The following is a 111,442-nucleotide window of genomic DNA, read 5'->3' on the forward strand; positions in this document are numbered from 1 at the left end:
GGTCAGGAAAAGAAGAGAGGAAGGGGGGGCATGATCAGATTGTAACTTGGATGCTCACAGTCAATAGTTGACTTCTTTGAGCAATAGGAGAAAAGTTGTAGATTGTAGGCAGAACTTCTCTAAGAGATCTAGGAAAAGCATTCTCTTGGATAGCCTACATTCTGCTGGAGGAGATGAAGGTAGGTAGGGCCGCTGAAGACTCATCTAAGACTGAGGAATCTTAGGTCTAAGAGTGATAACCTATGTGATGATCTCAAGGGACCACAAGAGTCTGATAATTTGTTAATATCCAATTTAATTTAAACAAACTACCCGTTTACTATGCAGTACTTTTATGGAACCAGGGAAACATGTCATGACATACCGTTTAGGCAGAAGGACACATTTAAACCTGGGTTTACTGTTTTCCCTGCCTCCTTCCCTCTCCTTCTTTTATGAGTCTCTAATAAATCTCTAGCTATACCCTAAAAGTCTCACAAATTTCTCAGGAAAAGAATGAAATGATTATATATTATATTCTGAATCCTTAGTCCAAAAGAAATAAGACTTGGGGGTAGAACCTCAGTTCTACCAATTCTGTTAGGCAGCTGTGCTAAATTATTTGGGTTTTGGTTCCCTTCTGTGAAATGAGACAAATGGACCAGAAAACTCTCTGAAATTCCTCTTAGCCCTGTCCATCTATGACGAGAAGTTCCCTGGTGGAGACGATGACCTGAAATCAAATTGTCCCAAGTCTCCCAAAGCTGACGTCCCTCTGAGGTATGCTACTGCAGAATCAGACATGTCCCAGCCCAAAGTCCACAAGGCATGCCACACAAGAGCAGTCGGAAAGCAGTCAATAATAACCAGACCATGATGGATAGGATGGCTGTAATGCTTGGGAGAATGTGTTCCTGCCGTCATCTCCCGGAAAATCTGTCATGGGTAAACATTCAAATGACCATAAAGCTTTCGTATAATAGTTTAAGACAATTACAGAAGAGACATCACAAGTTAACATGTTGATTGGCTAACGGCATGGTTTAACACTGACCCAAACAATTAGAGGGGGAATTGTGCATCATATTGGTTTTATTCTATAGGTTACACTTTTTCATTTCATACTTGCTTGTATTCTATCTTCTTACTGCTCATAAATAACTTCTTGAAAGACAATTATCTTTCTTGCCGTATGCCCCCTCCCCCACATCATATTGCCCTTCACACTGGACCTTACACTTAGAAGGCCTTCAAGTAAAGGCCACTGTGCTGCCTTCCCTTCTTGACTGGTAACTTGGTCAGGTTTAATAACAACTACATGGAACAAAAAGTGGGCACTTGTGAGCACTTACCTTGAGATGCTACGGTCGGAGCAGTTTCAGGAGCGTGACACCCCAGTTCTCTATATACTCCTAAATCTGCCAGGTCAGCACTCTAACTTGGCTATATTTGGGGGATCACCTTTTACTCATTAGATGTAAATGCGTCGTTGCCCTGACCTCTCCCTCTTGTTAAGTAACTTGGATAAATGACCAGCGGAGGCTGCATAATGCCAAGTCAGCTGTGTAGGGATTTTGACGTTTGGACACAGATCTTTGAGACTTAGAGAGTCCTAGGGGCTGAGTGGAACTGGGGCGGAGTGTGCTAAGAAGGTCAGTAAAGGGCAGAACCACAGGACGAATTGTCAAGCAATGGGCGATCAATAGCATGGACAGAAACTACATCTCATCTACCCAGCGTTGATATGGGATATGGGATGGTGTGTGCCTCTTCTCAGAAATTTTCAGAAGATTAAAGATTGACCATTTAACACATCCAGTGTTATTGATTGGTCGATTTTTTTAAAAAAAATCTATTGATGAAGGAAAATTTTCTAAAATGTATTACTTATTGTCTTGTTTTATTTAATTTAGTATTTTGAATCAAATTTAGCTGTTTCTTGATCACTCAGGAGTCTGGGAGGTGTTATAATGAAGTCATTAGGGTTATTTGTTTAATAGAGCATTTTGCCCTGCACTAATTGTTCCTAGATTCCTATGAACTTTTGTGTCTACTATTTAGTTTTTATATCTTCACCTTCATGGCCAGTCTCTCAGGTGTGATTCTTTTTTCGTTAATGTATTTGCTTCTAGTAGCCTGATTTTGCTTTTTCTAATCTGCTGTTGACTGTGAAACAGATTAAAAAGTTAAGATCAGGCTAAAGTAAGAGTCAATAAGTCCCAAATGAAGTTCTAGGGGGTTCTAATGAAAACACATGGTCTTTGTGACAATTCTTATGGTTGCTTGGGGGATTTTTTTTTTTTTTTTGCTAAAACCTAAGTGATGTTTGCATATATAGGAACAACCATATATGTAGAAGTTAGAGCCATTTACAGCAATCAAGTCTTGCATGTTTACATCGTGTATGATCAATATTTGCTGGATCAAGATTTCCTCCAGGGGGGCAGTCTCCTGTAGGTGGGGGCATTTACAAAGGACAGCTGGCATTAGTCAAAATGAGATGTGGGCAGAGGACTAGATAGGCTCCATGTAACCTTTTCCAAAGTACATTTGACAGAATGCTGATTCTTAGAGAAACTGAAATAAATGGTTCCATGGCTGAATGAGTGTAGGAAAGTGGCAAACTCTATTCCCTGCTATTAGAGATTCACCATAAATATTAGCATATTAAGGGATCTGCAAGATCCCTTTCTTTCAGTAAAGAAATATGAAGAACTTTTTTGTACCTGGCGATTCGATGTTGAAACATCTTATTCCCTGCTCCAGGAAACAAGTGGGAAGGCAGAAGGCTGTAATCCATTTTGCATGGTGTTTCTGTTTCTTAGCATCATTTGGCCCAGAAGAAAGCAATGGAGAGATAGCAGGCATAATCATGGCTGCTTTCATTCTACAGCCTTTTGTATAGAGCAGATACTCAGTAACTATTTGTTCGGTGAATAAATGAATCAAGATGATTCACGGGAAATCTGTGTTGAAAGAGGGCTGAAATGATAAGCCAAAAAAATGGACTCAGACTCAGTCTCACTTCATAGTAATAGTTCACATTTATTGAGAAAGCACCACATGCCAGGCTTTATCCAATTGGTTTAATGAAGTTCATAACAGTTCTGTGAGGTAGGTGCTCATATCATTCCCATTTTACAGTCCAGGAAATTGGGTCACTGAGAGTTTACATAACCTGCCTGAGGCCACACAAATAGTAGGTGGCAGAAGTGACAAACCCTAGATCCTATGCCTATAGCCTTTCACTTTTGTAAGCACATCGCTTTGGGGTGTCTACTTGGTATAGGGCTCTGTGAGGAAAGTGGGGAATGGGAATATGAATGAGGGTCACTGCCCCAGGGGAGCTGGTAATGGGCATGGGAAGAGAGTGCATAGACAGGTTAAGCTAAGAACCAAGATGGGTGGAATGCACAGTAGGTTATATGTATGTACATGGTACTTGAAACCCATAGTATTCTGTATATGTAAAATAACGTCAGAATTGTTATTAATAATTGTATTGTTTTGGACGAGAGAAGTGATCTTTCCAGTTGACATAGCATTTTTGTATATTTTATTATGTTTATACAAGCCTAAGGGGTTTATATTATTTATATTATTATTGTTCTTATTGCTCATAGGGGAAACTGAGGCCTAAGGGGGGTAAGTGATTGCCCAAAGGCCTCACAGCTAGTAAACAATAGACTCAGTGTTGAAATCCAGGGTTTCTGATTCCAAAACCTTGCTTTTCCTCTATCCTCCACTCTCTCTTCAAGGAGGCAGACTTTATATGGGTGAGAGAACAGGGAGGAGATTCTGAGGGGCTGTGCTTTGGAAATAAGACTTTCCAGGGTGTGTGCCAGCAAGGTGGACTGGGCAAGCCTGGAGTGGAGGGCTTAGGAGGGTGGGACGTAGCATGGAGGTGAAGGCTGGAGAAGTGGGCCAAGCGTGTTTGCGAGGGGCTTTCAATGCCTAGTTGAGTCAGGACATTAGTCTAAGACCATTGAGGAACCTTTTGTTTTTGAGCAGAAAAGTAAATATATGTAACGTCTAGAATTGATGATAGGATACAATGACAAGGGGAGCACCTGGGGGCCTAGAACACTTATCTACTGTATTAAAAATCTTGACGTAAAACTTTCCAGGATGACAGCACAGGCTCATGGGGCAGAGGGGCAGTTAGACAGTTAGAATTTACCCCTGGATGCTCTTATGAATTCAGGTCTGTGTTAAAAGTCTCCCTGGCACCAGAGAGCTGTCTTTCACGTTGGCTATGCCAGGTGTCTCTGAGTCTATCCTGCAGATGCAAAGAAATGAGTGTTGTGTGGGCTCCAAGTTTTCTGCCTCTCTGTCCTTTAGGCACAGCAAGAAAAGAGGATTTTTAAATCCAAGGAGGTGAGAAGACCTCTGTTAGCTGTAGCCTTATTTTTTGAGATCCTACCCTACATTATCTATATAAAAAAAAGCCTAAACAAACATTACCACTGGATGACTGCATGACCGGCTGGTAGCTATGATGCCAACTGACCACCAGGGGGCAGGCACTCAATGCAGGAGCTGCCCCTGGTGGTCAGTATGCTACCACAGCCAGCCAACCTCTCATGGTGGCCAACCTCCTGCAGTCCCTCCCCCCAGCCGGCTGGCCCTGATCAGCCCTGATCACCTGGCAGGCCGAGGGACCCCACCTGTGCACAAATTCGTGCACCAGGCCTCAAGTATCAATATATTAAAATCCACTCAAAGTAAAATATATTAAAATCTATTCACATTGAATATTAAAAAATAAGTATGGTGTAAGACAAAGAGGGCCTTGATTAATAGGATAGAATGAGATTTGAAAGGAAAGAGAAAAGGTATGCCCTGAAGGTAGGATCCACAGGATTGGGTGGCTGCTGGGCTTGAGGGGGAGCAGGAATCCCAGACTCTTATTTTAGCCTGGGATTCTAGGGGCATGAAACCAAGCAAGAGGAAGTAGGTAGGGGGAGGATGAGTTTAGAGTTTAGACACACTGAGGTTGAGAGGATGGTGATGTCCAGCTAGCAGGGAGAGAAAAGGATTCAACATTTAAAGCCAAAGTCAAGGCTGGAGATGTGTGTGTGTGTGTGTGTGTGTGTGTGTGTGTGTGTGTGTGTGTGTGTTGGTGCTGGTGGGGGTCACCACATGGAAATAACACTTGAACTCATTAAGAAGGTTGAGTTCTCAGAGGAGGGTTGTATGGTTAGGAAGCGGGAGGAGGAAATGAAGATACAAACAGTGTGTTTTTGTGTGTGTTGGGGTGGGGGGGAGGTGATTTTGCAGGCAAGCAAATACCTGCGTGAGATCTTGTTGGAGCCAGGAGAGCTAAATAGATCCATATTTTACTTTTGCCATATGCTGACTGTGGCAAGTCATGTCACTTCTCTCAGCAACTGTGATGTTCCCCTTCAGTTGAAAAAAAAAATCAGAAAAATAATTGTTTCTACCCATCATGAGGATGATGTGGGGATCAAGGAGATACTATCTTCGCCATCTAGATGTTGCTGTCTCTGCATGCAGTCTGTTTCCAGCCCATGCCAAACAGTATTCTTCCATGTGTATCAACCTTGACAACGACCTTGGAAAATAACCCATTGACCCTAAAAATATAAGTGAGCTATGTGGACTTTACTGAAGATTTTGTGGGGGAGACATAGAAGAGGATTGTATTACATGCCCCGGAATAAACTATGCAGTTTCCATCAGAAATGTCAGTTCTGCGAAGTCCATGTTCCTTCACACTGATGCTGGTTCTTCCCTTCCTTCATTTCCCCTGAGTTTTTTTTCTCACTCCTGCTGCTACTCAGCTGATCCTCTGTTAAGGGGAGTCCTTTAGCTCTGCCGTAGACCTGCATTCCTGTTCATCTGGTTATGCAACAAAGTCCTCAATTAAAGAAGACCACTCGCATCCATAGTAAGTTGGTAACCACCTGTTTTTCTCACATATGCCCTTTCGGGGGCCTCATCTTTATCCCACCATTTGCCCTGTAGTCTATAACTCACAGCCCACACCATCACTCCAGCCTTTCCTAACCTGAATGGGGTTCTGTGAATGAAGGTTTTCTCCATTCTTATTGCAAAAATCATGTTACTGACTCTAAAGCAGAGGGAATGTTATTATTAGTGTCAAAAGAAGTCAATGGATGTGATATTTTCAAGAGAAAGGAGGCCTCCGTTCTTGCTCCGGAGCGGTACCTGCCCAGGAGGCTCCCCGCCAGGATGCAGCCCACCTGCACGGCCCAGGAGTTTGTGGACAGCCACATCAAGCCTGGGAGGATGGTGCTGTTCATGAAGCCCACCTGCCCCTACTGCAGGCGGGCCGAGGAGCTCCCCTGCCAGTACCCCTTCAAAAGAGAGTCGTTGGTAATTGTGGATATCACTGTCACCAGGAACACAGAGAGGATTCAAGATTATTTCCAACAGCTCACAGGAGCCAGAACGGTACCTCGAATCTTTATCGGTAAAGAGTGTATAGGTGGATGCAGTGAACTACAAGAGATGGATAGAAGTGGGGAACTGATGGTGCGGCTAATAGAAATGGGAGCTCTAACGCCGTAATTACAGAGCAGACCCAGGCTGATGTCTCCCTTGAGAGCTGGATGGCATTGTGAATGGTGGCAGCACTTCTGGTGAATGGATCTGGGGCGACCTTTACCCAGCAACTCATTACTTAATCTTCTGAAATATCTAAACCAAAAAAATGGGAGAGTTCTCAGCAAAAACAGGCTTTTCTTCTTTCAACTCTTGAAAGTGGACCCACTTGCCACAAACCACAGGTCTGAGATGGTGGATGGACATCTCGGGTTCCTTCCGGATTGGCCCGTGGGTTTCAATAGACCGCGACAAGTTATAGCTCAGGATTCCCTTATGGACCCAAAAAAGTTCCTTCTCTTTGGCACGTGGTTCTCACTATCGTTCGTGTGCCAGGACTCCTACCTCTAAGCCAGTGTTTCCCAACCAGTTTATCCCAGGCTCCCTAGGATGAACTGATAGTTAATTTTATGCTACTGCCCAAAAATTATTTTGTGGAGTTTGAATTTGTAGTTTGTATTTTGAAGTCAGTAGGTATTTTGAATGTGCTTTTCCAAACTCCATGTGTCTCCCCCATCCTATCTTGAGAATCACTGCTCTGAACTTGTGTTCTTAAACTTGACAACTCACAGACGTCATAGGAAATGCCCAACAATTCTGGGAAGGGTCTGAGGGCCAATGTGAGAAGTGCCACATGAAACGTTAAGCACAGTGCGTCTTTACTTGGTCTACAGAGCTCAGAGGTACACGTGCAGATGCTGTGATCATGTGGCAACACTGTTTGGTGAGATGATCGCCCAGGTACTCCTGCACAAGTGTGTATGAATTTGTTTAGATGATGAACAAAAGTTAAATTTAAAACATTACCATAAAAATTTTGCAACCCCCCCCCAAGAATGTCTATGAAAGTAGCTCTAATTGAGAAACACTGTCTTAAATGATTTTATCACCTTTTATCCCACACTCTACGAAAACTTAAGAATCCCTTATTATGAAATTTGTTCTAGAATTACAAGATTAACAACATCCTTTTGCAATCTCTAGGGTGAAAGGTTAATATGTTTTGGTAATAAAAAAGCAGTTACAGATGACTGACTTTTTTTGTCCAATTCTATGTTCTCAAGTCCTTAAGGAATGATATTATTGTGAACACGTCAATTTGAAGCTTTATTCATGTTTGTCCCCTGCCATTATAAATAAAGGTACATGCTATTCACTGAGAAAAATAAAAAAAAAAAAAGAGAAAGGATATAGTGAAGAGCACTACGCATAAAACGAAAACAAAAGAGTAGCATGAACAGGGTACTGATTCATCAGGGAGGTGACCCTGGCACTCATGTCAGTCCATTGATGGGGGTGGAAGCCTTGCAGGTAAGGGATTAAGGAGTGAGCAGGTGTTAAAGAGGAAGAAAAAGTTTTCCTGATTTTCCTAAGAACAAATGTCTCCACCAGTGACTACATATGATGCATTCAGACGCCATGTAGATTTGGATGGTGCAGGAAATAAAAAGCAGGAGCAGGGCCAAATAGAGCACTAGGAGACACAGGTGATCAAGGTCATTCATCCGCGGGCTGCTTGAGAAGAAATGGCAATGAACTGTCTGGATAGCAGGATCATCCCTCGCCCCTCACAACTATCTAAGAGCTTATGGCACAGATGGAATTTCAAAAAGCAACAGGAAGGTCCACAGCCAGCAACAGAAATTTCTGGGTGAAAGTCACAGGATAGGTACAGTAGTGAATGACACTAATTCATATTTAAATTAAATTAAATATCTAAGTGAGAATATTAGATTTTGGAACTACAGGGGGTCCTGATTATTGTCTAATCTAACCCTAGCCATATAGAATCAGAAATTGAGGTCCTGGAATGATCACCTAATTGGTCTTAAAGGTAGAAACAGATCCCTTCCAATTCTATTCTCAAAAACCGAGAGAGCTAGTTCAGAAGTCTTTCAATTGCAATATATAACCTTCTTCGCCGCTGGCATTTATACACTGAAATTGCCCGGCAAAAAGTAGATAGAGGATTATCAAGAGAATTATTTAAATCGATTCTCCTTCAGTCTCAATGAGGAGATAGATTTATCCGTTTTACATGTGGGAGAACTGAGGCTTGGCAAGGCCCAGTGACTAGTCATACAGCCCTCGAGTGGCTGAGTGGGAACTAGACCAAACATCTTTGCCTCCAAGTCAGGTTTGTTTTTTCACTCACAGACAGCTGCTTCTGGCTTTGCAAGATCCTGTCAGACACTAATGCTCTCAGAATTACACACAGCCAGCATCCTTCTCCAAAACAACATGGAGAGGCTGGGTGGCTTGGGAACACTGTTCACAGGAGAAACCCTAGCAGCGAGGGGGCTGAGTAAACTGGATACTTCCCTGCCTGGCCTCGTACCTTTGGCTGGTTCCTGTGAGGCTTAGGGCTGCTGTCATTGCTTTTTTCTGTCTATTGGTTGTGTTTTGGTTACTTTGGTTGCTTACAGCTTCATTAGAACTAAGAAAAGCATGGCAATTACTTTTAATCACTATTATTGGGGTCTTAAAGAATATATTCTAAATATATTGCAGAGTGGGGTGAAAGAAGGTTTACAGTTATGAGTACTCGAAACACAGAGTTTGTTCTTCTATTATTACTTATTAATCATTGTATTATTTTCCATATGAACAACTGTAAACCTACTTTCCCCCCACCCTTTATATATATTCTTTACTGGACAGCTGAAATATGCATTGATAACGTAGCAACTATAAATGAACCTTGAGAGTTGGAATGCTGGGTTGAAGTCCTGACTTCACCATTTAAACAATGTGAATGTGGGCAAGCTACATCACTTTTCGAGCCTCAGTTTCTTCATCAGTAAAATGGGGTCATAACAATATCCAGCTCGTGCGTTCCTGTGACAGTTGAGTTTGTGAATTCCTGGCAGGTTTCTATTTGGAAGTGACAAGATAGTTTGGGAGAAGGGAGAGTGGGTGGGGCCATGTGACAGAAGAGCCTGAGGTTTGGAAACCAGGATTCTTCTCTAGAGAAGGCACCCACCAATGCCAGTGCCAGAGGGCTCTGGAGGCCAGGGCAGCATCTCCCATGTGGCCCTGTCACGTGTTTTATGTTGCTGTTTGGGGAGGCCTGTCAGCTGACCAGAGCTTGGCAATGGTCCACCCAGTCCTCCCATCCCACCCACTGCATGTAGCCAGTTTCCTGTTCAGATGGCTCAGAACTCTCGTCAGTCAACTCCTCAACCCCAGCCATGACACACACACCCACACACACAACAATTACAAGGAAGGTGGGGTATGGATAGCTGAAGTAGGGCGACCACTCACTCTACTTTGACTACGATTGAAGAAGTTTTTGTGGCTTTCAGTTTTATTTATTTTATTTTATTTTATTTTATTGTTTAAGGTATTACAAATAGTAGTACATATGTCTCTTTTTTTTCCCTTCACTCACCTCCCTCCGGCATCCCCTACCCCCCAGAGCTTGCCCTCATCCCCTCGCCCCCAGTTTCTTGTGTCTGTTGGTTGTGCTTATATGTGTGCATACAAGTCCTTCGGTTGATCTCTTATGCCCCCCAACCCTCCCCTACCTTCCCGATGTAGTTTGACAGTCTGTTCAATGCCTCTTTGCCTCTATTTTTGTTCCAGGAATTAGCTCAGATGGTAGAGCACTCGCTTGGCTTTCAGTTTTAAAATCAGAAGTGTCCTGGCCTAACCTAGAGAAGGTCATCACCCAACCTGAAAGGTTGTTGGGGGTATGATGGCAAAATCCTCACACCTGACCAAGATGAGCCTAGAAGGAAACAGCTTGGGACCTCCCACCAACTCAGGATGATGACAAGAATTCACACCTAATGTTGATCATACAGCTGCGATGCACAAAGCCAGCAGCATAATGAACATGCACTCATTCAACTGTGTAGTCATCAAACATTCATTGAGCACCTACTATGTGCTGGGAGGATTTTAAATGCTGGGGAACAAAACAGGCAGTCTCTGCTCTCAAGGAAATTCCATTTGTGTGTGTGTGTGTGTGTGTGTGTGTGTGTGTGGCGGGCAACAAACAGATAGCTAATGCCAATTAGTGATAAATGCTCTGGAGGAAAGGAAAGAAAACATTGGTGTCTAAATAGATTGATCAGGGCAAGTTTCTCTCAAGAGGTGATATTTTTTTATTTTTTAAATTATTATGTTAGCCTTACTTAAAAAAATTTTTTTAAGAGGTGATATTTATTTCTTTTTCTTTTTTTTAAAAAAAAATATTTTATTGATTGTTTACAGAGAGGAAGGGAGAGAGATAGAGAGTTAGAAACATCGATGAGAGAGAAACATCGATCAGCTGCCTCCTGCACACCTCCTACTGGGGATGTGCCCGCAACCCAGGTACATGCCCTTGACCGGAATCAAACCTGGGACCTTTTCAGTCCGCAGGCCGACGCTCTATCCACTGAGCCAAACCGGTTTCGGCAAAGAGGTGATATTTAAACAGTGAAGTGAAGGAGCAAACCATGAAAATATCAGCAGGGGACAGTGTCCTGGGCAGAGAAAACAAATGCAAAGGCTTTGGGAGGTGAGTGCGCCTGCATAGGAACAGCAATAACAACAACAAAAAGGCAGACCGCAGGGGTGAAGGGAGTGAGAGAAACGGTAGCAGGAATGAAGGGGCAGAGGTGACCAGGGCCAGCCGGGTAGAGCCTGGCAAACTAAAAAAAAGGATTTGGCGGTTTACACGCCAACTGTTATTATAAAAGCAGCTTTGTTCTTTATTGTGTGCTGAGTGTTGGCCCTATTATCTGCTCCTTTTCTATTCATCTTTGCTTCATTCTGTCAAATAAAATAATTTAGTGGGTGTCTGATCCCCATGGAACAAAAGGCTTACAAAGTCACTGTTGGAGACATTGGGGATAAAAAGCCGGTTCTCTCAGTTTCTGATTCAGTTGGAGGTGGACGGGTGGACCGCGCAGGGAAAGACTGCAGCGTGGGCTTTGGTTGCTGGAAAGCAAGGAGGTTTCCCTTTCCCAGAGCGGGAGGGGTCACTTCCGGTGCACCCCGGGGCATTCTGGGAGGAGCGAGACCCGGAAGCAAGGCGGGAAGTGCCGCCATGCTGGGACGGCCTGCCGCGATGGTGGACGTGCTGGTAAGTGTGCGTTTGCCTGTTTGTGAGACAGGAAGGCCTTGTCCTCACGTCTTTTTTAGTTCGAGATTCCAGAAAGTCACTGCGTGAGGCCCTGTGGGGAGGATGGAACTGGACGTGGAGCGGGGGTTTGGGTGCAGAGAGTCCCTGCGTGAGGCCCTGTGGGGAGGATGGAACTGGACGTGGAGCGGGGGTTTGGGTGCAGAGAGTCCCTGCGTGAGGCCCTGCCGGATGGAACTGGGTGTGGAGCGGGGGTTTGGGTGCAGAGCTCTTGACGTGACTGGGCCAGAAGGAAATCGTTGAAATTCCTAAGTTGCTAAATTCCATTTGAAGCTTTCCGATGCACATATAGGCATGTTATTGTGTGGCATATAGCTATACCTATACAATATATCCTGCTAACTTCATCTTGGGCACTCCAATCTGTGGGTATCAGTTGAATTATTTTTCAGAATATCGGAAAAAATTATGACTCTTTTACTCGAAAGGCACTACCTTTTGCAACCACGCTCTGAACAAAATATCTCATGGGTTGAGCCTTTGCACTGCGCCCTGCCTCGGTTTCCCCAGGAGAGCGCCGTGAGCCGTGGCTGCTGTGAGGAGAGGAGAACTTAGTTGCTCCTCCTGTGAAGGTCAGGCTACTGCGATCGAAGCAGAGCCCGTTTGGGTGCCTTACCAGGGGGATGTTTTTCTCCTTCATCACCGGAGAGGCTTTGTTTTTCCTCGTGGTCATCTTGGTGACCCTTGGAGTCAGGAGGGAGGAATGAAGCTGGTAAATTCCATCCTTAAGTCGGGTTCTTTCCATCTGCCCACGGCTGCTTCTGCTGCTGCTTCTGCTTCCCACGTAGGAAAATATGATCTATGAAGTCTTCAAGTGGAGGTGCCTGGGGACACTGGTATGTGCAACATGTGCCCAAATCGTTGCCACAGCCAGGAGGCAGCATTTAAGATTGCTCCCTGACAGCTGCTGTGTTAGCCCTGGAATGTTAATCCTTACCGAAAGCTTGGATGAAAGGCAGCAGCTTTTAGCAGCTGTGCTAATGGTCTCATCCATCAAATGACCCTCTCCTCTTCACCTTCCTGTTGGCAGTTATGTAGCCTTGCCTTTGATGAGAAGTGGATATGAGTTTTAAGGAGCAGCTTACTTTTATTTATTTATTGAAAAAATATGAGCCTTTTAAAAAAAAATTCCAAAAGTAATATACACATGGTAGAAAGATGCTAAGTGTAACCAGACATACTGAATGAACTGCCCCCTGGTGGTCAGTGTGCGCCTAAAAATTTAGCATAGAGGTAATCTCTGCCTAAATTCGGTTTAAATCCTTTTATACCTTCTCTTCCATGTTTCCATAAACACACACAATTTTTACAGACACATATATTTAAACACACAATTGAGATAGCAGCCTGTAAGCATGATTTTGTGTTGTGCCTTTAAAACTTAACAGATTATGAAAATGGTATTAACTCTTCTTCTACGTCATGGTTTTTAATAGTTACATAGTGTTTCATCCTATGAATGTACCATAATTTATTTAACCAGTTTTCTATTATTGGGCATTTAAGGTGCTCTAATATTTTGTCCTTTTAAATATGCTGAGAAACATTTGCATGTAAGTGTTTATGTATATATTTAATTATGAAATGTATAGAATAGACTTTGGGCAAAGGCTATGGATGTTTTAAGGTTTCCAATAGTGGTGTCACTATTATTGGAGACCTCACAGTAATGATATTGCATAGGAAAACAAAAAATACTTCATTAATGATAGTCAGATGTTGTAAATATGCAATAATCAATGCAAAATGACTGCAAGATAAAATGAGAAATTTAGCATAAGTTGCATAATTTAATGATGTTGATGAAGTGGTATTAGAAATCTGCTTGAGCCTGGCCAGTATGGCTCAGTGGTTGAGTGTTGACCTATTAACCAGGAGGTCACAGTTCCATTCTTGATCAGGGCACATGCCTGGGTTGTGGGCTTGATCCCCAGTAGAGGGCAATCGATCAATGATTCTCTCTCATCATTGATGTTTCTATCTCTCTCTCTCCTTTCCTCTCTGAAATCAATAAAAATATATTTAAAGAAAAATAAAAGGAAATCTGCTTGAATTTTTCAAAGCCACTGACTTATGTGGATGCAGCAGTATTGAACTAGTAGTTAATAATTAAAGAGCTAAAAGCAGACAAAGATGATGATGCAGTAAGTGTCTCAAGAGAATGAATTCAGGATCAAAGGATTAGGAAGACGCTTAAAAATATCCGTGAAGCCATTATGCATTTTTGCCACAAAGGACATTCTTTATGATTGCATTGCAAAAATTTAACATAAGGGATGTCATATTATATGAGATTGTGGGAACTATGTCCCTTTCCTCCAGCTCTAATATTGATTCATTCTTTGTTCTGAGAATTAGCAGAGAGTGGCAATTATAACCTAAGTCTTGTGAAATGTAACAGAAAGTAAACTTATTTCAGTAACTTTTGGCTTCATTTTTAAGATAAAATCCCAATGAGATCCCTCTCCCCCATTATTTACTATGCATTTTTGGACCTTATTTTAATTTAGATTCACTTTAAATGGTTGTTTTCTCAGATGACATGATTGTCTGTGTAGAAAACCCCAAAGAATTTATAAACAAACTCAAACTTACTGAGTTCAATAGGGTTTTTGTATATAAGACAAACATATTAAAAAAAAAACCAGTTGTATTTCTCTATGCTATATGCTAGCAATGGATATGTGGACACCAAAATTGGTAATAAAATATCATTTACAATCACTTAAAACAAAAAGAAAAAAAGAAAATTTTAGGTGTGAATCTAACAAAATTTAATAGGACTTACATGCTGAAAACTGTAAAACACAATGAAAGTAACCAATTGAAATGGAAATAAATGGAGAAGCATACTGTATTCATGATTGGAAAAATCAACATAGTAAATATCTTAATTCTCCCCAAGTTGATAGATTCAATATAATTCTATAAGAGATTATAACTCTGGCATTAAAGTTTAACATACAGTATTCTAATTAATATTTTCCCAAGCACTGTAATTGTAGCATTTCCCCATGACATATAACAAACTGCACACATTTGAAGTGTTTTGACATGTGTATACACTATGACACCATCATCTGAATCAAATTAATATATCCATCATACCCCAAAAGTTTCCTCTGCACCTTTGTAATGCCCCCTGCTGTTTTGTGCTTTCTATAAATCCTACCTCCTCATCTCTAGGCAAGCACTAATCAACTCTTGGTTACTATAGATTAGTTTTTATTTTCTAGAATCCTATCCTATATAATAAAAGGCTAATATGCAAATCGGCCGAACAGCGGAAAGACCGGTCACTATGACATGCACTGACACCAGGGGGCACCACTCAGCCAGAAGCTGAGCTCATGGCTGGCGAGCGCAGCAGTGGTGGCAGGAGCCTCTCCTGGCTTCTCAGGAGCACTAAGGATGTCTGATGAGCAGGCCTAAGCTGTCAATTTGACATCCCCCGAGAGTTCCTGGCCTGCGAGAGGGCACAGGCCGGGCTGAGGGACAGCCCCCCCCCCCCCCCCCGCTCTTCTGAGTACACGATTTTCGTGCACCGGGCCTCTAGTTTTATATAAATGGGATAAAAAAGTTAACACTTTTTTTTGTCTGGCTGCTTTCACTCAGCATAATTATTTTGAAATTCATCCATATTTTTTTTGTGTTAATAGTTTGTTTCTTTTTATTGCTGAGTAGTGCTCCATTGTATGGTGGCACCACATGCTATTTATTCATTCACTTGTTGATGGACATTTGGATTGTTTTCAGTTTGGGCTATTACAGATAAATATGCAGTGCATATTTGTGTACAAGTCTTTGTATGGACATATATTTTACTTTCTTTTGGGTAAATACCTAGGAATAGAGTGACTGGAACAAATGGACAATGCCTTAAGTTTTTAAGATGCTGTCAAACTGTTTGCCGAAGTAGCTTTGCCATTTCACATTATCACTAGCAGATACGAGAGGTCCGCTTTCACCACCTGTTGGCCAACACTTGGACTGTTAGCCATTGTAGTGGTGTGTGGTTTTATGTTTTAATTGTTGTTTTCCTAATGACTCGTGATGTTGAGCATTTTTCATGTACCTATTTGTCATCTGTACATTTTCTTTGGTGACATATTTAAATCTTTTGCCTCTTTAAAAATTGGGTGATTCTTTTCTTTCTTTAAATATTTTAGATTTCTGAAATATTCTGGATACACATCCTTTTTCCGAGATATAATTTGCAAATATCTTTTTTCAGTCTGTGGCTTGTCATTTCATTCTCTTCAACAGTGTTTTTCAGAGGCAGAAACTTAAAATTTTGATGCAGTCCAATTTATCAATTTTTTCTTTCATGGAGTGTGCTTTTGGTATTATATCTAAGAAATCTTCCCATAAGCCAAGGTCACAATGATTTACCTGCAGAAGTTTTTGTGATTATAGCTTTAATTTCCCTTTTAGTCCAAAATTTTGTTTAGGAGAGTATTCTGAAATTTTTGTTTTGTTTTGTTTTAAACTTTGTTATTCATTTTAGACATATTTGAGATTGTGGCCTGTACAATTTATAGTGTAAAAGATTGAGACTGATAGGGGTCGGGAGGTGGGAGAGTAGATGCTAGAAGGAGGAGGAGGGACAAGGGTGCATAATATACACATTTGGTCTAGATTGCATTTTTGTTCTATTGCCTCCTCTCTTTCTGGAGACCAAACTCACCAAATCTTTCTTGTTTTTTCCTTGATCTTTTAATAAGTCCTCTTTCTCTCTCTTTCTCAGTGACCCGCTCTTTTGTCTAGTCTATCAGAAAATCCTATGTGTATTACCTTCACAATGCATCTAGAATCCATCCACTTCTTATCATCTCCCAATGCTATTTCTCTGGTCTAAACCATTGTCATTTTTTAATCTTTTATTTAAATGTAGGTTCCTAACTGGTCCCCCAATTTCTCTGTTTCTCCATTATGTCTATTCTTAATACAGCAACCAGAGTGATTCTTTTAAAATGTGTGTTCATTTTCCTCCTTTACTCAAAACCCTCCAGCTTTCCTATCTCACTCTGAGTAAAGACAGAAGTTCTTAGGTGGTCCTTGGGCGCCCCAGTTCCTCTCTTATGTTATAACTAGAGGCCCAGTGCATGAAATTCATGTACAGGTACGATCCCTAGGCCTGGCCTGCAATCAGGGCCGATCTTCCCTGGCTGTGGCAGCCGGCCCTGCCCTCTGCCACTGCCAGTCACCCTCTGTTTGTGAGGTGACTGATGGGGCGATTGGGGCCCTGGTGCCCCCATGTCCACTGCCACCCACTCCTGGTTCCCCATTTCCCATTGGGCAATTGGAGCCTGCTGGCCAAGGGGAGAGACTGAGAGGTTGGCTGGCAGGCCCCAATTGGGTGGTCAGGGCCTGTGGGCTGGGGGGCAGCTCCTGCATTGAGTGACTGCCCCCTGGTGGTCAGTGTGCATCATAGCCCACTGGTCATTCCACCGTCCAGTTGATTTTTATATTACGCTCTTTATATATATATTTTCTGTCTTGGTCATTCTCCAGCCCTGTTGGCCTCCCCTCTGTCTCTTGTGATGTGTCAACCTGACCCTGCTTTAGGGCCTTTGCATTTTCTGTTTTTCCCTCTACCTTCATATACTCCCATAGCTTATTCTCTTGCTTCCCTCAGGTCTCTGCTCAAATGTCTTCTTATTAGAGAGGCTTTCTTGACCACTATGCAAAATACTAACTGCCATATGTTTTTATTTCCCACTAGAGGCCCGGTGCACAAAATTCATGCACTCGGAGGGTTCCCTCAGCCCAGCCTGTGCTCTCTGGCAGTCCAGGAGTCCTTGGGGAATATCCAATTGATGCCTTAGGCCTGCTCCCGGCTTTTGGCTGAGTGGTGCTCACTGACCACCAGGGGGCAGCTCCTGCATTGAGCGTCTGCCCCCTAGTGGTCAGTGTGCGTCATAGCAAATGGTTGTTCTGCCATTCAGTCGATTTGCATATTATACTTTTATTATATAGGATTAGCACTTACCATCTGACTTATTACATAGCTTCTTAGCTGTTCATTGCCTTTCTTTCCTTGTAGAATATAAGCACCCAGAGGACAGGAACTATGTTCACAGCAACACCCACAGAACTTAGAACAGTGCCTGGCACATAGTACATACTCAATAACTATTTGTGGAGTGGATAAATGAATGGGTTCTGTCTGAAGGGGCAGTCTCAGGGTGTCTTTTCCTTAGTAATTTTTAATAATCAAGAGATTTAATGAGATCAAGATCAGCAAAAGATAATTATATGGTGGGAGTGGTGGGAAAGGTGATGCTGGGTGGTGATGGAGGTACAGAACATTGAATGCTCTGCAAAGCATTAAAAATAATAGCTAGGTGAGAACTGTAAGAGCAAATAATTTTGGAAATAAAAATGACAATGTTTAATTTATAAGTTTACTGTAATTTTTATTTACTCAACATTAAGGGGAAAATCAACATCATAAAATAAGTGACCAAAAATAGCACATTTTGTGCCTCTTTTCAGTCATTCCATAGCATCAGGGATCACTCTTCACTTATGACTCTTGTGTGAACCTCGCGGCTCTTCACCCGCAGCTTGTTGACCTGGGACTCGGCGATGTCAGCCCGCTCCTCGGCCTCTTCCAGCTCGTGCTGGAGCTTGCGGAATTTAGCAAGATTAGCGTTGGATTGTTCTTCCTGAGAATAGAGAGAAAAATGTGAGAATTAGATTTTGTGGTTCTTATTGCACTTTTCACCAAACAGGGTTATTTCCTCAACTCAGCTATTGCCTTCTTATGTTCAGTTTGCCATGTCTGACTTCAGATACGGACAGAATTTGTAACTTCAATTACATTTTTTACTTTAAAGAATAAAAGAAGAAACTGTTTTGAAATGGAAGGGACAACTTATGTCAAACCCATATAAACGTGAAATCCATTTATGATGTATGGGTTGGGTGAAAAAGAGGAAGAGACCCAGTTACGCTCCATTACAGAATTTAGTAAGTAAATGTCAGGCCAGATGATAACTTTGGGAAAACCCCACTTAAAACTTTTTTGCCATCTGGAATAGAGAGAAAGGGGAAAAGTGGAGCTGGGAAGAAAGTATGCCTCTGTTGGTTGGACTTACTACTATTTTTGCCTCTCACTCCCTTCCTTCCTTCCTTTCCTGACTTCCTACCTACTTCTTGCCTACCACACTGCATTTGGAAGAATGGGAAGCAACTAGGCAAAGGGAAACTGGAGGATCTTCTGACATGTCCTTACTGCTACAGCCATGTGGAGAGAGGAGCCCCTGATGATGATACTGGTAGTGAGCGGATAAGTCAGCTGGGGTAAAAGATCTAAGTTTGGCATTTGAAAACACTTGAGTGTGTGTATTTCTAGAGGGGGAGGAATACTTACTATGGTGTTAAAGCTTCTACTATATATTCTTTACAGTTATCAAGTAAGGTGGGTTAGTTAGAACTTTCCCCCACCCCTCCCCCCACAAACCTTACAAATTGTTTAATAATAAAAATATCTCCTCTATTCTCTCCCCCCCACCCCCGTTTTTTTTCTTCTCCAAAGGCTTAAAGATACTTACAGCCTCCTCAGCTTGTCTCTTATAGGATTTCACCTTCGCCTGTAATTTGTCTACCAAGTCCTGCAGCCTGAGAACATTCTTGCGGTCCTCCTCAGTCTGCAAGTTTGAAAAAATGATTTGCATTCAACCCCGCAAAATAACTCTACAATAGGTGGTAAAATAAATCACTCTGGTATGCTGGCAGTGGGCCTGGGGTAAAAGTGTTAAACTCTGAGGCGTTCTTCATAATAGCAGTCACCACTCTTACTAAATGTCCAGATTTGCAGGCACTGTATTAGGTAATTATACAGGGTGGGACAAAAGTAGGTTTATAGTTGTTCATATGGAAAATAATACAACAATTAAGAAATAATAATACAAGGATAAACTGTATTTTGTGTACTTACAACTGTAAACCTACTTTTGCCCCACCCTGTAAACATCTTTTCTAATTCTTATCTTCCTACCTTGGAGAGTAGATGTTGTTACTCTACATTATAGGTCATGAAACTAAGGTTTAGAGTGTTAAGTAATCTACCCAAGTTTAAAAAATAAGAGAGGCCAAATTAGAGCTAATACTCATTTATCTGGCTTTAAAACCTATACTCTTATGTTATTATCTAAAAGCTGTCCTGATTTTCCAAGCTTAGTATATGGCTGTGATAAACACCTGTGTCATTTGCCTCTTATAAGCACCAAGTTAATGTGTCTATTTGTGAGTGACACATAGATTGTCACCAGATTTCCAATTTCCCACTGGGCAGGAAGTCTGGATATTCTAGAAAGCTATTCCCTTACCTGGTAGGAAAGTTCCTTTACTCTTCTCTCATGTTTCCGCAAACCTTTAACAGCCTCAGCATTGCGTTTCTGTTCATTTTCAACTTCTCCTTCAAGCTCACGTACCTGCAACCAAGAAAGATACCTACAGGTCAGTCTTGGAGGATATTAAGGAGTTCAGGACCCTACTGAAGGTACTAGGTGGATGTCCCCAGCCTCAGGACAAGGATAGGAGTCACTATGAAGGAAGAGAGATGCGTAGGGGAAGTGCCCTTTTTCCCTTCCCAGATTTGGAGAGATTGAGATACCCACTCTGGCCTCCAGCTTCTGGATCTGCTTCTTCCCGCCCTTCAGGGCCAGCTGCTCAGCCTCATCCAGACGGTGCTGCAGGTCCTTCACCGTCTGCTCCAGGTTCTTCTTCATCCGCTCCAGGTGGGCGCTGGTGTCCTGCTCCTTCTTCAGCTCCTCGGCCATCATGGCCGCCTAATTAGCATATAAGTAAAGAAAAATAAGGAAACCTGGTAATGGCAGGTAGCAAATGTGTGTCAGTAAAACAAATGCTCATCTTACATCAGTGATGGCCTTCTTGGCTTTCTCTTCTGCATTGCGTGATTCTTGAATGACTTCTTCCACTTCACTCTGGAGTTGTGAAACATCATTTTCTAATTTCTTCTTGGTGTTGATCAGGCTGGTGTTCTGTAAAAATAGTGAGAATTAGCAAGCTTTACAGTTTGCCCTCTTGGGATTTTATAAATGTCTTACTTGTTGGCTCATGCAAGGGACTACTTGCAACATTTCAATAAACTTTAAATATTTGTTCAGTGCAAAATAATTATTTACAAGATTGGAGCTCCCCCCTGCTTCCACCATTGCCCAAGGTCCACCTGATTTATGCATAAGGAGTTCTGAGATTTAAGAATGTAAGTTAAGTGCTCTCTCAGTTACATTTCCACTGGACATCACTCATACTGTACCATAAAAGGTTGGAAATATTAGAAAAGAATAAATTATTTTTGTGAATGTGATACTGGGAGTTGGAAGGAATCTATTCTCTGTGAACTTTCATGCTTTGGTCCCTTGGGGAATGCTGGATTACTCTTACAAAAACATTTTCTTAAAATGTCAATCCCTGGTTCTCAAAGGGAAGCACTACTTACTCCCTTAATGGGTACTTGGAAATATTTGGTTGTCAGAATGACTAAGGGGTGCTACTGCATTTACTGTCTGGGCAAGTCAGGGATACTAAACATCCTGCAAGGCACAGAGACAGTAAACACAACAAGCTAAATGCTGACGTGCCCCTGATGGGAAATGATGCAAGGAACATTTCCACATATTGGAGTCAACAGATATCTTTGTTCATGATTAGTCCACATATGGTTTTCAAAATAAAGAACCAAACCTTATTTTTAAATAAATGTAATGCCCTCTTTTTGGAGGGTAGAAAATCTAAAAATTACAAATAGGAACACACATATAAAATATTTGTAGCACTGCACACCAAGATAACTGCAATTAATATTTTAGTTATATTGCCCATCCATAATATATACATATACATATATTCCAAAAACATGTATACACACTTTAACAGCTGATAGCTCAATTGATTTTTTTTCTTTTCTTTTGAGCCAGACTAAGCTTTGAACAAAGGAAATTCATCCTAAAATGTTACTAGAAGTTTGAAGACGCAGTTGAAATTCAAACACTGCCTTTATAATTATGCAAAGTGTATATACATTTTTTGTATACAAAAAATGTATACACACTTTAACAGTTGATAACTTGCTTAATTTTCACTCCTCTTCAGGTTTAACTGATTTGAAATAATGTGCGAAGCAGGACTAAACTTCAAACAAAGAAAATTTGTCCCCTAGACTTTTTTATGGGGATACATAAAAGATAGTTTACAGTACAAAACCAGCAACAGTTGACGAATTGAGGGCACACAAATACCGAATGAAATGTTCTTAATGTTTATGATTCCATTGATTCGCATTATCAGCAGTGACTGTACCAGAACTGTCATCAGTTTGAAAGCAGGCATTGACAAAAAATTATTCATTTCTATAGATTCTTTTAAACTGTGAAAATGAACTGTATGTTAGTAAACTCTTTATAATCATTCAAAGTGTGTATACATTTTTTGGGACACCATATTTTATAAAAATGGAGTAATTTCACGCTATAATTCTGATTCATCACTTAACAATACACCAGTATTTGTTTGATGTGAGGGTTTCACCTGGGTGTGCAGGAGCTGGACACGCTCACTGGCATCCAGCAGCTCCTGTTCTGCGATTTTCCTGCCCCTCTCCGTCTGCTCCAGAGATGCCCGCAGCTCCTCCACCTCGGCCTGCAGCAGGTTGGCTCTGCGCTCAACCATGGCCAGCTGCTCCTTCAGGTCCTCCTGGCCCCGGAGGGCATCATCCAGGTGTAGCTGGGTGTCCTGTTAAGTAAAAAAAGGCCTTAAACACTCTGAAGAGGATATGGATATCCTTGGAGATGAACTGGGAGAATGTATTGGTACCAGGAACAGGAAATGACAGGCCTGTCATTTGAAAGCAAGAATATGGTGATGTCACTAACTCACAGAAGAAAGACTTATCAGGAGACAGATTCCTGTTCCATTTATGACATTAATTATTTTTTTCATGTGCAAGTCCTGCTGTCTATCATTTATGGAACATTTTCCATATGCTCTACACAGTACTTGATATCTGTTGTCTCCTTTGATTCTCACAATAACAGGTTCTGAAGGGTTAAATAACTTGCCTAAAATCAGGCACCTAGTAAAACTAGAACTCAGTCTCAGGCCATTTGTGCCAGTCTTACACTTGCTTTCATATCATAGCATTTCTTTAAAAATACTCTATGTGCATTTAATTTAGTGGCCTCCATACTATGAGCTATATAATTTGTTAAAAGAAAAAAAAGGATGGTTTAACAAGAAGGTTTCTTGAGGAATGGAAGACCAGTAACTTACTTGACTTATCTGAACTGTTAAATGTGGACTCATTTACCTTCAGGATCCCTTGGGTGTTCCTGTAGTTCCTCAAGCTCTCTGCAGCCAAACGGTTGGCATGGTTCAGCTGGATTTCCATCTCATTGAGATCTCCCTCCATCTTCTTTTTGACTCTCAGAGCATCATTCCTGCTCCTGATCTCAGCATCTAGCATGCTTTGCATCGACTCCACTACTCTAACGTGGTTTCTCTTGAGCTGGTCAATTTCCTCATCCTTTTCAGCAATTTTCCTGTCAATTTCAGACTTGACTTGGTTCAACTCCAGCTGGATGCGTAGGATCTTTCCCTCTTCATGTTCAAGAGATGCCTTAACAAAACAGTGATCGATTAGTAATGGAAAATAACTTGAATACTTGGAATATATTTCTTGTGAGACACACTCTAATTAATATCAGTTTATGTAATTTTACAAAGTACAATACAATAGTTCCAGGATCCTGTTAGGTAAATAATTCTTTTGTTTATTCAGTCCTGGATTATACAGGGCAGCTCTGTAATAAAGGTGCTTTTAGTAAAGTATAAAGTACTATACAACCTAGTAATATGTAAATATGTACCTCTGCTTCCTCTAAGGCAGCCTGAATGTCACATTTCTCTTGTTCCACTTGCTTCTTTATTTTCTCCAATTCATGGATTTGCTTCCCACCCTCAGCAATCTGCTCAGTGAGGTCAGAAATCTCCTCTGTGGTGAACAGGCAAGGGAGAAGTGGTGAGCTGATGGCAACATGGAAAGGTCCAGTCAGGCTATGTTGGGTAGGGAAATTCAAGAGAACTCACGCTGCAAGTTCTTATTCTCTCTCTTTAGTGTTTCAAGTTGATCCAGGGATTCCTCGTAGGCATTCTTGATCTTGAACAGCTCAGTGCTGAGAGAACGGGACTCCTTCTGGGAGGCCTCAAATTCAGCCTGAGTTTCCTCCTGCTTCTGTTTCCATTCTGATAAGATCTGAAAAGCAGTAAATAAATCATCAGCCAATGTCAGGAGAAAGGAAGACCAAGTAAGCATTGATAAAAGTTAAGCAGGCTGGGCCACCTTGTCAAAGTTCCTCTGCTTCTTGTCCAGGGCTGCGCAGGCAGCATTAGATCTCTCCACATCAAGCATGAGGTCCTCCACTTCATTCTGGAGCCGCTGCTTCGTCTTCTCAAGGGAGGCACACTTGGCATTTACGGCTTCCACATGCTCCTCAGCTTCCTGCAGACGCTGGGCCAGCTTCTTCCTGAAAAGTTAGCCAGGCATTTAAGGACTGGGCAAGCGATAACCTCCTTGGCCTCCTTTCACAGTCCTGTTTCCATGGCAAATAACATGGTTTTCAAAACTGGTAGCCAGAACTACTTTCTAGATCAGTGGTTCTCAACCTTTGTTATGGGGTGGGGCAACAACATTAGTAACAAAGAAACAGAATTTCCAGAGGATGAGGCCCAGAAATCAGGATTTTAAAAAGATTCCCAGGTGATTCTAATGTGCAGCCAAGGTTGAGAACCACTGTTCTAGATTGATAAATGGTGATTCAAATCCTTGGTAAGCTGTTGAATTCTTAGAGACTGCTCTTAGTGTCAGGACTTCTGATTGAGTGTGATTGTGGAGAATGTGTAGCCAGGACAATTTTATCAATTGATTTATATATCTTAATCTTATTCCAAAAAGTATTTGAGCTGACTACATATTTTATTGGACAAGAATATACTGAGCATATTAATTTTTTTACCTCAGAGTTTCCATTTTATTTTATGTACTTTTTCTCTCAAGAAAACATAGCCAGTTTCTTCTAATCAAAGTTGAACAATCTCACCAGAGAAAGAAGTTGATGGATAAATCAGGACAATTCATGCAGTTTAAATAAAGGCAGGCTCCACCCCCCCCCGTCTGAATCACCTACATTTTAATTTCCTAATTGTGTGCCACCTACGCATCCTTAAGTTTCAGACAAGTCGTTAGCCTTGATGCCCAAGATCTACTTGAAGGTCCCCTTTTGTCTGTACACAGACTAACGCTTCACTCGATTCAGACCAATCCTGGACATTACGTATTGTGGGATGGCCTCTAACATGAGTTTTAAGAGCCATCTCTTTCTACTGCAATGCTTACGGTGGGCTCTGGAATCAGAATATCTGGTTCTAGTCCCAGCTGCACCATTTATTAATCATATGCCCTTGGATTAGTTAGTTAACCTCTCACAGCTTCAATTTCCTCATCTCTAATGGGATAAGAATAATAATGTTGCTATGAAAACTAAATGAGCTAATGTATTTATAGTATTTGACCATAGCATGCACTCAGTAAATGTTAGCTTCTGCTATGTTGTGTTTCCATTGTCATCAGTGTCCTCACAACTGCTTCTGGGAGTTGCTGAGTTGGGCAACTCCTCCCCGAGAATTCACTGTACATACTTAGCCTCCTCCAGCTCCTCTGTGCGCTGGATGGCGTCCGTCTCGTACTTGGTCCTCCACTGGGCAACCTCGCTGTTGGCCTTGGACAGCGCCCTCTGCAGCTCAGCTTTGCCTTCCTGCTCCTCCTCATACTGTTCCCGCAGCAGGTCACAATCGTGGCGGGAGGACTGCAGGGCGTGGGCCAGGGCGTTCTTGGCCTGCAGAAATATGAGTCAGTGACTTAAAGTCATTTATTCAGTGATATTTAATTTACACATTCGGAGTAGAACCTAACTGGACATGCGTAGATGTGCTTAGCCAAGAAGATCTTAGGTAAAACTCACTTTAGTTTCTTCTTCTAGCTGGCGTTTCATGTCTTCAATCTGCTGACTAGATGCTTGTTTGCTCCTTGAAAGCTGAGAGACTAAAGCATCTTTCTCATCTAATTGTCGAGAATATTCACCTAAGAGTAATGTAAGTAAAGGGACTTGTTAATGGTGTTAAAAATTGGCCTAATGCTTTTATATTTATATTTGTACATATCACATATATACTTCTAGGTATTGTAGAACTGGAGTTTAAAGGGCAGAGTTGCCACAGGAGTGTAACAAGTAAACTTGCTTGCTGATTCTTGCTTATTTTTTTCTTTCTGATCTGCTCAGCAAATTCTGATAGTTTGCTTAGTCCACTCTAAAATGGAAGTATTGCTATTTATTAAGAACCCCTGGAATCGCTTTTATCTAGTGCAAAGTTTCAGGATTCAGAGAAAGGTCTTTACCTGATTCCGTCTGCAGGCGCGCCCTCTGAGCCGTCAGGTCGTTGATCAGCCGCTGCTGCTCTTCCTCCTTAGTCTTCAGTTCACTCAGTTGATCTTCCAGTGTGCGGCACATCTTTTCAAGGTTTCCCTATGGTACATGTGGCAGTGACGGATGAGACATTGCATGCAGTAAAGTAAGTTAAAACTTGATTCTTTTAAAATTTTTCCAGTGAATAAATTCATGTTGTGTGAGTAGAAGGTTATGGCACCAACAATGTGGAACATGCTGGGGTTCAAGCATGATGAGTGCACAGTGTCCCTAAAGAGGTCATTGTTGGGGCCATTCATCTATCCCAAGACTGATAGTAAAGTGGATTTTGAAATAATCTTAACAGGTCAAATCCAGCATTTAAAAAATGAAATAGAATGGAATATATTAGAATAGAAAATATTAGATTAGTGCTATAAACTTCTTGCAAACAATGTTTAATGACAAGGAACAGTGGGTGTTCTAGTAGGTTATTAATTAACATCATTTACAGACAGTATTGAATACCTTGGCTTTGGAGATGGCCTCTGAGTTACTGCTAAGGTCATCAATCTCCATCTTCAGCTCACTCTTCTCCTTCTCCAGCTTCTGCTTGACCCTCTGCAGGTTGTCTATCTGCTCCCCAAGTTCAGCCACACTGTCCGCGTGCTTCTTCCTCAGGGTGGCTGCCGTGGCTTCATGCTGCAGGGTGGCCTCCTCCAGGTCCCTGCGCATTTTCTGGAACTCAGCCTCCCGCTTCTTGTTCATCTCAACCTGGGCTGAGGTTGCCCCACCAGCTTCCTCCAGCCGCTCGCTGATCTCCTCCAGTTCCCGGGAGAGGTCGGAGCGCTGCTTCTCTGCTTTGGCCCGAGAGGCCCGCTCTGCCTCGATTTCCTCCTCCAGCTCCTCAGTACGGGCCTGGGAGTGACACAAGCACATTGACATACATTAGTCTCAATTTCAGGGTTGTTTTTTTTGGGGGGGGGTTACAGAAAAAAGGAGGTGAGATGACTCACCTGCAACTCTTTGATCTTTTTCTGGAGTTGAATTTCTACTGCTTGCTCATCTTCAATTTTGCTTAGCAGATTGCTGATTTCAAATTCTTTCCTTAAGAAAGAAGAAGAAGACATATTAGGAACCATATGAATTTAATGATGATATCACATAGAGGTTTTTTCTGGAGTTCCTACTTTTTAAGTTTTTCATCAAGTTGCTGTTTGTCATTTTCTGTATCCATTGTGGATTCTTGGGCCAATTTTAGATCACCCTCCAGTTTCCTCTTTGCTCTTTCTAGATCCATTCGAAGTTTCTTTTCTTGCTCCAGAGACCCTTCAAGCTAATGAGAAAGTAAAATTTGTTAAAAATTGAAAGTATATTAAAAATCTTTCAAATGTTTATTAAAAATACACTGACATCATCCACTTGCTGCTCTAGCTTGGCTTTAGCTTTGGTCAGGGTGTTGACTTTGTCCTCTTCTGCCTGCAGGTCATCCAGGGTCTGCTGGTGGGCTTCTTGGAGGGCCTTCTTCTCCTTGGTCAGCTTAGCTATGGTTTCATCCAGTCCTGCCATCTCTTCTGTGAGGTTTTTCACCTAGAAGGTCAAGGGAGAGATTGTCTCTACTATAAAGCAGCTAATTGGATGGTAGAACCTCTATAGCAGTGGTTCTCAACCTTCTGGCCCTTTAAATACAGTTCTTCGTGTTGTGACCCAACCATAAAATTATTTTGGTTGCTACTTCATATCTGTAATGTTGCTACTGTTATGAATCGTAATGTAAATATCTGACATGCAGGATGGTCTTAGGCGACCCCTGTGAAAGGGTCGTTTGACCGCCAAAGGGGTGGTGACCCACAGGTTGAGAAGCGCTGCTCTATAGGGTATAGCAGAATATGTCTCTTACCTTGTTCTCTGTGGCATGCTTCTCCTTTTCAACCTTGGCCAGTGTCAGCTCAAGGTCATCGATGTCTTTCTTCAGTTCTGAACATTCGTCCTCCAGTTTCCTCTTCTTGGCCGTCAGCTCAGCATTGATCTCTTCCTCATCCTCGGCTCTCTCAGTCACCTCTTTGATTTTGGCTTCAAGCTGGATTTTGTTTTTAATCAGTTGCTCACACCTTTCCTCTGCATCAGCTAAGCTGTCTGCTTCCTGTGGGGATTCAGTGAGATACTTAGAGAACTTGTTACTTATTTGGAACTTGTTCTTTGCACAAAATAGTAGTGTTCACTGCATTTTGATGAATTTTTCAGTATGAATATAAATTAAACTTAATTGAATATTATTACATGTCCTGGAGAAATGCAGCTAATTAGAAGTAAGACTATAGATTTAGAAGCAAATTAGTCTGCAAATGAGTGGACTGAAGAAATTGACTATTTTAGAAAGCAGTGTGTAGAAGAGTGGAAGAACCAAAGGAAGCTTGGGTTCTTGTCCCATATTTGTCTGCATATGTATGATCTTTATTGCTTTATTCCTCTTATATTCAATTATATTATACTAGGGGCCTGGTGCATGGATTCCTCCACCAGTGGGGTTCCTTGGCCTGGCCTGCACCCTCTCACAATCCAGGACCCCTTGGGGGATGTTAGATAGCCGGTTTTGGCCCAATCCCTGCAGGCCCAATCCAGACAGGAGGGAGCCCGATCCTGTGTGTTGAACATCTGCCCCCTGGTGGTCAGTGTGTGTCATAGCGACCAGTCGACTGGTCATTGGTTGTTCGGTTGCTTAGGCATATATATATATATATATATATATATATATATATATATATATAGAGAGAGAGAGAGAGAGAGAGAGAGAGAGAGAGAGAGAGAAAGAGAAAGAGAGAGGAGAAATGAATGCTAAGAGCATTTCAGCTGTAATAGTCAAAGATTTCTGACTTAGTCAAATTGTTTAGTTTTGTTTTTGAGAATTGCCTACTCACTTCAAGCAACTAGTTAGTAGACTGAATTTTAAAAAGAAAAGAAAAAGACCTATGTTAGGCCTACGAATACATTTCCATGAAGCATTCTTATGCACTCAAACCTTGATAGTCCATAACATTGCTATAATTATCCAAAAATTTCATTTCCATTTTAAGAGTTACCTTAGCCTCAAAATAAATTTTAGAATATATAAGAAGATATAATTTTAAAAACTCATATAGCTCAATGACATTTTTATAAGTTACTAAAGGACTCAAATGAAAATCAGTTAAGCCACTAATTTATTAGATTACACTGGCCTGGGGAATTTCTTTTTTTTTTCAGTGTTTGTTTTATTTATCTTAAGTTTTAAATGCTTAAATTAGGGGTGGGGAATCTGCCAAGGGCCATTTGGATATTTCTGACATCATTCATGGGCCATAATAAAAAATTATCAACTTAAAAATTAGCCTGCTATAATTGGTTAAACTTTTAATTAACTCATCCTTAAATGACTTGGCAAGACCTGACCAAATGATTTTGCAGGCATTATAGGATGTTCTCCACCTCTGGCTTAAATGGATGATAATGGGGATTTCCCAGGGTTCCTTTGCATCTATTTTTAACAGTGATACACTCAATAAATAATCACTGACTGATGATAATACCTATCAAAGAGGTTAAGATAAAGAGACTGATCCTATGCATTTGGGAAACTATAACTTTCATATAAGTAAAGTTATGAGAAGGAAAAGTTGAAAATAGCTTAAAATTTTTAGGAAAACTATTATTTTCACAAGTTTCTTCATGACATCCTTGGGCTTGTTGGATCAAGTAAAATTGTGTTCAGCCAGAGTGTAGGTGCCAAACCTACCCCCACTCTGGTTGTAGCTACTTCCTGAATTAACAAACAGAAGCTTTAATAACTCGGCATCTGTATCAAAGGAAGAATTGTAGAGGGCACTTCCCTCTACCTTATACCTTAGTAGTGTAGGTCAAGTACCCAGATAAATTCATTGAGTTAAATCTTGGGAAGGGAAGGGAGCTGAGGAAAAGAGATACAAAGAGGAATAAGAATACTGTGTTTCTTGAATTTAAATACAGTCCCTACACTTGCATTTAGAAAATAGAGCTATATTTTAAGGCTGGGATAAAGCAGGCAAGGCAAACGGATAAAATGAAATTTGGGGGCTTGCCTTTAAACTACTTTCTTCATGTGAAATTTGTGACATGTAAATGCATTCTTCGATCTTTTCTTTTCTATTTGTAATTTGGAAAATTGCGCCTTTCTCATAGGAATATTGTAAGTTAAATGAAATACTAAAGGGCAAGTTGAGATTTTCTTTTTCAAGAAAAGGTCATTTGTAAATCCAAAGTATGTGTGAATTCCAGAAAAGCTTCAGTGACATGGTACGTTCAGAATACGGAGTACTCACAGATTGAACCTGGAGTTGCAGGTCATTCTTCTCTTTTAAGAGAGTGACCATCTTTTCCTCCAGCTCCTTCCTCTTTGCCTCCGACTTGGCCAGTTCATCCTTGATCTTCTGGAACTCCTCCTTCATGGTGGCCATCTCCTTCTCGGTCTCCGCACTCTTGAGGAGGGGCTTGATCTTGAAGAAGAGCTTCATCCAGGGCCAGTGCTTGACGTTCATGAAGGCGCGGACGTTGTACTGGATGCAGAAAAGGGCTTCTCTGAAATGACACGGAAATATCAGTGTAGACTGATCTATTAGAGACAATGCTATTATTTTTTATATGCAAACTCCCCTTTTAAGGACCCTCCACATATAAATGATATGTCAACTTCTGTATACGTTATATGCAGGCTTTACACATGTGTGTGCATGTGTGGGCACATCTTCACACTCACACAATAATCCTCAGCATAACTGCTTTGCTAGTATGTGCTGATTATATTTAACAATTCTGCATTTTCAGGCTCCTACCAAACAAGCAAAGAAGCTGACTTTAGAGAGGAAATACTTTACATGAATATGTACCACTTTAAGATCATCGGAGATACTACAATAATAGTGATTTGGGAGCGGATGTGGCAATTGTAAATTGATTGAGCTGCTTGTCTATTGGCATATGGATGTGAACTATGAAATGGCATAGGTTGCTTTCTGAATTGCCCCACCTAAGTTGAGCTTATGATTTATCATGTCTTCCTTGAAGCCTCTCCTCTTATTTAACTCACCACTGAATTATTCACTCTATAAATTTCTTTTGTTAGCTTCTTCAGATAACATACTGTCTTTTCTCAAATTCTTTGAAATGCCTCATTGTTACTTGCTCATTATATTTTTAATATCTTTAGGGCATTTAGCACAGATTGAGCTCCAAAATTTCTTTTATTTAAATAACATTGTAAAATAGTAGTAAAAGATGCCCTTTCTGCAAACTGTAGCAATAGACTTGCAGATTTGACTACCCTGTAACAATGTATATGTTTTCTCAAGCTTCCTGAAATGGAAATTCTATTTTTCTAGGTCTGATTTATAAGAACCATAACTTTGAGAAGGCAGATACTATGACACAAATCATAATGTAGACAGACACATGTAAATAACTTGGGAACACATAATGCAGACCTAAATAAGTACTTAAGGAACAAAATGAATGCAGAATGTGTGTGTGAGGACAGGGAATGCAGTATTGCTGTGTAGATAGAACTGGGTGAGGTTAATTAGTGATAGGAGTAATGGAAGTTTTGAATTCATAAGTAGATAAATTAGGATGAGGAGAGAGGGCTTATGCAAACCTGGAAATAGGAGATAAGCAGATTGTTTAGACTGGCTGGAAAGGCTGAGTGGTTGGAAATGATAGATGAGGTGGGGAATAGAGAGGGCTTGACAGCCATGCAAGATAACTTGGATTTGATGTCGCACACCACGGGGAAACCCAGACTGAAATGTGACATGATGAAAATAGTGCTTGCTGCACATTAGTCCTGCAGTTGTATGTGAGGTGGATGGGAAGGGACAAATTGGAGGGAGAAGAGAAGTTTTGGAGGGAATCCAAGTTTGAGAGGAGCAGCAAAAGCTGATGAGTTGTAGGGTGAACTGGGTGAAAAGCACATAGCCAAAAATGAAAGAGTTAATGAGTGATGAAGGCTGATTGATAGCCCCGAAGGGACCTTACAATTCTGATAGTCAGCATAGTTACCTCCTTTGTAACATCTTCTGATATTCTACCCTCATTAGGAATCCCCTACAGACGGCCTGAGTTCTTGTTATAATCTGGGCCAATTTGTCATCTCTCATTTCTTCCAGAAGACCCAGAAGGCCAGCTTTGAAGAAAACCTTTGAAGAAAAAGGGAGAGTCACACAGCACCCCCCATAGGACAGGAGACACAGAGGTGGCAGAAGGTACTTGGATCAGGTGTAAATAAATAACAGCTATACCTTTGTATGTCCAAATTTATATTGGGTGTGATCAATGTCAATGGACCCTAGAAGTTTCTCAGAAGCCTTCTTGCTGTCAATGAACTGTCCGTCTGGAATAGCACTTGCATTTAAAACTTTGTATCTGTTCAATCAAACAAAGAAAGGTGTGATCATATGTGAAAATCAAATTACACCAAAAAGGAACAGCAATAAAAATCTCAGAGAAAGAGTAAAAAAATATTAGAAAATCCAGCTGTCCTTTAAATTTAGATAGTGAAACAATATAATTTTTCCACTGTCTAATGCCATGTCCCATTCCTATTTTTAAGAAACGTCACCTCTTCTAAATTGTTATTCTGTCCTCCCACCCCAAGACTATCTTATTTGGCTTCTTAATTTTATAATATTTACTAAGCAGGATACATGAAGTACAGTGAACAGAGGACAATAATTAAATGAGTACGTATTCATGGCATTCAGTGAAATACAACAAAAAGAGACTAGCCTTTGTTTAAAGTCCCCATATAAGATTCTGCTTGGGAATCCCTTCCTGCAGATTCTGATGCCTTCCAGCACACCATTGCACCTCAGCTGGTGCAGGACAAGATCATGCTCCATGGCCCCTAAAAGGATATCAGAGCACTTAATACTGGGCACTGAATTTTTGAAGTTGTGCCTGTTTGATTATTTCATGCTCTTATATCTTACCAGGAGTTTTGGTTTCATTGGGAATGATACACCGTACGAAGTGAGGGTGTGTGCTCCTCAGATTGGTCATCAATTTATTTAAATTTTCCTAGAAAGCCAGATAGAAGAGACTTGATGAGAAAGTTCTATTTCAGATTTCTGTTTTGTAATTATATGGAACTAATCTATGTACGCTCTTACCTATTAGGTATAAGTCTGTGAGGCTTCCATTGCTTTGTATTTTGTTTATTTTTAAATCTTTATTGTTGATAGTATCACATATATCCCCTTTGCTCTGTATTTTAAAGACATCAAGATTCTAGTCTGCTAAATAACCAAAACGCCAAAATACTGGGAAGAAATGTAGCTCTCCAAGATATTAATTTCTAACACTTAGGATCTATCCTATAAACAAACTGAAAATTCAGTAGCCTTGATGCACAGGAAGTTTTCAACTGAAAATCAAGACAAAAGAATATGGCTTTACTCTGACACTAATGAGCTGCTTGATTCTACAAAGTCTTTTTTGTCTCTCGGGACTTCATCTGGAAATAATTGAGAGTACCTCTAAGATCTCTTTCTTCTCTCTCAGGGCTAATAATTTTCATAATAGTGGTTTACAGTGGTAACCTAGGTTAGCAATTGTTCCAACTTTTGCCATTTTTTCCTTGAGTTTGTTATTCCCTGGAACATGTAACATCTTTTTTTTTTTTTTTGTATTTTCTTTGAGGAGTCTAAAATCATGAGACTATATAACCTTGTGTGGGTAGATCTTAGGTACATACTGAAAATGATCCACAGTCTGGAGTGTAGCAGAGAAGTTATTCCAAAAATAGAGCAATTGGTTATGATAGATGTTAGTGTTTTACTCAACTGTAGAAAACTCACATGTAAACATTTCTCAGTATTTCTTATGTATATTCTTTGAGAGAAGGCAGAGTTACCCCCTCCCCATCTCATTAAACTAAATATATATATGTATATATTTATATTTATATTTTATATTTATATTTATATTTATTTATATTTATATTTATATATAAAATCCAAGTGACTGGAACTACCAGAACGACCAAAGACCGGTTGCTATGACGCACACTGCGGCCGGCCATCTGGCCTGATCGGGAGTGGGGCCAGTCGGCCAACCTCCTAGGCTCCTTCCCCCGGCTAGCCTGGCCCCGATCAGGGCTCAGGGTGGGCTGGCCGGACCCCACCCATGCACGAATTTGTACACCAGGCCTCTAGTTAGGAAATAAAAGTAATGCGTTTCTAATCTTGAAAACATGTACAAGGATAAGTTGATGAAACAATAGTTTATTGTGTGAGATAATGCAGATTGGTATTGAGAAAGAAAAAGAATAGGGCAGTATTCCTGTTTAGGTCATAGTTAGATCTGTATTTTAGTTATAAAAGAATTCTAACAAAGTAGCCATTAGACCAGACATTTAATTCAATTCTCTTTAGAAGAATCTGTTTTCAAGCCACTTAAGAAAGTCACATTATCTATAGTAAAATTATTATTGTTATTTTAATATCAAGAGACAGTTTCTGACTTAATCATCCATCTAAATCACTAGGCTTGGCTTTAGGTTATTTTCATCTATTACAAAAAACTAAGTCTAAAAACAGGTGTTTTGGTGGAAGGATGTTTCTAAGGCCTTGTTGGCATTCCTGAATACAATGGGTAAAGCTCCGACCCTTCAAAAGTATTGCTTTGACTATGCCCCGACAAGAGTGAATGTTTGAGGTGATTTTTATTAACATTCCGTTCCCTCCTAATTTATTCTGAAACCTATAATTATGTTAATTAATAGAAACTTAATAGGTTTTCTGAATTAAATTTGTACTTTACCCTAAAAAGAGCTGAGACAGTCTGGAAAGAAGAGCCTTTCTTCTTAGCACCTTTCTTTGCACCAGTGTCTGAGGTAAAAAGAAAACCCATCAATTAAAGTAGAATCCCAGAGGCTGGAATGCTACGTGAACATGCTGTGGGAATGGGTTGAAGTTAGATTAAGAGCACAGAAAGTACCTGCTTCTGTTCCAGCGTATGTGGAAAAGAGACTGGCCAGAGTCTTCATTGAAGACTTCTGGTACAGCCCAACCACGGTCTCATTCAGGGGGTCCTTGTTCTTGTCAAGCCAGCCAGCAATGTTGTAGTCCACGGTGCCCGCATAGTGGATCAGAGAAAAGTGGGCCTCAGCCTTGCCTTTGACAACCTTGGGCTTCTGGAAGTTGGCAGACTTTCCCAGGTGCTGGTCATACAGCTTGTTCTTGAAGGAGGCGTCTGTGGCCTTGGGGAACATGCACTCCTCTTCCAGGATGGAGAAGATGCCTAGTGGCTGAATTCAGAAGAGTAGACATTGGTGTCAACCTGTCTTCTTTCAAAAGATACAGTGGCTTATGATCATTTCCCAATTAATTATATTTATAAAGTAAAACAGAGTCATAGCTGAAGTCCTTTTGTTATTGCTAGAATGACCTTTCCACCCTTTTTTTTACATTCAGCCCACAGTATCATTTTTTTCACTTTAAATTTTTTTACAGTTGACATACAATGTTATATTAGTTTCAGGTGTACAACCCAGTGATTAGACATTATGTAGTTTACTAAGTGATCATCCCAATAAATCTAGTATGCATCTGACACCATACATAGTTGTTACAATATTATTGACTATATTCTCTATGCTGTACTTTATATCTCATGACTATTCTGTAACAATCAATTTGTACTTCTTAATCCCTTAATCTTTTCACCCATCCCCCAATCCCACTTTCCATCTGGCAACTATCAAAATGTTCTCTGTCTCTTGAGCCTGTTTCTGTGCTGCCTGTTCATTTATTTTTTTTTAGATTTAATTAATGATAGATATGTATTTTCTGCCATTTATTATTCATATTTTTATCTCTTTTCTTCTTCTTAAAGAAGAGCCTTTAACATTTCATGTTATACTGGTTTGGTGGAGATGAACTCCTTAGCTTTTTCTTGTCTGGGAAGCTCTTTATATGTTCTTCAATTCTAAATGATAGCTTTGTTGGATAGAGTGATCTTGGTTGTAGGTCCTTGCTTTTCTCAGTTTGACTATTTATTTATGTATTTTTTGATTAATACATAATTTAAAAAATCCTCACCCAAGGATATGTTTTTATTGATCTTTGAGAAAGGAAGGGAGACAGAACATGAGAGAGAGAAACATTGATGTGAGAATCATTGACCAATTGCCTCCCAAACAAGCCCTGACTGGAAATCAAACCTAAAACCTAGCCCAACTGGTGTGGCTCAGTGGTTGAGTGTTGACCTATGAACCCCAAAATCATGGTTTGATTCCCTGTCAGGGCTCATGCCCAGATTGTGGGCTCGGTCCCCATTAGGGGGCATGCAGGAGGCAGCTGATGAAGGATTCTCATTATTGATGCTTCTATCCCTCTCTCACTCCCCCTTCCTTTCTCTGAAATCAATAAAAATATATGGAAAACAAAACAAAACAAAAATACCCCACAAACCCAAAACCTAGGTATGTGCCCTGACTGGGAATGGAACCAACAACCTTTTAGTGTACTATATGATGCTTCAACTAACTGAGAAACCCTGGCCAGGGCCAGTTTGAATATTTCTTGCTATTCTCTTCTGGCCTGCAAAGTTTCTGCTGACAGTCTTATAAGAGTTCTCTTGTAGGTAACTAACTACTTTTCTCTTTCTGCTTTTAAGATTCTTTCCTTGTCTTTAACCTTTTGCATTTTAATTGTGGTGTATCTTGGTATGGGCCTCTTTAGATTCAACTTGTTTGGGACTCTCTATGCTTTCTGGACTTGTCTGTGTATTTCATTCAACAGGTTAGGAAAGTTTACCATCATTAGTTCTTCACAAAGGTTTTCAATCTTTTACTCTCTCTCTCTCTCTCCTCCTTGTGGCACCCTCATGATGCAAATGTTGATACACTTGAGGTTGTCCCAGAGATTCCTTATACTACCCTCATTTTTTGAATTCTTTTCCTTTTTGCACAGCATGATTTTTACTAAAAGAAGAGCTGGATCCAAACTCCAAATGTCAGCACAGCATGGGGGGTGAACTGTTAAAAGGTTCTATACTGATTATACTTGTTTCCTATTGAATGAATTAACCTATTGACAAAGTTTTGTTTTGCTATGAAAAGTACTTAGAATGATGGTTACTTTATATGCAATAATTAAATACTATAAATAAATCAAACTTATGTAAGACATTTTGTGTATTTAATCTCCTTAAAGATAGATTATGAAAAAGCATAAGCACTTTGATTTCTTGACTTCCAAACAGATTAACTTTCATATAAGCTCTAGCCGTGTTGCTTGTGCATTAATTTTAATTTAGGAAAAAGACTTATTTTTATTGGATCATGATGGAGATGGATTTAGAACTAATGAGGCAGTTCCTCTAGTGAAGCAGACCATATCAATAAAGTCTTCAATGCTGCCTTAAAATTAGATTAGAATCAGTGTTAGAAGAAAAACTGGTTGGAACAAAATGAAACTAAGCACTGTGGTACCCTCGTACGTAAAAGTTGAAAAGAAAAAGTTATTTCTAAATAGTAATTTTCTAATTTGTATTACAATTTAAGATTAATGTAATACCTTTTAGAGTTGCTTAAGATACTTGGAAAAGCTATCCTTACAGTTCAGCCTTTAGAAGTCAAACTGACCTTCTCGATGAGCTCAATGCAGGCAGCCAGGTCCATCCCAAAGTCAATGAACGTCCACTCGATGCCTTCCTTCTTGTACTCCTCCTGCTCCAGCACGAACATGTGGTGGTTGAAAAACTGTTGCAGTTTCTCGTTGGTGAAGTTGATGCACAGCTGTTCCAGGCTGTTATACTGCACAAAACAAAATTTTCAACATTAAATGGATTTTATCGTAGTAAAATTCATTATTGAAAAAATATTTTATTTTATTGAAAAACATGTAGAAGATATTAATGAAATAAAAATTAAATGAATTGTTGGTTCTTCAAAAATCCCAGGGAAAAATGATTATTTTTAACATGAACTCTTTCCATGAATTCTGAACATTAGTTAAAAACATATATATCAGTCATACAGCAAGAATTCTGATAGAATCTACCGCCTTCTACCTCTAAGATTTCATGGGCAATATTATTTATTAAAAGTACAACCGTGATTCTGTGAGTTATGGTTGAGATTTAAGGATGAAAGTAATGTATTAGAAACACTTCACTTCTTTTACCACCCTCATTCTCCAATTCAAGATAAAGCTCACATTTTCACTTTTGAGTGTCACGTTATTAAGGAAAGCTTATCTAATTTCTGTTCTATTCATTTAAATAATTTAGCAAATCCTCCTTGTCAGGTCTGTGAAAGTAGGGACCTGATATGGTATAGTAGTAATTGGAGATCTGAATCTTTGTTACAATTTACATCTTCATTTTATAGACAGTGAAGCTGATGCCCCAGGGGGGAAATGGTATGTGTCACATGAACTTGCCTCTACCTGTAGGCCCTTTCTCATTGATGGGCGATGCCTTGATGGACCAAATGCTTCAGAGCTGGGTTCCTGTCCTGGTTTTGCCTTATGTGGCTGGAGGATCTTTAGCATGTGTTTTGATTTTCCTGATCTCCATTTCTCCACATGTTATTTGCAGTAATACTAATTACTCCTTGGTGAGTTGTTTTGAAGGTTAAATCTTATTATTAAGTGCCAGAAATACATTTTCTCAATGAATGTTAGTTATCATTATTATTACATTCTGGTACCTCTTAGATATTTTGGAGGTAACTCTAGGAGCAGTGTTAGAGAAAGCAGTGCAGAAACTACAAATGCAAATGAATAATGATAATACATAGTACATATATCAAGTCCAAATTACCATCTCCCCACTTTTTATTAAAATGAAGATAGCTCACATCAAAGATCTCAAAGCCAGCGATGTCCAAGACCCCGATGAAGTACTGCCTGGGCTGCTTGGTGTCCAGCTGCTGGTTGATGCGGGTGACCATCCACAGGAACATCTTCTCATAGACGGCTTTGGCCAGAGCACCCACTGAGTTGTACACCTTCATGGACAGAGTAATGTTTTTGATGATGTTAAAGGCATTATTAAAGGAGTAATGTTTGCTGGAATTATTCAAAGACCAGGAATGTGTATGATTCTTTAGGGCCGTGCACTTACCTGCTGTACAGTCTGGCCTTTGGTGACATACTCATTGCCGACCTTGACCCTGGGGTAGCAGAGGGCTTTGAGCAGGTCAGCAGAGTTCAGATTCTGGAGATAGGCTGCCTTGTCAGCAACTTCAGAGATACAATTAGAGAAATGTTGTGTAATGGCAGATACTCTCTTTAATCCAATCTTTCTATTTTTCTCCAATCCATTTTTTTATTATTTAAGTAAAACCTTTAAATATTTCTATAGAATAGTGGTTCTCAACCTTCTGGCCCTTTAAATACAGTTCCTCATGTTGTGACCCAACCATAAAATTATTTTCGTTGCTACTTCAGAACTGTAATGTTGCTACTGTTATGAATCGTAATGTAAATATCTGATATGCAGGATGGTCTTAGGTGACCCCTGTGAAAGGGTCGTTCGACCGCCAAAGGGGTCGCAACTCACAGGTTGAGAACCGCTGCTATAGAAGGTCAGATGAGGCTCTCTGTACATTAGAGAATGTGCTTGCTAATAAGTGATCAATCAGTTACACTGGTCTTTTGTAATTTATTGCAAGCAGCTTTTGAGAAACTCACCCACAATAAACATATGTTCAGTGTTAATGGAAGTATTTTATGTAAGGTACAAGCCACAGTCTCTTCTCTTAAGAGACATTAGGTGTAGTTGGAGGGATAAGATAAATACATCTTAATATTTCCTGTTAGGGATGGGCAAAAGAATATTTGGATCCTTATCTTAGTTTTGCTCCTCCCAATTTCATCTCATTGGATCAGTTTCTTTATCTGAAAATGTGGGAAATAAATTTCACTACAGAGTCTCTAAAATTCTGTCAGTGACTATACTGTAAATGCCATATGTCAGGTACAGAAGTAATTGCTGAAAAGCTTAGGAGGTGGAGAGAGAATGCCAAGCTAGGAGGTCAGGAAGGGCCTCAAGGAGCAGATAACCAGCCTCGGTGGTAGTCCTATATGTTCCATGTTCTTTCTGTGCATGGAGTACACTGTTTTCCTTTCTCAGTTTCTTTTTATCTTGTTTTCTGCCTAGACTGTCTACAGGTTAATATATAGTCAACATACACGCATGCAGATGTCTAGGAACATCCTTCACCCTCAGCTGTGGCTGGTTAGATCCTGTATTACCAGCTACCAGGTTTATCTAGCTAGTGCTGAAAGAGACCACTAGGACAAGTTATCTTCTATACCTGCCCGCCATTGCCAAGGCAAGCCAGGAGCACTATTCCATCTCATTCTCTTTCTAATGATCGTTCCTTCTCTCCTCGCTCCCCCCCCCCCCCGTTGTTATTTTCTTACATATAAGTGGCTTATTAGGGTTCATTTTAACTTATTTGGGCTGGATAGAAATGATGGCAATACGGAGATGTGAGGAAGGAACGCGGGTGAGGAAAGCATGCAATGCATAAATGTGTGTGTGCCCTTCAGAAGTCTGACTAAAAAGATTTGAGTTTAGAATAAGCTTTTTTTTCTTGCCATTTTCTCTAATTTGAACCCAGATGGAGCTTCATGTTGTACCTTCAGTGCCGTCTGGCTCAGCTTGCTCCTCACGCTGCTTTTGCTTGAATTTCATGTTCCCGTAGTGCATTACTGCCCCTGTGAGCTTATAGATGGACACTTTCTCTTCAGGAGTAAAGCCCAGGATGTCAATGGCACTCTGCCAGGAGAAATGAGAGGATAAAGATGAGGGCAGAAGAGATTAACATTTAGGAGAGTTTATACTGTATCCTAAAGTAACTATAGCTACAGTGAGTTTGCTATTGTTATCCCCATTCATAATAGGTTTTTTAAAAAGTGTGTGTTTGTGTGTGTGTGTGTGTGTGTGTGTGTGTGAGAGAGAGAGAGAGAGAGAGAGAGAGAGAGAGAGAGAGAGAGAGAGAGAGAGAGACTGACTTACATCTGTGGCCATCAGCTCTTCTTGGTCATCAATGCTGGGGACTGTGATCTCCCCTTGACTGACAAAGGCATAGTCATATGGGTTCGTGGTGATCAGGAGCATTTCTGGGCACATAGAATTCAGGAGATACATTTCATATTATAAGTTGTTAATAAAAAATATTAAATTTCATCTATGAATTTATTATCTTTCTTACCAATCAGATCTGGCTTCTTATTGGAAGTAATCTGATAAAAAATATGGTAACTTCTTTCTGCCTTTAGCTGGAAAGTAACTCTGGACTTTTCTAGAAGATCTGGAAAGAAATGACATTAGACATCGAATTAGAAGGAAATATAAATGCTGCTGAGATAGTAAATTAATCTCAGTGTCTTTGTACAATTGGGGACATTATACAGGCTCTCTTGAGATTTCTGTTTGGTGATCGATCCTTTTGGTGATACATATATGAATTTCAAATACATATGGGAGCTGCCCAAGGTTCTTACCATTTAAGAGCAGAGACTGAAGCATAGCTGCTCTAGCAAAAATAAACTTTCCCTCTGGGGATCTGTGGCCTCTGTATTATAATTGATCCTTAGCATCCCTTCCTTAGATCGCCTCAGACTCTGTGGTCAGGGGCTTCCGTGGAAACACCGAAGCTCAAATCAAGAGAAAATCACAGAGATATATTGTAAACCTATAGGTCACTTTTAAGAACCTATAAATAGCTCTAATGTTTGTCCTGGAAAAAAATTTCATAGTTGCTTCTGAGGCAGCAATTCCAGAATGTGCTATAGAACCATCAGTCTGAGATTGAGGTAAATGGAGCACACAGTGGATCATGAATAAGCCTGGCATTGGCTCAAGGGCAACACTGGCAGCAGTCTCAGTGCGTACCAACTGTTGCAAAATATCCCTGTTAATGAAATCACTCATCTCTCTCTTTTGATTTTCAATGGTCCTGTTACTCACATGTTTCAATATCAGCAGAAGCCAGCTTTCCTGTAGTACCGAAGTGGATTCTAATGAATTTACCCTTGAAAAGAGAAAGATGATTTAGTATTAAAAAGTTGAAGCACACAGTGATGCAGTTGAAATGATAATTCAGATGGCTACTCTGGCGCTTAAAGGCAGAGAAGACCCCTCTGTGACCAAGACACTTACAAAGCGAGAAGAGTTGTCATTCCTCACGGTCTTGGCATTGCCAAAGGCCTCCAGCAGGGGGTTGGCACTGATGATTTGATCTTCCAGTGTCCCCTGCAAAGGCAAGCGCAGTGCTCACATCTGAGGCTCCCCACTTCCTGAGCGCCCCGACAGTCTTGATTCTGACTGTGGTATTGGACTCACCTTCATTTTGCCAGAAGTAGCTTCCTCCTTCTTCTTCTCCCCAGTAACTGCAATTGTTGCAAAGTACTGGATGACACGCTTGGTGTTCACAGTCTTCCCTGCACCAGATTCTCCGCTGTCAAATAGAGACCAGAGAAGAGATGAGAACTATGGCTCACATTGTTAACATCTAAGATAATCACCATAAACCAGAGAGGATTAAAAATATCACATACGTGATCAGGATGGACTGGTTCTCTCGATCTGTGAAAGAGAAATCAAGACCAATCAATATGAATATTTTTTGAATCAGTTCAAATCAAATACAGCTTGTCTTTTTTCTTATTTTGAAGGTGTTGCCTATAATTTTTGTGTTTTGTTTAGCCTCCATTATAGTGCTTGCCTCTTGGAGTAAAATTTGTGAAAAAGAGAGGCAAATAATCATCTATTTCTTTTCGTATTTTATTAATTTTTATAACTTACATTATGGGAAGTTTCAAACATATACAAAGCTAGAGACAATAAAGAATCTCTATATACCCATTATATAGCTTCAACAATTATTATCTTTTGGTGATTTTATTTAAAATACGTTTTTATTGATTTCAAAGAGAAAGGGAGAGGAAGTGATAGAAACATCTATGATGAGAAAGAATCAGTGATCAGCTGCCTCCTGCATGCCTCCTACTGGGGATAGAACTGACCTCCTGGTTTATGGGTTGATGTTCAACCACTGAGCCACACTGGCCAGACATTTGGTCAATTTTATATAATCCATACCCCTTCCCCCCGAACCATATCTCAATAGATTGTTTTAGAGAAAACCCCAGGCATCATATAATTTCATGTGTAAATACTCCAGTAAGAATCATAGAATTTTGAAGTTTAACAGATAAAGAAGCTGAGACCCATAATGGAATAAGTGACTTTTTAAATAAATACATAGTTTGTTAAGGACAAAGATATTCAGGCTTTTTAACTTCTAGTTTATATATTTTTCTGCTACCTGTCCCCCTCTCAGTTCTTGATAATCATTACTTTGACTGCTATTAATATTAAATAAGGAAGCGTTCTGGAATTGTATTTGCGTTCATTTACCTTTTTTTGAAAGCATTGTTTTAGAGATTCACTTCACTTTTATTACAAATAAGCACAATCTCAAATCAGTACAGATAGTTTAAGAGCTGATATTAGTAGAAATTATTCCACAATTATTCTCAGGTCACTAATAACTAGTTATCTCACATAAAAGGGGGAAAAAGTCCCCCTTTACCCCCAATCTAGGAAAAGATATCCTGTGTATGCTTTCATATGAGTTTATGCATTCCCAAATTTTGTCTGGCTAGTTATCCATCACTTATCTAATGGATTCATTCAGTCTCTTGGAGAGAAGGATATAGACCAGGGGTGGGCAAACTTTTTGACTCGAGGGCCACAACGGGTTCTTAAACTGGACCGGAGGGCCGGAACAAAAGCATGGATGGAGTGTTTGTGTGAACTAATATAAATTCAAAGTAAACATCATTACATAAAAGGGTACGGTCTTTTTTTTTTTTAGTTTTATTCATTTCAAACGGGCCGGATCTGGCCCGTGGGCCGTAGTTTGCCCACGGCTGATATAGACTAATGATAGTATCTGGGACATATGGGCATATCAAGTTTATGGCAGATGCTGTTACTATAAAAATCCTCAGGATTTAAGAGAATTCCTCTGCTGAAGGATTCCAAAATGCTTTATAAAAACCATTATCATTTACTTTTATTCTTTTTATTTCATATTCATTTTTAAATATTAAAAACAAAAATTGTCACTAGTTATATGATTGATAAGTTGATTTATACCAATCTTATGATATGTGAAAACTCTAATTTTATACCGATAGATCATAGATTTTAGAGAATTCTCAAATCTAAAAATCTATTCAGAGAAATGGATACAAATATGTATATTGTTTAGATGTAGATACAGATTTTAGAGAACTTTAAAGTTCAGTCCAGGGAAGTATATACAGATCTTGGAACATTTTCAGATTGATTTTTCTTTTCAGTAGAAGAAAAATAATGAAAGATCATTATTACACCCAGTGGGAGCCTAGATCAGAAAACAATGTTCTAGTCTCTTGGCAATGCTAAAATAACATCACCAGGTCCAACGCCACAGTTTTGCATGATTTTATACATAAATCATGTTTGGAAACCACAAGTAATCTTGAATTTGGAGCAGTTCCAAAGCTTGGGGGGACCTTGGTAGCATGGGTGGCAGTGGTAGTGAAGCTGCTGAGTATTAGAAGTCTGAAATAAGCCAGCATGTGCATGAATTCTGAAAGGCAGTTCGCTTCTGTGAACAACCACAGAACAGTTTACTGGCATGAAATCCTTATAGAACTGCTGGCCAGTTAGTAAGGGAAGATACCCATTTAATTCCTTTCTCTTCTCTCCTCTTCTCCTTAAAAGGACAATTTAAAAACAAGTGCAACCAAACAAACACAACAGAATAGAACAAAACCCTCGCAGTTACTCAAATCCCATGGACCAACAGGAAATGCAGGAATCTAGAACATTTCCAAAGGCAATAAATTTGCTGTGTGAAGATAAAAGATTTTAATGCTGTATTTGGGCCTATAATGCATATCAAAGGTTTTTGTTTATACTTCGATAAGACAGGAATAACCAATTTTGAAATCATTTTTTAAAAACATTTTCAAAGAAAGAGCGGTTTTAATTGTTTTATTCTAATAGGAAAATGCATCAAGATTTTTGGGAAGATAGTGATAGCTCTGTTTTTCACCTTTTTTTACCCGTAAGGCTGGCAATATTAGCTGTGCAGTTTAAAGATAAAGATAAGAATTCACAAAGCGTTCCAGCTATGGCTGCTATTTTCCTTGATCGCTCTGGATGTGGATACTTAAAAAGAATCTATTGGAACATTTTTTCTATCCAAATCAGAAAGTAAAAAAATATGGGAAAGCAAACATGTTTACAGAGTTCCGTTAATTGTTTCAACTAGGCTTCCAGTGTCTGGCTGGCTGAGCTTGGGCAGATCAGTGAACCCAGTGAGCTTCCTTCCCTTCATTCATCTGTAAAGTGGAGATGGCTGGCTGCTGAACATTATGTCATTATGGCTCGGAACGTTCTTTGAAAACAGTGATGCCCCTTGTGGCTGCAGTGTGCTATTATCATCAAGGCCCAGAAAAATCTGTTCGTTTGTTTGTTTAAAATTCTGTTGCCACATTTCTGTAAACAGATTAATCACCCACTCACCAGTCAGCATGAACTGATAGGCGTTGTCAGAGATGGAGAAGATGTGGGGCGGGGCCTCCTGGCGCTTTTTGCCTCGGTAGGCAGCCACCACCTCGGGGTTATACACCGGCAGCCACTTGTAAGGGTTGACAGTGACACAGAAGAGGCCTGAGTAGGTCTGAGAAAAGCAGAATTTTTAAAAAATTCTATGCAGCATGTGGGTCATGTTTTTTCTCGCAGAGATAAACAATAAACAGATGAGGAAGGGCGCTCACATAGATCATCCAGGCTGCATAGCGCTCTTTGAGGTTGTACAGCACTCCGGGCTCATGCAGGTGGGTCATCATGGCCATGTCCTCGATCTTGTCGTATTTCGGAGGGTTCATAGGGAAGACTTGGTCTTCCCTGACAGTTAGAGTCTGGCAAGTAAAGTAAGAGACCAGTTTGTATTAATGATTGGAGGTAGGGTTTGCGTTTATCTGTTTTGGTTATAACCTACACTTGCAGACACTGCAAGTCTGAAATGAAAAGATACTCGCTTCAGAGTTTGATGCTAAGAAAATTTGTTCCCTATGATGAACTTTTAAAAAAGATTTTTCCCTTCCACATTCCCCCTCCCAGGTTACCAGGTTATGTCCTTTCACTCTTATTCTAATAGGCTGCATTTTTTTAAATTTTTCCTTGCCATTCATTACAAGTAATTTCTATGGGGGGGGGGCAGTAATGGAAATATTAATACATTATTTAACTTAGTAAACAATACTTCGTTTGCTAGGAGAAGTTAGTTTTTATTCTTCCAAATGTGGGGGTTGGGGAATTGAAGGGAAATGCTAGAGGTCCATACTAGTGGGTTCAAGTTGTGTGGGGAGTTGGGAAGGCAGGAAATGAGGTTACTGCTGAGAATTTATTTTGCTTTCAAATATGATGTTCTCAAATGAACTACAAGGATGCTTGTATTGGCCATAGGCTTAGAGATTCCTACCCAGTAAGGCTTCAACTCGAACGGAAGAGATAGAGAAATAAAACAGAAGTTTTTCTCCAGGTTTTTACTTACTGCTCCACTTTCTGTCTTTACAGTTACTTTTCCTCCATCCTTGCTTTGTATGACGCTCTTCACATAGGCTTCCTTGGGCTCCACGACAAAGACTGATGTTTTAGCATCAAAGGGCTTGTTTTGGGCCGCAATCCGCTCCTTTTCTGATTTCCGAAGGTAGGGAGCGGCTTCACCAAAAACAGCCATCTCAGCGTCCGAACTCATGGCTGCGATTTATTTAGCAGGGGATTCTGCCCTGGGAAGAAATGGGACAGCAGGAAAGTAGGAACCAGAAGGCATAAAATGTGAGTTAGGATTTGAAATGAAAGAAATGCTGAGCCTCTATTGCCTAGGCTGTAACTATTCTTTCAAACTGTGGTTATCAGTGTTCTAACACAGAAACTCTAACACAGGACTGGTGTGGAATGAGATTGTCATTTGAGTCTTCATTTTTAAGACTTTGAAAATTGCCTTCCCAGAGTGTATGTAACTTGATCCTTGGGGATTGGGTACCTACAATTGAGTGAGAACGGAAACCTTGCATCATTTTAATCTCTAAACTGGAACAATATCTATAGCTAAAACTGTTGGTAGATTGTTTTAAAACAACTGTCACTTTTTAATTCTTTTTTTCCCCCCTCCATGCTTTCATCTGCCATATGCTAGGGAAATCATAGAATTCGGAAGGAAAGTTTGTCTTGTGAAATGAAGATTAATGTGTTCAAAACTGTCAAAAACATCCTTCCCTTTATAGTTGGCCGTTTTTAAAAAACTCATAAGGCAAATAATTATTTTTAACACCTACTTTAGGTTAATATTTGGGGTTATATCTCTCAGTGGGTTGTTAAAAGAACCTCATAATAAATTCTCAGTATTCTGGGTTTGTTGTCATTTGGTTTGTTACCAAGAGACTTAGCATTGCCTTAACTCCAAAGTCTCTTTGACACTCTTTTGGCATGAGAGATTTCAATTGTTAGAAATGAGAGATTCAGCATGAAGAAGGCCCCTTCTTTCCATATAAATTCCACAGCTTCTTTTTTTTTTCCATCCAGAAAAACAAAAGAGACAAAAATTAACAGTTCACCCCGTGCATGTAACCCATTGTCCTGTGATTGAGAGACAGGCCCGGCAACATTGGTATGTTAGATTGATCGAATCTTCCTTTACTTTCAGGTGTACATTACCTGAGGAAGGGCCTGGAGCTCTTCCAATTTAGGTACTGTATTTAGCACTCTGTGGGTGTAATACTTGTGACTTTTTAATGACCATTAATAAATCTTTCTAAAAACCAATAGCAGTGAATTATTAGAAAGTAGCTGAAATATTATGGTTTTAACAAGATGTTTGTTAAATTGTTAGGTAAAATTTTTCTGGGTGCCTAAAAAATCTTGGTAAAATGTTTAATTGTTCAACACTTTGCAGTACAGAGATTGGCATGGAACAGACCATTGCCCCTAGACAGATATAAGTGCAGCTGAGAATTCACTGTCACAATTCATTCTGGCCTAAATGTCCTTTAATCCTGGAACTCAAATGAAGGTAGTCTCTGAGAATAAGATGTTCTGAAAATATGACTTGCTAGCATTTATATGCAGCCACTCACTTGGAAGCACTATCTAACATAATTGCAAAAATGTAGAAATGTGTTTAATTAAGAGCCATTCTCATCTTCATTAGAATAACTTCCCTATGTCATCAATAAATGAATAAAGCTGAGTCTTACCTCTGGAGTTCCAGATAAAAATGCAGGTTCAGAAGTGTCTAACACTGTAAAACAACAATTTTTAAAAAAATTTTCTAAGCTCTGAAATGCTAGTAAAGTAGTTCCAGAATTAAAATTTCCCTGGTCTAAAGCTTAGCTCTATGAAAATAAAAGTCAAAGTTGGGAGGAAGAGTTTCATGCTCAGAGATGGATCATGTGGCAGGCTCCTTGTACCCCCCGGGATCCTTCAAGCCCCAAGACCCCCATCACTTACCTCTGGGTCTTGGAGATAAAGCAGCGGGATCTGTTGTGCTTATATAGGAACTAATGTGCTGATGCTGCAGCTATCTTCTCTTTGTTAGGGCAAGACATTTGGCAGCATGAACCCTCAGCATAATTTGTACTGACATTTGGCATGTTTGGATATAATTAGAAGTATTCATATCGTTTTGAGTATGCGAACCAATCTCCTATAAATAATTTTACAGGGGCCTCTCTGCCGGCAAAGAAGACTTTCTAGTATGCTGGGAAGGTAATCTTCGACAGTGCCTGGTGGGGCCTCAAAGTAAGTTCCTAAGAGCTATATTCGTTTTGGCAAATTCTTCCATGCATGCCTGCGGTAACTCAATGATCAGAGACTCAGCGACAATTGCTGTCCAGGCCCCAACCACTTTTCCTTATTTGCTACCACAGGAACCCCCCCAACTCATTCCCTTGGGTCACTGCCCAGGCTCATCCTTGGAGTCTCAACTTGGGCAGCAGAGCCCGTGTGAGAGGAAATTCTACATTGAGTTTTCACCATTGGGTCAGTGCCTACCTGCTCAACATGGAAAAAAATTATTATTTCATTAGAAAATAATATTTATTCAGTGTAGAAAAAATAAGCAAGGAGAAAAATGTCTATAATGCCAATATGCAATAATAAAATAATACATAGACATATAAATAGGGTCAAACAGTACACATATATATAGAATATATAGGTCTTATCTGCTTTTAAAATTAATATAACACTAATGTAATTTATACCGTATTCTTTAAACAAATTATAACATAATTTTTTAAAATTAAAATCTTTTTTATTGACTTTATTGGTGTTACATTGGTCAATAAAATTATATAGGTTTCCAGTGTTCGATTCTGCAATACATAATTTGCATATTGCATTGTGTACTCACAATCCAAAATCTAGTCTCCTTCTGTCACCATTTATCCATCATTTATGCTCTTTGACCTGCCCGCAACCCCCTTCCCTCTGGTAATCTCCATACTGTTGTTTTTGTCCATGGGTTGTTGTGTTTCGTGTGTGTGTGTGTTTTTGCTTACTCCCTTCACCTATTTCATCCAGCCACGCAGCCCAACAAACCTCTTGACAACTGTCAGACTATTCTCTGTATCTTATGAGTCTGTTTCTATTTAGTTTGTATATTGTGTTCATTAGATTCCACATATAAGTGAAATCATATGGTACTATTTTTTTCTCTGACTGGCTTATTTCACTTGGCATAATACCCTTTAGATACATCCAGGCTGTGGCGAAAGGTAAGATTTCCTTCGTTTTTGCTGGTTGCTTTTTTTTTGTTTTTGTTTTCTGTTTTGTTTTTTACAGCTGGGTAGTATTCCAATGTGTAAATGTACCACAGCTCATGTACTGATGGGCACTTGGGCTGCTTCCAAATTTTGGCTATTGTAAATAACACTGCAATGCACATAGGGGTACATATATTCTTTCAAGTTAGTGTTTGGGGTTTCTTTGGATATAGTCCCAGAAGTGGAATCGCTGAGGCATAACGTGGTTCAATTTTTAATTTTTTTAGGAAATGCCATACTCTTTTCCACAGTGGCTGCACCAACCTGCATCCCAACCAACAGTACACAAGGGGTTTCTTTCCTCTACATCCTCGCCAACACTTATCATTTGTGGGTTCATTATTATTATTTTTAATCCTCATCCAAGGATATGTTTTTTATTGATTTTAGAGAGAGAGGGAAGGTGGCAGGGAGAGAGAGAGAAATCGATGTGAGAGTGAAACATTGTCAGGGATCAAACCCGCAACCTGGTTGTGTGCCCTGAGCAGGAATCAAAGCCGCAACCTTTAGGAGTATGGGATGATGCTCCAAACCACTGACTCACACCAGCCAGGGCCATTTGTGGATTTCTTGATGATAACCTTTCTAACAGGTGTGAGGTGATCTCTCATTGTGGTTTTAATCTGCATTTCTCTGATAATTAGTAACATTGAGCATCTTTTCGTATGTCTATTGGCCATCTGTATGTCCTCTTTGGAGAAGTGTATATTCGAGTTCTTTGCCCATTTTTTAATTGGATTGTTTGTTTTTTTTGTTTGTTTGTTTTGAGTTGTTTGAGCTTTTATAAAGTTTGGATATCAACCCCTGATCATATGTATCATTGGCAAATATGTTCTCCCATTCAGTGGTTTGTCTTTTCATTTTGTTGATGGTTTCCTTTGCTGTGCAAAAAGTTGTTAATCTGATATAGTCCCATTTGTTCACTTTTTCTTTTGTTTTCCTTGCCCAAGGAGATATATCAGAAAAAATAATTGCTATAATAAATAGAGCAATATCCTCCCTTTCTCTTTGAAATCAAAAACAAACAAACACATACGTCTTTATTGATATTTAAAGAGAGAGGAAGGAAGAAGGATAGAGAGATAGAAACATAGATCAGATCAGCTGCCTCCCTGCATGACCCCTACTGGGTATTGAGCCCACAACCCGGGGCATGTGCCCTGGCTGGTGCGGGTCAGTTGATTGGAGCATCATTCCATACACCTAAAGGTTGCGGGTTTGATTCCCGGTCAGGGCATATACCCAGGTTGCAGGTTCGATTCCTGATTGGGGCACATGCTGGAGGCAACCAATAGATGTTTCTCTCTCACATTGATTTCTCTCTCCCCTCCCCTTCTATTCCCCTTCCTCCCCCCGTCCTCTCTCTCTAAAATCAATAAAAAACATATCCTTGAGTGAGGATTAAAAAATAATAATAATAGCCCTAGCTGGTTTGGCTCAGTGGATAGAGAGTCAGACTGTGGACTGAAGGGCACTGGATTCAGTTCCATTCAAGGGCACATGCCTGAGTTGTGGACTTGATCTCCAGTGTGGGGTGTGCAGGAGGCAGCCAATCAATGATTCTCTTTCATCATTGATGTCTCTATCTTTCTCTCCCTTTCTCTTTGAAATCAATAAAAATACATTAAAATAATAACAATAATAATAATAATAATGAATCTACAAATGATAAGTGTTGGCGAGGATGTGGAGAAAAGGAAACCCTTGTGCACTGTTGGTGGGAATGCAGATTGGTGCAGCCACTGTGGAAAACAGTATGGCATTTCCTAAAAAAAATAAAAAATTGAAACCACCTTATGGCCCAACGATTCCTGGTTCATGGGTTGATTCTCAACCACTGAGCTGCACCAGACAGTCTGTTCTATAATTTCAAACTAATGTTTTTAAAGAAAATACTGATATTTGTAATCTAGATCAGTGTGTGTATGTTAGAGAGAGAGAGAGAGAGAGAGAGAGAGAGAGAGAGAGAATGTAATCTGTTTTTGGATTCCATATTTTGTATCATTTTTGGGGGCCAATAGCACATATTTTGAGATCTGATCGGGCAGGGCAGATTTCCCCCAATTATTCATTTATTTCAAAGTTGCCTTGACAATTCTTACACTCTACAGTATGAAATTTGGCATCAGATTATGTGGAAAATCCTGTTGGGATTTTGATTTTGATTAAATTGAATTAATTAAATGGAGTTGATACTTTTACAATAGTGAGTCTTTCAGTCCACAAGTATGATATATTTTTTCTATTTATTCCAAGTCTTTTTAAAAGATATTCTTACAACATTTTTTTAGTTTTTAAAATTTATTAAATTTATGGGTGTAACATTGGTTAGTAACATTTTGTAAATTCAGGAGTACAACTGATAGCAAGACATCTGTATATTCTATTGTGTGCACACCACTTGAAGTGAAGTCTCCTTCCGTCACCTCATATGGTGTTTCACATAGTTCACCCTCTTCCTCTTCCCTGCACCTTCCTTTTCTGCTAACCACTATTCTGGTGTCTGCATCTATGAGGTTTTTTTGTTTGTTTGCTATTTTGATCCCACATATAAGTGAAATCATATTGCTCTTGTCCTTTTTGGTCTGACTTATTTCACTTAGCATTTCTTAAGATCCTAGTGTGGTTTTTTTCATGAATGTCTTCTATATTTCTAATTAGGTTTATTACTAAGAATTTGTAGGGTTTTTTTGTGTGGCTATGGTTAACGGGATTATTTTCCTATATACTTCCTACTTGTTGTTACTGGCATGTGGCAGATGAGTTCATGTACTCAGAACCTCCCTCTTGTTTGTGGCAGCAGTATGCCTACTAAACTTCATTTCCCAGACTTCTTTGCATCGAATACCCATGTGATACTTTTTTGGCTAATGAAATGCAAGCAGGTAGGGCTTGCAGAGAAGCTCTTTTATAAAAGAGAGCAGACTCCTCTGGTACTGCCTTTCCCTTTCCTTCATCCTTTTTTTGTGTGTAGAAAACAGATGTAATGGCTGGAGCTATAGCCTTGAAACAAAGATCAAGAGAATATCAGACCTTAGCTTTGATATTCATGAGAAGAATTTTGTTATGTGAAGAAAAATAAACCACTAATATTTATAAGGCACTGTTTACTCAGATTTTTGGTTATATATAAACACAGTCTGTAACAGATTAGTGGTGTTGCTGAAGTTTATTGATTTTTCTATTATCTTTTATCTGGTCCACTTGATGAATTTCCTTATCACTTCTAATAATTTATTTGATTCTCTTGGAGTTTTGATGTATTATGCACAAATAATCACAAATCTGTATCTTCTTTTTTTATAATTTAGACATTAGTTTTCATTCTCTTATTGCATTGTCTAACACATTTAGGACAATGTTGAATAGTATTAATATATTATTGACACCGGGATACTTCTATATATATTCTATACAAGATAAGTGATTCTTATCTTGTTCCTGACATTAATTGGACTGCATCTAATATTTTATCAAGTATTATATTTGCTATATACTTTATACCTAGTTTGCCAAAATTTTTAAAATCCTTACCTGAGGATATGTTTATTGATGTGAGAAAGCAACATTCGATGGGTTGCCTCCCATATACACCCTGATCGAGGATAGAACCCCAACCTAGGTATGTGCCCTGACTGAAAATAAAACCCACAACAAAATGTTTTTGGTGTATAGGATGATGCTCCAACCTACTGAGCTACCTTGGCTGGACTAGTTTGCCAATAATTTTGATCATAAAAATGAATTAAACTGGCTGAAACCGGTTTGGCTCAGTGGATAGAGCGTCGGCCTGCGGACTGAAAGGTCCCAGGTTCGATTCCGGTCAAGGGCATGTACCTGGGTTGCGGGCACATCCCCGGTGGGAGATGTGCAGGAGGCAGCTGATCGATGTTTCTCTCTCATCGATGTTTCTAACTTTCTATCTCTCTCCCTTCCTCTCTGTGAAAAATCAATAAAATATATTTTAAAAAAAAATGAATTAAACTGTTTCATTCCTAGAATATGCCCAATAAAATTGAAAGATGTTTATAGAAGCATTTTGCATAATAACCAAAAAGTAGAAACAACCCAAATGTCTATCAACTGACAAATGGATAAAGAAAATGTGATATATTCATACAATGAAATATTATTCAGGCATAAAAAGGAATGAAGTACTAATGCATGATGCAGCATGGATTAGCCTTTAAAACACTATGCTAGCTCAGCTGGTATGGTTCAGTAGTTGAGTGTTGACCCATGAACCAAGAGGTCACTGGTTTGATTCCCAGTCAGGGCACATGCCTGGGTTGTGGGCTCAGTCCCCAGTAGGGGGTGTGCAAGAGGCAGCTGATTGATGTTTCTCCCTCATCAATGTTTCTATCTCTTTATCCCTCTCCCTTCCTTATCAATGTGAAATTATTCTAAAAATAAAATAAAAAATAAAACACTATGCTAAGTGAAAGAAGCCAGATTAATGTGGCCATATTTGATTATTTCATTTATATAAAATGTTAAGAATGGAAAAATTTATCGAGACATAAAGTAGACTAGTGGTAGTCAGAGGACGGGACAAGGGGAGAATGGATAGTGACTGCTAATGAGTTTCTTTTTGAGGTGATGTAATGTTCTGGAATTAGATAGTGGTTATGATTCCACAACTTTGAATCTACTAAAACCACTGAATTGTACATTTAAATAGTGAATTTTATGGTATATGAATTATATAATGTGAATTTTGTGGTAGGTTTTCTCAATTTTACTGTTCTGGAGTTCATGAAATAAAACCTATTGATATAATATTGTTTAATTTCCTATTGCTTTAAGTTTACAATTTTTATGTGGAACTTCTGCGTCTGAATTCATATGTGACTAGGCCATAGTTTTCTTTCCTTCTGCTATCCTTTTCTGGTTTTGATACCAGGATCGTATTCCTCTTGTAAAACAAGTCGCTTCCCATCCCATTTGTTTCTATTTTCTGCAGCAGTGCGTTTAGGATGTGAATAATCTGTTCCATGACAGTCTGCTAGAGTTTCTCCACGAACTTGTTGGGCTCTGGCCTCTTTGGAGGATAAACATTTTACTATTATTTACTTTTTTCATGACCATTGATTAGTCTGTTCTGTGTGTGTGTGTGTGTGTGTGTGTGTGTGTGTGTCCCATTTGTAAATTTTGTATTTTCCTAGAAAACTACCTATTTCATGTACGATTTTAGATTTTTGACATTTTTATGTGTACCTTTTATAATTAAAAACTCCTGTGTAGTTATCTCTTCCTCTTTATTCTTTTTTTTTAAATATATTTTATTGATTTTTTACAGAGAGGAAGGGAGAGAGATAGAGAGTTAGAAACATCGATGAGAGAGAAACATCGATCAGCTGCCTCCTGCACATCCCCCGCTGGGGATGTACCCACAACCCAGGTACATGCCCTTGACCGGAATCGAACCTGGGACCTTTCAGTCCGCAGGCCGACGCTCTATTCACTGAGCCAAACCGGTTTCGGCAGCCTCTTTATTCTTTATACAATTTAATTTTATTGTATTCTGCTTTTAATCTTATTCATTCCTTTCTCTTATTTATTTAGTTTTTTTCATATGCAAATGATGTTTTATTGAGTTTTACTTGAAACCTATATGGTTTTATTAAACAGTGTCACCCCAATAAATTCAATAAAAATGAAAACAATATAGAATCTTATTTTATGTAGTATATACATTTACATGCTTCAAATTTCTAGAAGCACAGAGCATACAGTGAAACCTTTCTCACATTTCTTTCCCCCAACTATTTAGTTTTTCTCCCCATAGTCAACAACAGTTCCTAGAGTATTGTATGCCCTTTAAGAGGTATTCTAAATGTTCGTTTCCCAACATGGCTCAAATTTTTGTGATTGTTTTAGATCATTTTTTTTGCTATGTTTTATTTTTTTTCATTACTGTCCTCCGAGGAGAAAAAAGTTACTTAAATTAAATTCATTAGTTAAGTTTAATTTCTCCCTAAGAAATGAAATACTAAGAAATAAGATTTTAATTAAATAAATTTTAACTTAATTTAATTTCTTCCTAACAAGAAGAGCAATAAGATATTTTTAAAGGTGGAGTTGAGTTTGGAGGGAAGTAAAAAACTATGACAATATCTAAGATTTTTTTGCACCCCTCAGACCTAATTTTCACTTATCAAAGAGTGATATCACCTTCACTGAAAATGCATATGTTAGATATTTGAAAAGCATTTATATTTCTCATTGTTGACTATAAAATTTCATATTTATCTTTATGATTGAGCTTGTTATTTATGTTATCCATCTATGTTTTTAGCTTTTCCTACCTGATCTCTTATTTTTCTAGTAGATATTGGTTAAAATCCTCTATCATGATGGTTCTTAGCTCTTTCAGATTTTGTTTATATAATTCAAAGATGGTTGCTAACTCCACAGAAATTTGTGATCATTATATCTTTCTGGTAGATTATATCTTAAAAAAATAAATATGAATTATCTCTGCCACTTTTTGTATTATTTGGCCTGGAATTCTATTTTTGCTATATTTGCTTTTATTTTTTGGTAGCATATATGTGGTTTATCTTTTCCCATTCCTTTATTTTCACCCTTTTTAAGTAATTTTATCTTACATCAAACTTTTAAAATGCAAGTAGCTACTTTAAAAATCCATTATGAGCCCAGCCAGTGTTTCTCAGTGGTTGAGCGTCAACCTATGAACCAGGAGGTCATGGTTCGATTGCCGGTCAGGGTACATGCCCGGGGTTGTGGGCTCAATCCCCACTGTGGGGTGTGCAGGTGGCAGCTGATTAAAGAGTCTCTCTCATCATTGATGTTCCTCTCTCCCCTCTTCCTTCCTCTATGAAATCATGTAAATCAAATATATATATACCCATATATATAAATCAAGTGTGTGTGTGTGTGTGTGTGTGTGTGTGTGTGTGTGTGTGTGTATCCATTATAAGATCCTCTTTTGGTAGGTATGCTTGAGAAGCAGCAAACTAGCTGGAATTGTTTTTATGGTGTGCACCATGTTTTAAATATCAGTGTGACTAGCCAGATGTTATTTTGTATGATTTTAGGCAAGTCACCTAACCTCTGTAAGCCTCAGTTCTTTTGTTAAAGGAAAATAATAATTTTTTGCCACCTCACAGAATTAATGTATTCAATGAGAAATATATATAAAGCATTTAGCACAGTTATCTGGCAATGTAGAAAGTATTTGTTAAATATTGGCTATTACCACTCTATTTAAAATCATGTAAGAAGTAGACCTTTGTCACTGTGAGTCATGGGATATCACTGGAGTCTTTTAAACAAGGAACTGATATCATAAGATCTGCGTTTTAGACACAACTGTGGTAGCAGCGTGGAAGATGAATTGGAGGAGTGAGACAGAGATAAAGAACCTACTTAAGCAGTTGTTGTACTATTTTAGGAAAGAGTTGAAGACCTGAACTATGCCAGCAGCTCTTGGAAAAGAAAAGAGAGGCATGAAATCAAGAGGTATTTATGTTGTAGACTTGGCTGTGCTTGCTGCTGGTGAAATAGAAATAATTTTGGAAGTTCAAGAATCATTTAAATTTATTTACTCCAAGAAAGAAAAAAATAAACTGAATCTTTTGAGGTTGGGGGTAATTTTTCATGGAAAGGGAACAGACTTAAAAGTAGTAGCTTAGAAACACAACTTGATTGGGAATTGCAACATTAGAATTTGTAGTAAAAGAACACAAGTTTAAAGGAATAATAAGCTTTTATCAGACTTTGAAATAACAAGCAACCCTATTTGGCATCAAGCATATTTTAGAAATATGGTAATTAAAACAGTGTAAAATTAGAGCTGGCGAAGACAAGTAAATCAAAATGGGTTCTTGCAGGGATGGCAGTTTAGTGTATTATAAAGGCTTCAAATTACTAGGGGGAAAGGAAGGTTGAGACTTATCATTTAAAAAATATTAAATTAGGTTCTTGCCTGACACCATTTGTAAACATAAGTTCTAGATGAATTAAAGTCTTAAGCATTAAGACAAAGCAAATTCTTAAATCAAGAAGGAAGGGAGATACATGTAAATAGAAAAAATAGCCAAAAGACAATTGGTAGAAGTGACAATATAAATGGGCAATAAATTTGAAAACATAATTTCAGGAGGTCAAGATCAAATAACAACTAGTATATTTAACACATCAGGTTGACAAAAAAAAAAAAATTGATAGTAGCAAACGGTGGTGTGGGAGAGTGGATGCTCTCATATGCTATAGATAAGGGTGTAAATTCCAGGTCAATGTATTGCATCTTTTGAAATTTAAAATTTCAGTAATTTCCCTTCTTGCTGTCTTTCCTACAGAAGCACAGAAGAACAAGAAGGTATGCCAAGGCTGTGCATTTAGCACATCTCCTAATAGCAAAACTTTGGAAACAACTTAAATGTCCATTCAGTTACTTTATCTGTATTAAGTGGCCACCTGTTAAGTGGTGGTGATCTGATTATAGGGTCAGTGGTTGAAACCTGACACTTACTTTAATCTGAGGCTTGGATCAACATAATGCATTTTCCACTTGTTTTCTTTAAGGTAGAACCTTGTAAATGAAAAAACTTACTTAAAATAACAATAAACAATGAAGTACAGAGTTTTAGTGGACAATATATATAAGAAAACTAAATGTTGAGGTATATTTTGCTAACGCATATTGGTATATTCCAACCCTTTTCCAGTGTGCAGATATCTTTTACACAATTCTTGAGTGACAACTCATTTCTTTTATCTTAGAGTAAAGCTTTTCCAAGGTCTGGCTTATATCCCTTGTCCATGCTCTTCTTACTAGTGTCTGCTTACAATTAAGCCCAGGGACAGCATTAAGTTACTGTTTCTAATGATCCTTTTGCTCTGTGAACCCTTGCCAAAAATTAGCTTACAATTCTTAAGATTCCCTCTGCCCTACAATTTCTCTATTTTATCTCTCCAGTGAGGAAAAGCAGAGGAATAACAGCCACTTAGGGCATCCCTACTTTTTCTAATATGAAACTCTAATTATCTCATCCTCAGACAAAGGGAACAACTTGCCTTTCATAAGATGCCAAAGAGGAATGTTGTTTAGATTCATCTAGGTTATTGCACATAGTTCATTTCTTCTTATTATTGGTGAGTAGTATTCCATTGTGAGGATATACCATATTGTGTTCATCTATTCTTTTGCTGATGGATATTCTTCATTTTGTGGACATACCTTTCATTTCTTTTGGTTAAATACCAAAGGAGTAGAATTGCTATATCAAAAGTTATATAGTTGCGTATTTAATTTATAAGGAATGGTCAAACAATTTAAAAATAAGAGTTGCAGTATATGAGAGATGTTGCTGGGGGGTTGCCCAGCATCCTTGCCAACATTTGTAATTGTCACCCTTTATGATTTTGGCCATTTTTACAGATGTGTACTGGAATCTCTTGGTTTTAATCTGTATCCTCTATACCAGTGATATTGAGCATCTTTTAATCTGGTTATTGGACCTTCACATATCTTCTTTGTGAAAGTTTCTGTCAAAGTCTTTTGTTCCTTTATACTGGATTATTTTCTTTTTCTTAATGTTTTGTACATGTTTTTCATATACAGTAAAGACATTTGTTGCATATATGCATTGCATGTATTTTCTCCCAGCCTGTGGTTTGCCTTTTTATGTTTTTTTTTATTTTGTTAATCCTCACCCGAGGATATTTTTTCATTGATTTTTAGAGGGTGTTGAAGGGAGGGGGATTGGCCTCTCGTCAGGGCTGTGGATTGAGCCTGCAACCAACCAAGGTACATGCCCTTGACCTAAATTGAACCCAGGACCCTTCAGTCTGCAGGCTGACACTATCCACTGAGCCAAACCAGCTTGGGCCCTTTTTATGTTCTTAACAGTGGTTTGATAGTAGTAGTTTTAGTTTTGAAGAGTACAAGTTCATTATTTTCTTTTGTATTTGTGCTTATTGTGTTTTGCGTAAGAATTTTTGCCCAGGATCACAAAGATATGCTTCTATGTTTTCTTTCAGAAGATTTATAATTTTAGGATTTACATTTACGTTTGTTATCACTATTGAGTTAATTATTGTATATGATATGAGTTATTTTTCCCATACGAATATCTAATCGGTCCAGCATCATTTATTGCAAAGACTTTTCTTTCCACGTTGGAATTGCACTGGCAACTTAGTAAAAAGTTATTTGTCTGTATATATAGTGAATTTATTTCCAAATTCTCTATTACTACAGGCTCAGTGCATGGATTCGTGCACCGGTGGGGTTCCTTGGCCTGGCCTGCGGGGATCAGGCCAAAACCGGCTCTCTGACATCCCCTGAGGGGTCCTGGATTGCGAGAGGGCACAGGCCAGGTCTAGGGACCCCATCGGTGCATGAATCTGTGCACGGGCCTCTAGTATGCATATAAGATCTTTGATTAATCTCTTCCTGCCCTCCCCCCTCCCACCTTCCCTCTGAGATTCATCAGTCTGTTCCATGTTTCCACGCCTGTGCATTGAGCATCTGCCCCCTGGTGGTTATTGTACATCATAGCTAACAGACAGTCAGCCAGTTGGCCAGTTGGCCAGTCGCTTAGGCTTTTATATATATACTAGAGGCCCAGCACACGAAATCATGTGCGGATAGGGTCCCTAGGCCTAACCCTCAATCAGCGCCATCTTCTGCCTGCTTGCCAGTCTCCAGTCCCACCCCACCACTGCCACCCACCCGGTTCCCCTCACCAGTCCCCAGTCCCGCCCCACTGCCGCCACCCACCCTGGTTCCCCGTTTGCCATCCTGCAGTCAGAGCCTGTGGACTGTGGGGGGAGGGACTGAGAGGTGGTCAGTGCACCTCATAGTGACTTGTCCAGTGATCATTCTGGTTGCTACACCATTATGGTCACTGGGCTTTTATTATATAGGATATATATATAGACTAGAGGCCTGGTGCACAAAAATTTGTGCACTCGGGGTCGGGGCGGGGGGGTCCCTCAGCCCGGCCTGTACCCTCTTGCAGTCTGGGACCCCTTGGGAGATAACGACCTGCTGGCTTAGGCCTGCTTGCGGGTGGCAGAGGGCAGGCCCAATCCCTAGGTGCAGCCCCTGGTCGGGCTCAGAGCAGGGCCGATTGGGGAGTTGGGGTGCCTTCCCCTGTCATGCACAGAGCAGGGCAGATCGGGAGGTTGCAATGCCACCCTTAGTCACGCTCAGGATAGGGCCGATTGGGGGTTGGGGCACCACCCCCTGTCACACTCAAGGCAGGGTCGATGGGGAGGTTGCGGCGCCACCCCCTGTGACGCACAGAGCAGGGCCAATCAGGGTGTTGGGGCGCTGCCCCCTGTCACTCACAGAACAGGGCCCATCAGGGGGGTTGGGGCTCCGTATCCTGTCACGCACAGAGCAGGGTCAATCAGGGGGTTGGGGAGCTCCCCCCAGTCACTCACAGAGTAGGGCCGATAGGGGAGTTGGGGCACCGCCCCCTGTCACACACAGAGCAGGGCGGATCAGGGGGTTGGGGCGCCGCACCCTGTCACACTCAGGACAGGGCCGATGGGGAGGTTATGGCTCTACCCCGTTACACACAGAGTAGGGCCCGGGGGGGGGGCGGTTGGGGCGTTGCCCTCTTATCACCCACAGAGCAGGGATGATCAGGGGGTTGGGGTGCCGCCACTGTCACACTCAGGGCAGGGCCGATGGGAAGGTTATGGCTCTACCCCATCACACACAGAGCAGGGCCTGTGGGGGCGGGGGGGTTGGGGCGCCGCACCCTGTCACACACAGAGCAGGGCTGATCAGGGGGTTGGGGCTCCGCACCCTGTCACACACAGAGCAGGGCCGATCAGGGGGTTGGGGCACTGCAGCCTGTCACACACAGAGCTGCAGGGCAATCAGGGGGTTGGGGAGCTCCCCCCTATCAGGCACAGAGCAGGGCTGATCAGGGGTTTGGGGCGCCTTCCCCTGTTACGAGCAGAGCAGGGCCGATAGGGAGGTTGTGGCCCCGCCCCCTGTCACACACAGAGCCGCAGGGAGATCAGGGGGTTTGGGCGCTGCCCCTGTCATGCTGATCCCGGTGCCGGGAGCCTCACAGCTCCGCTGATCCCGGTGCTGGGAGGCATATTACCCTTTTACTATATAGGATAGAGGCCTGGTGCACGGGTGTGGGCCGGCTGATTTGCCCTGAAGGGTGTCCTGGATCAAGGTGGGGGTCCCGCTTGGGTGCCTGGCCAGCCTGGGTGAAGGGATGATGGCTGTTTGCAGCTGGTCACACCCCCTTCAGGGTGAGGGTCCCCACTGGGGTGCCTGGCCAGTCTGGGTGAGGGGCTGAAGGCTGTTTTCAGGCTGGCGGGTGACTGGAGCTCCCAACTGCTCCTTTTTTTCTTTTCTTTTTTATTCTGGGCCAGCTTTAGCTCTGAGGCTTGGCTCCAGCTCTTAGGCCTCCGCTGCTGAAAGCAGGTATCTGGTTTGTTTGGGTTCTATAATCGAAACACTGTTTCAACTCCAGCTCTGAGATCCCGGCTGGCTGAAAGCAGGTTTCTGGGGTTTTGTTTAGCTTCTATATTTGTAACAATGTTTCAAACTGCAAGCTCAGAGGCCGGCAGCGGCAGGCAGGGAACGTTGGAGTCCTCCGTCACTGAAGCAAGCAAACCTCATGTTCGCTTCAAGCTGCCTGGCTGCCGGCTGCCATCTTGGCTGGCAGTTAATTTGCACATCGCCTTGATTAGCCAATGGGAAGGGTAGCAGATGTACAGCTAATTACCATGTTTCTCTTTTATTTTTTTTAAATTTTTTTTAAAAAATATATTTTATTGATTTTTCACAGAGAGAAAGGGAGAGAGATAGAAGAGTTAGAAACATCGATGAGAGAGAAGCATCGATCAGCTGCCTCCTGCACACCTCCTACTGGGGATGTGCCCGCAACCCAGGTACATGCCCTTGACCGGAATCGAACCTGGGACCTTTCAGTCCGCAGGCCGACGCTCTATCCACTGAGCCAAACCGGTTTCGGCATGTTTCTCTTTTATTAGATATGATTGTGTTCCTTCCGTCTATATTTTTTCTACCCTTATGCTAATACCACACTGTCTTAACACATTGTATGCAGGAAACGTATTTATATGTTTTACGTTGACTGGTAGTAGAGCGTGGGACACGTATTTTATAGACGCGGGATACGTTTTTTATAGTCTAGCCGTAGAATGCGGGTAACGTATAAATACGTAATCGTAATTTTACTGAACGTTGCCATTTGCGCAAAAAATTAGCAAAAATAGCCCGCGCCACCTGTTAGCGCGTGATAAAAACTACCTGCAAACAATGTGTTAATTACTGTAGCTTTATAATAAGTTTAAAAATCTGTTCAGTAAGGCCTTATCTGGTTTGACTCAGTGGATAGAGCATCGGCCTGCAGACTGAAGGGTCCTGGGTTTGATTCCGGTCAAGGGCTCGTACCTTGATTACAGGCTTCTGGCCCTGGTTGGGGGCATGCTGGAAGCAACCAACTGAAGTGTCTATCTCACATTGGTGTTTCTCTCTGTCTCTCCCTCTCCCTTCCACTCTTTCTAAAAATCAAGGGAAAAAATATCCTTAGATACGGATTAAAAAAAAAAAATCTGTTGACTAAGTCCTTTACCTGTACTTCTTTTTCAAGAGTGCTTTGACTATTTTAGGTCCTTTATATATCCTATGTATTTTAATATCAGCTTGACAGTTTCTCAAAAAAATGCCTAATGGTATTTTGATTTGGGTTACATTAAATATTTAGATCAATTTGTGGAGAATTGAAAGATTTACAATATTGAGTCTTTCAATCCAACAAAATGGTATCTCTCTTCCCCCTTATGTGTATATGTATGGATATATATGTCTGTTTGAATCCAATCTAATAAAAGAGTAATATGCAAAATAACCATCACTCCAACACAAAGATGGCAGCACCCATAGCCACAAGATGGTGGTGCCCAGTCCTCTCAGCCCTGCTGGAGTCTTCCAGTCCCGGGGGGGTGGCTGCTGAGAGCAGGGCCTGCTTGTCCATCACTGGTGGCGACCCAGGAGCGGCCAAGAAGGCCCCACAGACAGTGCACAGCAGGGCCTGCTTGGCCGTCGCTGGTGGCGACCCGGGAGCGGCCAAGCGGACCCAAAGACAGCAGAGAATCATGGGAAGCGGGCCTAAGCCATCAGTAGGACATCCCCTGAGGGCTCCCAGATTGGAGAGGATACATGTCGGGCTGAGTGACCTCCCCCCCGCCCGCCCCCATACATGAATTTTGTGCACTGGACCTCTAGTATTTACATATAAATGTATGTGTGTATATAATTGACTTAGATCTTCCTTACTCTCTCTCAGTAATGATTTGTAGTTTTCACTGTAGAGGTAGTTTTACATTTCTTACGTTTATTCCTAGAATATATGGTGGTATTTTTGATACTATTGTAAATGGTATTGATTTTTAAATTTTTACTTTTCTAATTGTTTTCTGTTAATATAAAAATACAAATTATTTGTTTATTATTATTTTTTAATCTTTACCTTAGAATATGGGTTTTGTTTTGAAAGAGAGAGAGAGGGGGAGAGAGAGCAAGAGAATCAGAGAAACATTGATGTGAGAGACAGAAACATTGATTGGTTGCCTCCCATTTGTGCTCTGACCAGGGATTGAACCCACAACCTAGGTATGTGCCCCGACTGGGAATCAAGCTGGCAACCTTTCTTGGTATGTGGGATGGTGCTCCAAACAAATGAGCCACCAGGCCAGGGAAAAACACAGTTTATTTTTACATATTGACCTTATAATTTGATACATGCTCAATTTACTTCTTGGATTAAATAGTTTTTATAGACTTATTTAAATACTATATTTATATAACTTTGCCATCTGCAAATAAAGACATTTTTACTTCTTTTTTTCTCAGATTTTGTGCCTTTTATTTTTTCTTGCCTTATTGCATAAGCTAGAACAGGGGTGGGCAAACTTTTTGACTCGAGGGCCACAATGGGTTCTTAAACTGGACCGGAGGGCCGGAACAAAAGCATGGACGGAGTGTTTGTGTGAACTAATATAAATTCAAAGTAAACATCATTACATAAAAGGGTACGGTCTTTTTTTTTTTAGTTTTATTCATATCGAACGGGCCGGATCCGGCCCGTGGGCCGTAGTTTGCCCATGGCTGAGCTAGAACCTCCAGTGTAGTTAGATAGAAGTGATGAAAATGGATATCCTCTCCTTAGTCCCAACCTTAAAAAGAAAGTCTTCACAATTTCATTATTAAGCATGATATTTTTTTAATATTTATTGTTGAAAGTATTATATATGTTCCCTTTTTCCCTCATTGATCTTTTATACCCCACCCCCACCGTTCGCCCCAGGCCTCCACCATCCTTTTATCTGTGTCCATGGGTTATACAGATATGCATACAAGTTCTTTGGTTGATCTCTTCCACCCACCCACCTACCCACCCCCACCTTTTTTTCTGACATTTCACAATCTGCTTCATGCTTCTATGTCTCTGGATCTATTTTGTTCAACAGTTTATTTTGTTCATTAGATTCCACATATGAGTGAGATCGTGTGATACTTATCTTTCTCTGATTGGCTTATTTCGCTTAGCGTAAAGCTGTACAGATCCCTCCATACTGTCTCAAAGGGTAGGAGATCTTTCTTTTTTATTGCTACACTAGAGGCCTGTTGCATGAAGAGATTCGCACAATAGGCCTTCCTTTCCCCTGGCTGCTGGCACCGGTTTTCCTCTGGCACCCGGTACCCAGGCCTTCGCTCTGGCCGGGCTCGGGCTGGAGTCGGCCCTGGGGCTGGCGGCACAGTGAAGCCTCATCGCCCCGGGGCCAGCAGCCCAGCGAAGCCTTACGAGCCCGGGGCCGGCGGCACTGCTCTGCCCCCAGGTTGGCAGGCTTCGCTCTACTGCTTGGAGCCTACGTATGCAAATTAACCGCCATCTTTGTTAGGGTAATATGCATACTCTCCTGATTGGCTGGTTAATGTAGCAAAGGTACGGTCAATTTACACATTTGCCTATTATTAGGTAAGATAGTATTCCATGGTATAATTGTACTATAGCTTTTTTATCCACTCATCTACTGATGGGCACTTGGGCTGCTTCCAGATCTTAGCTATTGTAAATTGTGCTGCTATGAACATGGGGGTACATGTATTCTTTCTGAACGGTGTTTCTGGTTTCTTATGATATATTCCTAGAAGTGTGATCACTGGGTCAAATAGCAGTTCCATATTTAAATTTTTGAAGAAACTCCATACCGTTTTCCACAGTGGCTGCACCAGTCTGCATTCCCACCAGCAGTGTACTAGGGTTCCCTTTTCTCCACATCCTCACCAGCACTTGTCATTTGTTGATTTGTTGACAGGTGTGAGGTGATACCTCATTATCATTTTAATTTGCATCTCTCTGATGATCAGTGAATTTGAGCATTTTTTCATATGTCTCTTGGCCATCTGTATGTCAGCTTGAGAGAGGGGTCTATTTAGGTCCTTTGCCCATTTTTTAATTGGATTGTTTATCTTCCTTTTGTTAAGTTGTATGAGTTTCTTGTATAGTTTGGATATTAACCCTTTATGTGATGTATTATGGCCAGATATGTGCTCCCATGCGCTGGGCTCCCTTTTTGTTTTGTTGATGGTTTCTTTTGCTGTACAAAAGCTTTTTCTTTTGATGTAGTCCCACTTGTTTATTTTCTCCTTAGTTTCTTTTGCCCTAGGAGATGTATCCATAAACATATTGCTATGAGAGATGCCTGAGATTTTGTTGCCTATGGTTTCTTCTAGGATTCTTATGGTTTCCCAACTTACATTTAAGTCTTCTATCCATTTTGAGTTTATTTTTATGTACAATGTAAGTTGGTGGTCTAGTTTTCTTTTTTTTTTTTTTTGCATGTATCTGTCCACTTTTCCCAGCACCATTTATTGAAGCAACTGTCTTGACTCCATTGTATGTTCTTGCCTCCTTTGTCAAATATTAAGTGTAATGTCTTAGGTCAATTTCTGGGTCCTCTGTTCTGTTCCATTGATCTATATGACTGTTTTTGTGCCAGTACCAGGCTTTGATTACAGTGGCTTTGTAGTATAACTTGATATCTGGTATTGTGATCCCTCCAACTTTGTTCTTCTTTCTCAAAATTGCTGTGGCTATTCGGAGTCTTTTTTGGTTTCATATAAATTTTTGGAGTCTTTTTTCTAGATCTGTGAAATATGCCATTGGTAATTTAATAGGGGTTGCATTGAATCTATAGGTTGCTTTGGATAGTACAGGCATTTTAATGAAATTAATGCTACCAAGCCATGAACACGGTATATTCTTCTGCTTGTTTATATCTTCCTCTATCACTTTTTTCAATGTGTTGTAATTTTCCTAGTACAAGTCTTTTACCTCTTTGGTTAAGTTTATTCCTAAGTATCAATTTTTTCTGTGTATACATTTTAAATAGATTTATCTGTAAGTTAGAGAAAAAGTTTCTTGCCTTTGTAACATTTCACAATCTTCTTCCAGTGCTACTTATCAGGGAGGAGTAAGACTTAAACTATCTCCCTTATTCCTAATCAGTGTTGTTCTTGGAAACAGCCTCCTGCCTTTTCCTTGCATGTATCCTGTTTGGGTTCTCATACCTAGCATTAATAGGTCAGAAACAGTTCCCAAATCTCAGTGATCCCTCATATCAATTAAAGAAAAAGCAAAAGGCCTGGTCAGTGTTCTCAATGGTTAGAGTGTTGGCCTGCGCACCTAAGGCTCCCAGGTTAGATTCCCAGTTCAGGGCACGTATCTGGGTTGCAAGTTGGTTCCCATTTCCAGTCAGGATGTGTGCAGGAAGCAACCAATCAATGTGTCTCTCACATCCATGTTTTTCTTTTCTCTCCCCATCCCTCCCTTCAACTCTCTCTAAAAAATCAATGGAAAAAAATATCCTTGGGTGAGGATTAATCCAAAAGGGAAAACAAAGGCAAAGAGTATTATAAGTATTTCTATATTATCATGAATGGTTTTATTATAAGAGATAAGGAATTAAGTCTATAAATCACTTAATCTGTGAGGAAGAATATTAATCAAAATAGCTGTGACTCTAAGTCCTTTCTGCTTTAATCAGGATTCCAGAATAATTGACCCGTATATAATTAAATCTTATCTGTCTGCATAAGCAATTATTTAAATAGTTAGGAGACAGAATAAGAAAGCAATTGCCCAGTGCTTTTGAGGTCAATAGGTTAGCTCTACAGAGTTTAATTAAAATCTGGTAATAAACGCCTACTCTAGGCAAGATATTTCATTAGTCTTCATTATGGCCTAGGTGAAATGTTCCTTATAATTATTTTTTATCCCCTTTAAATACTCTTCTCATGAAGCAGGCTTCTTACTACTAATTAGGATTCCTACACTGGGGAAGGAGATTCCCTCAAGCAGCCCCCTCATTAGAAAAGTATGACCATCACTGTAAATGAATAAATTGGTATTCTACTAACTTATTTTTTACATATCCACACAATGAAGCCAAATTATAAACTTTAAAAAGGTATCAAAGAAAAACACCACTTTGACAATGGCTATGATAAAATACAGTCACATTCTTTTTGCTATTAAGAAATAATTTCTGTTTCTGGTTCTACCTTAAAATATGAGTGTTATTGAGAAAAATCAGGTTCCTTCGTAAGCAAAATTATATGTAGAAATTAGAAGGTAATAGGAATAATTATCTAAAAAGTTCTTTAATTTTTTTGGAGGGGGAGGAGGTTCAGAGGAAAACTATTTCCCCCCAAAGGAAGTAAAATCTATAACCACAAAGTAACTGGGAGGTTTGAATGCTGTGACACTGTGTAGCTTCTTCTGTGCTTTCCCTTCCTTTCTTTATACTAGTACTAGAGGCCCAGTGCATGAAATTCGTGCACGGGAAGGGGGTGGCCTCAGCCCAACCTGCACCCTCTCCAATCTGAGACCCCTTGGGGGATGTACAACTGCGGTTTAGGCCCTATCCCCGGATCGGGCCTAAACTGGCAGTTGGACATCCCTCTCACAATCCTGTACCGCTGGCTCCTAATCACTCACCCGCCTGTCTGCCTGGTCGCCCCTAACTGCCCCCCGTTCTGGCCTGGTCACCCCTAGCTGCCCCCCTCTGCTGGCCTGGTCATCCCCAACTTCCCACCCCTACTGGCCTATTTGTCCCTCACTGCCCTCCTGCCAGCCTAATCACACCCAACTGCCCCCCCCCCTGCCAGCCTGGTTGCCCCCAATTGCATCCCCCCTGCTGGCTTATTTGCCCCTCACTGCCCCCTGCCAGCCTAATCGCCCCTAACTGCCCCCCCCCCCCGGCCTGGTCACCCCTTACTATGCCCTTGCCAGCCTGGTTGTCCCACATAGCCTGCTTGTTCAGTCATTTGGTTGTCCCTCACTAACCCCCCTGCCTGCCTGGTCATAGGCAGCCATCTTGTGAGGGCATGAGGGTTAATTTGCATATTATCTCTGTATTATATAGGATTAGAACTAGAACCCTGCTTTCACTCTGCATTCTTGTTCATTTCTATCACTTTCATCTCTAATTTGTCCATTTTACAGCCCTCCTGAAGTCGTTTCAGGCTCCGGTCTTTCCTGTCCTCCTCCATCCTAACTCCCCAGCACTTCATATGAGGCAATCAGGTATGAACTTCACAGCCAGGTTTTAGCTTCCATCTCTGGCCTCATCTGATGCCCTTTGCTCATGGAGCCTATTTAAACTACTCTGAAATCTCACGCTCATTTTCTGTTTCGAATGACTACATCTATTTCTCTTTCACCTAATAACTTATCTGCTCACCTTTTAGGAGCTAGCTCACAGTTTTTCTGGATTTCCCAGGTTAGCAGTTCTCTCTATTTTGTTGCCACACTGTTTTTATACTTCAATCAAAGTAAATACATTGAATTGCATCTGTTTGAATTGCTGTCTCTCCCCCTGGCTTGAGCTCCTCAAAGGAAGGGATGATGTCATATCCTGGCGGCTCATTTCTGTACACATACATACTTGGTACACATTAAAATTGGTTTAATGGAATTGAGGGTGCATTAACACCTTACATCCTCTCAGAGTATTCATTTGCCTTCTATTAAAGTTAATTCATTGGCCACTTCATTTTTGTCACCATCTCTGATTGCACCCAGTAGGAGCTTAACAAATGTTGGCTAAATGAATTAGTTCTAGTAGCACTCTAAAATTGTAATTAAGAAACAAAGGTATTTTTAGATTGCAAATTCTCTGCAGCTTTTATTTCTCTGATATTACAGCAGTGTGTGACAGTGACAAAGAACACATTTTGTGCATTTCTTTGGTCACCTTTCAGCATTAAAATGAATTATTCTTCACTTATAACTTTTGTGTGAACCTCGCGGCTCTTCACCCGCAGCTTGTTGACCTGGGACTCGGCGATGTCTGCCCGCTCTTCGGCCTCCTCCAGCTCGTGCTGGAGTTTGCGGAATTTAGCAAGATTAGCGTTGGATTGTTCCTCCTGAGGGGGAAAAATGCATTAGAGAGTATAAGAACATTTGACATTTCCGATTCTTATTTATTGCTAGAAGCAGCTACAGAATTTGCTTCATGAATGAGAAAGCAAAAGGTTCTGCTATTAGGGCCACAGGATCCCACATACTCGCTTCAATGAACACATGGGCTTACAACCTCCCTGTTCCATCTTTCGTACTTAACTCTTCCTGGCAAACTTAAGATGCTCTGGTGACCACAGGGAGATCAACATAGAGGAAATCTGAATCAATCTTGTTTCTGTGAAACAAACTTACAAACTTTTACAATAGCTACAGTGGTAGTATTGGGTGCAGAAAGCCTTAAGGAAGGTTTCTGAATTAACAGGGTAAGAAAGATAACTGCATCCAAATGAAAAAGAAATGTCCTGAGAAGGATTTATCATGAAGTTAAATAACACTTAAACTTCAGAGCTCTCATTTGCATGGTCCCTATGAGTGCTGGGAATATAGGACTTCCAGATGGGAGTTGTGGAGTGTTATAGACAGGGAAGGAATTGGGTTGTAACCAAGAAGCAGTTCTGTGTGAACATGTCTGGAAAATTGTTAAAGAGGTCTTAGAAGAAACGAACCCGAATCTCGAAGGCTCCAGTAACTTGTGATAAAAATTTCTCATTCTAAATAAATTCTCATTTTCAAACCTAATTTTGTATTCCCAATTGTATGTTCTTTGCCTTAAAGAACACCGCCTAAATTCTGTGGACGTCAGGCTCCACAGAACCTGGGCTTGCTCCCGAACCTTTCTCTCTCACTGAAGATACTCACAGCCTCTTCAGCTTGTCTCTTATAAGCTTTGACTTTGGTTTGTAATTTGTCCACCAAGTCCTGCAGCCTGAGAACATTCTTGCGGTCCTCCTCAGTCTGAAATGAAAAAGACAGCAAATAGATAGTGTCATTATTTGAAAAGAGCTCATTTTTATTTTCTTGAAAATGAAATTTGGAAAAGATGGAGAGGTTGGTCACCTGGTAAGTGAGCTCCTTCACTCTTCTCTCATGTTTGCGAAGACCTTTGACTGTCTCCACATTGCGCTTCTGTTCATTGTCAACCTCGTTTTCAAGCTCCCTCACCTGGAAAAGAACAAAGGTGTTCAACAACTGGCTGCAATGAGTTGTGTGAACAGGCTGGAAATGAAGTGGTGGAAACCCACCCTGGCCTCCAGCTTCTGAATCTGCTTCTTCCCGCCCTTCAGGGCCATCTGCTCAGCCTCATCCAGACGGTGCTGCAGGTCCTTCACCGTCTGCTCCAGGTTCTTCTTCATCCGCTCCAGGTGGGTGCTGGTGTCCTGCTCCTTCTTCAGCTCCTCGGCCATCATGGCCGCCTGGTTAGTAAAATCAAGAAAATAAGGAAACGTGGTAATGGCAAGTAGCACGTGTGTATCAGCAAAACAAAAGTTCATCTCGCTCACATCAGTGATGGCCTTCTTGGCCTTCTCTTCTGCGTTGCGAGCTTCCTGGACAATGTCCTCCATCTCTCCCTGGATTTGGGAAATGTCTGTCTCCAACTTCTTCTTGGTGCTGATCAGGCTGGTGTTCTGTTTTAAATTAAGAAGAATGGAGAAAAGCATATTTAATTGTAAATATTTATATGACCAGTTTTATTAGTGCACATAGGCATACATTATCGGCCAACGAAGTGTTCAGAATAAAAACCACATCAAAAGTTGATTGTAAGTTTATGCCTTCTGTTCTTTCTACTCATTATTCTGTTATTAAAAATTCTCTTTAATTCTTCCAGGTAAAGTTTAATTTTTAAAAAATTTATTGACTTTAGAGAGAGAGAAAGGAGAGACATCAATTTGTTGTTCCACTTATTCATGCATTCATTGGTTGATTGTTATATGTGCCCTGACTAGGGATCAAACCCCCAACCTTGGCGTATCAGGACAACACTCTAACCAACTGAGCTGCCCACCCAGGGCTATTAAAATTTAATTTTAAAAAATATATTTTTATTTCAGAGAGGAAGAGAGAGGGAGAGAGAGATAGAAACATCAATGATGAGAGAGAATCATTGATCAGCTACCTCCTGCAGGCCCCCCTCTGGGTACTGAGCCTGCATCCTGGGCTTGTGCCCTGACTAGAATTTGAACTGTGACCTCTTGGGTCATAGGTCAGTGCTCAACCACTGAGCCACAGCATAATAATGTATGTAAAAATAATAGAACATACAAATTAGCAAAAAAGAGACTAAGAATAATTATACTCTCCATTTGTCACACTTTTGTTTATCCTTGTGGATGTTTTTAATACATGTTTATATATTACTTTTAAGTTGCTTGTTTTACTTACTATATTGTGAACACTTTTAATGGCAATATATGCATACTACAATGGCTGCTTATTTGCTATTGTGAGGAGAAACCACTATTGTGTAACAAATCCATATAAATGCTGAATAGCAGTAATGATTACTTGCATGAGTTTGAACTTAAGAGCTTTTTTAAATATCACATAAAGTTAGCTTTGTGTGCGTACATGATACATAAATATTATGTGGGCTTATTTTTTCTCTTTTTTATTTGCTTATCTTTTTGCCATTTAGATTTGCAAGAGACAATATGGCCACCAATGTTGTATATATGGTTATTTATAGGGGGTCTTCTGTGTTCTTTTTCTAATGTTTGTAGAACTCAAAATATTTCCCATTGATATGATTATGCCAGCCCATAAGTATACTTGGGAACCAGGTAGTCCCCAGAATGTTTTTACTGATCTACATTCTCAGAATTCCAAAACCTTGCCAAGATTACTCCTGACGTTGTGAACAAGCTTATTCTCTCAAATTGTCTTCAGCTTCAGGGAGTGCATTTATTCATCCACAGTCTTAAATCTCACCTGGGTGTGCAAGAGTTGCACACGCTCATTAGCATCCACAAGCTCTTGCTCTGCCACCCTTCTGCTCCTCTCAGTCTGTTCCAGGGATGCCCTTAGCTCTTCAATCTCAGCCTGCATCAGGTTAGCTCTGCGCTCAACCATGGCTAGTTGTTCTTTAAGGTCATCTTGGCTTCTGATGGCATCATCCAAATGTAGCTGAGTGTCCTACACAGAAAGAGAAAATGGCTCTTGCTCATGCTTCAATTAAAGCAAATACCAATTTAGGGTCATGTACACACGTTGATTTTAGTAACTTAGAGTATGATTAGATAGGAAAATTCTGCAAGTGCCTTTAATGACAATTTTTTTGTAGCCTACAATAGCAGTTCTATTCAAAAGAATATGATATTATTTTTTTTATCCCAATTCATAGAAAAGTACTGTGGTGTAAGCTACAAAATTTTGGATTAGCAAAGTATTCTTAGATACCAGCTAATCTAATGATATCATTTTATGTATATTGAACAAATGAGGTCCAGATAAATGAAGTGATTTATGTGTAGTGTGTAACTAATACTCTCTCATCACTTCCTCTGTCTCTTCACCTGTCACCACTTTGTCTTCTCTTCAGATGATAAAATGAACTCTGTCCTGGACTTTCCAGAATTAAGCTATTTTTTAGCTGTGTACATAAAAATTTCAACTGATCATCATATTATTTGGCTGTTTATGGCATATACTCCTCATTCAACATTAAAATTTGAGTTACACAGTGACACCCAGACTGAATGACACCGTGTGTGTTTATCCTGATGTACCTTCAGTATTCCTTGGGTGTTCCTGTAGTTCCTCAGGGCCTCAGCAGCTTGGCGGTTGGCGTGGTTCAGCTGGATTTCCATTTCATTAAGGTCTCCCTCCATTTTCTTCTTGATCCTCAGGGCATCATTTCTGCTCCTGATCTCAGCATCTAGGGTGCTCTGCATGGACTCCACAACTCTGAGATGGTTCCTCTTTAGCTGATCGATTTCTTCATCTTTTTCAGCAATTTTCCGGTCAATCTCAGATTTCACCTGATTTAACTCAAGTTGGATGCGAAGGATTTTGCCTTCTTCATGTTCAAGAGATGCCTTTTGAAAAAGCAACATTTAGATTACCTAAATGTAAAATTCAAAGAGCTTTTTTGTGTTCATTATTTCTTCAAGAAGGCATTTTAAAAACTCAAGTTTTCATACATCTTAATTTAGCCTACTAGTTCTGCATTCCCAAGGTACAGTACAGTATTTCTTACTGAATTATATGAGTTATCCCCTAAAAGTTTGAAACATGACTGATCTCCGTTGCTGTTAATTTTCCAACTTATTTATAATGTATCGGTGAGCAAATGAAACATGTACCTCTGCTTCCTCTAGGGCAGCCTGTAGTTCACTCTTCTCTTGATCTATTTGTTTTTTAATTTTCTCCAATTCATGGATATGCTTTCCTCCCTCTGCAATTTGCTCAGTCAGGTCAGAAATCTCCTCTACAGTTTAATAATAAAATACCAAATTCAGTTGAGAAAAATGAAAAATTGGGAAGAAATAACTCCCTACCATTTTTGAAATAGAATGATTATAAAGACTCACGTTGTAAATTCTTATTCTCTCTCTTTAGTGTTTCAAGATGGTCCATGGATTCCTCGTAGGCATTCTTGATCTTGAACAGCTCAGTGCTGAGAGAACGGGACTCCTTCTGGGAGGCCTCAAGTTCAGCCTGAGTTTCCTCCTGCTTCTGTTTCCATTCTGATAAGATCTGAAAAGCAGTAAATAAATCATCAGCCAATGTCAGGAGAAAGGAAGACCAAGTAAGCATTGATAAAGGTTAAGCAGGCTGGGCCACCTTGTCAAAGTTCCTCTGCTTCTTGTCCAGGGCTGCGCAGGCAGCATTAGATCTCTCCACATCAAGCATGAGGTCCTCCACTTCATTCTGGAGCCGCTGCTTCGTCTTCTCAAGGGAGGCACACTTGGCATTTACGGCTTCCACGTGTTCCTCGGCGTCCTGCAGACGCTGGGCCAGCTTTTTCCTGAGAAATAGGTCAGTGTGAGTGACACAGCAGCGTCAAAGCTACCGCAGTCAACTTGATAAAGCTGCTCACTAAGAAACATTTTTCCCATGATTTTTGTTCCTATGTCTACAAATCATTAAGGTTTTCTAAAATATCTCCTCAGTACCTATTTTATCTCTTCTAGAATTCTGTTTTCCCCAGTGAATTCTTATCTTCATCTTGGGGTTTCAGACATATTTATGAGGCCATTTGTGTGTGTGTGTGTGTGTGTGTGTGTGTGTGTGTGTGTGTGTGTGGTGGAGGAGGTGGAGAGAGAGAGAGATTGAGATTAAGCACTTTAGCTGGTTGAGCAATGGGAGGATGTGAGGCAGAGGTTGGAAACAAGTGACAACCAAGAACAGAAGTCATATCATCAAAGAATGTTAGTATTGAATAAGATCCTTTTACATTTTCATCTGTGCTCCTCTTCACAAATGAAGAACCTAGCCCAAAGTGACTTGTTTAATGCCACACAATTAGTAACTTTCTGGCTTTTTATAGCCCAGAAAATGAATATTATTCCATTATTACACTCCACAAATATCCTCCAATCTTACTGCTCTCCCAACCCACACTCTTAATCTAGAATACTCCCCTGCAAATGCTTGCCAAGCCCTCTCATTCTATCTAGTTCCAACAAATACTGATATAAATCATATTTAGGGAAGCTGCCTTCACTAGGAATATAATGGTTATTTTCTTCCCATGTGTAACTACCATGAGTTTTATTCCACAGCTAATGTGTGTTATTACTGAATAAACTCATCGATACTGGTTGTTAGTTAAGTGATGAAAGAGTATGATAGTCTTATTCTGAAATTTTAATGCTCCAGGGAGAGATAAATTGATTAGTGTTAATTATAATATTCATAACAAAGTAACTGCAACAGGTAGTCTCAATGTCTCTGTTTTTTCTTATAATACTGATAATTATTCATTTTGGTGGAAAGAAATTAAGATGCTTTTGTAATAGGCCAGAATGGGGAGAGGGCTCTGGTCTTGGCCCATTTTCCAATGGATATACATGGGGCTGTAAGGAGGAGAATATGGTAGAACCCCTCATTCTGCAATAAAATAGATTGAAATCTTTTACCTATCTCTATGCCCTGAATATTCTCTTTCTTTTATATTTTCCTTTGCTGTTTTTTAAATTTTGTTTCTTTCCACTGCCTCTCCCCCCACCCCCAACCCCCACCCTAAGAGCCCGTACTTGGCCTCCTCCAGCTCCTCCGTGCGCTGGATGGCGTCCGTCTCGTATTTGTTCCTCCACTGGGCAACCTCACTGTTGGCCTTGGACATTGCCCTCTGCAGCTCAGCCTTGGCTTCCTGCTCCTCCTCATATTGTTCCCTCAGCAGGTCACAGTCATGACGGGAGGACTGCAGGGCGTGGGCCAGAGCATTCTTGGCCTGAACCACCAAAAAGTTTATAAGTTTATGTTCTGATCATTGATATTCTCTATGTAAAGTTCCATAGTGCAAAGTTCAAGGGATTGAAAGAATCATTTGGAGAATTCTCACCTTAGACTCCTCTTCTAGCTGTCTCTTTAATTCCTCAATCTGTTGTGTAAATGCTTGTTTGCCTCGGGATAGCTGAGAAACCAGAGCATCTTTCTCATCTAGCTGTCGTGCAAACTCACCTGTGAAATCACAAAACATGAGTGATTTAGTTCTTTTGTCTAAGTGAAAAATAATTTAGAGAATGAAATAACATTAGAACTCTATTATTTCGTACTAGAGGCCCGGTGCATGAAATTTGTGCATGAATAGGGTCCCTAGACCTGGTTGGCGATCAGGGCCAATCAGGTTCCCCACCTCCTGGCCTCCTGCCTCCTCCTTCCCTTGCTCCCTCAGTGCCCCGCAGCAGCCGCTGCCACTGGTCACCAGCCATGTTCTATGCTGCCCCCTGATGGTCAGCACATGTCATAGTGAGCGATCGAACTCCCAGTCTCATGGTTGAACTCCCGAGGGGACACTTTTCATATTAGCCTTTTATATATAGAGATAGAGCTGATGGAAAGAATAACTCGAGGTTTGTTGCTGTTGAGAAGCTTATTTCTTGCTCTTTCAAAAATATGTGAGCTTTCTTTTATATCTTAGGATTTAGGGGTTTTTGAGTAATTCAGAGGCAACAAAAGTTTTCCCAGCCCAAAGAGCTTAATTTTCTTATAGTTATAACTAATAAACAATGGTTTACCACCTCACAATAAAAAGATGAAAGAATAACAAGTCAATGGTAAGTGGGTGGACATGATTTGTACTTGATAGGTATACAGTGGTTGAAGCTGGCCTTTCATTCTTCACCACTCCACAGGATGGTCATATTTATTTACTGACCTGATTCTGTATGTAGACGTGCCCTCTGGGCTGACAATTCATTTATTAAGCGTTGTTGCTCCTCTTCCTTCGTTTTCACTTCACTAAGCTGGTCCTCTAGTGTGCGGCACATTTTCTCAAAGTTTATCTGTGGTTGGAAGTACAAAGCAGTAAGATGATATATTTCTATTTGTAAGTCTGGTATTTGGAGATCTGTAAGTACTTGTGGAAGGGGGCTGAGTTTTATTTACTTTCTGCATGGTGCCCTGCATGGTGCCTTGCATGGAGAGGCACATAATTTTGCCTGAATGAATAAGTAAATGATTATGAAAATGATATTGGAAATGATTAGAAAACACAGCATCACTTAGATTCTGTATAACATAGAATATGGTTTTCAGATAAGTTTTTTTAAATTGCATTCTTTCATTAAGTTTAAAGTGATTTGTACATATAAATGAAATGATTCAGTTCAATGTAGTGATACCTAATAAGAATAATTTTAATACTTGAGGTAATTAAGTGTGTATAGTTAGATTAGATTGTCATGTATAAACTTGATCATTTTGAATTGTTGCAAATAAAGATGAGTTAAACAAATTAATAAAAACCTTAGCTTTGGAGATAGTCTCCATGTTACTAGCAAGGTCATCGATCTCCATCTTCATCTCACTCTTCTCCTTCTCCAGCTTCTGCTTGACCCTCTGAAGGTTGTCTATCTGCTCCCCAAGTTCAGCCACACTATCCGCGTGCTTCTTCCTCAGAGCGGCCGCCGTGGCTTCGTGCTGCAGGGTGGCCTCCTCCAGGTCCCTGCGCATTTTCTGGAACTCAGCCTCCCGCTTCTTGTTCATCTCAACCTGGGCTGTAGTTGCCCCACCAGCTTCCTCCAGCCGCTCGCTGATCTCCTCCAGCTCCCGGGAGAGGTCGGAGCGCTGCTTCTCTGCTTTGGCCCTAGAGGCCCGCTCTGCCTCGATTTCCTCCTCCAGCTCCTCAGTGCGGGCCTGGGAATAACAATATTAATGTGAATTCATGGCAGCTTTGATTCCTGTAATGCCTAGAAAAGGTGGAATTTATGACTTACCTGTAACTCCTTGATCTTCTTCTGCAGCTGCATCCCAAGGGCCTGTTCATCTTCAATCTTGCTTTGCAAATTGCTCATTTCAAACTCTTTCCTGTTATAAGAGTATCACATTAGCTCACAGTCAATTCTCCTACCAGTCTTCTTGTGTGTGTATAATTGAATGTCTGTATAATGCTGGTGTTGAGGAAGTGAGTAGTACAGTTTTTACATGTCAAGCATCTACTATTTTCATTAAATAAAAAATGAAATATGTCTTTTTTTCCATATGCCATGAAGTACTATTTTAGAGATTGTTAAAGCATGTATTTCATCTGAACTGACAAATAGAAGGTTACAATTGAATTATTTCATACTCACTTTTTTATTTTCTCATCAAGTTGTTGTTTGTCATTTTCTACATCCATTGTGGATTCTTGGGCCAATTTTAGGTCACCCTCTAGTTTTCTCTTGGCTCTTTCTAAGTCCATGCGAAGTTTCTTTTCTTGTTCCAGAGACCCTTCAAGCTAAATTTTTAGTGGGTTTTATTTATTTTAGTTTTTAAGTACTGAACCCTATGCTACTAGCCTTCAAAGATACACAGGAGAATTTTAAAAGATACACCAAATAGCCTGAACTTTAGTTATTATTCCCAAATCAGTACTTAAAAGTTTATGAGCATCATTTATGGTTATGTGTTACATTCTTTATTTCATCTTAAGGGAAAACACTGGGTTTTCCACACTTACATCATCCACTTGCTGCTCTAGCTTGGTTTTAGCTTTGGTCAGGGTGTTGACTTTGTCCTCTTCTGCCTGCAGGTCATCCAGGGTCTGCTGGTGGGCCTCTTGGAGGGCCTTCTTCTCCTTGGACAGCTTAGCTATGGTTTCGTCCAGGCCTGCCATCTCTTCTGTGAGGTTTTTCACCTTTAAATTTGAAAAATTTACAGGAATGTTAATGACATCCTGCAGTCTTGATGAAAAACATGGTACTCTCTTAGGACATGTCAGCCTGATGGAAAAGGGAAACTACAAACTAACCCAGGCCTATGTAGCTGAAAAATAATGGGAGATAAAGACTAAGTAGTTGTCGTAATTATGACTGTATTTCCTTATCAAATTCAATAATTTAAAGATAAAATTTCAATTAAAATATTTTGGTAACAAGCTAACCCCTGCAAATACTCTAAAATGGATCATGATTTGTACCTTGTTCTCTGTGGCATGCTTCTCCTTTTCAACCTTGGCCAGTGTCAGCTCAAGGTCATCAATGTCTTTCTTCAGTTCTGAACATTCGTCCTCCAGTTTCCTCTTCTTGGCCGTCAGCTCAGCATTCATTTCTTCCTCATCCTCAGCTCTCTCAGTCACCTCTTTGATTTTGGCTTCAAGCTGGATTTTGGTTTTGATCAGCTGGTCACATCTTTCCTCTGCATCAGCCAAGCCTTCAGCTTCCTGAAGGGGGAAATTGATTTATTTTTATTTGTCTAAGCTATATCTGCAAACACATACTAATTTATTAAAAGGTGGAAACTTCAGTGACTCAACCATTTTGGTCAACACATATATGCCAACTAACTTGACAATTCTAAAAAATGAGGAGGACAGAATGTTAGTAATTTCAAATTATTATGATTAAATATGATAACAGATTTCCTCCAAATAGTTATCCATGAAAGGTCAGTAATGAAAAAACATTCTAATCTAAGAGAAGGTTCTATAAAGAAAGGAAATTGCCTAGGATATTTTTATGAGTTTTCTCACTGATGATCACATATGAACATATGCAGCATAATTTGTGACTTTGCATCTATTGAATCCACATATGAACATATGCAACATAATTTGTGACTTTGCATCTATTGCTTCTTTAGGTCTTAGTCTTGGTATTTTCGAAAGGCAAACAATTACACTAAATGTTTCAGTGGAAACCATTTATTTATAAACCTTAAATTAAAAAAAAGTTCTCATATCAAGTCAGCTAGTGATTGGATAAGATGTGGCTGAACTGTGCAATGTACAACACTCACAGATTGAACCTGGAGTTGTAGTTCGTTTTTCTCTTGCATCAGAGCAACCATTTTCTCTTCAAGTTCTTTCCTTTTTGCCTCTGATTTAACCAGATCATCTTTGGTTTTCTCAAACTCTTCCTTCATGGTGGCCATCTCCTTCTCAGTCTCCGCACTCTTGAGGAGGGGCTTGATCTTGAAATACAGCTTCATCCAGGGCCAGTGCTTCACATTCATGAAGGCGCGGACATTGTACTGGATGCAGAAGATGGCCTCTCTGTAGGAAAGAAAAAAAAATGCAAATCAAAAGGAATGTAGAATGTGTCCATTCCTCAACAAAAGTAATGACTTCATTAGATTCAACTATTAAAATGTGGAGAAGGGGTACTTGCACTTGATCCCTCACCTCCTCTCCATCATCTTCTTGAACTCCACTCTCATCAGGAACCCTCTGCACATGGCTTGAGTGCGTGTGATGAGTTGAGCTAGCTTATCATCTCGCATCTCCTCTAGAGTTCCCAACAGGCCAGCTTTAAAGAAAACCTTGCCCAAGAGCAAATGGAATATGTTATTTTCATTCATGAGAAAATCCAAAGGAAATGACGTTATGATAGATAGACATTTGCGTTGGTGGTACCTTGGTATGACCGAATTTGTACTGGGTGTGGTCAATGTCAATAGAACCTAGAAGTTTCTCAGAAGCCTTCTTGCTGTCAATGAACTGACCCTCTGGGATAGCACTTGCATTTAGAATCTTGTATCTGTCAGAATAAAAAGAATATTAAAATATGGCTTATCTTTACTGAAATAAAAAAGGTAGAACTCTTGGTAGCTGTCATTGACAAAATTATTGATATTTGGAGGAAAAGATTGCATTCAGATAAACAGTGCTTTATTTGAAACTTGCAAAATGATGATGAAAAACTTATGATCATATAAACCAAGACTTCGTTCTTTATGGTCACCTTTCAAATAATCGCATTTTAGTATTCAAGGAAAAGTGAAAAAATGTTTGAAATACGTGGCAATTTTGATACAGACTAGCACATTGAAAGTGATAAATAATGACACAAACCTTTGTTTGAAGTCTGCATAAATGATTCTGCTTGGGAATCCCTTCCTACAGATGCGGATGCCTTCCAGCACACCATTACACCTCAGCTGGTGCAGGACAAGTTCATGCTCCATAGCCCCTAAAAGAAAGATATGTTTTGTGTCTAAAAGTCTAATGAAAAGTCACACCGGAGTCTTATTTGGATATCAGAAATATCTTACCAGGAGTTTTAGTTTCATTGGGAATGAGACAGCGTACAAAGTGGGGATGAGTGCTCTTCAAGTTGGTCATCAGCTTATTTAAATTCTCCTATAAAACCATATGAAAAGTTTTAGGGTAATTTCTAGTGGCATTTACATAAGAGTCCCTATCAATGATATGTAATTAATGAGTTCTTATTTCACGTTTTAATGAGCTGTCTCAATGAAGAACAAATTATGATAACAAAGAGTAATAATATACATGGTGCATAGATATAAAATTATGGATTACACAAAACCAGTCGATTTCATTTTATTTTTCTCAAGCACTGCCAATGAGAGAAAGTTTATATTAAGACTTTGGTCATATGAAATAGATGTAACTGAATACAGTGGTTGTTTTTAAGAAAGGGTTCGATTTCATGTGAAATTTGCTTAATGCCAGATCCTTTAGATTTGGGACTTAAAGAGCATGTAGTTAATTTATTATAAGGTTTGATGTGAACAGACACAGTCTGGGTCCTCTTGTTAAATTTTAACTGAGACATTTTTCAGATTATTTTTAGGACATCACTACTTTTTTGTTTCACCATAGATTTCTTTAAAAAATTTTAAGTGATAACCATTTAATTTCTTTACAAAAGTCATCATTTGGAATTCAGAAATATACTGTACCCTAAAAAGAGCTGACACTGTCTGGAAAGAAGAACCCTTCTTCTTGGCACCTTTCTTTCCACCACCACTGTCTGAAAAATAAAATAGAGAAATTACAGTGATTTGCAACAGCCTTGTGAGTACTCTCCATAGACATTAGAACAGTCAAAATTCCCTTTGTAATTTAAATTTGCACTCATTCATTTGTATTATTCCTATTCTTTTCCTATCTCTCCTCCTTCAACTCTAGATTTGGAAAATATAAGCATTGGCTTGCATTATGAGTATTCAGGAAAATGACAGCATGAAAAGAACTATCTAGAAAGGGTAGATTTGGGGAAGGGATGGGATTTCTTTAATGCACAGAAGCAAAGTCTATCTCCTGGAGGAGTGGCCAGGGAGACAGAGTGGTAAGGCCTCCTTAGGGCACACATCCCCCAGAAAACAGGCAGGTTGCATGCTTGGTCCTAAGTAGGTGAGCCTCTGCTAACCTGCAGGGAAGTCCTTTATTCTGTTAGCCTGTGCTTTCCTATGCGTACTTGTATATCTGGTCTTAAGTGACTGAAAAGAGCAGAACTTTAATTTCTTAAGCACTAGTGCCCTGACAAGAATTTCCTCTTCAGCTTAGATGGATCCTTGAAGGAATCAGTACTATTAAAATGATAGAAATGAGATGTATGATTCTGAGCTGTCACTTAACTTCTCTGAGTCTCTATTTTCTTGTTGAAAGAAAGCCATGGACTAAATGATCTGTAGTGTTAATTTTAGTCCTGGTCTATGACTGTAAGACCCTACCACAATTATTAAATATCCTTAATTTCATTAGCTCATATTGGCCAGTATTTTCAAGTTAGCTTTTGCTATAATTATATCTCTGATAAATAGTGTATTTCTTATTTGTGCCTCTAGAAGCATATTTATAATATTAAAATGCCCATCAGTAGATAAGTGGATAAAAAAGTTGTGGTGTGTTTACACAATGGAATACTAAGCTGTATTTAAAAAAAAAAAAAAGAAGGAAATCTCACCTTCTGTGATAGTATGGGTGGACCTGGAGAGTATTATGCTAAATGAAATAATCCAATCAGAGAAAGACAAGCACCATATGATCCCACTTATATGTGGAATCTAATGAAAACAATAAACTAACAAAATAGAGACATAGATTCGGAGAGCAGACTGACAAATGTCGGGGGGGAGTTGAGGGGGGCTGGATAAAAAAGGTGAAGGGATCAAGCAGAAAACCCCCAAACTCACAGACACAGACAACAGTATGGTGACTACCAGAGGGAAGGGGGTTGGAAGAGATAGTAGAGAGAGTAAAGGGAGGATAAATGGTGATGGAAAGAGACACAATACAATATACAGGTGATGTATTAGAGAATTGTGCACCTGAAACCTATATAATTTTATTAACCAATGTCACCTTAATAAATTCAATTTAAAAAAATGACCTGCTTCAGCAGTTGGAGCCCCAGAGAAGAGGAGAGACAGAGTCTTCAATCCAGACTTCTGGTACAGGCCAAGCACAGTCTCGTTCAAGGGGTCCTTGTTCTTGTCAAGCCAGCCGGCAATGTTGTAGTCCACGGTGCCCGCGTAGTGCACCAGCGAGAAGTGGGCCTCAACCTTGCCTTTGACGACCTTGGGCTTCTGGAAGTTGTTGGACTTTCCAAGATGCTGTTCATACAGCTTGTTCTTGAAGGAGGCGTCTGTGGCCTTGGGGAACATGCACTCCTCTTCCAGGATGGAGAAGATACCCATAGGCTAAGAGTAGAAAAAAGGTATAATAGTGATGAGTCCCTCAGAAAAAAATATGCTCCAATAATTTATGTGCTTGATGAAAACCTGAAAATATAATGTTCCAAAAGTAGACTTGGAATGATAAGAAATTAAATAGGCATGATACTAATTTATTGCCTTCTCTACTACTGAAATCTGAAATAATCATGTAGCAAGGAAATAATGGGAAATATGTTTGCTAGAAAGATTCCATTTTTTTTAAAGCCCACAGATGCCGCTTTATAAGTTTCATGTTCAGAGTATAAAATTAAATTCTGAAACTGCCATTTCAAAACTGATTTCTTTCTTCCATAAATGTACATATCTAAATACTTTCTTCTCTACTGACAGTGAACTTCCTTCACCTCAAATATAGATATGATGAAAGTATGAAGAGAAGAGAAATTACGGATAATGACTAGAAATGATCCATTCCCAGGAGAAAAGTGCATCTCATGTGCATCATTAAAACTATTTGTACTGTAAGCTATGTTCCCCACAACTGTGGAGTTAAGTGATACTAATATGGTTTTGCAGTGTAAGCAGATTGACTCTTTTCAGTGGCAGATTTGATATGAAAGCCTGATTTAACATTCAATATTGATGATTTTGCTTTAGTCACAAATTGTCTCCCCAAAACTATTTTGGGTATTCCAGAAACTGAAATACTACAGAAAAACAAATGCCTTTTCTGAGGACTATATAGTTTTGATGAATAGTAGAGATATTGTGTCACCAAAGTAAAATACTTTTCCCCAAATTGGGCAGACTTAGTCTGCTTTTATGCTCTCATCTCTCATATATTTATGAATTTTGACATTAGTATTTGAAGTTTTCCTACATGGCAATAGCATTTACTCTTCCCACTGATTAGAATAGGGTTCATACATAACAATATGCCTTATTGTTATCAGTAGGTACATGATGAGTTCCCACTCCAGTTTTGAAAGTGTTTTGTGATTGCTTGATGAGTTTTAACATCTTCATAACTGATATAACTATTGCTCTACCCCTTGATAATGGGGAATTTAGGGCTCATTTCCAGATAAGGCTATAGAAAGGCTTATTTATTAGTCATCATCAACCTACTCAGTAGTCATCATAGTCTTAATGACTGCAACAATTGAAGAGTTAACTTTCCAACCTTTAAGACATCTTGACATATCCTGCACATGAAGAATTACACATGCACAATACACCATCCTGGGTTCACTAGAGGGAATTACAATACTCAGAAGACTAGCTGTAATTTCATTCTTTTCTTCCATATGCATAAGATCATCTGTAGATTAGTGGATTAAAAACTGTGGTATATCTACACAATGGAATACTATGCTGCAGTAAAAAAGGAGTTCTTACCATTTTCACCAGCATTGATGGAACTGGAGAGCATTATGCTAAGTGAAATAAGCCAGTCAGAGAAAGATAAATATCACATGATCTTACTCATTTATGGAATATAATGAACAACATAAACTGATAAACAAAAACAGATCCAGAGACAGAGAAGCATTGATCAGACCGTCAAATCTCAGAGGGAAGGTAGGGGAGGGTGGGGGTAAAGGGGAGAGATCAACCAAAGGACTTATATGCAAGCATATAGGCCTAACCAACGGACACAGACACCAGGGGGGTGAGAGCATGAGAGGGGAGGATGGGGGGTAATGTGGGGATAAGGACACATATGTAATAACTTAAACAATGAAGAAATTTTTTAAAAAAAGATCATATAGGAATGACAGTGAGGGAAAATGGAGTGATTAAGTGGGATAAATGTGACTGTGTACATGTGTGTTGTAATCATTTTCTACAAATTACTTTGTTCATTAATAATATCACTTGTGACACACCTCACAACTGATCAGAGTGCACAAATATACCATAAAATGCTACTGCTTGTTCTTTGAAAACTGGGATTGTGATTTCAAACATAGGAATGTGGACTATGTTTTCGTCATGTCCTAAAGGCTTGAAAAGTCATACAAACCTTCTCAATGAGCTCAATGCAGGCAGCCAGGTCCATCCCAAAGTCAATGAACTCCCACTCGATGCCTTCCTTCTTGTACTCCTCCTGCTCCAGCACGAACATGTGGTGGTTGAAAAACTGTTGCAGTTTCTCGTTGGTGAAGTTGATGCACAGCTGCTCCAGGCTGTTGTACTATAGGAAACAATAGATATAGGAAATTACTCATAACTTAAGTATTTGTAATCTATAAAGCAGCTACTAATATTTCCTTCTGAATTTAAGGCATATGATTTATTAAATTACAAAGGTTTGGATTGTTTTCTTAACATATAACATAATTCTAAACAAAAGAGAATTGACTCCTCAGTACTTTGCTTCTCAAGTAGCTGCTTGAAATCATGCATATCAGGCAAAATGTTGCTAAATGAAGACATCTTTTAAATATCCTCATTTCATTTAAGAAAGTGTTTTTATGCTCATCTACATGGATCTGGGATTGATGTTGAGTACTTTAACCATTCATGGACCAATTTTGAGACTTTTAGACTTAAAAGACTAAAACTTTCTGTTCTATTTATACCTATTTACTAGTTGTCATATCTCTCCAAAGACCCTTCTTTAGTACAAATTCCACTTTGTACTTTTTTTTGATAGGTGAAGATTTTAATATCCGTTTCAATAATTTATAGAAAAAGTAGGTAGAAAGGCAAGATATAATAGACTTGAATGACAGAATCAACTTCGCTTGACCACCTGACTGATGTTTACTCAACAATGTGTAGCAGAGCACACATTTTTTCTTTTTTATCATATGAATTTTTAAATCTTTAATATAAGAAAGTATTTCATAATCTAGCCACCCAACCCATAATTTTTAAGTCTTAACTCCTGAAAACCCTCATCACGCATCCCTTTTTAAAATAATTATTGAATTTATTGGGGTGACACTGGTTACTAAAATTATATAGGTTTCAGGTGTACAATTCTATAATAAATCATTTATATGTTATATTGTATGCTCATCACCCCTAGACAAGTCTCCTTCCATTATCATATAGCCCCATACCCTCTTCTGTCTCTCCCCTCAAGTCATTCCCCTCATTTAATCACCATGCTGTTGTCTGTGTCTATGAGTGTTCTTTTTTCTTAATCCCTTTACCTTCTTCACCCAGTCCACCAATCTCCCCAACTTGTTTGTTAATGCTCTATGCTTTAAATGACCGGGGATTTGCATTTGTTAATTTTCTATAAATTCATTACTCACATCAAAGATCTCAAAGCCAGCAATGTCCAATACCCCAATGAAGTACTGCCTGGGCTGCTTGGTGTCCAGCTGCTGGTTAATACGGGTGACCATCCACAGGAACATCTTCTCGTAGACAGATTTGGCCAGAGCACCCACTGAGTTGTACACCTTTAAGAACAAAGATAATTTAGTTTTTTAGTTGAAAATAATGATGGACCCTTAAGTCTCCTGTGGCTCAAATGAATCTGGAGGTTTAAGTCATGTTTACCTGCTGTACAGTCTGGCCTTTGGTGACATACTCGTTGCCGACCTTGACCCTGGGGTAGCAGAGGGCTTTGAGCAGGTCAGCAGAGTTCAGACTCTGGAGATAGGCTGCCTTGTCAGCAACTGCATGAACAAGGTGAGGATGGTGAAACCAATCAAGGCTTATACAACTGAAGTTGTGAATGACAGTGACACAGGAAAAATATTTTTGCTTGAAGAGTAATGTAGCAAAACACTCATTTGCTGATATAGCTTCAAAATTGCCACCTTTCATGCTAATTTTAGTCATTTTTGGGGGGATGATAATTTGGAACTTGGATAATTGATGCTCTGTGTGATACTTAAAACATACCTAAAGTGGGCCATGATAAAAGCAATTTGAGAAACTCTAACTTAGGGGTGTAGTGACAGCAAACTTTAGATCTGTTATTTTTTCACTGAAATAAATATTTTAATCAAATAGCAAATACTAGCTGGCATTAAGTCAATGAAGAATGGAATGGGCAGAAATCACATCTCCACAAACCTGCTCAGCATGTAAAACACCAGGTAGTATGTCATTTCTCCCCCCTAATACTTTTTCCCATCACCAGGTAAGTCAAAGAAAATGAAAATATGGTCTACGTCTCTGAGGAGCTGATGATGTCAGTTCTGTCAATCGAAAGGTATCAATAGGGAGTGCTACCTTCAGTGCCATCTGGCTCAGCTTGCTCTTCCCTTTGCTTTTGCTTGAATTTCATGTTCCCATAATGCATCACAGCTCCTGTGAGCTTGTAAATGGCCACCTTTTCATCAGCGCTGAAACCCAGGATGTCCACAGCACTCTGAGAAAAGAGTTGAATTTAATTCACCTCACAATTATCACTATGGCAGACTTAGGATACTCCTCCCACTTTTTTCTCATCACACTGTCTTATATTTGACTAACACTTTTTCATTTTCAAAAGGCACTCATATTCATCACCATTTTGTTCTATATAGCAACACCCAGAGGTATGTATGCCTTCCGATTGAGTCACGTGGACAGTAAAGGTGTTATATGACTTGTCCACACCCACTCAGTCAGGACTCAGAGGCAGTGCATTTCCCATTTCTCCACATTATTAGCCTGGCCTTGCTCCGCATCCTTCTTACTGTCTCGGGGCTTTTCTTGCTCTTTTCTCCAGCCTCACAAGTCTGTGTTTGCTCCTTCTTCTCCTACATTGTCCTAACCTAATACATATTCAGAGTCTGCCTTTCCACCCTAAGGCGCAGGAAGGATGCAGTTGGGAGGAGGATATGAGGACAGCAGCAATGGCCTGAGTTTTTCTCCACATGCCTGTCTGATATCAGGCCACAGCTGACCATGAGATACCTGGCAGTGAACTTTACCTGATCGTTGTTTATGTAGGGAACAGACATTTGTGGAAAGAAATTTCTTCTTTTATTGAAATATATCTGTGTCTTTTTTTCTCTATCAGATTTTGATTCCCTTCTTAATTGCCCATGCCAAGCTTTGAAAAGTCTTATTCAGTGGGGCAGGCACAGGGAGGAAAGTATGGTTATTTACCACTCTGTTTCCTCTTTCCTCAGACTATTGCCTTCTGGCCCCAGCTTACTGACTACCTATCTACAGAATTTAGACATCACTACAGAAGTCCTGGAGCGAGACTGCCACATTTTTTTAAGTTCCTACACTAGCGGATCTTTCTCAACTCTATCACGTTTGGACATACGTATACAATATGTTATAGAGAAAGAGCTGATAAAGGCACATAGTTCAGACTCCTTGAAAATAATATTTTAAAATAAAACTATAATTGCAAGGAACTTTAAGGTACTATCTTGGGAATATTGGGATATTCCCATTGGTATTAAAGTTAATAATCAAAGAAGATTGATAATTCAGAAATTCAAAGGAAAACATAAAATATGTATAAAGAAAATAAGCCAGAGTAATAATCCTTTAAAAAAAAGAGGAGGGAGAGAAAATCTGTAGTTCCAAAAATAAATATAAAGGCTTCATGGAGTCTCAAAAAGAATATTATTGCCGAAACCGGTTTGGCTCAGTGGATAGAGCGTCGGCTTGCGGACTGAAAGGTCCCAGGTTCGATTCTGGTCAAGGGCATGTACCTGGGTTGCAGGCACATCCCCAGTAGGAGATGTGCAGAAGGCAGCTGATCGATGTTTCTCTGTCATCGATGTTTCTAACTCTCTCTCTCCCTTCCTCTCTGTAAAAAATCAATAAAATATATTTAAAAAATATATATTATTGCGGTAGATAATCCATTTCTTCTTATACTGCATAGGGAGGTGAGGCATATATAATTAGCCCTTAGAGGTATACTTAGAAAAGATTTTGTGTTTTCATCTGATTATAAAGGAAATGTGGGGATTTCATATTTAGTTACAAAAAATTTAAAATATTTTCCCATTTCTTTCTGACATCTTTCTCAGATTCTTGGGTCCAGGGTCTGCCATAAAATAGAAGAGAAACATCACTATTGGAACACAAAAATTAACCAAAAATAACTGATAAGAAAAAAAATGAGTCAATTAGCCAAGGAATGACAAAGACCTAAGATTTATTATAGACATTTGAAGTTTCTAATACATGATGGTGGGCAGGGGCATTGAAATACGTTGTAATTTTATTCCAGGGAAAGGAAAGCCTGCCAGGCAGTATTGCCTATTTACATTCTTCCTGCTAATGCTGTCTACGCTAACAGAGGAGAGTGTTGTACACTGGAAAATGAGTTTGGCTTTCCTTGCTTTGTATCTGTTACTTACATCCGTGGCCATCAGCTCTTCCTGATCATCAATGCTAGGCACTGTGATTTCACCTTGACTAACAAAGGCAAAGTCGTATGGATTGGTGGTGATCAAAAGCATTTCTGAACACATGGGAAAGAAATATAGACAGAGTTACTTTGGTTATGAAAATATTTCAGAGGGACCTCTTAGAAGGGCTGTCACTATTTCTTGGTAGAAATCAAAGATATTTCTTACCAATAAGCTCTGGTTTCTTGTTGGACATAATTTGATAAAATATGTGGTAGCTTCTTTCAGCCTTTAGCTGGAAAGTAACTCGGGACTTCTCAAGCAAATCTAGAAAGCGAGATTAGGCACATTTAACAGAAAAGGTCACAGTGGAAAAAAGATGAAAGTAAGATTTTTGATATGTACACCAAAGAAAAAGATACTCCATCACTAATATTTATTAACTTACATGTTTCAATATCTGCAGAAGCCAGTTTGCCTGTGGCACCAAAATGGATCCTGATGAATTTACCCTTAAAGAGGCAAAGGAGAACTTATTGTATGTATTAAAAGACAGACACTAGTTCTTTATAGCTGCAGACAAATAGATGCAGAAGATATTGCTATCAGATGTATAGGAGAGGCAGTACTAATTCTCACATGAAAAGGAAGACCAGGAAACTTACAAAACGAGAGGAGTTGTCATTCCTCACAGTCTTGGCGTTGCCAAAGGCTTCCAGTAGGGGGTTGGCACTGATGATTTGATCTTCAAGGGTCCCCTTAAGATAATTGAATAAGATAGATAGAGAAACTCTACAAAAGATGAGTTTTAGTCTGCTAAAGTAACTTCTCATTGATCTTCCCTATTTTCCTTTCCCCTTTTATAGTAGCCTGTAACTTTTGGGTAAGATTTTCTAAAATAAGTGAGAAGGAGGACAAATTGTGGGGAGGGCAACACTCCAGTGTCATGGTATTGATTTCCATATCCTCAGGCCCACCTTTCCCCCTAATTAAATGGTTGTAGAACATTTGCATATTGAATCTGCCAACATATTTCATTCTCACAAGTCCTTCCAAGAGTTATTTTCCCAATCTGGCATTGCATGCAATTGGCTGCCATGATTCTGAAGTACCGTGGTCACATTGTAAAAGCCTTTTGGTTCTTCCATCCTCAATTGAACGTCATACCCACCTGCAGTTTGCCACCAGAAGCAGGCTCTTCTTTTTTCTTCTCTCCAGTAACTGCAATTGTTGCGAAGTACTGGATGACACGCTTGGTGTTCACAGTCTTCCCTGCACCAGATTCTCCGCTGTCAATTCCAGACAGAGGGAAAAGTCAGAATCTAAGGCTGTAGAAGTAACTACTACAAGGATCAGAACTCAACAGAAAATAAAGGCATGAATATGCATACGTGATCAGGATGGACTGGTTTTCACGATCTGCAAAAGAGAAACCAAAACCCAAGATGTTTTTTAAAACCACGAAACTTGGCACATAGATTAATACAGTACTTGTAAACTCAAACTTGTCTTCTAAAACTCCCCATTTCCACAAGAGTAATAACTATATCAATTGGTGCTTTGCGATTTTCACAAATACTTTTTAAAAATAAGTATCCAAAGATGTGCTAATTAGTGTGTTAAACTTCCATTTCATTTAATGTGATAAAATATGTAATGCATTACTTCACCATAATAGCTATGTGAATAATCAGTATCAGGTGAGTGAATAATAGCTTCTGATCCTTGTGGTAGTTACTTCTAGAGCCTTAGATTTAGACATTTTCAATCCCATCAGTCACCTGGTTCATAGTTCAGAATCCTGTCATGATATTAATTAGTAACTGTGATAACTTCTCAGTATGAAATTTCAAGGTTTACTCTTTAGAAGAGATGAAATAATTAAAATGCATAGTTGATGCCTAAATTTAGTTAATTTTGAGCTGGAATTTGCATTGATTAATTTGGATTTTAGCATAGAAATCTAAGCAAAATTCCTTATATTTTTGGAACTGGTACATTTTATCTAAATATATTACCCTTATTTTATTAGTGCTATTATCATGTGTGTGCTGAACATGTTATTTTCAAAGTACTGGTCCTCTGTCTTCTCTGTTATCAGTATACAAATAATTTATAAGTGGTTATGGAAATTGTAATTATGGGCTGGCTCACCAGTCAGCATGTTCTGATAGGCGTTGTCAGAGATGGAGAAGATGTGAGGCGGGGCCTCCTGGCGCTTTTTGCCTCGGTAGGCAGACACCACCTCAGGGTTATACACCGGCAGCCACTTGTAGGGGTTGACAGTGACACAGAAGAGGCCCGAGTAGGTCTGTGGGAAATGATAAGGTAGCTCAGTCAGTAGTCACCTCATTAACGGCCTTGGAAACATGGAGAGAGGGACCTAAGTAGTGCATTTAAGGGACCTGAGCCTTAAGTTCTCATAATGCTTAATGGTTTCATCCATTTGCTGCCTCCCTCTAAGGTCCACTGCTTCACAAAATGCTTCAGTTTTCCAACTAATTCAGTTTTAAGTAGAAGGCTTTCCACACGTTCACTTTCAAATACATCAGAATTTACAACACTAACCAAATGATTAGTCTTAAGATAAAATTGCTGTAGCCAAGTCTGAAGTCTTTAATTTGTCTTAGCTAACACAGTTCATAGAGTTATTGAAAAGTAATGTCAAGGGGCGCTCACGTAGATCATCCAGGCTGCATAGCGCTCTTTGAGGTTGTACAGCACAGCGGGCTCGTGCAGGTGGGTCATCATGGCCATGTCCTCGATCTTGTCGTATTTGGGAGGGTTCATAGAGAAGACTTGATCGTCCTTCACTGTGACAGTCTGATAAGAAAAGAAGCAGCCAGTGTGTGTCAACTAAGTAGGAGAAAAAGATCATTTATGCCGCTCCTCCTTTTTTTTAACTCACAGTTCCTCCTTCAGTCTTGACCGTCACCTTCCCTGCTTCCCTGCTCTGCACTGTTGCTTTCACATAGGACTCCTTAGGATCCACCACAAAGACAGAATTCTTGGCATCAAAGGGCTTGTTCTGGGCTTCAATTCGCTCCTTTTCAGGTTTTCGGAGGTAAGGAGCAGCCGCCCCGAAAACTGCCATCTCAGAGTCGGAACTCATGGCTGCGGGTTATTGAGGGCAACACAGCACAGGACCAGGTGTACCTGGAGGGAAGAAACCCAGTTGTACAAGGACCCAGGGTTGTGGGTGGGCATTGCCCTGTTGCTCTCACCTGTGGTTAATGGGCTTCATGGCCATGCCTGTTTCCTCACCCCTGCTTTTTTTTTTTAATTTCAGAGAGGAAGGGAAAGGGAGAGAGAGATAGAAACATCAATGATGAGAATCATTGATCAGCTGTCTCCTGCATGCCTCCTACTGGGGATTGAGCCCACAATCCGGGCATGTGTCCTTGACAGGAGTCAAACCAGGGACCCTTCAGTCCACATGCTGATACTCTATCCACTGAGTCAGAACAGCTAGGGCCTCACCCTGCTTTTAAGGATCACTCTTGTGTCCTCTGTAAAGGTTCTGAAAGATTAGATCATTGATTTGAAAGTCTCATACTGGTAGCTTTTTAGCCTCCATTTTATCTTTTGTATCAATTGAGAAATGTGGAGGGGAATGGATGTTTCAGTCAGCAACATTTGTAATGCCCCAAGTGTGTTCAGAACTTTTTCTCTTTATGCTTTTCTTTTCTTCCCTTTTTTCCACACACCCCCATTTTTGACATTGTGATGATACAAAGTAATGGAAAATAACTGTGAACAATGGCTTTACAATCTAAATGAACTTACTTAAAAACACTCAATTATTTAAACAAATTTTCTTCCTGCCTCTAATGATTAAAGTTGGATGTATAAACTGCGTGTAAAAAGATATTAAAGTTAGATGTACATCTGTTCTTTGAGGACATTTTCTAGGTTGAAAGCATCTAATCAACAAAAGTCCTAGTTAACTGACAAGTATTAGATAATTAAAGGGGAAAGTAAGTAAAATAAAACTGAATATCCAACCAATGATTTTACCCTAAGTCAAAGTTATCTTTTATTAGTTCTTAAATTGTGCAGAAGTCAGAAATAGTGTCTAAACAAAAGATGACTTTAAAAAGTTGTTGGAGAAAAGCATCTGAAGTTTTAATAAAACTTTTGTAGTGATCGTATACTTTTAGTCTATACTCCTTTTGTTTTTAGCTGAACTTTAGCATACAGATCCTTTTTATCTGATTCTTATTGTTTTAGGTCTCTTTCAATCTCTCCCCCCTCCTCTTATTTTAAAAATACCAATCCCCCAAACATCTGAAATATTCAGTATAAAGTTTCAAGGCAAAATAAACTTAATTTTTTCCCACTGACAGACTAATTGTGAGAAAATAAGTCCTCTTGCCCTGATGGCAAGGACAGGATGAGCTAAAGAAGGTGGCCTTTATGGAGTAGAAGGGGGTGGTTTGTGGAAAGCAGTGCCTTGATTGTCAATGACAACAATGTCAACCTTTTATAAGCTTTCCAGAAGGAGTCTTGATCAAAACTTCCTCTCAACTTGCACTGTTAAATGTCAACTTTGCTCCATACTGTATCTCTGAAATCAGTGTAGTTCGTACTTATAAAAGTCTCTTGAAGACACAGTGAAATTTAGACATTTTCAGGGGACAGATATTGGAACAGTGTTAGGGGTTTTTTTTTTTCTTCAGAGGAGAAATGTTATTCTGTTACATTATTTTTTTGTTTATAGATTTGTTTTTGCATCAGGCAATTTTGAATTAACTACCATGTAGAGATGACCATATACAGCGTATCCACAAAACACAGAAAGGACATTCCTATTCCCATCTCGTGTCAAAATCAGTCATTTCCAAGTTTGTGGCTTACAAGCCCCCAAGATCCTCAGGTTTGTTGCAACAAGTCCTTGAATTCACCTGCACGGTAGTAATTGCCTCAAGTTCAGCAAACAACACTCCTACACAAAGCAGTGTTTTCTGTTCTTTTATAAATAAACATAGCTGTGTATTTAAATATAAACTTAAAAAAATAATTATTAAATGCGTGGTAGGTTTGCATCATTATGCATATTCCTAACATAATACAAAAAGTACACGTCCCAATGCATAGAGTTGGGGGAGGTCCATTAAATAAATGTGTTTGGTTCTATGGGAGGAGACCCCAGAAAACCACTGACAGATCATAGATGGCAAGAGCCAGAAGGACCTTAACTGTCCCCCAGCCTCCTCATTTTACTGGTACGGAAACTAAGGCTCAGAAAGGGGAAGGGTCATTCAGTGACACAGAGGTATAAGTGGTAGTGCCCAGACATGAGTCCCGTTCTCCTAAGTTCACATTAGGACTTCTTAGTGCTAATTCCACTGCAACACCCTATTTCACGATACATAAATGCCAACTGGCTTGACCGGGCAACTGGAGTCAGTGAAAAACCTGGACTGGCACCTAGAAATTTTGACTTTCAGATCAACCCATTGTTGGTTGATATGACCATTCCATCTCTCTGATATGGTCTTTCTGTTTAAGTTGCAGTAGTAGCACACATGAAATGTTACATGTGATCGTTGTATTCTTTCTGAAGTTCTAACACATGTAAAAGACAAGAGTCATTACATTTTATGTGGTTAAATGGTCTGAACAGTTAAAATTTTATGAGATGCCATTTTTAAAGAGAAGCTGCTCCTTGTATCCTTTTCCCATTACTAAACTAAGATATAAAATGTTAGCTCTTTAAGACCAGCAATACAGATATCCCTTTGTTCTTCAGAGTGTAGTAATAGATTACGCTTACCTCTCCTATTACCAGATGAAGAAGGTGGCAGGCTCAAAGCAGACAAGTGCTGTTGAAAGAAGCACAAGAGAATGGGAATTCTTTTATTTTTGTTTTCATTTAAACACAAAACACTAGTAATTATTTGCACAAAGTCATCTTAAGGAATGTTGCAAAGAAAAGTTAAAATTTGGAAAACTTTGGAAACAACAACCTCCCTTAAGTGAATAATTACCAGGAATGTAAAACTGGCAAGTTCTCTTCCACGTATACATACCTTAAGGAATTTTGAGGAGGGACAGGACAGAGGCACCTTGGTTCCACTTTTATAGAGCCATTCTGCAAACACAGCAACCGCCTCAGCTGTCCTAGCTAGGAACCTACTTGGCAAAATGTTTTTTTTGGCAATCTCTTTGCACAATATTCACTGACTGTGGCTGTGAATGGATATAATTAGAAATATTTGTTGTCACCCATAAATAATTTGACAGAGGATGATCTGGATTTTTTTTAATAGGCATTTGATAGGGGACGGGGATTCAGGGCTTCTGAGGCTGTTTCTCCAGCTTTGCTTTTGCATCATTCATCGCAGAATTCGAAGCCAGGTTCCCACTTACTCTCCTGTGTATAAAATTGGCCTGGCAGGGCAGAATGTGCCTGACGTGAGGAGTTTAGGACTAATTGATTTGTTAGCACTTAGAGCCATTGAGAAGCTGCGATGAATTTTATATCCAACACTTTAATTGGAAGCAATGAGTGATAGATATTAAGGCACAATTCCTCGCCCAGGTCCAGATTTTGGAAACACAGGCGATAGATTTTTTTTTAAAGTCTGAAGTCTAAACATGAAAGAGAAAGTGAATTCTTAGATTAGGGTGGTAATGGAACAGTGGGGGAGCAGTAAAGGATTTAGAATAGATATAAACACTTCTGTTCCTTTTCTGGAGTTCTTGCCATGGATATCTCCAACTCATATGTTTGCACTGAGGGGATAGAGTGCCGTGTGACGTTCCATGCATATTTCCACTGCGTAATGGAAGGAGACACAAATGTGCATTCCTAGTTCACGGGAAAATCCTCATGGCTAGCGGTAGCTTTAATGAGGTGGGTACTACACATTTTTATTTAAGGTGGGAGGAAAGACCTGTTATCCACAATACTCTGTGCAATGAAGTGGGTGGGTTATCACATATGAGCAAGATACTTGTGAATTGGATTTTGGTGGTTTTGCCACGTATACAGCTGTTGCTGAATATGACAGGAAATCTATCTACTCTTAGTGTGTCCCTAAGATCTGGTGTGATACAGCTGTCTTTGGCTAGCTTAAATTACTGATTAATGTGATCACAGTTTTTATACATCCTATTAACTAAAATTTTTCTTTAACATGTAACAGCTTGAACCTTTTCTACCTTTTATTTCTTTTGACACGTACTGTGGAATAGTTGGTCAGACTCTTTTTTTTTAATCTCCACGGAAATTATTCACAGTAGTCTAGTGACTTACCCAAAATGTTAGGGTCTAATCCAGAAAGAAGAAACACCTTCTGGTTTTTATTTAACTTAAGATTTTGATGACTCACTTACTTTTACTTCTTTTGCAAGTTAATATCTAAATTATAGACATAAATGTTATCAAACATGTACTACTTTTGGAACTGAAAGATAAACTGTGGATGAGATCAAGACACTTAGGCTGAATTATTCAGCTCTGGCTAATGGGGACTCTGCCCACTCACAGATAGACTGATCATTCAGATCTTGAACTCTCTAAAACAAGACAGTGATACTGTAGTAGAGATTGGCATGGACCACCAGGAGTCGCTCAGGGAACCCTGCAGAGCTTGGATGAGGGAGAAGACTTTCTCTCACACTTGCTTTTCTGATGACTGCCTACATTGGAAATACAGGAAACTACACTAAGTCTTCTTGTATGTGTGTGGTTCTTTATGAGTAGGTATGGGTAGGAAGGAGAGTGATTTTGGATGCCATATTTAAGCAGTCTGGATAAAAGCTTCTCTCTAGCATTTCTCCCTCATTATCCTCAAGATTTGGAAATATTATAGTCTTCTGTGATCTTTATCAATTAAATACATAAATCTGGTGAAAACCTAATATTCACCTTATAGAGTTGTATGAATTAAATTAGATTACATAAGTAATTTATAGTATATAATACTTATATAAGTAATATATGTATTATAGATTCTTTTACTGTATTGTAAATGGAAACTATACCCAGTTTATATGTAATCTCATTTAATTTATACACACACACAGACACATGTTAAAAAGTCTTAGCATAGTGTTCACCATGGGCTGCTGAAGCAGACATTTCTTATTAGAGGTAAAGGTCACAATGGCATGCTGATAATTCTCCCAAATATGCCCAGGGAGTCAAAGTGGTAGTAAAGAGCTGAGGATAGATGGTGTTTGGGAAATGTCAGTGAACAAGATTATTTTTGTTGTTGTGATGTTTTTCTTATATAAGTTGTGTTTTAAAAAATACAGTTGGGAACTAGGTTGGAGAAATGCTTATGTCCTAATTTCTGTGGTGTCCAGCATGACAATATGACTTCAGTAGTTTTACTGAGGTGATATTGTCGTGCTGGACACCTTGTTTGTCTTCTTTTAAATTTCTCTGGGACTCCAATGAGTCATCACTACTGAAAAGCAGCTGTATTTTTATTTTTAAGTCAAGTGCTTGCTACACTTTATAATTCTCATTCTAACATGTGGGTGCAGTCATTCACTCATTTGCTTATTCAATATATATTTGTTCAATGTCCACTACATGTCAGCCCTGCCCTAGCATAGGATGTTGCTATAAAAATTGGCAAAGCCCGTGTCCTCAAGGCAATTTCAGTTAATGGAGGCAGACATACACAAACAAATAAGTCAATAAACAATTTAGCAGTAAGTGCTAAAGAGAAAAATAAAGCAGAGTAAAGGGGAAAGGGAGTATTGTACCAAGCCAGCTTCTACAATATGGTGACATTTGGGTAGAAGTTTGAGGGAAGTGAAAAAACAAGCAGTATGGTTATCTAGAAAAAGAGTATTTCAGGCAAAGGGATCAGAAAGTGCAAGTCCCTGAGGTGGGAGTACACCTGTTTAAGGAACAGCAAGGAAAATGGGAGCAAAATGGGCAAGGGAGAGAGTCGGAAATGAGGTAGGGAGAGTCAGGTAATGTAAGATCTTATGGAGACTTTGGCTTTTATAATCTGACTGAGAGAAACCAGGGAAGAAATTTAGGAAGTGGAGCAATGTAGTCTGACTGAAGGTTTATAAGAACCACTCAGATTCCTGTGCTGAATGTAGATTTTAGACAGCAAGGGGGAGGAGGGAGTAAGCAATTGCCATAATGTAGATGGAATATAATGGTGGTTTGGAACATGTTCCAGTTCCAGTAGCTACATAAAAAATTACCCCACTCATAAGGCTTAAAACAATCTTTTTATTATACTCATGAGTTCTATGGGTAAGGAAGTTGGAATGTGGAAGGGACGCTGCAGTCTCTGTTCTAAAATATGTGGAGACTCTGAGAATCCCAAGTCTGGGGGAGATTCAACAGGTAGGGGCAAATATTATGTCTCATAATAAAGGTTAGAGAAAGGATTGTTAAGAAGGGTGACTAAATATGAAGTGGTATTTTGAAGTAGACATGGGGCCAGGGGAAGCTTTGTTAAAAGATGGGAGAGACCAAGCATATTTGTGCTGAGGACAAGAATCCTATAGAGTTAGTCAAAATGATGCAAGAGAGGGAAGGGACAATTGTGGGACACAGGGAAAAGAGGCTGGAGTCCAGAGGCCAGGTGGAAAGGTTGGACTCTGGTGGAAGCAGGGGCACCTAATGTATTAGGCAAGAAGACAGAGAGTGAGGGCAGGATGCAGGTTAGTTGGTAGATTTGATGGTGGAAAGATGAAGGAGTTTCTATTTGCTTGCTTTTATTTTCTTAACTAGAGGCCCGGTGCATGAAATTTGTGCAGGGGGTGGGGGATGGTGTCCCTCAGCCTGGCCTGTATCCTCTCCAATCTGGAACGCCTTGAGGGATAGCCGACTGAAATACCCACTTCTGCACATGGGCCACAAAGTTTCAATCGCACTGTACATGTGCGCCCGCATGTGGTATTTTGTGGAAGAGCCACACTCAAGGGGCCAAAGAGCCACATGTGGCTTGTGAGCCGCAGTTTTCTGACCATGGGTATAGATGAAATATGAGGCAAGATCTTTGGCTGAGAGAAGGGCAGTGAAAGAGATGTAGTGGGTATACAGATGTGAAGTTTATTTTTAAGGCTTGCCCAGAAATACTGTTATGATGGAGTTAAATGAGATCAGTTCAGGAGATTTGTATGTTTTTCTCCAGCAACTTTAGTTGCTTGGAGGTGACCATAGAAAAGATGAAGAGTGAAATATAGGACGAGAGGGGCAAAAGAGTTAAGTGAGTGATTATAATACTAGACCATGAAAGTTAAGCTTGGAAAAGGAAGAAAATGAGAATATAAGGGGACATAGAACAATGAAAAAGTGGTATGGGTCAATGGATAGGCAGTTGTGATGATGTCAAAGAATTGCAGGGATGGACTATCTGGCGTAGGTGAGCTGAAAAGAGGAGATATTGGATAGAGATCGAATGAAATAAATCCCTCTTGGTTGTGGTGTGTAATGCTTTTTATATACCGTTGGATACAGTTTTCTAATATTTTGTTGGGGATTTTTGCACCTATGTTCATGATATATATATTGGTTTGTAGTTTTTCTGTTTTGTAATGTCTTTATCTTGTTTTGTTATTGGACTCACAAATGAGTTAGAAAGTCTGTTTTTATTTTCTTAAAGACATTGTGGAAAATTGGTATCATTTCTCTTAAATGATTGGTAGAATTCACTAATAAAAGCATTTGGGCCTGGTATTTTCTTGGGAACACTTATTAATTACTGATTAATTTCTTTAATAGATATATGCCTATTCAGATTATCTATTCCTCCTTATATGCTTTGGTAATTTGTGCAGAGGCTGAATGGGATGCTTGAAATTGGGATTTTTGTGAAGGTACAGCTATTGATATTGATAAAGTCAGTGATGACTATATGACTTATCACTCTAAAATTTGAACTTGCTTTGAGTAACAGGAGAGGTAAGATATGTATTAATTGAAGAGGGGAGATAAGGTAACATGCATTAACTGAGTAGGAGACATAAGATAAGATGGAATAACTGAACAGAAGAGATAAGACAGATGCAGTAATTGGAGAGGAGAGATAAGAAAGGATGCAATAGAGAGGCCCAGAAGCTGCTGCGAGAGGTACCGGGTGGGCACTGTGGCAGGCGCTCTAACAGTGCCTTTTTTGTTTGTTTGTTTGTTTGTTTTGTTAATCTTCACCCAAGAATATTTTTTCATTAATTTTTTTAGAGAGTTTGGAAGTCGGGGGGTGGGGGGGGAAGGAAGGGGGTAGAACCAGAGCGAGAAACATCGATGTGAGACACATCCATTTTTTGCCTCCCCCATGCACCCTAACCAGGGCTGGGGATCGAGGCAGTAACCAAACATCCATTCAGATCAAGAAGTTGAACTCTTTCAACACCCAAGAAGCCCTTTGTTTCCCTTGCAGTCAATGTCTCCCTGCCCCCTAGCTCCTCTGGGGAGTGGGAATAAAATATTAGCCGATCAATATTTTATCCGAGAGGAGGAACTGCTGCCCCATGAGCAGCCGCTGCCTGCAACCACTTGAGGAGCAGCTGCACAACCCGCCACCATGTCCACTGTTGCAGCCTCAGGCCCTGTGCAACACGGCACATAGATCTTTTTTTTTTTTTACCTTTTTTTTTTTATTGATTAAAGTATTACAAAGGGTATTACATATGTGTCCCCCCCCCCCCCGCCCTTGACAGTCCCCTAGCCTCCCCTATCCCCCAGTGTCTTATGTCCATTGGTTATGCTTATATGCATGCATATAAGTCCTTTGGTTGATCTCTTACCCCCCTCCCTCCTGCCCCCCAACCCTCGCCGGCCTTCCCCCTGCAGTTTGACAATCTGTTTGAGGCAGCTCTGCCTCTGTATCTATTATTGTTCAAAAGTTTATAATGGTCTCTATTATCCATGAATGAGTGAGATCATGTGGTATTTTTCCTTCATTGACTGGCTTATTTCACTTAGCATAATGCTCTCCAGTTCCATCCATGCCGTTGCAAATGGTAAGAGTTCCTTCCTTTTCACATCAGCATAGTATTCCATCGTGTAGATGTACCACAGTTTTCTAATCCATTCATCCACGGCACATAGATCTTTTCGTGAGAGCGAAAATGGGGAGACAGAAGAAAAACCCCCAAAGGAAAGAAAAGGCAAAATCGCCAGGAAGGAACTAAGTGAAATGGAGGCATGCAATATGTTAGAAAAAGAACTCAGAATAAGGGTGATACAGTTCATAAACCAGATAGATGAGAAAATCAACAACCTGTAGGAATCAGAAGGAAAGAGTGATATAGCTACAATAAAAAACAATATGGAGCCGAAACCGGTTTGGCTCAGTGGTTAGAGTGTTGGCCTGCGGACTGAAGGGTCCCAGGTTCGATTCCGGTCAAGGGCATGTACCTGGGTTGCGGGCACATCTCCAGTGGGAGATGTGCGGGAGGCAGCTGATCGATGTTTCTCTCTCATCGATGTTTCTAACTTTCTGTCTCTTTCCCTTCCTCTCTGTGAAAAATCAATAAAATATATTTTAAAAAAAACACAACAATATGGAAGCTTTCAACAGTAGACTAGAAGCGGAGAGCTGAATTAACGAATTAGAAGACAGGGAAGCAAAACACACACAACCTGAACTGCAATTGGAGAAAAAAATCAGAAGACAGGAAGAGAGCCTGAGGGAGCTTTGGTACAACATGAAATGAAGCAACATATGTATAATAAGGGTGCCAGAATAACAAGGAGAGGAGCAAGGGTTTGAAAACCTATTTGAAGAAATAATGTCAGAAAACTTCCCCAATTTGGGGAAGAAAAAGTCACACAAGCACAGAGTCCCAAATAAGATGAACCCCAAAAGACCAATACCAAGACACATCATAATTACAATGGAAAACGTTAACGATGAAGAGAGAATCTTAAAGGCTGCAAGAGAGATACAGAAAGTTACCTTCAAGGGAGCTCCCATTAGATTATCAAATGATTTCTCAATAGTAACACACCAGGCCAGAAGGGAATGGAATGAAATATACAAAGTGATGCAAAGCAAGGGACTGAATCCAAGAATACTCTATCCAGCAAGGCTATCATTCAAAATTGAAGGGGAAATCAGGAGCTTCACAGATAAAAAAGGCTAAGGGAGTTTATCACTACCAAGCCAGCAATGCAATAAATGTTAAAGGGACTGTTGTAAAAAGAAAAAGGGGGGGCGGGGGGAGAAGGAACACAGGCACAAAAAATAAAAATTGCTACAAACAAGTACTTATCAATAATAACTTTAAGTGTAAATGTCCTAAATTCTCCAATCAAAAGACATTGAGTGGCTGAATGGATAACAAAACATGACCCATATATGTGCTGTCTATAGGAGACCCACCTCAGAACAAGAGATTTACACAGACTGGAAGTGAAGGGATAGAAAAATATTTTTTAGGCAAATGGAAATGAAGAAAAAAAGCTGGAGTAGCAATACTTATATCTGATAAAATAGACCTCAGAGTGAAGGCCATAACAAAAGATAAGGAAGGCCACTTCATAATAGTAAAGGGATTGATACAATATGAGGATATAACTCTGGTAAACATATATACACCCAATGCAGGAGCACCAAAATCCATACAAAAAACTTCTGGAAGATATCAAGGGGGAGTTCATCTGCAATATGATTATAGTAGGGGACTTTAATACCCCACTGACATCACTGAATAAATCCTATAGACCAGCGGTTCTCAACCTGTGGCTCGTGACCCCTTTGGCGGTCAAACGACCCTTTCACAGGGGTCGCCTAAGACCATCCTGCATATCAGATATTTACATTACAATTCATAACAGTAGCAACATTACAGTTATGAAGTAGCAACGAAAATAATTTTATGGTTGGGCCACAACATGAGGAACTGTATTTAAAGGGCCAGAAGGTTGAGAACCATTGCTCTAGACAAAAAATCAGCAAATAAACAGCAATTCTAAATGACTCACTAGATCAGATCGTCTTAATTGACATCTTCAAAACATTTTACCCCAAAGCTACAGAATATACATTCTTCTCAAATGCACATGGGACATTATCAAAGGTAGACCACATATTGGGTCACAGGCAAAGTCTCTCCAAATTCAAGGAGATTGAAATCATATCAAGCATCTTCACAGACCACAATGGCATAATATTAGGAATCAACTACAATAAAAGCAATAAAAAAAGTTCAAACACTTGGAGGCTAAATAGCATGCTATTAAACAATGATTGGGTTACCAAGAGATTAAAGAAGAAATTAAAAACATCCTGGAAATGAATGATAATGAAAACACAACAATCTAAAACCTATGGGACACAGTGAAAGCAGTTCTGAGAGGGAAGTTCATAGCATCACAGGCCTACCTCAAAAAAATAAAAACAGAAAAACTGGTAATTATCTAACTCTACAACTTAAAGAATTAGAAATAGAGCAACAAGAAAAGCCCAGCATGAGCAGAAGGAAGGAGATAATAAAGATCAGAGCAGAAATAAATGACACAGACAAAAAAAAATACAAAAGATCAATGAAACCATGAGCTGGTTTTTTTTAAAGGATAAACAATACTGATGAACCTCTAGCCAGGCTCACCAAAAAGCAAAGAGAGAGGACCCAAATAAACAAAATCAGAAATGAAAGAGGTGAAATAACAAACGATCCCACAGAAATACAAAGGATTGTAAAATAATACTACGAACAACTCTATTCCAACAAACTAGACAACATAGAGGAAATGGACATATTCCATGAAAAATACAACTTTCCAAAACTCAATCAGGAAAAATCAAAAAATCTCAACAGGCTGATAACTAAGGAGGAAATTGAAGCAGTCATCAAAAAGCTTCCAGCAAATAAAAGCCCAGGGGCAGATGGCTTCACAGGAGAGTTTACCAAACATTCAAAGAAGAACTAGAACCTATTCTTCTCAGACTATTCCAAAAAAATTCAAGAGGAAGGCACACTTCCAAGCTCTTTCTATGAATCCAGCATTACCTTAATACCAAAACCAGATAAAGACACCACAAAGAAAGATAATTACAGGCCAATATCCCTGATGAACATAGATGGTAAACTCCTCAACAAAATTCTAGCAAATTGGATCTAGCATTACATTAGAAAGATTATACACCATGACCAAGTGGGATTTATTCCAGGGATACAAGGCTGGTATAATATCTGCAAATCAATAAATGTGATACATCACATAAACAAATTGAGAGACAAAAATCCATAATCATATCAATTGATGCAGGAAAGGTATTTAACAAAATCCAACACCCTTTCTTGATAAAAACTCTCAGCAAAGTCGGAATAGAGGGATCGTACATAAACATAATAAAAGCCTATCTGACAAACCTACAGCCAACATACTCAATGGGCAAAAACTAAAACCATTTCCCCTAAGAACAGGAATAAGACAGGGATGCCCACTTTCACCACTCCTGTTCGGCATAATACTGGAAGTGCTAGCCAAAGCAATCAGACAAGAAGAAGAAATAAAAGGCATCCAAATTGGAACAGAAGAAGTAAAATTGTCATTATTTGCAGATGACATGATATTGTACATAAAAAACCCTAAAGACTCCATCAAAAAAATACTGTAACTAATAACTGAATTTGGCAATGTAGCAGGATACAAAATTAACACCCAGAAATCTATGGTTCTTTTACACACCAACTAGAGGCCCAATGCACAAAATTTGAGCAAGGGTAGGTCTTCCCAGCCCCAGCTGCTGGGGCCCTCATAGCCCTGGCTGCCTTGCAACCCCAGCTGCCTCATGGCCCCACCCCCTGCCTGTACCCTCCTTGGCCTGGTGCTGCTTGTGTCCACCGTCACACCCCCCTGGTTCCATGGAGCCCCCCAATTGTTTGCCCCACAGAGGGTGGCCTGGGCCTCCCTCTTTGGGGTGATCACGGAGCTCCCCCTCCTCCCACCGACCGCCCCCCCGGCCGGTGGCCTGGGCCTCCCTCTGTAGGGTGATTGATCACGGAGCCTCCCACCTCCATCGATCACCCTGCAGAGGATGGCCTGGGCCTCCCTCTTTAGGGCATTCGTGGAGCCCCCCGATTGATCACCTTGCTGGCCGATGTCCTGGTCCTCCCTCTGCAGGGTGATTGTGGGACAATGGTGCACCCCCCCAAAGTCACATCACACCTGCCTTGGCTGGCCTGGTGCCAGTGCATGTCATAGCATGATCGTCCAGAAGGTCGTCCAGACAGTCATTCTGCTGTTCGGTCGTTTGGTCAATTTGCATATTACGCTTTTTTTTATTATAGACTAGAGGCCCGGTGCACAAATTTTTGTGCACTCGGGGGGGAGAGGGGTGCCTCAGCCCGGCCTGTGCCCTCTCGCAGTCTGGGACCCCTTGGGGGTGACCACTTGCTGGCTTAGGCCTGCTCCCCGGGGGATTGGGCTTAAGATGGCAATCAGACATCCCTCTGGCAGCCCGGCAGCCCTCGGGGGATGTCCACTTGCCAGCGGGGATCAGACTTAAGCTGAAGTCAGACATCCTTAGCGCTGCTGAGGAGGCATGAGAGGCTCCCACCACCACCGCTGTACTGGCAGCCATCAGCCTGGCTTGTGGCTGAGCAGAGCTCCCCCCGTGAGAGCGCACTGACCACCAGAGGGCAGCTCCTGCATTGAGCGTCTGCCCCCCTGGTGGTCAGTGTGTGTAATAGTGACCAGTCATTCCCAGCCTTTCTGCTGTTAGGGTCAGTTTGCATATTACCCTTTTACTATATAGGATAGAGGCCTGGTGCACGAGTGGGGACTGGCTGGTTTGCCCTGAAGGGTGATCTGGATCAGGGTGGGGGTCCCGTTTGGGTGCCTGGCCAGCCTGAATGACGGGCTGATGGTTGTTTGCAGCTGGTCACACCCCCTTCAGGGTGGGGGTCCCCACTGGGGTGCCTGGCCAGCCTGGGTGAGGGGCTGAGGGCCGTTTTCAGGCTGGCGGGTGGCTGAAGCTCCCAGCCTCTTTTTTTTTCTTTTTTTTTATTCTGGGATTTATTTAGCTTCTATGGCTGTCACTGGAGCTGAGAGCCAGCTCCAGCTCTGAGACTGTGGCTGGCTGAAAGCAGGTATCTGGGTTTGTTTAGCTTCTGTAATTGAAACTCTGTTGCCATCACTGGCGCTCTAAGCTCTGAGTCCGTGGATGGCTGAAAGCAGGTTTCTGGGTTTGTTTAGCTTCTATAATTGCAACATTGTTGCATCCAGAGCTCAGAGCTGAGCTGCGGCAGGTGGGGAACCTTGGCTTCCTCCATCACTGGAGCAAGCTAGCCTCATGTTCGCTTCAGTTGCCTGGCTGTCAGCTGCCATCTTGGTTGGCAGTTAATTTGCATATCTTTCTGATTGGCCAATGGGAAGGGTAGTGAAGTTCTGGTTAATTACCATGTTTCTCTATTATAAGGATAATGAACTCACAGAAAGAGAAACTAAAAAAAAAAAAATTCCATTTACCATTGTAACAAGAAAATTAAGATACACAGGAATAAATTTAACCAAGGAGGTAAATGATCTGTACTCAAAAAATTACAGGACGCTGAAAAAAGAGATAGAGGAAGACATAAACAAATGGAAGAATATACTGTGTTCATGGATTGGAAGAATCATCATCATTAAAATGTCCATACTATCCAAAGCAATCTATAGATTCAATGCAATCCCCATTAAAATACCAATGGGATACTTCAAAGACCTAGGACAAACTCTCCAAAAATTCATCTGGAATAAAAAAAGACTCCAAATAGCTGCAGCAATCTTGAGAAAGAAAAACAAAGTTGGAGGGATTACAATACCAGATATTAAGCTATATTACAAAGCCACTGCTCTCAAAACTGCCTAGTATTGGCACAAGAACAGACATATAGACCAATAGAACAGAACAGAGAACCCAGTTATCGACCCAAGCCATTATGCTCACTTAATATTTGACAAAGGAGGCAAGAGCATACTATGAAGTCAAGATAGTCTCTTCAATAAATGGTGCTGGGAAAATTGGACAGATACATGCAAAAAATTAAACTAGACCACCAACTTACACCATACACAAAAATTAACTCAAAATGGATAAAGGACTTAAACGTAAGATAGGAAACCATAAAAGTTCTAGAAGAAGCCATAGGCAGCAAAATAGCAGACATTTGTCGTAGCATATCTTTACTGACAGAGCTCCTAGGGCAATAGAAACTAAGGAGAAAATAAACAAATGGGACTACATCAAAATAAAAATCTTCTGCACAGCAAAAGAAGCCATTAACAAAACAATGAGAGAGCCACTGCATGGGAGAACATATATTTGCCAATATTATTTCTGATAAGGGTTTAATCTCCAAAATTTATAGAAAACTCATACAACTTAATAAAAAGAAGATAAACAATCCAATCCAAAAAAAAAAATGGGCAAAGGACCTAAATAGACACTTTTTGAAAGAGGACATACAGAACGCCATGAGACATATGAAAACATGCTCAAAGTCACTAATCATCTGAGAGATGCAAATCAAAATGACCATGAGTTACCATCTCACATCTGTCAGAATGGCTATCATCAACAAATCAACAAACAAGTGCTGGAGAGGATGCGGAGAAAAAGGAACCCTCTTTCACTGCTGGTGGGAATGCAGACTGGTGCATCCACTGTGGAAAACAGTATGGCATTTCCTCAAAAAATTAAAAATGGAACTTTCATTTGACCCAATAATCCCACTTCTAGGAATATATTCCAAGAAAACAGAAACACCAATCAGAAAGTATATATGCACCCCTATGTTCATAGCAGCACAATTTACCATAGCTAAGATTTGGAAACAGCCTAAGGGCCCATCAGTAGATGAGTGGGTTAGAAAACTGTGGTATATCTACACAATGGAATACTATACTGCTGTAAAAAAGAAGGAATTTTTACCATTTGCAACAGCATAGATAGAACTGGAGAGCATTATGCTAAGTAAAATAAGTCAGTCAGAGAAAGATAAATACCACATGATCTCACTAGTTTGTGGAATATAATGAACAACATAAACTGATGAACAAAAATAGAACCAGAGTCATCAAACAGACTGTCCAACCTATGAGGGAAGGCGGGGGGTGGAGGGGTAAGAGATCAACTAAAGGACTTGTATGCACGCATATAACCAATGGACACTGATAGGGGGGCGGTGAGGACATGTGCTGGGGGGTGGGGGCGGCAGGGGAATGGTCAATGGGGGAAAAAGGAGACTTACGTAATACATTAAACAATAAAGAATTTAAATGTGAAACAAGAAAAGAAAAGATGCAATAAATAAGAGGGAGGAGAGAGAGAACAAGATGTAATAACTGAACAGGAGCGATAAGACAGGATGGAATAACAGAAGGAGGAATAAGAAAGGATGTGAGTTCAATCCCTGGATAGGGTGGTTGGGGTGCATATAGGTGGAACTGATCAATGTTTCTTTTTCTCTCTCCCCCTCTCCCTTCCTCTCTCTAAAATCAATAAAAACACAGCCTTGGATAAGGATTTTAAAAATTAAAAAGAAGAGAGAATGACCAGATGTATAATATGCAATTGGAAGGTTATTTAATTAAGGATTGAGAAGTATTCATTTGATTTAGCAGCAAAGAAGTCATAGGATCATGTGAAATCCATATAGATAGAGTGGAGGGAGCAAAAGCCAGATTGGAGTCAGTAGAAGAGGAGGGAGGTGAGGAAATGGAGACAGAGTGTATCCACAATTCTTGAGAAATTTTGTAAAGGAAAGTAGGGAAATGAGATAATAACTAGAGAAGATAGGATTAAAGGAGAGCTTACGAAAGGGTCCAGTAGAGTGGGAGAGATTGGAATAAAAATGAAGGAAAAGGATGGTCCATTCTATAAATATACTAAGACTGAGAAAAACGGTGAAATTCAGAGCCAGGAATGGGAGGTGGCCCTAAATTGGAGGAGAGACCTCCACAGTGAAAGGAAGAAGATGGCTTGGCAGTAGAAATGTAAGACCATTTTCATCCAATGGCATCTACTTTTTTTTTTAAGCAGGATGTAAGAATATTTTCTAGAATCAAAGGGACAAATGAAAATTTGAAGAGGGTGGGCAAGATTTCAAATAGAGAGAAATACAGTGATTGAGCAGGCTGACAATGTAACTCCAGCACTGAAGGCTCAGTGGGTTAGTGGTTGGGAATATATAGTGGTACCATTTTCTCTGAAGTTTGGAATAGTAAATTATCAGATTCATTTAGGTGTAGTGTTCTTACACTCAAGTATAATAGAGGATAGGAAATAGCAAGGAATTTTACAGTGTTGTCAAGAAAGTAGACAAAAAGATAGATGATGAATGTTTCCTTAGTTGGGAGAGAAATAAAAGTTGAATAGAGGCTGATGAAAATGAAAAAAAAGTAAAAGGCAAGAATAATGAAAATGTCGGTGGTGTTGAAGACTGTTGTATTGGGAATAGTCCAACAAGCAAGCTAGAAAATCAGGAAGGAGATGTTTGGTTTGGTGACTTTGAAGCTGGATATTTTCGGGAGTAAGGTTGTGGAAGAGGAAGGTGGAAGAGAGGGCAGTGGAGGGAGGGAGTCAGTATTTTGGATGAATGATTCATGTGGACATTGAAGTCTCCCAGGAATGTGATAAGACTATGAAGAGAGAAGAGGTGCCAAAATCTCTGATGAATGAAAAGTCAGTAGATGATAGCGATAGGGATGTGGAATAGCCGAATAGCATGAATC

The 111,442-nt window shown here is 39.9% G+C and overlaps 3 protein-coding genes and 1 long non-coding RNA gene across 4 annotated transcripts; 2 read left to right on the top strand and 2 right to left on the bottom strand.

The window, feature by feature from the left end:
• The first annotated feature begins 6,156 nt into the window (after window positions 1–6,156).
• LOC118672287 (glutaredoxin-1-like) lies at window positions 6,157–7,733 on the top strand. Its single transcript, XM_036341888.1, has one exon. The coding sequence runs from the start codon at window positions 6,196–6,198 to the stop codon at window positions 6,532–6,534; it is 339 nt and encodes a 112-aa protein (XP_036197781.1). The 5' UTR covers window positions 6,157–6,195; the 3' UTR covers window positions 6,535–7,733.
• Window positions 7,734–18,094: 10,361 nt separating this feature from the next.
• On the bottom strand, window positions 18,095–48,577 carry MYH8 (myosin heavy chain 8). The gene is made up of 39 exons (XM_036341629.1): window positions 48,534–48,577; window positions 46,832–47,066; window positions 46,053–46,196; window positions 45,799–45,955; window positions 42,774–42,801; window positions 42,559–42,673; window positions 42,376–42,468; window positions 42,184–42,247; window positions 41,426–41,524; window positions 41,230–41,333; window positions 40,851–40,989; window positions 39,328–39,446; window positions 39,062–39,211; window positions 37,844–38,014; window positions 35,194–35,503; window positions 35,017–35,084; window positions 33,186–33,273; window positions 32,983–33,100; window positions 32,496–32,619; window positions 32,257–32,393; window positions 30,525–30,780; window positions 28,091–28,333; window positions 27,604–27,780; window positions 27,381–27,526; window positions 27,207–27,297; window positions 26,719–27,108; window positions 26,184–26,310; window positions 25,750–25,868; window positions 25,427–25,623; window positions 24,072–24,255; window positions 23,819–23,984; window positions 23,599–23,723; window positions 23,040–23,348; window positions 22,262–22,465; window positions 20,587–20,712; window positions 20,329–20,499; window positions 20,038–20,142; window positions 19,261–19,356; window positions 18,095–18,372 (listed from the first exon to the last, which is right to left on the bottom strand). Exons 2-39 carry the CDS (start codon window positions 47,033–47,035, stop codon window positions 18,220–18,222), a joined length of 5,817 nt encoding a protein of 1,938 aa, XP_036197522.1. The 5' UTR covers window positions 47,036–47,066; window positions 48,534–48,577; the 3' UTR covers window positions 18,095–18,219.
• On the top strand, window positions 39,128–75,175 carry LOC118672154. The gene is made up of 7 exons (XR_004972999.1): window positions 39,128–39,224; window positions 47,863–47,947; window positions 49,001–49,077; window positions 57,520–57,587; window positions 58,427–58,446; window positions 74,454–74,678; window positions 75,062–75,175. It is a non-coding gene; the product is annotated as an uncharacterized LOC118672154 (long non-coding RNA).
• LOC118672151 (myosin-4) lies at window positions 70,273–96,918 on the bottom strand. Its single transcript, XM_036341628.1, has 40 exons — window positions 96,822–96,918; window positions 96,566–96,614; window positions 93,698–93,945; window positions 93,469–93,612; window positions 92,944–93,100; window positions 92,181–92,208; window positions 91,961–92,078; window positions 91,455–91,547; window positions 91,238–91,301; window positions 91,018–91,116; window positions 90,799–90,902; window positions 88,715–88,853; window positions 88,034–88,152; window positions 87,784–87,933; window positions 86,541–86,711; window positions 84,229–84,538; window positions 82,796–82,866; window positions 82,142–82,229; window positions 81,942–82,059; window positions 81,504–81,627; window positions 81,273–81,409; window positions 80,888–81,143; window positions 80,070–80,312; window positions 79,611–79,787; window positions 79,243–79,388; window positions 78,886–78,976; window positions 78,416–78,805; window positions 77,826–77,952; window positions 77,010–77,128; window positions 76,702–76,898; window positions 75,287–75,470; window positions 75,034–75,199; window positions 74,806–74,930; window positions 74,230–74,538; window positions 73,433–73,636; window positions 72,004–72,129; window positions 71,746–71,916; window positions 71,561–71,665; window positions 71,363–71,458; window positions 70,273–70,566 (listed from the first exon to the last, which is right to left on the bottom strand). Exons 3-40 carry the CDS (start codon window positions 93,899–93,901, stop codon window positions 70,414–70,416), a joined length of 5,823 nt encoding a protein of 1,940 aa, XP_036197521.1. The 5' UTR covers window positions 93,902–93,945; window positions 96,566–96,614; window positions 96,822–96,918; the 3' UTR covers window positions 70,273–70,413.
• Window positions 96,919–111,442: the final 14,524 nt, after the last annotated feature.

This window comes from Myotis myotis, unplaced genomic scaffold (genome assembly GCF_014108235.1).
Source record: "Myotis myotis isolate mMyoMyo1 unplaced genomic scaffold, mMyoMyo1.p scaffold_m19_p_17, whole genome shotgun sequence".
NCBI lineage: Eukaryota > Metazoa > Chordata > Mammalia > Chiroptera > Vespertilionidae > Myotis > Myotis myotis.

Excerpts from the sequence above, each read along its gene's own strand:
- LOC118672151 (XM_036341628.1), bottom strand. The coding sequence starts at position 93,901 with ATGAGTTCCGACTCTGAGATGGCAGTTTTCGGGGCGGCTGCTCCTTAC. Across the intron at positions 82,230-82,795 it reads CAGTGTCAGCTCTTTTTAGG|GAGAATTTAAATAAGCTGAT; the intron begins GTACAGTATATT and ends ATGGTTTTATAG. Across the intron at positions 79,389-79,610 it reads TAGAGCAGCAAGTGGATGAT|CTTGAAGGGTCTCTGGAACA; the intron begins GTAAGTGTGGAA and ends CTAAAAATTTAG.
- MYH8 (XM_036341629.1), bottom strand. The coding sequence starts at position 47,035 with ATGAGTTCGGACGCTGAGATGGCTGTTTTTGGTGAAGCCGCTCCCTAC. Across the intron at positions 41,525-42,183 it reads TTCTGCTGATATTGAAACAT|ATCTTCTAGAAAAGTCCAGA; the intron begins GTGAGTAACAGG and ends ATTTCTTTCCAG. Across the intron at positions 30,781-32,256 it reads CAGAAGATGTTACAAAGGAG|AGAAGCCCTTTTCTGCATCC; the intron begins GTAACTATGCTG and ends GTGTCATTTCAG.
- LOC118672287 (XM_036341888.1), top strand. The coding sequence starts at position 6,196 with ATGCAGCCCACCTGCACGGCCCAGGAGTTTGTGGACAGCCACATCAAG.